This window comes from Tetrao urogallus (assembly GCF_951394365.1).
Source record: "Tetrao urogallus genome assembly, chromosome: 10".
Taxonomy (NCBI): Eukaryota; Metazoa; Chordata; class Aves; order Galliformes; family Phasianidae; genus Tetrao; species Tetrao urogallus.
In genome coordinates, this window is record NC_136823.1 from 5,153,812 (window position 1) to 5,297,990 (window position 144,179).

General features: G+C 39.8%; 4 protein-coding genes across 6 annotated transcripts; 2 read left to right on the top strand and 2 right to left on the bottom strand.

Moving 5' to 3' along the window:
* Window positions 1–22,390: 22,390 nt before the first annotated feature.
* TSEN2 (tRNA splicing endonuclease subunit 2) lies at window positions 22,391–30,438 on the top strand (the record flags this gene model as incomplete). The annotated part of the gene is made up of 11 exons (XM_079540555.1): window positions 22,391–22,564; window positions 22,944–23,025; window positions 23,733–23,769; window positions 25,329–25,860; window positions 25,972–26,049; window positions 26,397–26,447; window positions 27,057–27,195; window positions 28,239–28,275; window positions 29,032–29,143; window positions 29,737–29,826; window positions 30,379–30,438. 11 exons carry the CDS (start codon window positions 22,391–22,393, stop codon window positions 30,436–30,438), a joined length of 1,392 nt encoding a protein of 463 aa, XP_079396681.1.
* Window positions 30,439–31,762: 1,324 nt separating this feature from the next.
* MKRN2OS (MKRN2 opposite strand) lies at window positions 31,763–35,293 on the bottom strand (the record flags this gene model as incomplete). The annotated part of the gene is made up of 4 exons (XM_079540414.1): window positions 31,763–31,982; window positions 33,940–34,102; window positions 34,804–34,853; window positions 35,088–35,293. The coding sequence occupies 4 exons, from the start codon at window positions 35,291–35,293 to the stop codon at window positions 31,763–31,765; spliced, it is 639 nt and encodes a 212-aa protein (XP_079396540.1).
* Window positions 35,294–35,450: 157 nt separating this feature from the next.
* Window positions 35,451–44,802, top strand: MKRN2 (makorin ring finger protein 2; the record flags this gene model as incomplete). Its single annotated transcript, XM_079540136.1, has 8 exons — window positions 35,451–35,476; window positions 35,657–35,785; window positions 37,077–37,255; window positions 37,988–38,292; window positions 39,771–39,985; window positions 41,554–41,664; window positions 43,885–44,029; window positions 44,659–44,802. 8 exons carry the CDS (start codon window positions 35,451–35,453, stop codon window positions 44,800–44,802), a joined length of 1,254 nt encoding a protein of 417 aa, XP_079396262.1.
* Window positions 44,803–49,041: 4,239 nt separating this feature from the next.
* On the bottom strand, window positions 49,042–69,295 carry RAF1 (Raf-1 proto-oncogene, serine/threonine kinase; the record flags this gene model as incomplete). Of its 3 annotated transcripts, XM_079540476.1 has the most annotated exons (17): window positions 49,042–49,182; window positions 50,061–50,195; window positions 51,278–51,409; window positions 52,407–52,525; window positions 53,480–53,526; window positions 53,998–54,174; window positions 54,967–55,051; window positions 58,021–58,138; window positions 59,075–59,202; window positions 59,291–59,318; window positions 61,177–61,236; window positions 62,737–62,890; window positions 64,307–64,405; window positions 65,352–65,509; window positions 67,073–67,175; window positions 68,193–68,305; window positions 69,089–69,295. In XM_079540476.1, 17 exons carry the CDS (start codon window positions 69,293–69,295, stop codon window positions 49,042–49,044), a joined length of 2,004 nt encoding a protein of 667 aa, XP_079396602.1. The 3 variants fall into 3 exon arrangements, with proteins under 3 accessions (XP_079396602.1, XP_079396603.1, XP_079396604.1); XM_079540477.1 differs by lacking the exon at window positions 61,177–61,236; XM_079540478.1 differs by lacking the exons at window positions 61,177–61,236; window positions 64,307–64,405.
* Window positions 69,296–144,179: the final 74,884 nt, after the last annotated feature.

The following is a 144,179-nucleotide window of genomic DNA, read 5'->3' on the forward strand; positions in this document are numbered from 1 at the left end:
AGCAATGTTTGCAAGCTATGCAAGGGTGAGGTGAAGATTTTGAGTAGGCACATCCAAGAACAATAGGAGAAGGGTCTGCAAGGCAGGCTTTCCATTTGAGTGTGATCCAAGTATTCAAATGTGAGGAATTGCTCCTGAAGCACAAAGTACAAAATGCTTTAAACAGATTGAATTGAGCAACAGATTATCCCATGATTGGCTCCCACTTCTAACAGAATTAGTGCTACTGTGCTTATCCCTATAAATGAGCTGGTTATTTATTAATTACTTTCAAAGAGGGAATGCTCACTCTCTATATATGTCCATACTGTTCTCATTAGCAAGGGTTTATTCACTGATAGAAACAGCTTACTAAGTAAATGTCCTATGGTAGCAGGAGTTGTAAGTAAATTGTGTTTCATCTCAGCGTTTCCTTCATTTAGCTGATATGTGTTGCTTTTATTCCCATTTCACTGGCAATAATGTTTTTCAGGTGCTTTCACTTTCTAGTGTTGCCAACAAAGCCTGCAAAACCCTACCTTTGAGACGGTAAATAGACTATGTTGAACCACCTGTGTGAATGTGCAGCTCACAGATTTGCTCATTAAAAGGAAAAGATTTTGCAGGAGCACAGACTACACCTGCTACCATACAGCAGCATCTGCTGCACAAAGTTTTATACATAGGACCTCAATAAACCTGATCCAGAAAGAGGGAAACTATACAGAAATGCTCCTTTACAGCAGTAATACAGTATATATAGCAGTATACTTCTGCTACCTATCTCTACATTTTTTCCTTCACACTATCAGGAATAGGTAAAACTCTCAGTTCCTATCTTAGAACAGGAGAATGGATTAGAAGATCTCTTGGTCCCTTCTAGCACTACTGTTCTATCTGTGTTTCAAGCCTTTCAGGTCCCTCTTCAGACCTTCCAAACTTGCTTTCCTTAAATTTCAACACCTAACATTGAGACCCCCCCCATGTTCTTTATTGCCTCTTTAAATGCCTGTTCTTTGGAGCTAGCAACAACTCAGTAATTAATTTTGTCTGAAGTAAACCAGGTGAAATACAGTCTTGACTCAAATCCTCTATTTTACTGAGCTTTCTATGTCATTTTGTGCTTTAAAGTAATAGAAAATAAGACAAAAGCACTGGACTAATTTAGCAGAGGCTGAAGATTTCAACATACAAATCATCATAGATACTATTAGATTTAGATGATATAATTCACCTCTTAAGAGAAGAAAGAAAATATTTTATTAAAAAACAACATTCTTCTGGTTAGATGCTGTCAGAAATTTATTCATGAAGTAACTGAAGTAAATCAGTGTTTATCTATTTTTCAGCTTAGTTGTTTTTCCTGCTATCAGCAGGCTGAAATAAGTATGCAGTAACCTGTAGCTGAAGTGAGTCCCCAGTCTTAACAATCAGCTTTTGCAGTTGCTCCCAGAAAACGTAATGATGTTTCATTATTGCTCCCTCACTGCCCTGGGGCCTGTTATGGAATTTACTAAGACTACACCATTTGCCAAGGTATAATAGAAAGAAGCAGGTGGAAAAATAAAATACGATTTTAATTTCCTGCCATGTACTAACCTTTTACTATACCCAAAGCAAAGAATGATTTAAAACAAGATCTTACTTTTTGTGTGTCACTTGATTGATGAACTGTTTCAGTAATTCTCACTAAATGTATTTAAAACATATTTTTCCCTGCCACAACATGCTCTTGGATTTCTTCTCTGGGAACTTGCGTTTACAGAGCTTTGCAAAGCATAAGTGCTGTAGCTGAGTTAGCAAAATTCCTTGGCTTGCTTGTGTAGGATTGGGCATATAGACAAAATACCGGAGTGACAAACTGTAAGCAGAATACCACTGCTTCAGTTCTGCCAGATTGATAGCAGGGGTTCACTGCCAGATGATAAAGAAATGACGAAATTATCAGCAGGAGAACTTGGTGACTTACAGACTGTACTGGTGTCTGATTATTTCTCCCACTGGGGAATACAGAATTGGGTAAATGTCTAACTACAGCAGACTCAAACCAAACCACTTGGCACTGACCTAGAGAAGCAGGACATCTAGAAGGAGTCAGTGACTGATTAACTGAAGAGCAAATGTCGTGTGCTGAAGTAGACAGCATAGAATGAATAGAATGACCTCTTCCTATATATATTTTTTTTTTTACTGCATTGAACAGCTTTGTATTTGACTAAGGTCAGCCATGGTCCCAATTCTGAAATAAGCAGTGCAGAAATGTGCACTGTCCCTCTATCCCCAGAAATTAAGTGATGGCTGTTTCCAACAGGTAAGCCCTCATCCACTGTGTGCACAGTCCCTTCGCTCACATGACAATATACCTTCCTTCATCAGCAGTTCTTCTGGAAACAAGGTGAACACTCAGAAGAAGTACTGCTTGGACCTTGTATCCACACATGAGCATTTAATCTCTGGATAACTGACTGCCGTTATCTCAAAGTAAATAGTCTCCATATAAAATCTAGTTTGGGCACTCCCTAGTCATTTATTCCAGAATACAAATGTGTGAACTTTTCTTCTTTCTCTGACCCCATTTGACAGTGGAATATCACCCCATCCAGATCTGCTCTAAAGAATCTCAATCCTACTCCTTTTTTCACTTTGTTCAGAAGTGCAAAGTGCATCCAACTTTTCACAGGCACAACATTCTCTCTCTTAGCAGCCTGAGTGAGAACACATATTGTGCTGTTTCATAGATTACTTCCTTAAGCAAAACTCAGAGGGAGTATTGCTCTGCCTCAAAATGAGTGTTCTTAGAGTGAAAAATAAAATAAAATAAAATAAAAAATAAAGTAAAATTGGTGAAACAGAAGCACTTCTAACGAAAGTAAACACTACTTTCATTCCTTGATAGAAAAATGTCTTCTTGTTGAAGGATGAAGTATTTTGTGGCAAATGTGCTCATTCCTCTTTTATTTTTAATCCAAACTCCTGTTGTAATTGGCTTCTTGTCTTCTGATACTAGGTCTGCACAAACATCCTCAGGTGTTGGCAGAAGTCATTGTAAGTCATTTTCTCAGAAATAAGGCTACATTGCATAGTGTCTCTAAGCCAGTCACAATAGCAAGAAACTCTCAAATACAGCAACAGAAGAGAATTCCCTTGATGTTTTCGGTGTGCAGAGGTGATTTTTACACCTTCTTTCTGCACACATTAGTCAGATTAATGGGACAGAGGCCTTAAGAAAAAAGGCTGTTCTGACATCAGAAGAAGGGATAACAGAGCCAGAGCTCACACACAGGAGAGGCCTCCAATGAGAGAGAACTGGAAATCAGTTGTAAATAAGTTGTTCAAGATTGATCTGTAAGCAGAATAAGTGTGGATAATTATCGCCATCCTTTTGAAATCTCAACAGCATTTGGATAAACTGGCTTTAATAACACTGAATAAATGTTTGGACTCAAACTTCTGACCAATTCTCTGCAGCTACCTGTCATGACTTTTGACTGATCGTTCTCTTACTCAGTTGTTTCAGCAAGCAGCTAGATGCTCCTGAAATCTTAAACTGTCTAAGCTGCTCTGTTCTCTGAGCTTCTATTCCCGCTTCTTCGTTTTGGTAGCAGGTGGCACAAATTTTTGATGGCTGATCAATAATTCTCATTTTGTTTTATGTCTGCCTTTGAAGAGGAGAATCCTCTCTAGTTATTGAAAATTGAGTCCCATTGAATTAATGGCTATAAGTCCCTATTTATATCCATGAATATGAGAACAGTATTATTTATTTCATTAAATATTTGATATTTTTTCCTAACTCAACAAAATTGTGATTAATTTTAAATTCATAGTGCCCCTGAGCCAGCACCTCTATCTGCATTTACTGCTCAGAAGTGGAAGGGAACAGAGTCCTTCCTCATGTTAAAGAATTTGCCTGTTGGCCATTAGTGTGAGGCACTATTGATGTGGAAGCTTCTTTGCTGTTCGATCGAGGAGGCATGGCATATGCTTTCAGATTAGTCCTGCTAACAGCCACACAGACAACCCCACAGCATACACATAGAGATCTCTTGTTTTCCTTTTGCACCCAGCAGATAAATCTTTGACAGAGAGACTCTAGATGTCTAGTATACTAGATTTAATACCCTGACTTGAACTTACAGTCACCTGGTGACTCAGGATATTAGATAAAAAGAATTTTTGTTTTATTTTCACAGATAACAGCTCCATGAAATTTAATAAGTAGATCCAACAGCTTGCACCATAAGGTTCTGTAGACATGTGTGACTTCACGAACAGGTATTCACCATATGCTGCCAGAACTACACTGTTCTGTGCATAAATAGAATTAATGATTTCATTGGCAATTGATTTATCTCATATGTATAAACAGATGAGGAAATAGAAGGGCAAAACAAAATCCTTGTAGAATTCCAGAAACCCAGCCATTCTTTTCAACTATCTTGAAGGAATGTGACAGAATAGCTTAGCTGCTGATGATTGTAGATAATTTTAAGCCTCCACAAGAAAAGAAATTGAATAATTTATTGTCTGAGCAAATAATATCTATTCAATGCAACTGTGTTAAGGTCAGTTTTACGTCCAAATTAGTAGCTTGAATACAAACTGAACTACGAGGCTGAACTGTGGGTTTGGCAAGGTACTGAGAGAACAAAATGACAAACCTATTTCCTTTACATTTTACCCAGCAATTTAACTATAAAGAATGTAATTTTTCTTATTCTGCTTAACAACACAGGTGAAGAAATTGCTGTGTTCTGACTAGACGTAGAAAGCAGTTATCTTCTATGTCTGTTCTATGCTAAGTAGTGCATCTACAAATTAAAATGAATCTTTCACAAGCTTTTCTATAAGTGCAACCTATTTACTAAAAATACGCCGTGTCTTGTCACCACATGGATGTCTCAGTGTGGCATCATCTTCTAGTATCGGTATGAAAAAAGAGGAAACACTGGGAGCAAAAGCGATACAGATGTCAGATGACATACTTCTGCAGAAAAAGAATGCTTTTGGTCACACAAAGTGTGTGGATCAGCAACCACACAAACGTTTATGAGAAAAGGATGCTGCTGATATGCTGACTTTTTTCAGTGCCATAACTTAAACCAAAATATGACAGTTTGTTTTAATGCCGAATTGTTCTGGAGGAACTTGAACAATTCACACAGGAAAATTTTAAAATCCCCAGTGCAGTTTTAAAAAATGAGTAAATTTTAGAAGAGATTGTGCATTAAATAGTATTCCATTTATATGTTATCCATATAGGCCAAAGTGAAAAAGCTTGCTGCAAATTTGTTTCTTCATCTCTGGGCTCCTTTGGGAGAATGGAGCAAATACTGACAGCAGGGTGTTCTGGGAAGGAGCAGAGGTGAGCAAAGAGATCATGTGCTCCTGCTACATTCAATGCTATTTGAATTTGGAGGCCCCATTTGCGTCATTTAGCAAGCTCTGACTTCTGCTGCAACCTTTGAGTCAAGTTCCTGGTGAATCCTGGTCTCAGCAGCTAAAAAACACTAGGGACACCCTTGAAATAATCTTCAGGCTGTAGAAAACTAAAGGATAATTCTCATCAGTGTGCTACTGTATTTTATTGTACCTTTCCAATATGCATGACTTATTAAGCATGGTGAAAGAGCCATCTGTTCATCTTCCTCTAACCAATATACCCTCAGATCTTGTTACAACAACTCAGTTGTTCCCACAGTGATGAGGCTATCACATAAATTGCACATATATAACAAATACAATTAATTATAGCTCCAGAAATAGGCTTGCCCGCATTCCCATTCTTCCAAAGACCTCAAACCCCTGTGGCAATTAAAATATTCAGATTATGGGTTGCTTCCTTAGGGTCACTGAAATGCTAAGGACAGATATCTTGAATCTTGTTGCTGTCTTAGACATTAGGACCAAGCAACAACAAAAGCAAACAAATAAATAAATAAATAATCTATGGCCAAGTTAGTTTTACTATGTTTTGAAAACTTTTGTTGATGTAACACAATCTTGCAGTGCTGCAACAGGCCTGTGTTTGAAAAAGGCAAAAAAAAGTTTCACCTCACCTCAGTACCAGACAAAACCACATGAAGTTTGTGAATAGCAGAGGTTTGGTGTAACTCCAACATGTGAAGAGCTGCCTGTGGTTTATTTGCCAGAGTGCCCTTTACTTGCCTTCAAAGTGTCAGGAATTAAGTATGATGATCAAATATTGTATGTTAAGATATTAGTCCCTGATACTTCACTGAAAGAAAGCATATATGGGAAGGAATACAAGGCAGTGTGTTTGCAAAATGCAATTGGAAATAATGAAATACAGTTAAGAGAACTTCAGTTAAACAATGAAGGAAAACTGAAATAACGCAATAGAAGAATATTTCTTGCATGGTAAGTTCCATTTCTTAGGACACCAGTTTTTACCCTAGTTTTTAGGGTCAGACTTAGAGTTGCTATGAAATTACCTTAATCTTCCTGTGACATCTCTTCTCACTTACATGAGATTTTAAAAAGTAGGAAAGATCCTAGTGGAGGAATAAAGAGTATATCCTGTACTACTGTGACAAAGTGCACGCAAGTCCTGACTTTTGTCTCTCTTCTCTCTGAAAATTTTCCCCTTTTTGGCAGCGATGTGAAGAGTGAATCAACATCTCTGAGCCAGTGAGGGTAAAGGAGACCAAAGGCTGCAAGCTTAGACAACACACAGCATAGTTGGGACTGGCTGGCATGGTTATATTATTGCAGGAAAGAAGGGAACAAAATGTAAAAACCTAAATTGCTGTTTGTTTCTTTATGACAGGAGGTGTTCTAGGAATTATTTAACAGGTTCTTGCTTCATGACCAGTTCAACAATTAGAATCAAAGAAATAAGAATTTGCTGCTGTGCACTTTGTGGAAGTTTAACTTTAGGAAAGGACTTTAGGAAGCACTTTAAGGAAGTTTAAAACTATTGAGCAAAAGCAGAGTAGGAGACAACTTGGAAGGGTTTGCTTTAAAATCCAAAGCTCAGTATGATTTTCTCAACTTTAACAGACATTAGAAACCAAATAGAAGTATTTACTTTAGGATCAGCAGAAGGTTTAGGTTGAGAACATAATTAATATTACTGATCAGTAATGACCTGCAGATTGATTCAACAAAATGCTGGCAGTTTTACTGTAGAAAGCAATTTTGTGTTAGCGAACAATCCATTTCACCCCTTTCTGGCCACTCTTGTGAAAGAAAACTTGCAGAATTAAAGCTATTAACACAGTTCCTAAGCAGTTTTAAAATATTCTTTCTACTGTCCCTGACTTTACTTGTCATTATGGTTGATGAACTCAAGTTTACCCTGTTCCTGGAAGGCTTTCTTTGCTTAATTTTCAGTATAAACTGACTGCTACTGAAAATTCTTCTCCCTAAATTGGTTGCAAATGAGTAGTAAATTATCACTCCCCTTGGCTTCCACAGTTACACATTCTGATAATGTCACCAAAATAATATGTACCACAGTCAGACTCAAATGACATTGGATCCTTTCATTCAATGGCACTAGACAGATAGCAGTGAAGTATCTCTAACGAAAGCTAGTACTCTGGTATCTCCTTTTTGTTTTGGCTGTACAATGATAAGATGCAGCAGACTCCAGTTTTTCTTATAAAATAAGATTATATCCACTACCTTTTTTTCTTCACTGATAGAATCTGCTAATTTCGAGTACGTGCTGCTTCACAGAAATGTTAATAAAACACACCTCTTATCTGTTTTCTTACTAGCAGTTAGCAGCTTAAATGTAGATATGCTGTGGTGTATATAGAAGTTAGTACGTCATAGGTAGTGCATACATTGAAGTTATTTTATACATTGACCTTATTTAACTTTCCAGCAAAGTAGGAGAGACTAAACAGTTGAGTTTGCCTTGAAATTCTGATACATGGAAGAACCACTGGTGAGATCATCTATATGGATATTCTAGGCAGAAATCTAAGTTACCATGATGAACTCCAGGTCCTTCATAATCCTAAGCCTCCTATTCAAAAAAATGATAGATAGAAATAACCTAAATAATGTCTAGCTTTTCAATAGTTGTCATGCATGTGGCTATTTTGCACATCTCTGAGAAGATTGCATGCGTGTGAGTAGCAGAGAAGCACAGCTGGCACTGGTGGTCTAGAATCACAGATTCAGAAACCATCTTACTTTATGCCATCATCAGTACAGGAACCATTGTACTGCTGTGTCTGTGGCTTCAGAGCTGGTATCAAGGGGAGGGTTTCTTTCCTCTGAAACTTGATATACCATAGCTATTTCAGTTGTATTCTGAGAAAGAGATTATCTCTTGAGAATTACTTCAAATCCATGAAGTTGAGATCTTAAGTGAATATGCCACACATTTACTTATTTTTCACAAATGCAACAATTCACATTATTTTTTTACGCCTTCCTTTGAAGCAGGAGGAAAGATCTCATCTGAACACAAAATATTAGATTAGAATGAAATGGGATCTGTTACAGTTTAGCAATTGCTATGTGATTTTTCTGGCCTGGGGATATTTATATGGGAAGATTTTTATTAAAAGAGGATGAGAGATTTTATTTCTCCCCTCTTTTCTGATTCAGTGTCATTTGAGTCTTGTCAGAAAGAGCTGAAGGCAGAAGCAAGGAATTCATTTTGTATCAATATTTGCCCTGTTTTATTGGTACAGTAATTCTGCACTGAAGTAAATAATGGATGGCACTCAGACTCTCTAGAATTGATGCGATATGAACAAATGCCAGATCCCCATTTTATCAGGTGTCACAGTGTTGACTTTTCTGTTTCAGAACCTGGATTTCTGCTATTGCTGCTGGTTCAGAACTATGGGGGTGAATGAACAGTTAAATTCTCTCCTCACCATCAGTTTTTCTTTAATCCATATTTTTGAGATCTTTTCAATTTGCTACCGCTTGCATACAGACCCTGAGTGTGTTTTAGAAAGCATTCTCAAATTCCTACTGCCTCCCTAGGAGACCAGAATATTCCTTACGGAGTAAGAAGGTTGATGGAGATTTTAAATATGCATTATAGATACTTAATGGGATGAAGGAGTAAATTTGCATTTAGATAGATATTACTATCTCTATGAATACATAATCATTTTAGAATGATTTTTAAAGGAATTATGAGAAATTAACTGTCTTAAATAACAGTTCTCTGTTAACATTAAAGTAAGTATGTAAGTTCCTTTGTTCTGTTTTGCAAATAAGGACAGTGAATGACCGAGGTGTTATTTCCCAACTGCATGTCAGAGTGTGGAATAGGACCCAGTATTCAAATGTGCAGTCTAGCATCTTGTCTTGCTTAGACCATGGAGTCTCTAAGCCTGCTGGAAAGGTGTCAGAAATGTGGCATCTTTGTGAAAGTCCATGGGGAAGGTATATAAGCCTTGCACAATAGTCAGTTGCTGTTTTATTTATTCCAAGTATTCAAATCCAACCACAAGTCATTTTTTAATCAGACAGTGTTGACTCAAGGGATTCACACAGCCATTGCAAGAATTGATGCAATCACGCTACAGTCTTGCAATGAGTTGAGTTAATAGTTTGTAGTCCCAAGACTTTCCATTAATACACATTGCTGACATCAGGCTGTCATTGGATAGTCTTTCCATTAATATATGTAGCATCCAGCACTATCAAGTCTTCAGATTTATGCAAGAATCCATAAGTATTTGTATGATTTTTGTAGCAAGGAAAAAATGTGAAAGGGCTGACACAAACACACAACTTTGTCATGTCGTATGTTTGGTGACAACAGGCACATAGAATTATGTGCATATGAAATCACACCAACTATTGATAGGATTAGGGACATTGCAGAAATATGTTTTTGCCAATTATACAAGCCTGGAAAATTTAGCCTGGTTTCTGGAACACAAGATTCTTATCAGAATTCCTGCATATGTTCAAAAGTGTAGAATACTAGAGGTCAAATCAGGTCCTCAAATTAATTCACATTATGCCCCATATCAGCAAACAACAGCCTCAGCGTCCTGCCTGTCACTTCCAAGATCTTTGTGTAGAAATAATTGATTGAAACTCAACAAACATTTCTTTTTGAAGTTTCAGGAGGTGGACGGTAGTCAGCAGTTCACTCATTGGACTTGTGTTAATTCTCCTGGATGAGAAGTGAAAAAAACGATTTTTTAATTGGTCAGCTGATATGAGCAAAGTACAACTCTGTGCTGAAGAACTGCGTGCAATCTGTGTTTAGAGCAGAGTTGCCATTAGTTTAAACGAAACAGCATGTTTACCAAAGATTGTGTATGGATCTCAGAGAGTTTCTCAAGCATTAACCAATATAGTCTTTCAACACTGCTGAAAGCTAGATAATATTCTGTTCTTTAATAATGCAATGAACACTTTACACTGACTATATTAGAATTATTTTCTCTGTTGATTCATTGATTCAACAATATGGTAATGAAAGGGAAAAGTATTAGCTCAGCACAAACTATAGCTCAGCAAACAGCGCTGGTGGAAACAAATACCTTCAAGAGCTAAGAAAATCATTCTTTCAAAAAGCAAATCTCCTGGATATCTCAATTTATAATAAAGCAACTGAGTGATAACTTATATAGAAGAATTGTATAAATAGACCAGCAGGCATCTAAAAAATGTAACTATTTTATTAGCTTGTTATCAGGTGGCCATCTGCTGATGTCAAACATTTGATAAGACAAATTAGTTTTTATCTTTTACACACTGAGATTGATAGTTTTGCTTTAAAAGTGCACTGTTGTTATAGTGCTCGCCACTCAATTGCCTTCAAAAGGGAATAATAATAGTTGCAGTCCTGAGTTTGGATTGACAGAGAAACTTATAGACAAGAAGATGAAATTCCAGCTCCACTCTGAGTCTCAATGTGCTGCAGAATTCAATCCCACTAAAGTTGTAAGGCATGAAGCTAAAAACTGAAAGATGCTTTCAGGAAGATACGAAGGACTCAGATAGGCTCGTCAGGTGGTTAAAGTTGTTTCTAACAGAACGTTAAGTTGAGCCACGGTGAGATGAATGAGCTGACACCAAGAGGCCGAGTGTGTGGTGGTTTGTTTAGCATGCAGACGCCTTGACTTTCAGTCTGCTGTCTTTATGCTGTTCTTATGTCTAAAAATAAACCTCTTCCCACAGTAAAGAAAATCATTTACTGGCAGTTGGGCCTGATATAAGATTCAAAAAAGAAGAAAACATTAGTTGTTTTTCTTCAGAAAGAACTTAATCAGCAATTATGAGTTCCTTTAAAACTTCAGTATGTTTAATTCTCCTTCCTTTTACTAAGCAGTCTTCCCCTTCAAGCTTCAATAATTTGTTTCTCAAGAGAAGACAGAAATAGTTTTAGAACAGCTTTTACTAATGTTTACTGTGCCATATCATGCTTATAAAATCTTTTTTAATATGTAACCATTTAACTTCTCTTGGCGAGATAAATTCACGGTGATACAGATGTTTTGTAAATACCATACTCGCTTAGCATCTGAGTTGGAACACATTATAAAAGAAAATGGCATTTGAAATAGACTTGTTTTTGCAGTGCAGTAAGGTATATTAAGCAAAAATTTTCAGGTGAACTAGGGCCAAGAGTTCAATATGTTCTTTATATTGCAGATGGCAACTATGTGCCCTGAACTTCTGTGAGGGTATTTCTGAGGTCATCAGCGGTCCCATGGGGGAAATGAGTCACCAAAAGCGTAAGTGATTTCAACACCTTTGCTATAAACTCTATAGATTAGTAATATGAACTTTACAGAAGTTTTGCTAAGTTAAGGCCTGCGAGACTTTCCACTGAGTAACTTCTGTTCCATAGAATGATCCACACTGCCATAATATTTGCATTACAGCAGTGCTAGGGATTCAAGGAGGAACAAGATTTTATTTTGGGGCTGTAAAAGTCCCTGCCTTAGAAAATGTTAAACCTTACCCAAGACAAGACACAGCTAGCTATAAACTCAGTGACTGATGAACATTAAGGTTCTGAGGATATTACTGTGACTGAAAAAGATAGGTTTCTGCCACAATTAGAAGTTACAGAAGAACTTGTTTTTCAAGAGGTAGATAAACCTTGGTTGGTTGTACCATTAAGCAATACTAACAGGAAAACTTACACCTGAAAGTGAAATAAAAACTAAAGAAGCAATTTCCACACACACAAAAAAAAAGGTATCACAAGCCTCCAGAATGTGATAAAATAATAAGGAAAAGCATGCATGCCTTAGACTGTAACATTCTTCAGAAGTAAGCACAGAATCTGTATCTGATCAAAAGGGAAGGAGTGTGTCACATGGGCATACCAGTAGACAGGAAAACTGGCCTAGTAAACCAGGCGACTGCCAGGATAGCTAGAGAGTATATGCAGCTATCAGTAATGTGGGTAGTAAAGTTCAGATGTCATTCCACGGCTGTGGTCTGTAAACCATAATGAACCTGTCCCTATGTGGTTCTAGAATTAGGCTCCCAAATTGCAGCTATACCTGACAACAACTTGCAGGTAATACAAATATAAGCAAAATACAAGTATGAAATACACGTCTTGGAGACTGTTCCTTCATGAAATTTTCTCTAATAATTCCCCAAATGACTAAATCCTATGTAACAGCACACAATGATTCTATGTCCACCAGAGTGGACAATAATGCAGCAAACTGGAAGTTCTGTCCCATTGTTCCAGCATCCTATATATTAAATTCATACAATCATATCTGGAATGTATAAGTTGTTTCAGACTTCAACTACTTTAGGAAGCCCACACATGAGCCCTCTCATGGGCATATTCATCAGTGCGCTCTCTGGTTACAAGTGATTTTCCCAGTCCAAGATCCAAATACCCAATGCAGTGCCCTAAAAGCATTTTGCAGAATTGTGATTCTCCTAAGGGACTTGTGGGCACAATACAATGAATGGAATGTATTCATCCGTAGGTGGAGCTTTCCATCTGTGACAGGTTGAAGGTTTTAAGCAGTTCAAATATCCCTCATTTTTCTCTAATGTTTCAGGAGGTAATGAAACGGAAATCGCATCTATTAAATGCAAAAAATGTTGAAAGCCAATATATTTTAGATCAGTGGATTACACATGCAATTTATTGTCTGTTGTCAGGGAAAAGGTGTAAGAAATGCTGTGGGGAGCAAGCTTTACACACTCTATGTATAGGTTTTATGCTGCATTGTAATGACAAGATTGTTACTGTTCAAATGCAGCTGCTTATATTACTTTGGCTGCTTGCCTCTGTTCTGGATTTACATATAATGAGTGAGAGCAGAAGAACTGTAGCTTGGTGTAAATTTTATTTGAAAATTACCTTAGAGAAGCATACAGTAAGAGTTTAATTAGGTTACTGAAAATGCTACAATTTTTACTTAATGGTAGTTTATGTGCAAAAGCAATCTTGAGGTAAAAGGACAGTGAAGACCAAGCACTTCAGTTCAGCCTTCAGTTAAATACACCAAAGGTCAGCATCCAGTGTGGGTTTGGATAATAGCTCATAATGGTAAAAATAAAGTGCTTAGTCTCCTCTTTTTACTTCAGAATAGTTCTAATAGTTACTAATTTTATTTATTCCAAGGTGAAAAAACTACATTTTGAGCAACAAAACCTAATTCTTCTGTATTATCACAGCTTCTGTATCAGTTCATCCACCTATTTGTCAAATGCAACATAAAATACCACTCTTTCAAAAAGCATCCTACCATACATTCTCTGAGATTCAAAGTGCCATTGACTGTTCAGAAAAAGCCTGACTAACCAGTTCTGTCCTGTTCTTGCCTCTAAATTTGCTCATGTTATTAATATAATCTTACTATTATGTTCATATTAACACAGTCACCTATTTCAGTGACCATGATCACAATCATGTGCAAGACAACCAGGGGATCAGGACCAACCAAAGGCTGATACTGCTTAACCAACCTGATCTTCTATGACCAGGTGACCAGTTGGTGGATGACAGAAATGCTGTTGACATAATCTGTGCAGACTTCAGCAAAGCCTTTGACATTGTCTCCCACTGTATTCTCCTGGAGAATCTGGCAGTCTGTGGCTTGGATAGGTACGCTCTTTGCTGAGAAAAAACTTGCTAGATGCCTGGGCCCAGAGAGTAGTGGTGAACTGAGTTAAATCCAGCTGGTGACTGGTCACAAGTGGTGTTACCCAGGGTGTCAGTACTGGGGCTTATTCTTTTTAGTATCTTTATTGATGATTTGGATAAGGGAATTCAGTGCATCCTCAGTAAGTCTGCAGATGACACCAAGCTGGGGGGAAGTCGATGAAGTCGATTTGCCCAAGGGTAGGAAGGCCCTACAGAGGGATCTGGATAGATTGGATCAATGGGTGAGGCCAGCAGGATGAAGTTACAAAAAACAAGTGTTGGGTTCTGCACTTTGGTCACAGTAGCCCCCAGGCAACACTACAGGCTTGGAGCAGAGTGGCTGGAATGCTGCACATGAGCCAGCAGTGTGCCCAGGTGGCCAAGAAGGCCAATGGCATCCTGGCTTGTACCAGAAGTAGTGTTGCCAGCAGGAGCAGGGAAGTGATCATCCCTCTATACTTAGCTCTAGAGAGACTGCACCTCAAGTATTAAGTTCAGTTTTGGGCCTCTCACTACAAGAAAGAGTGCCTGGAGCATGTTCAGAGAAAGGCAACAAAGCTGTGAAGGGTCTGGAACACAAGCCTTAGAGGGAGTGGCTGGGGAAACTGGGATTGTTCAGGCTGGAGAAGGCTCAGGGGAGACCTTATTGCTCTTTACAACTATCTGAAAGGAGGCTGCAGCACAGTGGGGGTCAGCCTCTTCTCCCACATAACAGCAATAGAAGAAGAGAGAATGCTCTCAAACTGTGCCCGTGGAGGCTCTGGTTAGATGTTAGGAAGAATTTGTTCTTGGAAAGAGCGGTCGGACTCTGGAGCAGGTTGCTCAGGGAAGTGTTTGGAGGCATTTAAGGAAAGAGTAAACTTAGTACTTAGGGATATGGTTTAGTGGACAGTATTGGTGGTAGGTAGACAGTTGGACTAGATGATCTTAGAGGTCTTTTCCAACCTTAATGATTCTATGATTCTATGATTCTATGATCAGAGTTAACATGCTTATATTTTCAATTCTTAATGTAATGGAGAAGGTCTTTCTGGACCACCTCCTTCCAATTTGCTCTGAGATTTCCAAATCACATCTTGCTTGCAAAGATCTTCTTACTAAATACTATTCAAATTCCACTCAATAGACTTAGTATCTTGCTATAAAGACTTTCGCTTTAGTTGAAGCAGCATGCCTATATAAGCATACAGTTTTAAAGGGCTGTGATTGATTTACCCATTTGTAACCCATGTCTGATTTATTCAGACACGATCATCTGAATTATGGAAGGTTTTTCATAAATGAACATAATACTAAACTATTTCAGATCAACAGCGTAGCTTTTTTATTCAGTGAATGTGGGATGTCTCACTTTTAAAGCAGTGCTGATGATCCTTCTAGTTTTCTGTTCAATCTCACCTTAGCAACAACGTCAGGAAGCAGATATGATCAATGAGGCCTTTCTTAGCCCTCTGAAACTTCAGTTTTCATGCCAGAGATCTGTTGTGTAGCTAAATTAGTGAAGACGCAGAGCAAGAGGGTTAAGATGCAGACTCATCAGTTCCTTGAAGTATGTAAGATGTTCTCAAAGCCCCAGTCTTTGCAGCCTCCATGAAGCTAACCACCTATGCCAATATGACTTTGCTTTACATGGCTTGACACATAGAAAAAAGATTTCCCTACTGTTTGCACATTTTTACATCAGTTACTTTTTTTTCTTAAAATCTAAAACCTGGATTTTAATCTCTACTGTGCACAGTTGCCACCCTAGACAAGACAGCTGTTTGTTCCTTACTCGTTGTTCACATGAGTCCGCCTCATGTAATAACTATGTGAACAGACCTAGCATATTTGGTATAGGCTGGTCTGTACTGCAACAGCAGAAATATCCTATGTTTTTAACATAGTTAGGCAAAAATTTGCTTTGTAGTTGCTTCAGTTGCTACCATAGAACATGCCATCATAGAACAGGCAAGGCCAAACTAGACTGAAATACTTCTATAAGAAGTCTACAGATACTTGAAAGCTATTAGTCGTGCTTTCTTCCAGAGTCTCATCTAAGAGCAGTGTACTTTAAAAGCATTCCCTCAGCTTTATGTTTCACTTCATGCTCATGACAAGCCCTGTCCTGTGGATCCAGTCACAGCTATATGATAAACCTTTAGCCCAATACTCCCTATGTCTGAGACACCAAAGAAGCAGAGCCCAGCAGGTAATTGGAAAATAGAAAAAAAAAGCATTTAATCTACACTCGAGTTCAAAAGGTATAGGGAGAGGTAATGAACAGAACACAGGAAGGGCAGGGACAAATGAGCCAAGGAACTATACCAAGAAGTACAACTGCGATACTAAGCCATTATAAGTTGCTCATTCCATTTATGATAGGCAATTGTTTGCCTTTGTGTGCTCATAAATGCATCTAAAATAAACAGAACGTTTCCCAGTATAGGCCATGGCACTGTTTTTTTTCCTGGTAAAAGTTTTAAGAATACCATAGGTATTTGAAGATGCTGACATGAAAAACTCAACAAAAGAGCTACAAACCTTTTCCTGTTATTAAACAAACGGAAAGTAAACATTCAGGATTTGGATATAAGAGGATGTTCTGTCATTTTGTATTTAAAAACATAAATACTTCTGGCAACAAATTGATTTATTTGGTTTATTTCAATTCTTAGAAATGTGATGATTTAGGAAATTCTCCTGATTTACTTGTTGTTTTGTCCTTTTTTCAGTTATGACATAGGAACCTAGACAGCATTTAGGATGAGCTTTGAGACACATTTCAGATAATATCTGAATCCCAGTAGGATTATTTTTGCAATTAGAGGCAGACAGCCATGTTAAAGCATGCTCCTGGGTCAGAGAGTGTTGAGATTAAAAGGAGTAACACCAAATTTTGTTGAACAGTAAAAAATGTAGGATGAACTTTGAGATACATTTCACATTCCTTAATATTGAAAATGAAATATTGGAGACAAATTTAGTTTTAGATGTTATACCCACATCTACATGAACTGTGAATTTTTAGTGCCTAGCTTGCAGCTGGTTCTGAAAGTTCAGTCTTTGAATGGAGTGATACACAGCATTCTCTAAAATCCATTCTATCCTTAAGTTTAATATAGCTGAAAATGCATGGGAAACCAGAAGAAAAATAGTGAAAAAAGTCTCTTCTCTGGGTTATTCCTAGAATGGAATCCAGCTCAGGATTAGATGTAATCTTAATGCTGTCATTTCAGCTTCTTGGAATTGCCTAGTATTTGAACTAAATTGTCAGCCTCCCTATTATTGTTAATAAGTGGACATACAAACCACAAAGACATTACAGAGGATATAAACAGTAATTTGCAGTAATGCAGGTGATCTGGGAAGTGAGTAAAAATGTTACCAATTTGGCACAAGAAGACAACTCTCCAGATACACTGAAGCAAATGAGCAGGCTGATGACACAGATGCTGTCTGCCAGTTCCTGCAAAGAGATGTTTGGAGCTGTAGCCTGGCACTTTCCATGAGCACTGCACTCACTGCTGTGGCAGGAGCATGAGCACAACTGAAGTGCAGGTGCTGCCATTCACAGTTGCCATAATGGTCCTTTGCCCAGCCAGAGCAGTGATAAGCATCTTCAGTAAATTAATACCAAGGCCAAAAGCTTGTTTCGCGTACAGTTTGTTTTTAACCCTAAGCATAAAAAAGAGCCTGTGCTCAGTTACCATACACGTGTCCACACAAGCATAGCATCCATTAGAGAAGTAGGTAAATACTGGATATCAATATTTAAGATAAATGTAATGAGCAAAGTAATTTTTTAACAATTAGTCAGCCATAGCTAAAAATCTGAGCCACTGGTTTGGGCATCTGCATTCATCTAAGCGCTAAAATAGAACTGTGTATAGGAAAATTAGAAGCCACACTGGGGGAAAAAAAGCACACAACTTCACTAGCATGAAAGTCTTTCAGTGGAGCATTTTATAGGCATTTTGCACGAGCCAACTGAATTCATTGAAGTTACGACTCAAAAATCGCTGAAATATGGACATCTAGTGGAGACATCTAATTATTACAGTTTTCCTTCCTACGGAAATGCAGAAAATGAAAAGGCCTTTTACTGATTGTCTTGCTGGAGCCTGGAGTTCTCCTGGCCTTTTGCTGCTTGGCCAATTGCTCAGTAGCAGGAGATGAAGGTGACGCAGCCAGAACTTGGCAAAATAGAAGCTGTGCATCATTTAACTTACCTGGGTGATTGATGAAGCAGGAAAACTAATGACCCATGAAGGAACAAATGTTTCTCAAACAAGAGGTAAATGAATGTGATGCTGGAGCTCAAGGGATGGGTGAAAATCAGAGGCTGTAAGTGCCTTTCAACACTCCTGAAATTGCAAGCTCAGACCTTTTGCATTAATTTCTATGGGGAGAAGGGAAGCAATAATTTGGGGTTGTTTAAAGCCTTGATGCAGAGAAAATTTAATATTCACATCATTTCAAATGCATAAAGTTTGTAATACAAACCAAGAGTTAGCTGTGAGGACAAAAAGTGTCCCTGCACACTGCAGTGTCTGCAGAGAGCCCTCAGGTCATACGCTGATAGGATGGAATGTCAGCAGGATCCAACAGTTCCGTAGAACTTCCCCACTAAAGGGTGTTTAAATCTCCACAAATGCAAAATCATGATAGCTACACATTAATTTTCAGTGTTCTCTTTTCTCATGCTATCCACTTACTGCTGTCCACCTTGGGATTTCTGCTGCTGTGGGATTTGCAACTGGGTTGATGCGTGGCCAATATCTGTCTGACTTCTCTTTTTTTTTCTCCTGTGAAAGCCATCTGAAACTAAGCAGGAACTAACCTTGATTTATTTCTTTAATTTAAAAAAAAAGATATTACATATTAATAAAAAATGAAAAGTATTCCCTTGCTGGTTTTTTAATTATTATTATTATTATTTTTTTTAAGTTTCCAAAAACAGTCCCATATCTCTGTCAAAGTTAATGTAACCAGCATTTCCATGGGAATTTCTGCTTATCCAGGGAAACTGGAACTGCAAATGTAAATAACAGCCCATCCTCCCAACTACTGTTCAGATCACCTTGTGAGAAATAAATGGGTTTTTTTTAGAACACATGTCAAAACATTTCTCTTGACTACAACCAGCATGAGCTAAGAAAATTTTGCAGGAACATCTTGTTGAAACCAGAAAGAGAAATGAATCTAATGACAAATTATGACTTATTTTTTGTGAGATTTTATGCAAAACTGTTTTTTGTTTCGTATGGAATCCAAAATTGTCTACAGACATTACTAGAATATGTCATTCTTTTACAATTTTATTACTAACTTCCTTGAGAAAACACAAGAAAATGCTACATGGGCAAATAGTCTTACAGGCTGATATTTCTATTTCTTCTAATAAGCTTAAGATTGTAAATTACGTATTGAAAAAGAAACCTCACCTGTTTTGGCTGAGGTGGGACTGGGAACTAACTTCCTAACTCCTTCCAAAAGTCTCCAGACACCCCAAAAACAACCCCTTTTGTTAGCATAACTCTCCAGCACTTTCCTGCATATGGAACTTAGTTTTATTGGCAGTAGAGTCTCCATAGCATGAAAATTAATACCATATTTTAAATATTAGTAAATATGAATTCTCGTTGCATACATGGAATTTACTTCATCTAATGATTCCAGCAAACTTGCAGCATGACTTCTCAGAAAGCTGGCATCAATTTGGACCTTAATTGATAAAGTCAACAGGATAATTAAGCTCAGTATCAAGAAGTAGTAAGTAATGGAGTGCCCTGCATCAGAAGCAATGAATCACCCACGCACAACATGAAACAGTCTATTCGCATGAAGACATTACTAAACCAAAAGATCGCATAACAGAAATGGAAGTCTGCGAGATGATTTAACAAAAGGCTTTCAGCCTCTGTAGGGCAGTACAGGGTATTGCAGTTTCCATGGCACTGCAGAGATCAGAAAAACAGAAAGGATAAACACTGAGAACTGCCACAAAAGTCATCTTTGGTCCTTTCATTGCAGTCCCTTGTCTCAAGTCAGGATCAAACTTTAGCTGCGTCTGAAAAATATTTATCTAGTGTGCTGTTAAAATTTCCACTCATGGAAATAAAACAAAAGCATCTCCCTCTCTGTAATGGCCTATTTTGTTCATTTTACATTTTCTAGACTGAGTCTTTCCTCATGTCACTCTTGTCAGTCTCTTCTTGACTCTGTCCAATTGCTCTACATTTATCATGACCTGTTCTTGTAATTGGACACTCTTCAGTTCAGGTTCTTAGTAAAAGAAATGCTCATCTACTTCATGCCTTGGGTATGGCCTCCTGCATGTAAACACCAGTATGATACCCTTTTTCACATTCTGACTGATTTCCAACTCGTGATTCTCTATAATCCTCAGCATCTGCTTTCCAGAGGTTCTGCCCAGTCATCTTACTGCTGCTGTGTCATTTGCTGTCTCATCATAAAAAGGGAAATCCAGACATCTGCAAAAGTGTCTGTACAACTGCTGATATTCTAAAATAATATATACAAGTACTGTAATGACTCATCTTAAAGTGATCTTGTCCTTCAGATAGCAATTCTTCTGGTTGAAGAACAATCTAGACTTATAATCAGAAAAATAAATGGGAACAGATATTCACTGCATATTCCCTTGATGAAATGAGTGTGATGCAGTGAACTGACTGAATGGTGTGTGCTGTGGTTTCCTTTCAAGGCTGTATGAAGATAATGAGATGTGGTAGAAAGCAGCTGACCCATGGCTTGCTGCTGTTTTGTCTGCTGCTCGTTGTAACGTGCATCTTGTAGTACTGTGTCTGCACAGTGGGGGCATACAGGTTTATCTGTCCTAGATAAACTCTAATTTCATTTGAACTCAACTTGATTTGACAGGTATCGGGAATTCTGAAGCCAAGTGCCATTTCTGATACTTGCTTATTTTGATGTTTTAACACACAGGTACTTCCATGGTAGCAAAAGAAACGCTCGTTTACATTTCTCGCATTTAGCTCTATGTCTCCTATGTGGTCTTATAACCTACACTCCTTTTCCCGTGTCTTTTAAATGGGGATAAATGAATTAGCTCATAGCAGCAATGTGTTTTTGCGTCTTGTCATCAGCACGTTTACCGATGGGACTTTCTGCTGGGTGCCTTCCACGACAGATGTCCCTCCTTTGATCCCTCACTGCACCTCGGAGCGAGGAGCAGCTGCACTGTAGGTGCGTGTGTGATTATGAGTTTGTGGAGCGTGGCCTAAACTAGTAATGAGTCCACTGGAAACACAAAGACACACTGACGTGCTCTGCATTTTATTCAGGTCCTTTTTGTTAATTACGCTGCCATTTCCTTCTGGCAATGAGCTGCAGATCTCAGCGACTGCTGCCAGAAGCACCGCGTTATCCCGAGCAGCTCCGAGTCAGCCACGGCCGCGTCACAGAGCCAAGAACTGCTGCCAGCTGAGAGGGATCCTCACCTCCCACCGCTGTATCAGCCTCCCATCTATCTAACGTCCCTCATTACGAAGCTCATCGCTCATTTCAGAACACAGAACGCCGCATCATCTCGCTCCGCGGGCAGCGCCGCAGCGTCAAGGCGCGCACAGCCGCGCACAGCCGCGCACAGCCGCGCACAGCCGCGCACAGCCGCGCACAGCCGCGCACAGCCGCGCACAGCCGCGCACAGCCGCGCACAGCCCCGCCCCGCCCCGCCCCGCCCCGCGCCGCCTGGAAGCCTCCGCCGCCTCAGGGCGCACAGCGCCCTCCCGCGCCCATAAGCGCCGCGAGCTGCACTGGGCCGCGCGGCCGCCACCACCGCTCGCGCGCAGGCGCGGCTGCCTGGAGGCGGAGCGTCGCGGTGCTGCTGTTGCTGTTGCTGCTGCGGCGGGGCCGGGTGTGCGCGGTCGCTCCGAGGGGTGCTGGCCGCGGGGCCGGGACTCGGCGTTCCGCTCTCTGCCCGGTTCACAACACCTCACCCCGGGCGGGACCGCCGGCGCCGGGCGGGGCGGTGCCGCGTGAGTGGTCACCAAGGGTGCGTGACTGACGGCCGCTCCCCGGGCGCGGCGCGGCGTGGCGCGTGTGAGCGGCTCCGCTGAAGGGTGGCCGTCAATCCGGGCTCGCTCCCGGGAGCTCGTCCTGGTTGTGTCCGAAAGTAGTTCGCGCTCGGGCAGCCGCGTGCTGTAGGTGCGCTCGTTCTGCGCCTCGTGCTATTCGAAACGCGCGGTGCCGGGCGGGGTTGGTGGGTCCCGGCTGGGGGACGGACGTGTGTGAACGTGAAGGAGCGCTGAGCACGTCTCGTTTCCGCTTTTTAGCAGGAGGCGGTGCTGTAGGGAGATGGCCGAAGCCGCTTTCCGTCCCCCGAGAAGGAAAAGAAGGGTATTTGAGTGCTACCAGGCGCCTTTCCCTGTGGGTGCCGGCGGGGGGGATTTCAGGATGTGCCGGGCTGACATGGTCAACAACAGCGTCGTGGTGAGGAGCCCCGAGGACGTGGAGCGGCTGTACAACGAGGTGCTGCCCGCCCTGCCGTGTGGCAGGCCTTTATTGACCTCTCCATCCCCATTCTTGTGCAGTTGCTGTGTCCCTGTTTTCCTTATGCGTGGTAGCAGTGTGAATACACAGGTGCTTCTTCTGCCTCTACTTTCAGAGGAGTTGTCTGACGAATATTTAAAACTGAGGAAAAAGACTCAACATTCCCTTAATTGAATTTTCAAGCGTGAACGTTAAATTAGTTACCAGAAGTTAAACAACCAGCTTTGGGCTAAGATTAAAAGCTGCAGGATTTCAGTTATTTTTGTCAGCAGGCAAAGGCAGTAAACATTTTGTAGTTTGGAAGTAAGTTTTCTTCCATCTGCTGATTAAAATGAAGATTTTTCCTTTTTCTTTGAAGGGCTATTTTGGAAAAGGCATTCTTTCAAGAAGTCGACCAATGTACAGCATTTCTGATCCTTCACTGGTTTCCAAATGGCAAGGTAAGCTGTGCCCATTTGTACTTCTTTTCACCGTTCTAATAACACTTTTGATATCACTCAATGAATATATGTCTAAGTCACACACAAAGTAGTCTGTTGTGCTACTTTGAGTCAACCTGTTTCCATATCTTGCCTCTGATAATGCCCGCTATGAGACTCCTTGGAAAACCAAGTGTTAGTTATCCCTCCATATGTCCTGCTAGGCTCCACCGAGTTGTTGTTCAAGAGCTCTGCTAAGTGAAGGTGTCATCCTTGGACTTTTCTGCCTATAACTGTCAGGCTTTTCTTGGCTGTAAACCCCAGTTCTTACCATTCATGATATCATGAGGCAAGGATAAGTGGATTTTTTTTATCTACTAATGGCTAGTTACATCTGGTGTGCTCTTGGTTCATTAAGGGGAGGCTGTCACGCTTTATCCATATTTTTCACAACGACTAAATCCCATCGGCATCGCTGGATTTGGCAGTCTCCTTATGTAACTGTCTCTGTAAAGGCTGGAGGAAAGCAGTGTGTTTAGCTGATCTTCTGCTGGCTGCTTTACCTCTGGTTACCTCTGTGCCAGTTCTAGTTCTCCCATGTCCTTAACCAATGCAAGTGGGACCAAAATGGCATGGATTATTGAAAACATGAGTAATTATCTCAGTGATTAAAATCTCATGAAATGTTTATGTTGATGATACAGTGTGTGATTTTCTCTTAATAACAGGTGCCAACCTAAATATGCCTATAATCACATCAAAAAAGTAAGTCAGCTTATGTTACTTTATTCTTTTTTAGAAGGCAGGAGAATTTAGTTCATATTTTATCTTACTTGTTTTCAGGGCTGTGTAAGTGCTGGTGACTTCTGTTTCTTTTTATTTCACTTATAAATTGCATTCAGAAAACTGGAAATAGATTAGGTGATACTTAGCATGGTTTCTGATGTAAGGTTACCTGTATTAACTGCTGAATAAAAGTCAAGATTAAGTGTGGGTAATGAATTCATATTGTCAAGCATAATGATCTTGTTCCTCAGCTGAGAAGGAGTGAGAGGTTTCTGGGGCAGAATATTGTAAAACCTTCCTATTTGCTTATTGAATTAAGGCTGAAGAAGCTCTTGGGCGTTTATGTAGCATAAAAATTTACTTTTTTCTATATTCTCTCTTAATATTGCTAGTTTGTGCATTTAACAAAATAGGGTGTTGGATCACATTTATTTAGTTCCACTTAAATAGCGTATGACCTAACCATAGAGTGGGCATGTTAGCTGCTGTGTTTGCTTTCATTCTACGGTGACAGTAGAAAAAAATTACTTACATTTAAAAGTTTGGCTTCTTGGGCCCTCAACTTTAGGTAAGGCAGACAGTAGTGGCATTGCTACTGCTTGCAGAAACACTGCTGTGTGGCACTGAATGTGTAAAGGCAGATGGGCGTTAGAAGTGTTGTGGTGTTGGTGCAGGTGGATGGGGTGATCTGTGTCAGCAGAGGTCTGTAACTCCAAATCCACATAGAACACAGAGGAATCTTTATTGTAACACAAAGTACAGCACTGAATTACATAGCTTTGTTAGATTTCAGAGGGGATTTGTTTCTTGTTGACACTCCGAATTCACAATTATTTGCTTTTGCTGTTCTACATTACCTGATCTCTGACTTTGCAAAAGTTTTGAGAAATAACAAATACAGTATTGGAATTGCCCTGCTTTGATTAAGAACGACTGTACTCAGCTACTTGAAACTTTCACAGAAGGATGATTGCCTTAAACTGGCTATTAACATTATCTCCAGTGAGAGCTACAAGCTAACAGCTGGGATTATTGTAACTCACTGAAAGATGTTAGGAGAAATATTCACAGCTCTCAGCTAGTAACTCTCTGCTTGTATCACTGTTGGTCCTCGGAGGTGGGGGGTTGTTGGTTAAAACTCAAGGCAGTTTCTCCTTAAGATTTTCACGTTTCTACTCTGTTGTTGTTTCAAAGGTAATTAAAATAAGTTGAAGATAACTGTTCTCAGTAGTGGGCTGTGTAATAGATGATGTCTGTGAGAACTCTGTATACTGAGTCCTGCTTACAATGTTTAATCGTGGAAACTCTGATACAGAGATCTTCTTGCAGAGAACTCAGACTTAAGGCTTCCATGTGAGAATGTTGGTTTTTTTTCCGCCAAGCTCCTGCTCCTTCAAACTGCATCACAGCAGTCCTCAAGGTGTGGTTCTTGCACAGCATTCTGTAGTGTTACCACAGAAATTACATGTGTGTTTTTAAGGTGTTAATTAGGGGGAAAAAAGCCCTGGAACTTCTCATTTATTTCACTTGTTCTCTAGGTACCAGCAGCGTGTTCAGTGGGCTAAAAGTGCTTTGCAAGAGCAAGGATTTGATAGCTGCTCCGTGACCAAAATTCTTGAGAATTACACTAGGCCTCTTGAATTTCCATTTTTGGAAAAGGGTGGAGCTGAGCAAACTGGTGATGGCTGTGACACGATGGGCCCAAACACAGAAAATGCAGAACTTTCCAGGCAGTCTGCTGTAGATACCGAAAACACGGCGACTTCGAGTCCTGAGCCTCAGAAGGAGGTCTGCCAGAAAGCCTGTGCAGAAGGAGATCTCGCTTCTGATCCCGTGGTGGCTCTTGGCTCTGGGGAACAGGAGCCTGCTGTTGTGAAAGAGGCAGCCCAAGCGTCCTGCCAGAAGCATGGTTCTCATGTGCATCGTGGCTACAAGGCTAAAGGGGGCCCCGAGCGAGAATCGAGCAACATGGCCAAGTCAGGAGAACGTGCTCCAGAATATGTGCTTGTGCAAGAGGAAGAGGAAGGTAGCTTATGTCCTGAAGAGGGCTCTGCTCATGAGCAAGAAAATGTAAGGCTCATTCTTTTTTTTTTTTTTTTTTAATGGCTATAATCATTGCAAGCTTAAGAATTTGGTATTTTTTCCAGTTTAACATCTTAATGTAGTAAATTTTCGTTGTAGTTTGTCAAGAAGGAAAAACTAGTCTGCAGAAGAAATCCATTTAGGATTTTTGAATATTTACAACTCAGCTTGGAAGAGGTACGTTTTGAATAGAGCAAATATTAATATTTGTCTCTGAAATATAGGATTCTCCCTTCTTCATTTATGTAAACCCCGTTGTGCTCCTGCTAAATATATTTGCAGTTTTAATATGGTCCACAGCTTTAATGCAGTGCCTTCAGGAGTCAACAGCACGTGCATGATTTTTGTGGTACTCTATCTATTGGAATGTGAAGGTCATAAATAGAAACTTCAGAAGAACCTCACAAGCAACTTGTCTGTCTTGATTTCTGTATAAAATGAATGTGAGCCTTTGTTCTTGCCTGGAATATGACCTCCTAGAAGAGTGTAGACATCAGTTAAAAGTATTCTTTTTGGTTTTTCAGGCTTTTTTCTTGGTGTATGCTCTGGGATGCTTAACTGTTTATTATGGTGAGGTAAGAGATTGGATTGATGGGGATACCATTCATTTGGGTCTGTTTTGATATGAATTTTTTGCCAAATATTACCAGCATTGTATGCTCTTAATCCCAAAGGAGGGAATACCAAGCAGAATAATTGGGAAGTTTTTCCTAACAAGTAGTAGTATTTCTGCTTATAACATATTAGTCTGAAAGTTTTGTTTATCATGGCAAATACAGCTGCCAAAATATAGGCAAGCAGGATCTTCCTGTAGAGGAAGGTTGTTTGTTGCAGCTTAGGTAATGAATGTGGGGAGGGCAGCTTAGGAAGAATATGATAATACTTATATATTTGCATAATCATATATAAAGATTGCTCTTTTATCTTCCTACGGTTCTATTTATCAGAGTTCTTTTTATACAAGAAACTTATGGGACTGATTGTGAAATGATTAAAAAAAACAAATGGAAGCTACCATTTTCTCCTACATTTAGGGTTTTTGCATTCTGTTCTCTGAAGTTCATTTTCATCATGTTGGGACTGTGATGTCTGACGTTTTGCTTTTACTCTGTGCTACACACAGTATTCTGCATGTGCTGTAATATGAATGTAATCATGTTAATGCCTTCATCTGTGACTTTTAGGAGCCCTTAACTATTTTGAAGCTATGGGAAATTTTCAGCGAAGTGAAGCCTAGTTTTAAAACTACTTACATGGCGTATCATTACTTCCGCAGCAAGGGCTGGGTCCCCAAGGTTGGACTGAAGTATGGAACTGATCTCTGTGAGTAGCTTTCTTCAAAACAGAGTCTCTTGCGATTGCTTGTTTGCTAATGGTAGAATTTTTTTGTCATACAGAAGTAATTAGAAGTGTCCGTAATCCCTTGCTAAGTAATTCAAGGACTACATTCAGCTCACATTGGCATAAGCAGTCCAGTTATGCCTGTTGTTACAGGAAGATGTGTGTGAACAAAGGTATTTTCTATGAACTGTATACAAATAGTAAGGTTCTGATATTGATCACCTGATTTATTCATTAGATATTAGATTGTTCATCACTCATTTGGCCTGAGTTTGTTGTTCAGCATATCACTCCTCATCTTGTGCCAGTGATGTGGATTAGTTTAAGGCTAGTAAAGATTCAGCCCTGCCCTCTAGATTCTTGTTCTTGTGCTGTAGCTTTATCAAATTGATGCTACTAATGTTGTTGCCTTTAATGGATAACGTGCAAAAAATGATTGCTGCTGGAATGAGGTGCTGCTCTTTTTTTGCCCAATAGCCAGCTGTATGTTCTAGTTAAAGTAATCTCTTGCAAACTCATGACAGAGGTGAAGTAGGAAATATGAGCACAGAGAGAGAACTTTCAGCACGTCTACAGATGGGACTGTGGCAGTATTTAAAAACTTGTGCCTTTGGCCTCCCTAAAACTTGTGGAAGGTGATTGCTTCAAACAGGAATTCAGTCTTACTGTGACCTTCCCCTTGTATTCCAGCAGCTCTACTTGTGTTGCACATATGGTATTAAAAGCATGAATCTGTTACAGAAAAATTCCAAGCTCTTTTTCCCCATGGCAATTACTAAATTCTTTTGGCTCTTCTACATTTTTACCTGCCATTTCCTTGGTCCTGCTGCTCCCATATTAATTGTCTTTCTATTCCCCTTCTTCACTTACTGGGACAATTTAATTCTGAGCGAAATTCAGAAGTGTTGAAGTTTTGTCTAGTGTAATTAAAATTTATGAAGCATATGTAAGTATTTATAGGCCCAGAAGTTAAACTCAGGCAGTAACTGTGATCATCTGACTCAGGTGTTTCTCTTCCTTTTCAGTGCTGTATCGGAAGGGCCCTCCCTTCTATCACGCAAGGTTTGAAGCTTATGTTTTTGGCTATCTTCTTAATTTCAAATTAGAAAATTTCTCTCACGCTAATTTAGCGTCTTCACTGGTTAAGCACATACTCCTAACCCAAAATACTTTGTCAGATGTGTTCATATGGGAATATAAAAGTGCCTCTTTTAACAGAGGTACTAAGTAACACGGTTTTATTGTGTTCTTGTGACAGTAATAAAATATTACAAATTAAAATTGGAAATGAGCATATTTAGCAGTCATGATGAATGCAGTTGGAGACATCATTTAGTAATGCTGAGTTTTGAAAGTATGTAGTATGGATAACTTACGTAATTTGGAAGGAAAAACACATGATTCTTAAGGGATGATCATAGAATCATAGGATGGCCTGGGTTGAAAAGGACCTCAGAGATCATCTAGTTTCAAACCCCCTGCTGCAGGTTAATGATTAATCATGATAATGATCTTTATTCCTTAGCTAGTCGTGTTTAACACCTAAATAGTAAATTGTTTTTAAATATCAGCTTGGCATCCACAAAAGAACAACTCCAAACGCCAGCAGAAGGGTAGGAGGGAAAATGCCAGTCAGCCTGCTAGCAGTTTGATCTTTTCTCCTCTTGCCTAATGGGAAGAGACTTAAGTTTCTTAGCTTGCTTCCTGCATGCTGGCCTATTGTTTAACACAGATTTTTTTGGCTCAAATTCTTAAGCTATATAATCTTCTTAAAACAATTTTCTTTCTGTGAATTGTCCCATCTCCTTTGTTTTCCAGTTACTCTGTCATTGCTGAATTGGTTGATGGCAATTTTGAAGGTTCTCTTCGCAGACCGCTGAGCTGGATGTCCTTGTCTGGTTTGAACAGAACAACTGTAAATGCTTCTAAGGTAATGGTGTGAGCTACTCATTTTAAAATAGCTTTGAAATGATAAATACACAGTTTACTTCCAAAATATTTGGAGTCGGGCATGAGGCTGGAAAGGGAATTCTGCTTCAAGTGTGCAGAAGAACACATGGAGCTGCTGGCGGGCAAACAAGTTTCATTAGTCAATATCCACAGGACATCTGGAAGAAGTTTATTAAATTCTCTCCTCTGCAGGAACTTGTGTGAAGAACTGTAGAAAGACACAAAGGACACTGCTTTCCCAGATACCAGTTCTGTCTTTAAATCCCTCTCTGCGTATCAGGATTTCGTTTTCAACTGTAGAATTGAAAGTTTCTGAAAACTTTTTCTGTGATAGTGTCATACATAATGTTATTTTCATAATCATGCTGCTCAGTTGTTATGATTACAGCTTAATCCAACACAGGATTCTGCTTTGATAAGGGAAATGAGACATGCAGGTTATACGGCTCTTCTCCAATTTGATTTGCAGAAGACATCTTCTAGGAAACTTAGTATCTACATCTCTAATTAATCTATAACCTGTATAGAAAGAAATGAGTTGAAATTAGTATATTATTTTCTGCTTGCCAACAGGAACTTATGTTATGCTATTTGATTAAACCATCTGATATGACTGAAGAAGAGATGGCCACGCCAGAGTGTTTGAAAAGAATTAAGGTCCAGGTGAGTAATAGTTTCTTTCCTTTGTCTGTTAATTTTGCCTTGGGGCAGCTGGACACATAACAACCTACTGTAAAAGAACCCTCTTGAATTGTTGCTTGCTTTTCAGCCGGCTTTTGTTTTTACATGCATGGCTGCAATAAAATAGCTAGATTTATTTGTGCCCTAAGATACGAGAAGTGCTTTACATCCTCTTTAAACACTTTAGGTTTTCTGATCCAAATTTGAATGTTGCTGCTACTGCGAAACATTTTCATGGGGGAAAAAAGGCAGATAATTATGGAGAGTGTATGGTTTATGGGTGTTCAAAAACAAAGGAAGAAAAACATAGAATCATGACTGGGGTCAGTAGGGACCTTGATCATTGAGTACCACCCCTCTGTTGTGGGCAGGGTGGCCAAACACCCAAGAGGCCAGCTTACTTCAGGAATGTCTATAGTCATCCGTTTGCTGGGATTGCATCATGTAAGTCGGTCTGCTAAATGCTTAAGACCATCTCATGGAGATTGTTTACATCTTTTCACTTCCATAATAGTTGCTATTTTTTTATTTCAGGAACTGATTGTAACTCGTTGGGTGTCTTCCCGTGAGCGCAGTGAGCAAGATGATCTTTAATCGAATTAGAGGAAGAATCTAATCCTTTTTATAAACATTTTGTTTTTTTCACCTGATCCCTCAGACAATGGCTCATCATCAGTTTCTATCAGCATTTTCAGTTGGTATGTATAAATGCTGACTAAAATCCAAGCATATCCTGTCATTTACAGAGAAAGATGTACAGTGGAAATGTCAAGAGAGTGATTGCTTTTTCAAGCTGAACATCTGCATGTGTGTCGACTGTATGTGGCACAGTGCTGTACTTGTAACTGGAGATGACTGTTTCATGCTTTAGTACTATTACAACAAGTACTTTATAGCAGATAGTTCTACCAGGACACTGATACTTTGCCATGTATTTATATTTCAATAGTTGAAATTCAAAACTTAAAATGAGGTATGAATTCTGATATACTCAGAAATAGCATGCTGTGATTTATTTTTGTAAGCTAAATCTTAGCTAAAGAACTCTGAGTTGCTTGAAGGTTTCTGGACGGGGGGCTCTTAGCAGCAGCAGAATTGAGCATTTCAAACTGGTTGTCTCTGTCTTGTGTTTCTGAATATGCTTTTAAAGGAACTAGGAATTTAGCAAGAAGTGAAATAAGATGGGGGTGTAGTATTTGCAGTTTGTGTTTACAAAATTATAAACTAGATATGGAAAACCACAGTGGTTTGATTGTTTCTCTATAGTTGAGGAAACAGGACTTAAATCTAGTTCAGGTCTACATTTACTTTGCAGAAGCTAGTAGAAGGGAAGATAAACATGTTTTCTTAAGCTAGAATATATGTAAATAAGTGTGTAGAATTATGAACAGTAAAACTTTGTCCTCAGCATACACTTCTCTGTAATGTACAGTAGGTAGAAGTACTGTTGGAGCATCTTTCTATTTCTTTTAAACATAAATTGCTTTTATATTTTTCTCTCTGTGATGGATCCAGATGAGTCTGCTGTTCATTACAGATAGGATGCTGTATGACTATCCTTTAATGTTATGGGTCTGTCTTGGTTTGAGGGATAACATGTAAAACATAAAGAAGGGACTGGAAAAGAAATGTACCTGACAATGAGACTGGATTTATGTTATAAATGCTGTATGCTTTACTAGTAGCTGAAGTAAAGGAAAATGATTTTGCTTTGTCACAGACTTTAGATTTGAGCAGCATGCAAGCACAAACTCCTTTTTTTTTTTTTTTTTTTAACCATACGTGTGATGGGAAAAATGTTTGATTCAAAAGAGCTTATTTCAACAGTTGATTTGTTAAAACCCCTAATTATAAGCCGTTATGATTTCTAATATTAAATGTCTCAACAGAACACAATGTATAGTTGGACAACTTATTTTCAGCACTGTTCTTCTTGATCAGGAAGGGGTACAACGTAGAAGTCCTTAGTGGTTAGTTCCTGATGAAGGGTAATATACTTAGAAGCGTTCTTTGTCTGTGGAATCACAAACTTCTCTGTAAATTCACTTTTACTCATTTGCTGCTTTCCTTGTGCAGTCAGTACACTGTTAATGAATGCTAGTGCATACGTGTAGCAGTTGTGGTCATGTTCTTCATACCTAGGAAAAAGATCTCATTAGTAAGAGCACTAATTACTTCAGTGTATTTTTTTAAAATACTTACTTGGTTTTTACCTTGTTAACCTTTTGCTTTTCTGTGTTGTTACTGTGTTATCTTGAAAACATCTTCCTGCAGTGGTAACCTTATGTGGCACCACTGACAATTCACTCAGAGTGGCATTAACTTGCAATCTTAATTAAATTCAACTCTGTTTTGTCACTGATATGTTGATAAAGTATACCAGTCAAACTCCCATTGGCAGTCATTAGTGCCAAGAATGCAGGGATAAATACTAACTAAATAGGAGTACCCATTTAAAATGTTCTTCACTTTTCTCCCAGGACGCTAAGCTAGAAGCACGTAACACTTACCTGTGTTTTTCAGTGTCAGAACATTTTCCAGATTCTGCCAAATGCTTAATGTTGGCCACTGACAATTTGAGTAATTTACTCCTTTCCTTCACCATGCAGTGCTGCTTTTTCTAATTGGCCTTGAATAACTGCCTGCCATCTGCCTAATCCTCAAGCTTCTTCTGTAATCACCTCATCCTGTATCACTTCTCCTTGTTCTTTCTAGCCCTGCGAGGCATTCCTTGTCTCATTCTCTCAGTGGCTCCCTGGTCTGTGTTGCCACAGGGGATCTTCTGCAAGGCTTGCACATCAGCTCTGGGAATTTACCAGGCTTTTTTGCAAGTTATGAAGACTATAGCTATCAAAAGCAACCCTGCAACCCTCAACCCAGTTCAGGATTTCTCCCTGTTTTCTTCAAAGCTCTCCTGGTTTGTTAAGGCTATCTGAAGTGACCTATGAGCTCCCATGAAGTGAGCAAGAATTTGCTACAGTGTACTTACTTTAACAAAAAAAAAAATAGGAGGAACTTCCAAGAGTGGCCATCATCATCATGCAGTGCAAAACAACTGGTAATTGCATTGCAAAAATGCTGGGAACACTTCGGCTCAGTGCTGAGACTGCAGAGCACTGCAGCATGTTCTGGAAACTTGTACAAAACGTAGCAAACAGTGCTTTACTAAATCAGTTCCATGATTTTGTTTACAGAACCTATTTGTATTTATAATGCAAAAGATTCTGTAATACACTTCTCATTACCCATCTGTGTCTTCTAGTCAGCACCTGATTTTTTTGGAAAGCGTGTATTTGTCTTGTCAAAGAAAATGAGTATCTCAGTAACTTAAGATGTTAGTCATGTCTGCGGCCACTGTTCTTTGTTGGTCTCTTATACTCTTACACTTTATACAAATTAAATGGAAAGTAAACAAGAAAATTAAAATTAGTTACAGGATTAGTTTAGCACAGTTCCAGTCCACTGGAAAAATAAGCATTAAGATTTAACATCTTAAAGTCCAGTTTTCAGCAGTTGAAGTGGTCACTGGTCTTATTTTTGGGAAACTAGGTGGCTTTATCAGGTGGCTGACAGGGAAAACAGAAGAAAACCTTGTAGAAAAGATGGATACATCTACTCACTTTCTACCATTGCTTGACATCAATTTAATTTTACTAATAACTTTAATGCACTGGGAATTGGAGAAATGTCAAAGATGCTTGTAAAACCAATAGGTTTGTGTTTCATATACACCTTCAATCTGGGTCAAATTCTTTCATCTCCTTATATTACTGTAATTGCTGAAACCTCTCTAGGCTTGCTTATTCTCATATACTGTTAAATGTAGTGTTCCAGTGAAGTGTTCTTTTTCATGCAGTTGTTTTGTTGCTGAAGAAAATTTCTCTTATATATTCTCTTACAGATCTTTTAAGGTTTACCTACTTAAAAACATTGTTTTTTTGTTTAGCAAGATCACTGAGTTTCAAGACAATCTGGAAGAGTTTAGACTGCTTTGTAATTAATGATGTGTTTGAAGGAGCTGAAGGATCCAAAACAGAATAGCCTAATTTATCATCCTAACTTACTCCTATCGCATTCACATTTTCAGCTACATACCTATGAGGAAGCCATTCCTCTCCCATAGAAAATTCCTCTAGGAGGTGATCCCACTGCTGAAGAAGCTCAAACATATCTGGCTGTACTAGTGGGACACTAATGCACTGCTCCCATCCAGTTGCATCTCTGTGAATGCCCTCTTCATTGTAATTATACACCACTCCTGAAAATAAAGAGCAACAGTTTGACAGGTAGTACTGGAGAAAATGGATTCATGTGCATTTTTAAGTGAGCTACTATTAATGCCACTCTTTTAAACCCTAGCTTCCCTTTGGAGACCTTCTAGAACTAGAGTAGAAAGTGCAGTGTTTACTTATCAAAGAACTGTTCTCATTTTTACAAGGTAATATAAGATCTTTTGATAAGGAAAACAACTTCAGGACTGCTAGGCTTCTTCTTGAAGCCTCCAAACCAGACTGTTTTTCTGTTCCTGCAGTGTCTCGCTTGAGCTGTCTGTCTGGGCTGCTGTGCTCTGAGAACCTGTAATGACTGTCAACACATTTGTTTGTTTTAATTAGGGATGACTTCAGAATTAGCAATAGCGTGCTCTCCTGAATTTTCTGCTGCCTTGCTTTTATTTCTTTGTCATGAATACAGGTCACCTGTTACTTCCATTCCATGCAGTGAGGTGGAACTGGGAGAAGAGTGGCGTATGGCTTTGACTCACTCAACGTGCTGGCTTCTGCAAGGCAAGATAACTAACTGGATGTGGGGTTTTGACCCGTGTGGTGCTGTGCAGGCAGTAACGGCGTGCTGCTCAGCCCGTGTTTGCACCGTGCTCCGGCAGGGCTGCCGTGCAGCGCTGGTGTCTGAGGTGCAGGAGCTGGGCGGAGTGCCGGCAGCCAGCTACGAAATGCGTTTTACCCTGAGCGCTGGATATTCCGACGTGGAGATCAGAGTTCCCGTCGTATTCTCTGAAACAAAAACGGAGCCTGTGAGGCGTGAGCCGCGCTCGTCCCGTCAGAACCGCCGAGGTGTCTCTGGAACGGCGGCTGCTTCTCCTCACTGTCCCGCGGGGGGGGGATGGAACGGGCGGAGCGCTCGGCTCCCACCGAGGGCACGCTTCCATTCCAGACCCGGCACTACTTACTCCCCTGGCCGGTCCCTCTGCCCGCCGCCGCGTAGTGCCCGTATACCGCGCTCCGTACCCCAGGAAGCTGCCGGCGGAAGGCCGCAGCAGGAAGGCGCGAGGCCGCCGGTGTCCGTCGCTGAAGGGGCAGGGGAGGCGCACGGGGGCCGCGCGCAACCCGGCGCCGCGCAGGGGGCGGCCGCAGGCGGGGCAGAGCGGGGGCGCGCGGCGGCAGAAGATGGCGGCGCCGCAGTGCCGCACGCGCAGGATGGCGGCCGTCTCCATGGCGGAGCGGCGCTCTAGCCCGCCGAGACGCGTCTCGGTTGTGCGGCGCGTCGGGTAATTGTGTCCGTGTCGGCCCCGCCCCTTCCCCGCGGCGGAGCGGAACCTGGGCGTGCGGCGCGCGGAGCCGGCCGGGCGGGGAGGCCGGAGCGGGGCGAGGATGAGCGTCAAGCAAGTTACGTGCAGGTGAGCGCCGACCGCTCGCGCCGGGGACGGGGTGGCGATGGTCCCTGACCGGCGAGGTGACCCGGGAGCTCCTCCCGCGGAACCGCCGCGCCTCGGAGGGGCTCGGGCCGGAGCTGCGCGCCGCGCGCGGGAACGCGCCTCCAGAGAGAATCCATTTCCGGGCCGGGTGCTTCTCCACAGGTACTACGTGCAGGGAGTGTGCCGCGAGGGAAGCAAGTGTCTGTTCTCGCACGACCTGTCCAGCAGCAAGTCCTCCACCGTCTGCAAGTATTACCAGAAGGGGCAGTGCGCCTATGGAGCCCGCTGCAGGTGAGAGCCGGTGCCGTGCGTTGTGAGGAGCCGGGGGGACTCGAAGCTCGAGGAGGGATGAGGCGTTTGAGCGGCGAAAAGGACGGAATAATATATCGGTAGCGAGCTTTTCTCCCCCTCCTGAAGCCAGCGTACATGGTGTAGTGTTACGGTTTGACTGGGCCTTATCTTGTCCTGTGGAAACGAGGCGTCAGGGTCTCGCGCTCTCACCCGGTTCTCCTCATGTGAGGAGAGCTGGGCACTAAACACAGAAAGCCGGCTGTGCGGCTTCTCAGGAGGCAGCGCCAAGGCCGCGAGGCTGGCTGTGGGCACAAGGCACGGCAGTGACCCTGCAGTGCTGGGCAGTGCTGCTTTGCAGGGTGCACCTCACAGCTGTGTTCCTGCACATCCCAGTGCTGAGATCGGAGGACTTGTGGTTCTGCCTTAAAGTGAAGAGGGTTTTCTTTGTGCTCCCCTCAGCTTTGTGGGCAGTGTTTCTGTGTCTTTTACTGCAGCGTTTGGGTTAAAACTCTGGTGCTCTGGTAACTGCTGTGTGCTAGGGAATGTTCTGTGCTGTCAGCAGTGTGCTGCAGAGCTGGGGCTTCTTCCCAGAGCCATGCTGCTGGCATACGGAATCCTGTGTCTGCACTCACCAGCAGCCAGAGGTGTCAGGGTGTCGTGTGGCTGCAGTTGCTGCATTGCGTTCCTTCCCTGGGTTTTGCCAGTGGTGTCAGACCTGCATCCAGCTGCATTTCAGTGAGCTCTGCAGCTCATAAGCTGCTCAGATGGAATTAGCATTGTATGGAGCTGCTGATGGCAGCTGCAGAGTGTTAATCTGCTGCTCCAGCAGTATTGGAACAGTGGAGGGCCCTGGATGCATATGAGCTGGTGATGTCTATGGCTTTACTAGAGAAACCTCTGTACTGTACTGCGTGCTTCTGTTCTGCTGCTGAGAGCATGTTTCCATAGTCACTCATAACCTTTTCTGTCCTGTGTGCAAACATGACATCACGATAGTATGGAGCAGGAAGTTCCGTGTCCTGCTTGGACAGGGAGAATGAGATCACATCAGTCCTTATTGCGTGTCTTTTTAATTTGGCTTCTCAGAAAAATGTCAACAAAGCTCTTTGTGTGAGGATGATGAAGACCTGATCTAATGTGCACGTGAATGACGGTCTTTCAGCTGTGGTGGACCTCCCTAGAGAATTAGCAAAAAAATCTTGATGTGCTTTCAGAGGCATCCATTTGCTGAGGCTGAGAAGACTTTCAGTCTGGCTTTGAAAGAGACTGAAAGAGACTCTATTTGTCACAGGTATGACCACATCAGGCTCCCTGCCTCGGGGGGTGCAGCAGCTCCTGTGCCTCCTCCCATGGCATCAGCAGCGCATCTCAGCCCTCGCCCTGCACCAGAGCACAGTGCACCTGCAACCAAGAGCAAGCTGCGTGAGAGTGGCAAACGGGAAAAGAAAACGCTTGTTCTCAGGGACAGAAGTGAGTAGGAGGCTGCTGTGCTTATCCTTGATGTTGTCCTCTGGTTCTGATAGGAGTTGGGTCGTTTTTCACATTTTTTTTTAACTTCAGTTTCAAGGACAGTGGGAAAGAGGTGCTGGAGATCTGCCTTATCTTGTGAGGCCCCTTTCCTCTAAACACTTGTGTCTATTGGTACCTTTTAATGACAATGTTTAACTGACTGGCTTTTAACCTGGTGTGTCCTGAAAGATGTTTTTGGTTAGGGATGGGTTTCTTGTTTGGTATCCCTACCCATCAGATCTTTTCGTGCATTTTGCTCTCAATGAGAGGGCATTTGAAATGGTTGCTGAGTGGAGGATGGTGGCAGTGCTCAGAAGCACAAGCACAGAGACATCCATCCCTCTGCCTGAGGCCGCAGGGCAGAGCAGCTGAGCCCTGTTGCTGGTGCTGTTCCAACAGATTCTCTCTGTCACGTTGAGTGGGCCAGTTATACCCGTGTGCTGTGTGAAGTATTTTTTTACCATGTTTGTAAAACAGAGAGCAGCTGAAGAAGACACCTTGAAACTGATCTTTTCAACAAGTGGTTTGTGAGAATTGTAATGTAGGATTGAAAGAGGCTTAAGGCTGAGATTTTATTTAGAAGACATTTTTAAAGCAAAAAACTGCAGTCATTGGAAAGAAAATATAGGGAGCCTCTTATGTAGGCTTTGTGCTGTATGTTGAATTGTTAATATTACATTTTTCTTTCTTAAGACCTGTGTGGCTTGAATGAAGAGAAGGAAAAAGCCAGTGCAACGAATGATGTGGTGTGTTGCAGTGACAAAAACGATAATGTGGAAATGAAGCCCCATTCATATTTGGAAGCTATTTGCAGTGGGCTGGAAGATCCAGTAGCTGGAAGTTCCTTTGGTGATGGAGAGCAGCTGTGTCCTTATGCAGCAGCAGGAGCGTGCCACTTCGGGGACCGCTGCCTTTATCTGCATGGGGACGTGTGTGAAATATGTGGGCTGCAAGTGCTTCACCCTTTTGACCAAGAACAGAGGAAGGCTCATGAGATGGTAACGTTAACATGAAATCTGTGAGATGTGTGTGCTTAGTGCTACATTTGGTTTGTTTGTTTTTAAAAATCCAAAGGTGTGTTTTGTGGAATAGCCTGTGGTTTATCTGTCTGTAGGATGACAGACATCCAGGACCTCAGTGGTAACATTGATGCTGACAGCATTTTACAGCTATTTCCTTTTTTTTTTTTTTTTTTTTTCTTTCCCCTTTTTTATGGGAAACTTGCCTTGTCCCCAGGTACCCTAGAACTCTTTTAGGAAGATGTCTTTTGTAGCTGACAGGAGGTTGTAGTGGTCCCTTGTGTGTGATGGGGGAGAGGGACCATAGCCTGTGGTGAGTTCAGAGCAATTGCCCTGCCTGTCTGCTGGGTCACTGCTTCAGGTATCCCTGCTTGTGTGTGGCCACTTCCAGGGCAGTGTAAGATGGGGACACCCTGAGCAGAGTGTGAAGATTTTGGAGGTGATCTCTAACTAGGAAGGCTAGGGAAAGTGGATGAGGAATTGCTTGGGTAAAGGTGGCTGTAAGAGGCTGCTCTTCAGTATGCTTGGCGATTGGGTTTGTGTCAGGGCTGGTCAGGAACAGCAGTTTTCGAGGCTGAGGAGGAGAATGACCAGAAGCTTTAGTGGTTACTGGATCAGAAGTCTCTCCAGTGCCAGGAGTGGAATCCAGATTACCAGAATCTCATGTTATGTGATCTCAGCACGTAGCTCCAAACATGCCATGTGGTTCTCTTGTCCCAGGAGTCTGACGTCTGGCACAGTGTGCTGTTACCACTGCTGCCAGGTGCTCAGCTCTGGAGGCACAGATGTCTGTTGGATGGAAAGGTGCAGTAGTGGAAGTGCTGCTGTTAATGTGGAATTACTCTCTGGTCTTTTAAAGATTATTATTGTTTAAAGTCTGCTAGATATGTATAACTTGTCAAGTCCTGAGAACATCAGAAAGAAGAGGTAAAGCTATGGGGGATAACCAACAACTCAGCTTGTAGTGCTGTAAAAGCAAATGATGCATCACTGAGTACGGTGTGAGAAATGCTGTAGGAAGCTCATAGTAAGACACCAATTCCTTATCTAGGATAAAGCTTAGTGCCTGGTGACTGAGGCCTTAACGATAAACAGAGTAACATCGTGAGTGCAGCATCCATACTGGACTCTGAATTAGATGGGACTTGGGGATATTTGAAGCACTGCCTTGCCTAACTGCTGTTCTGGTACAGATGCAGGCAGGTGTAAATTAAGTGTTTAGGCAGCCCTTCCTTTGATACCTACAAAGCTGCAGAGAACATGAAAGGGTGGAATTATGTGATCATCCTTAAAGATCTTACAATTATATGATGGTAATTATGATGAAGGATAGTAGGGATGCTCTTAATTAGCCTACGGTGTTTTTCCTGTAACAGATCCATGTCAAACACTTTGGTTTTACGAAGAATGGTCCAACATATAAAGTACAATAACCAATGATATCTTTCCTGTGACAGATGTGCATGGCAACGTTTGAGCATGAGATGGAGAAGGCTTTTGCCTTTCAGGCAAGTCAGGACAAAGTGTGCAGCATCTGCATGGAAGTGGTGTATGAAAAGCCATCAGCCTCAGAGAGGAGGTTTGGGATCCTCTCCAACTGCAATCACACGTACTGCTTGTCCTGCATCCGGCAGTGGAGGTGTGCCAAGCAGTTTGAGAATCCAATCATAAAGTAAGTTCACGTTAACCAGCCCGTTGTCTTTGTGACCTGTGTCAGTGGGGTGGGCATTCTGCTGTACTTTGACTTGATAGAGAAATACATGAGGTCATAAGAGATCTGGTAGCTGTAGATATTAGCACAGCCATTAGTAAAATACCAGCTCAGAAAATCTTGGTCCAAGTGCTACAAATGTGTACAGTATTACCTTCAAGGCCAGGTAGGATGCATCAGCTATCCTTTGTTAACAGTGCCTATGTGCTGAGTCCAGCATGTTGGCCCTTTGCAACTTAAGCCTCTGTCATTGCATTGACAATGGGGCAAAGTGCAAATGTGGACTGCAGAATACTGAGTTAACTCATGCCCCTGCTTCGCTCATGGGAGCTCATTTGCACAAACAGTAACTCTTTCCTTTCTATGTGTGTGCTTAATTGCTGCATTTTTTTGTAAACTATAGCTTACTAAAGCTAGATCTCCCATTAATTGCACATCTGTATCTGAGTAAATTCCTTTGTCTTCTAGATGTGTATAAAGTGTATTCCAAACATACTCCTTCTTAGAAAGAATTTTAAACAACCAATTAGGGCAGTTTCCTTTTTTAGAATCTCTTTGAAAGCTCTTCCAAGTTACAAGCACACTGAGGAAGAGGTAGGAAATATTTTCATTCCTCTGCCAAAGTAAACTCTTTTGCAAAACTTCCCTTAATAGTTGCCTTGAAGTGAAAGTTATCTCAGTGCAGTGTAAGCTCTGTTGGAGCAAAGCTTCTGACAGACAGGCACTGAGATACTGTGCCTACAGCAGGGACTGTGGCTTTCATACGTAGTAGTGCTCTGGAACCACGTTTGTGGTGGAGTAGATACTAAAGCAAATTCCTCAAATGTATTTTCTGTATTTACTCATAATAGTGAGTGTACTGGTCTTTGCAAAGGTTCTCTGAAAGAGGGGCTTGGATCAGTTTGAAAAGCACTGCCTGCAGAGACACCGGGTGTTCCATGAGACTTGCATGGCAGGAGTAGTAATGCTTCTCGAGGCACCAGAAGGTGCATATTTGATTCTTGATCTTAAATCCTAATAAAGAAATCTGTCTTATAAAACCACTAAGTTAACAACTCCTCAGTTCTGGCAGAGTGCAGGTCAGGCTTAGGGAAAATCCTTGTTGTCATGCATCTGGTTTGGCTTTCTTTTGTTTGTGAGCTGAAGTACTTGCTTGGCAGGTACTTTATTTCTGTGCACTGGATCTTTAGCCACATTTCTTCAGGAAACGTCTGTTTATTTTGTTCAAGTCTTGAAATAAATGCAAAGCAGCACAAGGCTTACTGCATTTGGCAACCCTGCCTGTGGCAGTGGGTTGGAACTAAATGATCTCTGAGGTCCCTTCCAACCCAAGTCATTCTATGAGTCAGCCGGATTATTTCAGCTGAACCTAGTAACAGTTGTGCCCATATGTGCTGTGAAGTTGTCCGGTGCATCAGCCTGGCAGACCGTCTCCCTTTTGCTCAGGAACCTGCAGTTTCGGTCTGATAACACTGAGAATTGGTTTCAGAAAGTAATAAAGCTCTGCTTCTTTGTCTTGATCCATTCAGGTCTTGCCCAGAGTGCCGTGTGATATCGGAGTTCGTCATTCCCAGCGCTTATTGGGTGGAAGACCAGGAGAAAAAAAATGAGCTGATTGAAGCATTTAAGCAGGGAGTGGGGTAAGTTCATCAGCCAGAATGCTACTTACGTTGTCCTTGAGATTCACCAAGGCTTAATCAATCAAAATGCCTCTATTTTTAAACCTTTTGCAATCCATTCTACACATAACTCTTAATCACTCGTAACAGCACACCATTCTTTATTAGCTGAACTTTGTGACTGCTATCAGTCTGTTGTAATTATAGTTCAGAAGGTACTTGAACTCATGTTCGGAAATGTTGAGGCTATTTCAGTTCACCTGCCAAAGCTAGAGACACGTGCCTTCTGTTGGACGTAACTGCCTGGAAGGTCGTCACACACTGGGGAAAACAAATGAGGAAGGAAAACTTAATTTTTATGATAGCATCTTGAAATATGGGATACAGATTCACAGGTTTTTTGTAACAGCTACTGGAAATGTTAAATACTGCATCACTGCAATCCCTTTATTGTCTGATAAAGATTTGCCTGGCGATTGGAGCACTGGGGAGGTCTGCGAAAGCATTGTGTTACAGCAGCTTTGCAAAGCTGTGCTTGTCTGGAGAACCTGAGGGTCACTTTGTCACAGCGCAATGAGGAACCGTTACTTACCTCACTCTTTAAAGGGAAACAAGCAGGTTTGTGCCTGACACAAATGAGTCATGACTGTTTTGTGAAGTGGTGCACAGATTAACTGTGACATGCACCAACTTTTAAAACTTGCCTTATGGAGTCTGTGAAGGTATTACTTGAATCTGTGCATAGCTGTCCTACCAGCTCTTCAGCTTCTTGGGGGGATTTGTCTTACAACTTAGCAGCAGAATTGCTGAAAGCAGTAGTACTCCATTAAATGTTCAAGCCAGTTTTGTATTATTATTGCTTTATGTTCATTGTCAGACAAAGTAGTTGAATAAAATCACAGAATCACACAGTTGTGGGGGATGGAAGGGATCTTTGGAGATCATCTGTCCAACCCCCTGCTTAAGCAGGCTCCCTACTGCAGGTTGCACAGGTAGACATCCAGATGGGTTTTGAATATCTTCAGTGGGAGACTCCACAACCTCTTTGGGCAGCTGAGGAGCTTCAGATACTGTTTGTTTTCAATACCATGTTGCCATTGTGGTTTTATATTTTAATTCTAAAGGAGTTTGTATTGAAGATAATAAGTTGTGCTAAAAATCTTGGCTGAGTGATTTGTGAATGACTACATTCTACGTAAGTAGACTTGTTTTGTTGGAAAAGTGGTGTCAGGTAGTGTTACTACAAGTTGGGTTTTGGCTTTTGGTTTTGTATTTTGAGAATACAAAAAGGGTTTTTGCTTTATGTGCTCAGCTAAGACTAACACATGTTATAATTTCTGTATGGAGGGTTTTATGATCTCATAGCAGTTAGTTTGGATATGTTACTCATAGAAAAAATGCCAATAATATTTTTGTTTAAGGGAAGTCTAAGAGCAGGGATTCTCACGGTACAAATCCATTCTGCAGGAGGAAAAATCCTGACTGACTTAGGTTAGAACACAAGTGCTCTGTGACTTCCAGGTTTCCAAGACAGATCAGTTCCACTTTCGAATGCACTGCCTGCTCTGGGGTAGTCTTTCTTTGTTTCTTTTGTAGTGGTTTCTTCTCCATGTATTAGTTATTTTATAGGCTTTGTTTAGGTTATAGGGATCAGTTTCATTGCTGTTTGCACGTTGTTCACAAGTTCAATTGCAATTTGTCTGTAGTTTCCTCCAGATACTTCTCATTGGAGAACAACCCGTCGCACCACCCCTCCCCAATAACCTTTCTAGAAGGTGGTTACACAGCTCCAGCAACTTCGTAGAACAGCAAAGCTGCTGAAAACTTAGTGATAGAATTGTTACCACAGGACTTGCAAAGATAACGATGAGAGGAACTCAGCTCATTCATAAAAACAAAGTGATCAGTGCACTGGGGAGGAATGCTACAAAAATAGTGGGTTGTGTCCCTGTTGTATCCCTGTGATAGAAATGCACAGTGCTGGATAGGTGGCATTCTTTCAACATCATTCAATTTCAGTGTCTTAAGATTGTATTCTTTTGAACTTACGATGGTGCTCTTTTATGTATTTCTTTGTCCATTCCTAGATTTCTTTCCAATCTATTCTAACTGTTACCAGTTAAGGAGTAGGAGATCAGAACTCTTGGTATGTTAATGGTACTAGCAGCTGCAGTGGTAATAGTACAAAGTGATCTGCTTCCTCACTAGCTGAAGGCAGCAACTTTTTTCTCATTGAATTAGGAAAAAACCCTGCAAATACTTTGAACAAGGGAAAGGAACTTGTCCATTTGGAGGGAAGTGTCTTTACCTTCATGCCTATCCAGATGGGACACGAGCTGAACCTGAGAAACCAAGGAAACAGCTCAGCTCTGAGGGAACCGTGCGGGTAAGGAAATATTCCAGTCAGTTGTAATTGAAAACACTTCTTGAATATAAAGTGCACTACTTAGAGTACTTTCATACAATGGATGGCCTCAGAAAAGTTAAGTATCCCTCAGCTTTCCTTGAGGCAGAGGTTTGTTTGGAAGAGAAGGCACCTTTCATTTAATAGCAAGATTCATCTTTTTTTTTTTTTTTTTTTTTTTTTTTTTTTACCAGTGCTTCTCATTGCAGATCTTTTTTCAAGGAGATTCTACAGTTAAAGCTTCTACTTACAGTGGTATTAAAAATGAGTATTGCTTGCCTAGACCTAGCCGGTCCTATTCACAGCTAAAATGGTTAAAGCCTTCTCAAAGTCTCATTGTAGCTTCAGCCAGCATCTGGAATGGTCGAGACAGGCCTTCTAGTTTAGCAGTACTGATACAGCTCCTCACTACTGCCCAGTTAGACGTGAACTATTACTTATGTTCTGACAATGGAGTGGTTGTCACTTTCTCAGCAAATATTGCTGATACTATTAATAAATACCAATTTCTCAGTCTCAACTTTTTTATTAAATGAAGAAAGATGACTGATAAGGGGAAAAAACTTCTAATTGGCCTGTGCCAAGATAAATCAGATTTTCTTCTGTTGCAGTTCTTCAATTCTGTTCGTCTGTGGGACTTTATTGAAGACAGAGAAAGTAGGACTGTGACCAGCACAGATGATCAAGTAACAGAACTTGGAGAACTTTTCATGCACCTTTCTGGGGCTGAGGAGGATTCTGCTACTTCTCAATAAAGGCAAGCGAATGTGCTTTCTTCTGTAGCAATCTAGCTATTTATTTAGCAGTGGTTTTACTTCTTACAGCGCAGCTGGAATGACTGAATGTGCCCTGTGGTCCTACTTGTGCAGTCCTGGTGAAGTTTTCAGATAGTTGGTGTATGGCAACGAAAGTACTAAATTATATTTAAAAAGTTAAATTGATTGCATGGAAAAAAATCCCTTGATCCCAAGAGGGTTCCCTTCCTCGTTGGCCTAACATACGCTGTCTTGTAAATTGAATGGTCTTGTTACATGCAGCTGCTCTCTTGCCTTTTAAAGCATAAGGTGTTAAAAACTGTTGCTGTATCTGTTGAGGGTGCTTATTTCCCCCTAAATGAACTAAATGTGTATCTGCAGAAACACACTAGGAATAATGCTCCCTGTAGCTTTTCCTTTCTTAAAAAAATACCAAGTATCTAGAGTTCTGAGTAATGCTCAGTGTATTCTTACAGTGAGTGCTTCTAATGGGCACTGCCAGGCTGTCAGAGACAGCACAAATCAGGATCCCTCTACTGTTCTAAAATAATGAAGTGCGTGGTTACAGGAAAGGTCTCCTGGTTTCCTACAGCACCTGCTGTAAAGCACATGCAATTTGTTACCTCCAGGCAGAGCTGTAGTTCCAGTCAGTGCTGGAGTCAAAATGCACAGGTAAATGATACTTGCAGCACAAGTTGGTACTGGACACTGCGTAAGAAGTCAGTAACTTTCAATATTAATTCAAATGGTAATAGATAATTTTTTGTACGCGTATTTAATTAAAAGGGAAACCTTCATTCGGGTTAAATGAAGCAAAAATTAAATGAGGTAACTAACGTTCTGTCTAAATAACCTCTATCAGTGATCTTACAGTTTGCATCTGTACCATGTTAAATCATTTCAGTCAAAAAAGAAACACTGACCACTGCTTACCTGACCTGTGGGGGCAGCAGATACTTAGGGCTTTTCCACTGCCATGTATTTCTAGCATACCGAGTCACATCCTTCTGCCATGTATTCCCAGGACAGCCCTACTTTCAGGTACCTCATAGCCCCAGCTGGCAGTTATGTTATTTAAAGGGCAGGTGAAGTTCCAGCTGTCTATCTGCAGGACCTTGTTCTCATCAGAAGGAAGCACTGGTCAAGGTGAAGGAGGTCAGGTATTAAAGCACATCTTCTGAGTCAAATGTTAGTGGATTCTTTCTTTAAATTTTAATTCATGTTTGAGCTGCTGAAGCTTTGAGAATCATTTTAAGTTCTCTTTTAAATATACTTGTAGCAAAAGCAATTCATGGTAGGAATGTGCAGTTTGTAAGGTTATTTCTGCTTAGTCATTTGTATCAACTCTGCAGTTAAAGTTTGGTCTAGAGCCAACTGAACTAGCCACTGGGTATTTCAGTGCAAGCAAAGATTTTTTTCCATGCAAGTGCAACATGCAATCTTGAAAGTCAAGCACAGGGCCGGTATTTCTGCTACCCTTATGAACACACTGCTGTCACTGTAAGGCTGCTCGCCTGTTTCAAGACTCAGGCATTTGAGAAAGCTTGATCATTGAGATGGCAAGAATTGTGATGCAGCAAAGCGCATTTAGAGGCATTTGTGTAAAACGCTCCTTGTCCCTCTGGTTTTTTTTAGACAACTTCCATCTCTGCTGCGTAACAGCTTCCCAAGAGTGAATGTGCAAATTTTGCTCTCGGTTGTGATCTAGGAAATGTAGTGATGTTTTCATGATTATTTCAACACTAAAATCAATTTTTAACAATGCTTACTCTAAAGTCAGTCCTTAGCTTGTGAATATCTGTCACCACTTACTGCTCAACTTCTTTTTAAAACTGGCATTTGGAGGCACAAGTGATGGGCTTAATCTAGTAAATGATATTGCAGTGCAACTCCTCATCACTCATTAAAAAAGGTGAAGGAAGGTAAGTACAGCTGGGAGATGCAGTTCTGTAAGATGAGCGCTCTTTCTTGCATACCTTCTACTAAAAAATATGTACTTACACCCCTTAGCCTCCCCACTGAAGCTTTTTTTAGCTGTTCCAACACTTTTCAGATAAATATTTTCAGCAATGAAATACATTAAAAAATAGTAAGTGGAGAGAATGTTCCGCTCCTTAGACAGGGCATTCCTGTTACTTTGCTCAAAGAAAACCAAGCAGGAAACAAGAATCTGATGTACAAAAGGTAAGGTAACTTGTTTTTCAACGCTGCCTAGCGATTACATGAAGAGAAGTTTTAATGTGCAAGCAGTAAGACAGACTTGGACCTTCTACATTCTTCATTTTACAGCTTTCAAACTCTAGGTTGACATCAAATACTAATCAAAATAATTCTCCTTTTATTTAAAAAAAAAAAAAAGTTTTCCAGAGAGAGAGAACCTGTATTAAATAAGAATGAGGTTCCTTCTGGGGGTTCAGTGCTAAACTAAGAGCAACCTTTCATAGAATCATAGCACCATGAAGGTTGGAACAGACCACTACTGCCCCCTAACCTCGTCCCGCAGTGCCACATCTGCCTCTTTCTTGAACACCTCCAGGGACTGTGACTCCACCACTTCCCTTTTTTCATGCTTCCTTCTTTTGCAACACTAATTAAAATGAAGGTAAAATGAGAGAGAAAGGGCTGCAATTAAAATAACAAGATCACTATTGAAAATGCTGATCTGTATACAGCACTGTTTCCATCACTGCCAAATGCACATTTTATGATAATGCTCAGTTATAAGGGTGAAATCCTAATCCCTGAGTGATGGTCTAAGGACAGTCAAGCTTCTTAACCAGTACATTCCTGGCTTATGTATTTTAAATTCTCCTCTACCTGAACAGAATACTATTTCAAAAAGTAATTCTTAGATCAGACCACCTATTTCTGGTCACCTGCTGCCTGATTTGACCAAAACACCTAAGGGAAATACCTAAGGGAAAAAACACAAGCTCCCAGACGATACAATGCAGAGAAGTGGTGCAGGTAACTCACCTGATGGTTTATCAGTGTATGTATCGAGTAGATGCTGCTGAAAGATTGTTACAGTAACATCAAAACCAGTCTGTAAGTAAAGTGAATGGAAACTGATAGGTTGTCACATCTAGTATTTTATCTATTTTTACTGGTACAGTTAATATTTATCCTAAAAATTATTCAGAATGTTATTTCCTGAACTTTTTAGATGTAAATGTGTGTGTCAAAATATGAATTACTACATTAAATGATGATATTGAATCTTAAACCTAAAATTTAATTTATTTTATTAAAATAAGATAATCAGAGGAACCTTGGCTTACAATAAATGCATTTTCTCAGGAGCAATAAAAACAAAATTAAAACCCAAATCAGCAAGAAAAACTGTATATGCTCAGTTTCCTCTTGATAGTGCATCTCTTGGACGACAGCTTCAGATGGGATGAAAACTATGCTCATTCTGCAGAAGTATACTGATACTGTTAATTAGCCTTTATCAGCCACAAAAGCCTGTCTTTCTGCACTTTCCACCTCATTGGGCTGCAAGAAACAAGTCCGTAGTACCAAAATAAGCCGCTTAAGTTACCGAAGATGACCATAGCAAGACTGGCTAGCTTCCTTCTCTGAGCAGTACAGTTTAGAATATACTCCATTCCTTTGCAAGAGTTTTTTTTTCTACGTGCAAAACTATTGCAAAACTATTTTGTGTTGAATTAGCATTTTAACTTATTTCATTGGCTTGATGAAAGCTCTTAGGCAGGAGCTGATTTCCAGAAAGTTTTTTTCTTCTTCCCTCAGTCTTGTTTGCAGATACCCATTTCCAGCAAAAGTCCCCTGACGTGAAGCGGCACGGGGCAATCAGAGAGCACCAGATCACATCATCTTTCTTCCCTCAAATGCCAAGGCAGGTTATCCCTGCTGTAAAAAATACCAGTTTATCAGCAGATTCAAATCAACCCAGAAACACTGCCAAAGAAACATCCATCTCTTCTGTGTGTGGGAAAAATAAGGCTCAAGTGCATCTATTAAAAAAATAGTAATAGATCTCTTGATTTGTAGTCTGTTAACTATCCCAGTAGAAGAAACTGTAGAAAAAGGCAATGTGGAGCTTTGTCCCTGCAGGGTAAGAACTGCAAACATCCTTAGCAGCTTGTTCTTAAACGGGGATGCGGATGATCCGGCTGGTCACTGATCCTGTACACTGAGGCATTAAAAGCACAACTCCTGTTACTTCTGTTCCTTTCCCATCACTGGAGAGATTAAGGGAAGGGGAGCACAATCCTAAAAAACAGGCAGTCTTGTGGATGTTAACGTGCAAGAATTTATGTCCTCTGTATGGGATGCGCGGTGCAGAGATGGTTCGGAAGCACTCCGGTTGATCTTGGGTAAAGAATGTTGCAGCAATTCAATGGAAGACAGTATCTGAGAAGAAGGCACATAAAATGGAAAGGTGACGTGTTAGAAAGAGCCACATTTCTTTTCAAGTAAGTCTTAAATCTTCATTTCTTAGGGCTTTACCAGTATCCATTACAATATACTACGTGGAGATACTGAAAACAATACTCAAGGAATGTTCCAGTTTAAAGAATCCAACTCTGCCTCAGAGTTTCATTGCTGTGAGGACACTCACTGAGTTTCAGGGGACAGGCAGATACTTTTCCATTAACAGTTCATCAATATAGCAACCAAGAGGCAAGCATCTATGCACTCTCCAACAGTGTAACAGGGAAAGAATAGCATCCTCTTCCTAACTGTCCGAATTTAGAAAGAAGCCAAGTACAACTTTTGTTGTTTAACAAGTAACATCGTTTTAAGAAGTGCTGCAATTCAATTCCAGATATTTTAACCAGTACCAGGAAGTGCCTGCATTATCCTCACAGTGACAGGAAAAGGTCAAGTATCCTTTGTAAAACAAGACCAAAACTTGCTATAGGAATTTAAATCCCCCTTGTGAATTTTGTTTGCTTGTACAAAGATGTGGGGAAAAAAATGAATTGTCCTTACAGCAAAGTGCTCTGATGTTAGAGCAATATGGTGTCCAACACTGCTTCAATCAGGCTGGGTATTATTTTTAACTTTTTTGTACCTAAATCATGTATCTCAGTATTAGAAACTGCACAAGGGAGCTGGGTTATTAAAGGTGCACCTGTGACTAAACAGAACCAGGAAGCATGCTACTCTTCATTCCTGCATCTACTTCCAGTTTCTAAACGTGTGCTTTTATCCACCTATGGTGCTTTGTGGTAATGGCTATTTATAAAATACTTAGGAGTTGTTACGTGCTGAGAAAAGCCACTTACTTGCGGAAACAAAGGTCTTTCTTCCCTAACTTTCTTCAAACAATCTGCTACGAGCCTCTTCATTGCTTTGGGGCAGTTCTTGTACAACTTGCTGAGGTCTGGAGAAGCATATCCTCGGCCAACCATGAAAATAATCTAAAAAAAGAACAGCCAGTAGGTAGCAGAGAACTGAAGCCAAAGAAGCTGCTTTGCTCATTCAAAGCTCTGATGTCCCAAAGTCATTAAACGTGAGTGCCAAAGCCAAGCACACCAGCAGGGCCTTGTACATAAGTCCAAATCAGTTAACTGAAACAATGGCCTTGCTTTTGTGTAACGTAGAACATAATTAAATCAGAGTGACGCTGTGGTTTATAATACTCCCGAGATGCAAAGGCATTATTACAGTCAGAAAAGAACAGGACATACTATGTGCCATGGCAATTTCCTTCAATTGAAGATTACAAGTGACAAATGATCCTCAATTTGAGCACTTACAAGCTCAAGCCATACGCTATCAGGGTTTGGCATGATAGTGTTACTGCTCAGCAGAACTGTATTTTCAGGTATCTCAGTAAATACATCTGCCAAAGCAGATTTACAGCGAGTTGGAAGTGATCATCATGACTAATGTAACTACTGCAGCATAAAGGAAAAGGGGTTAAGGCAAACACTAAGTGATATTATTAGCGATGGAAAACATTTTCTGTTTTAGTCCAGCACAGACTATAAAACACAACAGAGGCAAAAATAATGGTTTCTCCCCATGCAGACACATGCACTGCTCATAATTCAATCAAAGCAAAAAGCAGAATGCAACAAAGCAGCAATCAAAAAGCTGTAACAGTTTATGTTCGTGCTCTACAGAAGGCTTTCAGTAATGAAGTAACTCTGCATAACATTTAATACTGAAAGATTTGATCATAAATAGCCACTTCTTTTTTTGCTTAGTAAAAAGCATGAACCTAACTTTACTGATTTATGAACAGATATTTAACTTCAGAAGGAAATTTTTCCTACATACAAATTTACTTCAATGATGTAACTAAGTGCATCAGCAGGACGTGCTTACCTTGAGTTACTGCCAGTATTTAAGAAAATATTCTACTACACACATTTACTGCTGAAACAAACAATACTGTAAACAGCATTCCAGTTCTCGTTTTGCATCTGTCCTACACTTCTTGAGGAAAATACAGCACACCAGAAGCAACATGCAGCATTGAGCAACCACTTCTTACCTGGTCGCGGTTGTTTATGTGGGAGTATGGCAGCTCTCCTGTCATTAGCTCATACAATACTATTCCATAGGAGTAGACATCTGACTGAAAACTGAACGGATTACTGTCCTGCATCCGTATCACTTCTGGTGCCTTTAGAAGGAGAAAAGCAATTAGTGAAAAGTGGTATTAACAAGCTAAGAAACAGAAAAGACAAGTGAATGGGAAAATGGGAGGCCAAGAGGAGTCAATCAGTAATCAGTGAACAAAGGATGGAAACCTCAGGACCTCCTCTAAGGCACTGGAGAAGTCCTGTCAGTGCTATTCTACATCTTACTAAATGAGTAAACGCACATTTAGCATATATGTAGATATGCCTATAACAACACTTCCAGAGAACCCTCAGAAAATTTCCTGTATTACTTGAGGACTTCCATACATAAACTGACACTGATCTGCAACAACTGAGTTGCCTCAAAGCTTACTGCAATGATCAGCCACAAGGTAGAGGACAGCAGCGGCGCTAACAACCATAGCTTGGTACACGTCAAGTACCACAGATGACTTGTGCTCACTCCCATGCTTCAAGGAGAGCTCTCTACACTTTCCCATCCACTGATAAAGCTGCTGAATGCCAGATCAGCAAGCATGCATAAAAAGAGATGCTGCCAGGTCCTCAGCAGGGAGCAGAGGAAGAAGAGACGAAAAAAGAAGACAGCCAACAAAGACAGGGTTCACCCATTCCACAAAGCTCATTAAGCAGATTCAAGGCCATTGCTTGCTCTCCAGTTGAGAAGAGCCCTTCTGGGGAGAGATGGGATGACTACAGGAAAAAGGCTCTCCCCTTGGAACAGTTCCTCGCAGTGCTATTGACAGCCCTTGTCAGCCTTTACCTCGTATGTTTAGAACTCCAAAAACTCAGGAGGAAACGCTGCTGAAAAGTGCCTACTTTTGGGCAGTTAGACACTCCAGCACTTTATTCTTCAATTTTAACTTATCCTGTAATTGGAATAAATGTCTGCATAGTGCTAACAACATAGGTTGTCATTTAGATGTAAGGATCTGTCAAAATTACTGCATTCAACCAACAAAACTTGTATTAACAGAGTGAAAGCAAACTATTAACACAGCAGCAAAATACTTTGCTCACCATCCACAAAATGGAACCAGTGGGTTGCTCCACCTGTTGCGATCCACTCCACCTGGATTTTACAGTTGCTAGACCAAAGTCTCCTATTTTCACTGTGAGGCCTTCATGAAGAAATATATCTAAACAGTTGTTAAAGAAATTCTATAGAAAACTTGAATGAACAGTTCTGAATTTTCTGACATGATTACAAAGTGAGGGTTATCAGAAATCCAAGAACTATCCAAGAATATTGCTGGGTTTGGTTTTTTGTTTTGTTTGTCTTACCTGCTTAGGTAATTACTAATCTAATTACTTAGAGAAGAAGTAATTTTATGGCATCCGTACAGAGTTAACAAAAATCACAGAATCACAGAATTGTAGGGGTTGGAAGGGACCTCCAGAGATCATCGAGTCCAACCCCCTGCCAAAGCAGGTTCCCTACAGCAGGTCGCACAGGTCGGCATCCAGGCAGGTCTTGAACATCTCCAGAGAAGGAGACTCCCCCACCTCCCTGGGCAGCCTGTTCCAGTGCTCCATCACCTCACTGTAAAGAAGTTCTTGCGCATGTTTGTGCGGAACTTCCTATGCTGCAGTTTCCAGCCGTTTCCCTATGCAATCTATCTACTTAATACTGAATGTTCCTTCTTCTCAAGTTTAAATTAAGATTTCTGGCTTTATTTGTGCCTGTCTTCTGAGGATGTTTTAAATTTTTAAAAAATATACGGGACACAGTATAGGACATACACACATATCCCTCATCCAACAGAAAGCTTCTCTCCAGCACACTATCTAGATAATAGAGACATCATATCGTAACACCACTATTGATACTATTCAATTAAAATAAGTCCCACTTGAAGGCTGCTACTTCTCCTTTTGTCACCTCTATAACAGCAGTTTGTTAAGAAAGCTATACCTTCTATGAAAGACCTTGCTAAAAGTAACTTTGTACTCATCACAAGAAATTACTCATTTTTGTTATGTGCATTTAAAACAGCTACTTCACACACAGCCCCCACCCTCTCCCAGAAAAAGCTCCAAGTTAACAACAAATCATTCTCATGTCACAGTGAGATGAAATTAGGAAAGGATACTATTGGATTTCATGTCCCTATGGATGATGTTCTTTGCGTGTAAATAGCTGTGAAAGAAGCAGCAGAAAAGTGACATAAATGGATACTGTTCATACAAATTTAGCCTTCTGATATCAGTTTGCCACATGACTAGTGGTCTAGCAGTAATTAAGACAGGATTCCATACAGGGAAAATACAAAAAGAACTTAAGTGCTTAATTAAAGATGTTACAATCTTTGTCACTTGAGAGCTTAACACTGCAGTCTTTAACAAGTCCTTTAACATGGATCAGATACTGAGATACAGACCTATGTGGCAAAGACTTAGATAGTGTTTAAGAGGTTCTGAAGTATTAGGCAGATTCATCCCCAGACATCATTCACAGCATCTGTACTCAGACATGAGCTCCTGACTCAGCATACCAGTTTGACCTACTGCAGCGTTACAGCAGTAGCACATACCAGGGCTTGGGGAAGAAAAAGGGAACATCATTCCAACAGATTAAACAGGCACAGACACTGCTGCTTATCCTACTCACTCCATTCCCTGTGCTGTCTGCCGAGCAATGTCAATGAGCTGGAACATCTGGAACTTGGTCTCTTGAACGTGCAGGTGTTTATACAGACTGCTGCCTTCACACCACTGTGTGACAATGGCCAGGTTATCTTTAGTCATGTAGCCCATGAAGAGCAAAATATTAACATGCCGAGTCTTCCTAATAGAAGTAGCAGAAAAAGAAATTAGTATCTTTATTAAAATGTTTTTGTGTTCTTTTAAAAATGTTCTTCTTGTCTGAAGGGACATATTTCAGCTTTCAAAAGTGAACAGAAAAAATCTCATGAAATGAATTATTGTTTTTGAAATCAATAACCACGTCATGCTCGCATTAACAGAAGTGACTGGAATAACAGAAGTGACCTTGAAAGCTGAAAAAGTGACAGCTTAAAATATGACTGAATCCCAAGAGGAAACCAAAGGGTCATGATAAACTGTAAGGGAACAAAAATTATAATTCCTCTATATAGGTTCAATTCCAGGATTCCCTTTTAAAATTACAGTTACTTAATTGGACATTACAAAACCAGTATTTGAAAACAAAATACATGGATCAGAGAACAGATTAAAAAAAGGGAATTATGTTGCAAACTTAAAAAGATGTACAGCTCGTACAGCTTGTATTCTGCCCGGCCATGAGAATTACAGAAGGACTTATTGGTCTTCACTTTCTCCTATATGCCAAACATGACCTGAGGGATTGTGGATGTTAGTATCAGTTATCTGAAAAAACTTCCAGAAATCTCAGTGAAGAACCACTGAATATCACTGCTGTCTCACATCTCTACAACAGTATTTACCAGTATCACTGTATGCTCTTTTTTATTTTCATTTTTTGGAGATCTGCTTTTGCTGCCTATTAAGTACACACTATTCAGCAAGGCAGTTTAGTCTGCAGGCGAATGCTGTGGCTTCAAATAACAAAATTTAGCAAAGGAACCGCAAAACTCACCTTAATACAGCCACTTCGTTTCTGAAAGCCTGGAACTGTTCTGGGGTTGGATCTACAACTTTTAATATTTTCACTGCTACATCCCCTGAAAATACATTTACAGTTAAAGTTAGTAGCAATGCAGTTTCTTCCCAAAAATCATATTACCACACAGTACACATAAAAACCCAACTTTGTGCACAGAATGCCCCTAGTAATCTGTGAACAGACCAAGACCATAAACTTCTGCAGGACCACATAATTAATTTTACCTGAATTAGAGAACAGTAAGAGTCATTAATTTTACACCATGCTTCCCTATCTAGAAAACAGTAGAATGGAACAGATTATAAAAGGTACGATAGTAGAGTGAAGCTGACTGTTCTAAAGGTAACCACTGACAGCCAGACCCACCAATTCCTCCGTGAAAGAGGCAAACACCAAATTCACATTAACTATGGATGGTCGGAATATTTACAACAGGTGGATAAACTTGCCCTGACGCTGCCACAGGAAGGTAAAAGGAGTTAGTAAACTGAAACTTAGTCTTAGTCCACACATAAGAGAAAATGCAGAGACTTTCTACTCCCAGTTATGCTTATCCCACAATATAAAGGCTGCTGCCACTTAGCATTACAGAATAATCGCTTACATTAGGATAAAAATCCCTAGAAGGACAGATTTATCTGCTATTGCAATTACCTCATCTTCTTACTATCTTTTCAAAAACAGACTTGAAAAACCTTAGCACATCTCTAGAATTGTACCATCAACTAATTCTGTTAGCAACACTGACAGCTCAATTGAAAACAGTGTTTGGAAAGGAGATGTAAATGGTACTGAAGGATTCAGAGAAAGTGCTCTGACAGAGACTGCAGCATCTTCCACTGCAGTTACCAGCTGTTTAGTTTGCTGTGTAATTTGAAGTCAGAAAGTTCACAAACACTGAACACATTCTAATACATTCATATTTTCCTTCAGTAAATGCACACACTTCCTATTTCATCCTTCAGCATCTTCCTAAAGGGAACCATCTCACGTTTTCAGTATGCAGAGGTCTGGTGATTTGTTTGTTTTTGATGATGTTGGGTTTTTTTTTTGTTTTTATAACTTAAGAGATCTCTGCTCACACATCAGAGCAGTACAACACAAGAGGCAGAAAGACTAACAGTTTCACATGACGATCAAATCAGGCTTAAAAGGGGCCGGTTCCTACTGCAACTACTGTTTATGTACAATGCAAGACCAATAAAAGGTCTGTCAATATTAGAAGCATATTGCTAGGAGCTATACCAACACAAGGATGCAGCATCCACTGACTGTAAGCCAAATGTTTTCAAGCTGTTTTTCAATATAGCCTCCATTATTATCCTTGCTCCACTGATGAAGAGATGTTTTTAACTTTAAGTTTTTATTGAATCATGTGCCACACCTTTTTAAGCTCAATGGCATTCTCCAAGCAGTTTTCACTACAGAAAGAAATAAACAATAGCACTTGTTTTGTTTAGCAGCAATCTGAAGACAATTAGCTTCCACCACCCCCCAACCATCAAAAACCTAGAGCTGATTACCAGGGCCAAAGGGGAAATGTGAGTGTTTATGATAGGTAGTCTTCCAACCCATTTAAACTGCCTTGGTTTTCTTTCCTCCTTTTAAATTTAGAAGCATGCTACAGGACACTACAGGATCCAAATGAGGTCTGTAACAGAAGTGGTGCAAATATTAAAATTAGTACTTAACCATCAGAACAATCTGGAAAAATATGGAAGTGCAAGACTATTCAACAAGACAAGCACTCCTCATAGCAAGACCATCCTTGGCACTATCCGCTTCATTTTTATTTGGGAAGGCTAAGTCAAGGAAGTTTACTGGAAACCTAATACAGATTATACACAGTTGTACACATCCTCTAGCAGGCCTTCCATAGGTGCTCTCCAAAGGTTCAAACAGCCCTTCAGCACTGGGCATATTAGGAGGTCTGACACCTCCATTCTAATCCAGAAATTCGGTTTAAGTTTGCAGCAATCTGCCCCACTTCAATGCTTTCAACTTCACCAAGAGATTTTAGTTGCTGCATTTATACTATTACAACAGCTTACTACAAAGAAAAGTGTACAATTCGTTAATTTGTGCACTATGAGCTCCCCGTTCTAAACAGAAAAAACTAGAAACCCTTTCCAATCTTTCAAGACCACACTACAAATGATGGCAACAAAACAAAAACAAATAAAACAAAAAGCTCTCCCATTATTTCTCCTTTAATAGAAAGTCAGTACCATTAAAAAAAAAAAAAGTGTCAATTATTAGCTAACATCAATTTAGTTTATAAAATCAGATCCAGCTGTCATTGCTTGGCAGTTTAACCTCGGCTTTCCCCACGAATCAGGAGAACTCTGTACAGTTACCTTAAATGTGATACTGAATCCTATTTACACTGAATTCTGTGATAGCTGTACAGTCCTTTTATGTGCACAACTAAAGGTTATTTGTTACTATGTAGCTCCATGCATTTCCTCTTTAAAACAACAAAGATCTTGATACATGAAGAGTAGTTGCAAACATTCTGGTGAAACATATCAATAAGAAACTCACATTAATTTTTAGATTGGGGCCTGAAGGGAGTTGTGCTTCTGTTTAAAACCGGACGCCCCAAATTTGGACCTAATTCTGGAGTCCTGCAGTGTGCCTCTTTTCAAAGTCCTCAGCAACTTTTTCTCATTAACTCTCACATCAACCATTTCTTTAATTAGAAATACTCCACCATTAAAACAATTTATACTTACTTCCTTTCCCTGCCACCTCGAGTACAAGTTTGCTAATTAAACGACAGGTATTCAAAATAAAAAACGGAAAGTAAACTTAATTTAACATGATGCTGTGAAAATTTACAACGTGGTGATAATGATGCTGGATTCAGCGTATGGATGGAGACAGAATTAGCAGTTATGAGGTTCAGATTTCAGCACAGGCAATCACACAGCTGCACCATTCAAACACCTTTTTTTTTTTCCTGCATTACTGTCCTTCTACAGTACTAACGTTTTGAGAAGACAGTAATAGCTGTGAAGAACTTACCATGCCATTTGCCCTTGTAAACAGTTCCAAAAGAACCTGACCCTATTCTGGTAGAAAGCATGACTTCACTTGCTTCTATTTCCCAGTAATAACTAGAATCTCTTTGTCCACGAGGCCTCTGCAACAAAAGAAAATATTAAATACATATGGTACTTATTTTATTAACAGCATTCAGGAAAAAAAACTATTTCATTATTTCCCTAGCTACTTTTTCCCCACACAAGAAAGCCAAACATTTCAGTGTAAGGCTTTAGGCGCTTATGAAGATATCATTAATTCTGCTCTAGAGATACAAACTCTGATCTGAGATCACAAGAGGAACGAGTAACTGGGGATTCTTGAATTATTTGAAGATACCTTAAATATTTAAGAAGCTTACTTTAAAAAAAGTCACAATGCTCAAATTACAGAACTCTGATATATTTGAAAACAATAAACAAAAAAATATGAGAGCAGAATTTTCAAACATCCATGTGATTTACAACTGGGAGTCCCACTGAGCAAATGTACTTTTAAAAAATAGAATAACTTAAAAAAAATCCAGACACTATTCACTGTTATTTTTGTCTTTTTCTATGTTTAAAATCAAAGCTTTGAGGAAAAGTTGCCATTTTGTTAAATTGACTTTTCCAAGACTCTTTAACCAACTTTGTTACCAACATGATGGCATATGCATTTTCTATGAAAACCATGGCAGTGCAATTCAAAAAGCAGTAAGGAGGTTAAAGATAATAAAAAGAATAAGAAGATGCAGCCCCTAAATATTTAGAAATGTAAGCCTTGAATCTATACTGAAAAATAATCTCGGAACTCTGTCTGAAATTAATTTTTAAATCCAAACGCTTTTCCAGGTACTGAAATCATAAGGCAGTACTGCTGCCTTTCCCAAGTTAGATTTACATCACTGTTACACATTCAGTGCAGAGTAATCAACGAAGATTTCCATCAGCTTTCGTTGACTTTCAAGTACAGATCTTTATCCCAACACTCCATTAATTTCATCCTACTTTAACACACTGAATGTATTTACAAACAGTGGTTCGAAAACACTTACAATTTTGTTTTTTTCTTGTGTATTTGTCCCAGGGGCTCTCTCTCTCTGGGCTGGGACTGGGGTTTTGGGCTGAGACCAGCCAGTCGGGCTCATATTGTTGGGACTTCCAGACAGAGCAGAGGGTGAAGCTTATATTGAAAACAGAAGAAAAAGAAGTTACAAGCCATGAAATAAACACAAAATACAATTGCAATACTTGATTTTTGGAAGCCATACCTGATTCACTATGGTTTCGAATTGCATCCTAAAACAGAGAAAATATCAGCATAGTTAATAAAGTATATGACAGTGCAAACAAACAAGCAGAAATAAATGTGTTGAAATAGTTCTCGACAGTTTAAACCAAGTGTCATACACGACTGACCAAGTCCCTTTAAAAGATGGCAGCTTGGTTACAAGAATCCTATTTGCTTTAAAAAAAAAAAAAAAAAACACCAAAAGAACCCATGCAGCTGGCAAATTCTTACAGCACATTAAAAATATTCACAGCATATTAAAATTACTACAAAAAAAAAAAAAGGGGGGGGGGGTGGGGAGAGAAAAACATGGAACAAGAATAAACATGAATAAACATGAGAAATACTGTCTCCATTCCCACCCCTCCATTGTTGTTCATGCTTGTTTGATCTGAACATAGCTCCTGTGATGGCCCTGCATCTCCAGGGGACAATCATTTAAAAAAGGTTCTGGACTTTACGTAGGAAAACTTTTAAAAGCCCCTAAAATATTCCAGGTCAATAAGCATTTAGAAATAATATGGTAGAGGTATTTCAACACAAAATAGACTACATCTTGTGCTCTAACACAAAAACATTTCCATTTCAAAACAAGTGCTTTCCACAGAAGTTTGATGATGGTTGAAAAGCATGTTCTTACACAGCTCACTACTTGGGACAGTGCAACAACTCTCACCTCATGCCACAGGCACTTTACAACACAACTCTACAGCCATGCACAAGATAAACTAAGCTCTGACAAACATGACTACACAACTTTTCTCACCTGCTATGCATTATCCCAAAGTACAAACAGGAAACGTAAAATATCCAGGTACTGTATAAGTACAAAGCAAGAACATGCACTACAGAAATGTTAAATACTGTAAAAGTTAATAGAAGTCAATTCAAACTTTCTAACTAATTAGTAGAATAATAAATGTAAGACTTCATAGGAGGACAGGACAGGCCTATATTCCACTGAACGGCTTTCAAATTAGCCCAGAATTTCCTTACTAATGATTCATTTATGGAATACATCATTGTTGCTAGTTAGCTGTGTTCTCCCAGGCTTGAATTCCAACTAGCATATTCTTGCAGAATTCCTCTACTCTGTGCCCGAGTGAGTTAAAATCTACATAAACTACCAGAGAACTCTTGCAAATTACTACCTTTGTCCAGTTTGAGGACTGTCTTTTTAAGAATCTGCATTAATAACAAGTGGTGTTTTTTCTACACTGGCCTGAGAATCTAACTTCTTTCAAGCAAGCTGGCAAAGAACCATTAAATAATCTTCAATTTCTCTCATATTTAATTCTTAAGGAATTGCTACCTGAGGAAAAAAAAGTATCTTCGTTGAACTTCAGTTCTGGTTTGAATATATTTTCTTTTTTCTTATGGCTCCTATAGCAAATACACCCCAAAAAGCATTCTTCACAGTTTTTCTTGCAACACAAATGACACCACACAGCAGTGCTGCATTCTGCCACCTTTGCTCTGATGTGAAGTGCATCATATTCGTAATCCACACTTTTGCACAGTTAAATTTAACAAAATAGTTTCCAGAGGAAGACTGTCACACACAGATGAACCTGAGAATGTTTTATACCTCAAAAGCTGTGTGACCGAGCAGATCGCTAATCCAAGCCTGTTCTAATGCATAACAAATATCACAGCAGTATGGTTTCACCCAGCTTAACTGAAATTGAACTCTTATCAATTTGCCTCTTCCAAGTGTTGTCCTCGATATTTATGTACAAACATGCTATAAAGACTTTCATTAAATCAGCTCCAGATTAAACACTTCATGTGGACACTGCCATAGCTTACAAGTTACAGCAATCCTGTTAATCACAAGAAAACAAAAGGCACCAAGAAAATACCTACTCTTCCCCTCAAACAAAATCGTCTGCACCAGGAACTGGGAGAAGCATTCAGGCTGTTATTCTATGCCAACAGGGTAAGAGATAACAGAAAGAGGAAGTATAAAAAAAATTAAAACTGAAATTAGGATAAATGAAAGAAAAAGTAACCAAAGTTGTTTGGCATATGATAATGCAGTGAAACTTAAATAACTGTTCCTGTTCCAGCAAAATAAATTACAGGAGTAATAAGGTGATTAATCAGTCTGAATAAGGTGACTTTTTTCATATCATTCCTAAAGGTGCTCACTACCTGTGTCTGGCTGTTTTTTTAAAGCCTACTGAACCAGCAGCTACTGCCTCTAAGACAGGGCAGCTATTTTTATTCGATCCACTATGATAGGCAGAATAGAAAGCATTTCTTTCTCTACCACTAAGCATAAAGAATAAAGAAAGCAGTATCTCAAACCCTTATCACACCACTAAGCCTAATAATTCATATTCTCTTTCCGTAAGGCTTCATTTTGTTTTTGTGCCATAGAAGACAGTAGGTTCAAAGCCTCTGTGGGAGGGGGGGCGAGGAGCAGACAATCTTAGCCTATATGGAATGGTGCCTCTCCCCACAAAATCCAGCTTCTAACCAATGCTTCTAACCAAGAAATTGTCACAGGGTTGCAGCGTACTTCATTTCACCTCACTGAAGATGCAGAGCAGTTCTCTGGCACATTTAGGAGAGTCTTTACATTTCATAGAAGCCTACAAGCTACCAGCTGAAGCAATAAGCAAGTAAACTCAGAAGTCAAAGGATTTTGTTTGGCCAAGGACTTTTTAACTTATTTTAACTTATTCCAGGAGGGGCAGGGGGGAGAACAGGGTGCTCTCTGAAGTCCTGCTGTTCATCACTTTGTTTCTGCAAGCCTTTCCTGTAAATCATTCCCTTACACAAACAAACAGGATCCTTTAGACTTCACTTCCAAAACCTCTCACTGTTTCCAGTGTAAGGATCCAAACTAAGGGGAAAAATAAATTAATAAATAATAAATAAAGGGATTACTGCAATCAAGTAACAGCAGAAGTATTTTCAGATACAGGTGGCTTTCCTAGGATCCACAGTTCTATAAGGATGTAACACAGCTCCTGGCAGTAAGCTTTGACTTAAGCATTCAGACTCTGAGAATTGCAACCAGACTTCCACCTCTAGTCTCTTTTTAAACAACCATCGGTCCCCCTCCCCCAGTCCAGATCTTTAAGTTTCAAAGAACATTCTTAAATATCTCAAATAACACATATGTTCAGACAAGCTGAAATTGTTCCCTTTTCACATCTGCGAAACTTACTTGTTAAGCCTCCCTCACGACTTCAAAGACATTGAAATCTACCTAGAACTTAACCGAAGTTGATAAAGACTGTGAGAATGAGCTATTAACTTTCTAGGCAGATGTGCCATCTATATATTCTTATCACAGCCTGTTAAGGAAAACAGTACGTGAATTACAGAAAAAGAAAAAGCACCAACCAGTGACTATTAGATAGCCAGTCACAAATCCAGTGTAACTGAATGACAATCCACCCCCATCAGAATTACCTCAATTATCCGGCTGTCTACGGGCATTGTAGTGCTAACCATGTGGACATTTGGTGTGGATGTAGATCGCTGTCTTTGGGAAAGGGTGCCCTCAGAGGAAGGATTTGATGTGTTGAATGTAAAGACATGAGGTGTAGAATACCTGTGCTGGGAGCTAAGAAGAAAAGAGAGAAACTTGTGGTTATTTTTTTTCCTCTCTCCCCTCTAGCAGTCAGAAAAATATTCTTCAGTGTAGTCTACCAAAAGCAGTAATACACACAAAATTTCAAACATGGGAAATGTTGGGATTTATATGCTAACTAAACTATTTGGTCAGCCAAACCATTTACACTTTAACTTAGGAAATAAATTTAAGAACTTGGCACACGGATCTAACATGTTTAAGTGTACTTCTGCCATTATAAAATGTGCCACAGTTCACCTCAGTCCCCATTAAATTATATTTAATATATTGATGAATTACAGGCTCTGTTGGATTAATTAATTCAAGCAGTTAAATTTAAACTCTCATTTCAAGCTTATTAAATGAATAGCCTGAAAGATACTTTTTTTATTGCTAAGCCCTGAGTTTTTGAAGTTTGCAAGACTGTTCAACTTGTCACACAGAACAGCCAGCAAGGAAGTCATGAAGCCCAACAGCAGTTAGTAGGAGGCCAACAGTAAAATCCAGTTCAGCAAAGAATTATAAATCACAGCTAACCTTAATCAAACTTCACTTATCCCAAATAACAAAAGTAGCTTAACCAAAACCAGACAGCCTTCACAAAAACAACCAGCTAACTAATCACTAAGTCATTGTGCAGCAACACTAGAAATAGAATAACTTGGCAAAGAAAATGAACGCAAGATCAATTTCTGATGTAGTTCCCAGTAAAATAAATAAATAAATAGGACCATTTGCAAGTCAGCTACGTGCTGTGTGCCTCATTCCTGAACAGGTCAACATTTTTCAAAGGGATGGAGAAAAAACAAGATGGCCTGTCCTCTCCAGCCTCTAGAATTTCAAGGAAAAGAATACAGGCACAAATTATCATCAGAAGACAGGCTGCTTTGGAAGGAAAGTGATTTATATTCTAGCATTAAAGCTACAGGAATGTTCTTAGTAATCAGGCCTCAGGACTTTCTGTAAAGTGAGCCTATTTTCTATTTCCACTGCTCTCTTTAGTGTCTTACCTATAGTCACAATTCAAGATGTTATTTTAGTTTATGCATGTGACTCACGCAAAAAAAAAGCAAGCTATAAACCCTTACATGTATGCTACATGATCAGACGAAATAACACACAATATCAATTCTTCTTAGGCAGGTAAACAGAGGTCTCCATAAAACTTTTAATATCCTCACTTAAAATCTTTAGACTCAAATTTAAAAACAGAAATTCCAGAATTGATGCTTTGCTTGAAGCTGTAAGAAATGATGCCAGATATTTTCTATGTAGGCTGCTGCCTTCTTGCACATTTATCTCAACCTTCTATAATTCTTCTACTTTCAAGGAGTTGGGAGTGTGGATTTTTTTGTTTTTAAACAAGTGTATTTCCCAAAAGAGAAATGACAGGAAATACTAGCTTACCTAACAGGTATCCGGGAGACAGACTCCCGCATCCGTCTCATTGTCAAGGGAGGTAGTGCAGGGACACCACTGTCACTGATATTTGAATTTGGGAACAATCTGAAATATCAACAAAAACAATTACAATTTCAACTGCTACACTACCTCCTGTACAATGCTCTTAAAACTGAGAATTTAAAGGACTTTTGCTCTGCACGAACACGTCCCCAGTTCCTGTATTTGCATAACATTTGTTCTCTGTATGGTACAACTAAAAACTACATCATCGGACTCTCACGGAGAATTTTCACGTGTTCTTAATAAAATTAAGACTTCAGATGCAAATCTGCAAGACTTCAGACTTTCTCAACAGGATATTTGAGAGTAACATTTTTTAATTTTTATTAAACTCTGGTAGCATCAAGTGACGCGATCATCCTAAATTCCGATTGCTCATCAGAATAACTGCATGTCCAAGTTCAGTTATTAAAAAAAATAATAACACAATCACTAATAAAAATACAAACATATTCATAGGTTTCAATTGTTTTGCATATAAGAACTTCTAACAGCGATTTTCAACTTTTTCTAATCAATATTTTCTAAGTATTATCCTTCATCAGTTTTCTCACCATTCCATTCCTTTTCGGTGGCCTATCAAAAGCACTGACACTCCTGAAACATTCATCTTTCCAACAGGTAAAACCACCGAGTCGTGAATTTTTTTTCTTATAACTGAAGTATTATAAAAGAGGAATTAGGATGCCTTCCCACGCTGAATCAGAAGGGCACTATAGCACCTGCCTGCTCATTCAATACATTTGTTTGTCTGAGAATACTGAAATTCACAGCACTAACAAAATGCATGCAATTGGCCTTCTTCTCCTGGGAACAGACAGTCATTGCTGGCTGCTTTATGAAATCAATACATGTGTTCTGTAAACTGGTGAACGTGATTACACCTCCCAAAGATCCAAATCATCTCTACGGGAAGATTTTAAAAACAAAGAACAACCACCAGAGCCCAAGAGAGCCATTACTGCTATTAGAAAGGAACGGTCCTTACAAGAGTTGCCTGATATTGCTCCAGTCGACACACATGGTTGGAACTTTAGTGCTGCAGTGCTCGTGGAATTTATAACCGCACGTCTGACACCGAAACCCATTTAGGAGGAACTTCTGGCAGATGTCACAGAAAGCAAGCTTTAGAAATGTCTTCCGAGCCTAGAAAATGCATGTAATCATCAATCCAACATTCTCTTAATTAGCTGAGATGAACATCTTTAGAGCTTGACATAAATAAAAACAACGATAAAATGTTCCCAGTGCCCCCAAGATGTTACTGAACGTAAAGTTACACAAGTTTTCTTGGGTGTATTTCTCGTTTGGCTGGGAACCTGGAAAAGCTTACAAATAATTAGGGCACTGCCTGCCCAATCATTTAAAATGAAAAGAAAAAGCCATAAATCTGTTACATCAGACTCAAAAGCAGCATCTTGCACTTGGTAAGGTGACAGAGATGGGTGGGAATTGGTTTTTTTGTTTGTTTTCTGTCTAGTTGGTATTGTCCGAAGTGAAGGAGGATCAGATCGTAAGAACCATGCCTTTTTCACAGTATCTGTTGTGAGCCCATAGGTAACCAATAACCCTAACATAAGAAATCCTTTTCTTAGGATATAAAGCAGTTTAAGGAAATGCCATTTTTCAAAATGACATCCAACATTTTTAAAGCTTCTGAAATCCGAAGAAAAGACATTAAAATGAATGGATGAAAGGCTTTCCTCCTACAATGGAACTCTACCATACACAACAGCTGTAAGTCTGAATTTCCTCCGGTTCTGGAACAAAATATTAGGCTTTGTAACAAACTGCAAACAATTTTATTTGTATTTTTCTAATACTGCTAAGTATAAGCAAAGCTATTTTCAGTTACTGCAAATCAATCCTAGGCTTTCTAACTGATAAGTGATAATCACTTTGTACAATATACTTCTGGAGCAAAACAACAGGCTACAAAGTAGAAACAGTTGATTCACATGGAAAACAAAATAGCAGAAGGTGAAACTCTCTAACAGTTGGACACTACTGCTGTTTAAATTAACAAAATAACAGCCTCCATCATCTACTTGTCTGTAACCTTGATTGCTTCTTCCTCTACATATGTGAAGGCCTAAGAGTTTTTATTATTAATTTATTAGCTCTATTAATTTGCTCTATTTTGAGCAAATCTTATATTTTCCCCCTCCCCAAAAGACTGTCAATTTACCAGGCAGCATCAGCTCTCAAAGCAACCTCAAAACCTCACAGAACTGACAACACCTTTACGTATTCAGTACAATTGCCAACAGAACCATAAGGCTGCTGAGCTTATCCAGTGGTTTTTTTAATTTAATCAGATAAACACTGAAAATGCAAGTCGCCTCCCAGTTCTGAACTCTAAAGACCTGATATCTTAATATAATAGTTACAGAAATATACCCTAATGTAATCCCAACTAATAGAAATGTTGATCAGGGTGCTGGTGGTGTAAAAGTAAGCTTCTAAAGTCTCTGACATCTAGAAACAGTGAATATAAATAAAATTCTGACACTCCATTGTCAATTGATTTTTAGCCAATTTAATTAATGGGGAGCAGTGGGGAGGAAAAAACAAATGATTACTTCTGAAATTCCAACCCCCATGTTTACAGAGCTAGAAGGCCTCTATATTCCTGTAACATCCCTTGACTGAATATGCAGTTCAACTAATAACATGTATTTCAAAATACACAAGAGGAGAGAAGCTTACAAAATTGTGTGTAGTGAGTGGAACATGATCAAGAAAGTCCACCTGCAGTTCTTCACCAATCAAGGAGGCAGCATCGGTGTTCCAATCCAAGCGCACTTTTTTACTGAAAGAAAGAAGAAGTGGGCAGGCCAGATTTACTTAGGAGGTAAGAAGGTGCATCTAATCAGTGATCTATGTTTTGTGAGCTTTCTCGAGTCAACTGAAAACAAACAAAAAAGCACAGCTAACCTCTTATAATGATCTGCAGTTCAATATCTTTACCTTAAAAATATAACTGACTTTAAGGCATAGCAATTAACTCCTTTGTTTGTTTTAAACAAGTCATTTGAATATATGGATTATTTGAAGTAATCAACCTAGGAGCTACAAAAACAAAACAAGAAATTATGAATTATGACTTAGTGACATGAAAGCTGTATTACATGCTTCAGCACTGAAGTTACTTGTGACCTCAGAATGGACTCAGTTATACGAAGTTACTTGTGACCTCAGAATGGACTCAGTTATACAGAGCTGTGAAACCATAAATGATTGCCTTGTGACTGAGGCTTAAAAGGAGCATTAAGCCCACGCCTTTCGAGGTGTGAAGTTAAACGTATTAACTCCATGAGATACCTTCACTCCCTCAGCTTGTAAAAGAATCATTTGGTATTTAATAGCAGCATCCCCGGTCCTACAAAAAATAAGGAATACCTGAAGTGAGATTTTAAGTCCAAATATTGAAAATGTGTAGAGGAATGCAGGGCCTTAAAATTGAGCACAGAGGAGATCTTCAGTCAACTTGGTTTATGAACTACAAACGCAGAATGAGAACTGCACCTCAGATATGAAGGCATATCACATCATTTCAACAAGAGTATGAGAAAAAGATGCAGCAAGCACTTGGCATGTAGCCCTCATTCCTCATTTAATACTTAGAAAATGTTAAAGGAAAGAAATACCCAGGAAGCTTAAGGATTTGCGCTAGCAGAGGGTAAAGAAAGCAACACGGAAGTGTTCACAGTCTGCATTTTCAAAAGAAACTAGCTAAAAAGGGAAAGAAAGCATTACTGCCACCACTCTAGAAACAAGATTTTTAAATTCTCTAGTTGACAGTTTCATGTATAACATGGACTCTTACCCTTTTGGTTCAGTAACAAGACGAAAAACTGCACAGCATTCTGGCTGCAGACCTCTTACTTTAAGTGCCTTCATGAGACAATCATGTAAGGTCATCCCATTTCGCACATTTACCTGTGTCCAAAGGAAGAAGAAATGCACTGCATGATGGTACCGTTCATTTAAGCTTCTTTGGAGAAAAGGAAAGTATTATGCCTCAACCCTTTTCTGCAACTGATGACTTTTAAAATTAACAAATAAATAAACAACTGTCCAAATTATGTAACAACAAACTTCTGTGCCCTCCAACTCAAGTCACTGCACATTAAGCCAACCTGTCAGGCAGGCATGTTTTCTGCTATCGTGCACTTAGGCAAAGGAAGTTTTAAGGCCATTTTATTACTTTCATTTCTTATAGCTACTAAGTTTCTTGTAAACCAAATCTGTACAAAGCTCATATACACAGGTAGGCTACAAAAAACAACAGAAATGCAGGCAAATGGAAATACTAAGTTTAAAAAAAAAAAAAAAAAAGAATTTAGATTCTAGAGAGCTCTGATCAAGATTTTACTTATTACTGGTGTCTTCAGCTCTGGGAAATCTCATAGAAGTGAAGCTTCTTGAGGGAACACCAATTACCACGCTTCCCTGTGGGCATACTTCAAGTGAATAAAACAGTGATAGAAATGACTGTGCTCATGCACAATGGAAAAATGCAGCAGCGTGGTAGAGAAATACTAGGTCTCAAAATACAGCCACACAGCTTACAACATGTGTCCTCAAGAATTGGAAAATTGATGACAACATATTCAAAAACACAAGTAAGGTTTCGTGAAGCTTGTCATTTCTATAGTAAAAATAAACGTCATAGCGTTAGCAATGCACCACAATTCTTCCATCAAGGTAACACAGACTTACCACTGTACGTTGCTTGTTGGGCAAGAAAACTCGAATGGTATTACTGGTTTTAGAAGTATCTGATATTTTGCCATCATCAGATGCTCGGCGCTGATAACCAAACTGCTGGACAATGGTTGGTGAAATGCAGTTTGGGCCATCAAAGACAGAATCCTTGAGTCCAAAACCATTACTGATAGTCTTCCAAGCTCCCTGAATGTGCTCCATGGATGCAGTCTAAGGAAACAACAAAATCAGAAGAGTGAGGGAAAATTACAGCATCTTTCACTAAGAGCTATTGAATCTTCCTAGCACAGCAGACCTCACCATCTCTTTTCAGAGGTATCTGGGGACTGCACTGCCTCTTCCCTTGTGACATGTTCAACCTACATATACACAGTACAGTTCACCCACATCTGTGAAGTTAGCCCGAGTTTTGACAGCACTGGACTTTCTGCACAGATCTACATGTATGTATGTGCAATTGCATTCTCACTACACCTCTAGTTGTCACAGCAGCTCATTACCATCATCTTAGTTTAGACAGTCAATGCTTGAAGCTAGCTTTGATGCTAGCTGCAGGCCAAAATAGTCCTGTATGCCAGATGCGGTTGCAATCATTAGCATACCTGTATTTTAAGAAAGAAAAAGTGGCCCAACAGAAATTACAACAAAAAGCAATGAAGAAACCCCATTTTTATCAGTGATGTCAAGGGACTGGCTTGGGTGTCTTTCTGTTCTGTGGTTTGGGTCTTGTTGTTTGCTCCAAAGTTATTTAACTCCAAATTATTTTCCAAATCTTATTCAAAAACTAAGCAAAGTCAGAAACAAGTTTTGAAATCTGAAATGAAATCTTTGGTAAATTTCAAAGTGGCCAGATTGTCTACTAAGCTTTCAGAAAGAAAATAATAATAATAATAATAATAATAATAATAATAATAATAATAATAATAATATAATGCAAATAAGCTTAATAGTTTATTCTCCCCCATAAATCTGCATCTCTCTGTAAACCTCTGCAAACTCAACGCTTAGAACTGCCCAGTGCAAGTGCCAAGTTAGTAGATGAACTCCAGATTTGCTTTTAGTGACTTCTGCACACTGCCTACAGTCCTGGTCATCTCTGTGAAAGGGAAAGAAAGTCATATAAAGCCTACTAAGTCAAAAAACACATTAGTCAGGAAATGCCAAAATAAAGGTCTTCCAAGCAACTGCAATTCTGTCCCGTTATGGTACAAGAAAGTACTAGACTGACAGACCTACCCTGTTCCCCAGATACCCAAAAAAATCAGTGCATAACACCAAAAACTCCTTTACTGAGCGCCTATCAGCTTCTAATATGTCTCATTTCATTCTGTGCTTTGTCTGTTGCAAATTATTTGAACGCTCCCATCCATTTCCTCACATCCTTGCTGTTTTCTACAATTGAAGAGATACAGCAATAGAACTCATGGAAAAACATCTCACTAGTATTAAGTGCCCATCTGGGGATGTCCAGCAGGGTAAACTTGAATTTGAAAGTGTTACTCAAAGCACAACTCCAAAAAGCCTTCGCTAGATTCATAAGCACTCAAAACTACTGAAGATCTGAACCCAGATCTGACAAGCATTTAAAAAGGAAACATAATCAACAACTGTAAAAAAGGGTTGGCTCATGTGAGCCAACCTACCATCGCACACAGACTTTGCAATAGAAGAAGAAAATAAATAATCCAGCCACTCTCTGCTACCTACCTCATTCTTTAGGCATCTTTGAGCTTATGTAACGAATCCACTGTAGGTGATACTGCTAAAAATATTAACAGGAATATCAGGTTTCTGTTTCATATTTCAGTGAAACCCTATCAGACAGAAAGGAAACGTCATAATTTTGGTGCCATTTTATGGCCTACAAGTAATTTTCCATCCCAAGAGACTGCATACAAGATTTTGCCACAGTCTCTCAAAAGCGTATTTCTGTGGTGTGTTTTTAGCACCTCCATGTTTGTCACGTCCTACTGGTATTTCCTAGCAAGTTCTTCAATCCACAGCCTCAAAACACTAGCAAGCAAGATGACATCATAGGCTGGGCAACAGTCAGAGAATCATAGAATGGCCTGGGTTGAAAAGGACCATAATGATCATCTAGTTTCAAACCTCCTGCCACAGGCAGGGTCGCCAACCACCAGACCAGGCTGCCCAGAGCCTGATAGATGGGAAGCCTGAAAACGTTCCAGCAAAACCACAGTGGTAGTGACTCTATGACTGATACTGTAACAGTGGCACTATTCCTGAATTTGAAGATAACTGAATTAATCTAAGTTAGAAAGAAACCATTGCAGTGAAAAAACTGTTTTCTCCCCTGTAAGCCCCTGAAGTGGCTCACCCACAGGGTCAAGCAAGCACTTGTTCTGCCAGAAGACTGCAGGCTGAGGATGGGCAAAAGTGCAGGAGAGTGAATGACTGTCAGTCCAACCTGCTCAAGAACTGCGTAAGCACCAACTGTGAACTGGTCTTACCCCAAACCAGATGGCCCTGTCCAGTTCTGCCCTCAGACTCCTGGTACTCCAGTTCAGAAGCTCTGAGCTGCAAAAAGTCACTATAACTATACCAAGAAGGTTTTCTTTCACATCCTCACAAAGAAAAAGCCACTGTGGTGTAATTCCAGGTAGATAAATAAAAGGTCTTTTGCTCACCCTTTCACTTCTAAGGCCTCCATACATCTGCCTGTCAACTATCCCATGAAACTTACTGTAAAAGCAAAACCATGTCACGTATCTCCATATGCATATTAAGAACAGCACACCTCCACCCTCCATTCCACATTCTACACTATGGCCTTTTATACCCTGTGCTACAAAGGGACCTTACGAGTTAGTTTGTGAGCATTTCTTTCACTGACAATTCATACAATGAACACAGACATCTTCTCCTTGCCAACTCGTGTCATCCCTGAGTCAGTGCTGTCAGCTGTCCAGGCCCAGTTGCACAAAGTTCTGGACGTTGTTTAAAATATCAGTAACATTTAAAATTCAGTTTCTAACCAACTTCTAATAAGATTTAGATACTTGAAATTATTATTTTTTTTTAATCTATGGAAGGTAAATAACAGCAGTTTTATACTTGATGTAAAAGGGATAAGAGAAATGGCAAAACTGAACCTCTGAAAAAAGAAGGGAGATAGAAGTGAGGAATACAATACAATACTTCTGCATATACAACCAAGTACCAGCACAGTGGTCTAGAATTTGAATGTATTTTCCTAGATGTGAAACAGAAAGGTGAAAAAAGTTACGTGCAGTTGCAACAGCCACATTATGCATATAAACAGCCCTAATAAAAAGAGTGGAGATAAATTGATAGGTAAGGGTATCAGCATGAAAACCAGTGAAGTTTGTCTTCTATCCTCTCAACTTACGTAATACTTCATGTCAAATGTCTAGATACTATATAAATCATATCACCAAGGGTGGAAAAGACCTCCAAGATCATCCAGTCCAACTGGACTCCTTGTTGCTTTTGCTATTATGAAAGTAGGTTGACCACAACGTAACATTACAGCCTATACATTTAATATTTTGATTTGCTGCCAACATTTCCTGAAGAATTCAGTGAAAACAGGAAATAACAAAACATTCAAACTTGAATCTTGATGAAAGCTGCATTTCGTACCATAAGAAAAGTACTTCCCTACTCTTAGCAGTGTTCTCTCATCCAAATGCGAGAGGCCTGCTGCACACTACAGAAACTAAAGGAATTGGTTTTGTAATTGCATGTACAGCAGGCTCAAGATCAGCTGCTGTCAGCCTTCTGCACAAGGCAAAAATCAGCACTGTCTCTGATCACGCACTCCTAGGACCTTTATTTAAGTAACTGTTCTGCTCAAGGGAATTAAGCTTTCCAAACACTTCTCTTCAGACTGTAGCACTCTGAGCAGTTACTAACCAGCAATTCCCACAGATACACAAGGGCTGCTCCGAAAGTAATGCCACCTATGTTATTATGTTGGCCCACGATGTCAGAGATGGATGTTGGTCGTATGGCAGTAGAGGTGGAACTTCCCACTGGAGAGGACAGGCTTACAGTTTTTGAAGAAAGACAGAGAAGTCGTGAGCCCTTGTAACTTTGTTCTTGATGCCCTATTTTTCTTGGATTGATGGAGGGTTTAGTCTAGACAAGACTTGCATTCCGATAGCACATGGGCCACTCCTAGACACCTTCACTCCCCAAAGACCAGGGACAATTAAGCCATCCCTTAAGAGGTAATTTATGAATTACTTACACCTTTCCACTGCCCTCTAGGGTAAAGAAAGCCAGCGAAGAAAATTATATATTTTAAAAACAAAGATACAAAACACTGTGTATTCAAACAGCTCACTGCATGCATACCAGTAAGACGCAAACACGGTAACCGTGTGACTAGCTCTGAACTGGTAACAAATACACCATCACACAAAATATGCACATGGACTCTAGTTCTTAATTGAACATGACAGCATGCACCGCAGCAGATGACAACAGACACCAGATTCACAGGACATGGGTGGGTTCCATTTCTGGTCACCTCATTATATGAAACACATATAAGCACTGCTTACCTCCTAGTGTCCCATACCCTGTGCCCTAGCATTGGTTTATTTATTCATTTTGGATCTTCAACTGTAACCACTATCTGATGAAATACATTTCTACTGAAACTAAATTAATTTTCCTCAAACTCTCCCAAGGTCCACACCAGTCCATTTCAGTGAAGAGATGTCCAATATCTTCTAAGAGAAATTCAATTTAAAATATAAGGATTTCACAACGCCTTCACAAATACATAATTCCAAGTTTATGTCTATCCCAGCAGAAACTAGTTTTTCTTCTTTTAAATGAATTAAAAACACATTTCTGAGACATGATATTACCTGTTAAGGCTTGCACTGTGTCCAATGATCCATCGCCAGCTGAATGTTAGATTTTTGTTCCAGCTACTCTTCATCAAAATTACTACAGTCTGTCTACAACTGAAGAACTCCAACAGCAGCATTCAAGTAACATTTTAAGATTTTAAAGTATGAGCAAATTGATCTCCTTCTAGGTCCACTACCACTAGAAACCAACCGTGATAAATCTCAAATTAAACCCTTACCCCCCACGGATATATGACACACTATGATCCAGACTGCACTTTTAACCAGTACTCTTTGAAGGATAACAGCCATTTGTACACATTAAAAGCAAACACAATAAACTGCTGTGCCATGCACGTACTGGCAGTAACAAATTCCTAAAAATGATTGAATGAATTGTCCCTAGGCTTCATTTCTAAAACCAGATTAGGCAGAAAAATCTCACCAGTGATAAGCACTCTAAAATCTGATACACACCAGAAGCTTTTTTCTTCCCTCATTCAAAGTGACATTGCAGAGCAGTGTATCTACTTTTATCTATTAAGATTTACCAATACTCTCCACAGACAACGTCATTAGAAAAATTTAATCCCATCCTAATCACAGCCTGAACAAAAATTTTATTTTTTTTCACAGTTTAATTACTGTGAAAGTCACATTTTCCTGAATCTGTTTGCCTGCTAGAATAAAAATCAGTACTAAAAATTAAGAACTATTAGAAACTGTAGACAATCTACCTGCATAGAGTAATCATGTTTGGAGAATAAAAAGAAAGATATCCTTCGATTGGGAAAGCTAGGAGAAGCAACAAAGATCAACAGTTAAATGTATTTCACCAGCATGAAGTCAAATCAGAATCCTGTCTTTTACCATCTACAGAGCAAATCCCCAAAATACTTAAAGTTACTTAAACTCTTTCCATGACCACCAGAAGTGTTTAGTCTGAACTGTCGAGAATTTGGGTCCGTCTCCCTGAGGAGTGCTGACTGCTACAAGAGAAGGCTGAAAGCTCACAGGACACAAAGCACAGCCCCTCTGTATACTAAATGAAGTGCCCTGCCCTTTCCTTTACTTCTGGAAGAGACTCCAAGAGCTTTTAAAGACAACATAAATCCAGTTCTCCCTCCCAACACAACTTTGCCTGTCTTTCCCACGTGAACAATTAATGGTCATGTTCACATTTAGCAAAAATGCATACGAAGGCAAAATACCAGAGAAGAAAATGCAGAATTTGTTTGAAAACTGCCTTTTAACAAATGTTTCCATTTGAAGAGCTGCTCGTGAGAAAAATTTTTATCACTGTGACTAAAGATCATCAATATATTCAACTGCGGTCTCCCTCAGCTCCTCTCACTTACAGATTTCCAACTGATTCAGTACTGCTTGGGTGAGCTGTGGGAAAACAACACAGAACAGCAGCAACAAACAAACAAGCCCTCTGCACCAAACAAGTACCTACTGTGACACATGGCTGTACTTCCTAAACATCTATCTTTACATACCAGAAGATAAATGCAGACCCATTCCTAATAAATGAAGCTGTTATCCATGCAAATAAGCATGGGGCAAGAGTTAGGATCATGGCAAGAACTCGAGGGCATCTCCCACACACCTGTAAGTTTGGGGTATTTCCTCCTAACCCTGATCCATGACATACAAACCTTCTATGTTTCCCTAACAGTTTTTCTGATCTTTTCAGCAGCTGTATTTCTCTGAACCATCCATTTCATAGTCACCAATTCCAACATTCTCTTGCTATTGTAACTGTAAGGTATTCAAGGAGGAAAAAGAGTTTTTATTCACTGTTTGTTTTTCCAAGCACTGGGATCTACTTCCAGCAGCAGGGGATACAACTGCTCAAGCTGACATATCTTCAGATAGATTAAACCTTTGCAAGATTAATACTTTCCTGTATCTAAGAAAAACTTTGAGACTAAAATTTTGGTTAGAAAACATCAATGAAGCCATACAACTCCAATATTACAGCCCTAAAGGGTTCTGGCTTTTTTTTCCTGGAAAATGCAGAACATTCAATGAGCTTAAGCCATAAATGTTTTGAAACAGTATTTGCACCTCTGGAAGTATAATTAAAATAAATATAAAAGCCACCACGCATTCCCTCTGCAGTAATAAAGGCAGCACACTGCTTGTACAGTAACCCAGAGACCACGGAGCTCTACAACGAACCATCTTCCTGTAACCCAGTTTGCAGGAAATCACTTTTCTTAAGACATTTCTGCTCTTAGATTCTACTTCATGCTCTGGCTATGAGGTGCTTATCTCCAAAACTATCTGCACCTTCAGCTGCTTTGTGCTTCTCCTCCTGGTGGTTACACTGGCTCCAGACTAGTTCTCCTAACCAAGTGCTGCTACCATCTGTTTGGCTTGTGCTTTTCCACACACACAGTCTGGCTGTCAGTCACCCATTTATTCCCATGTGAAATTTCTATTAAGTCCAAACTAAGAGAGCTCTGTAAGCTCCCTTATAAAAATCCAGATTCCCTTGTTAGAGAACCAGAAGCACTAAACACTCTGCCTGTATCTAACAGAACATCACACAGCAACCACTTCAGGTAAAGAAAAACACAGCTGGTATTTACAAGCACTCAATCACAACTTTTAGAAATTGTAGTTAAGTACAATTGCTGACTTTAGATTCCCCCTCAAAAAACAAACAAACAAACAAACAAAAAAACAACACCCAAAAACCAGCAACAAAAACACCATTAAACTGTTATTAGAACAGCCATGAAAGAACAAGATGACCTGGGAAAACACAACATTTTTTTCAATTTACATTAGGTAGAAGGTTTGTTAACAAAGCACCAAAACCCTACAGCATGGCATAAAACCTCCATTCTTTGATATCTATTCATTAGTACTAGGAAGAATCCTAAACTGATTTAGCAGCCATTACCTGAAGTGTGATGACCTATAACATTTACCTTATGATAAAAATTGATAAACATTGAGAGGGGCTCACTTAATGTTTTAAGGTGTTCTTTCAACATTATAAAGATTACTGCAGCCGAAGTGATATTTAAGACTTTAGTTTTTAAATGTGGTAAATTCAAATGCATTACTAGAAATAAAAAGCATATTGACCAATGCTATACTTTACCTGATTCTATCAGAATTGCATTACATGACACTCGTGTCACACTCAGACTGGCTTTTCACCATAATGTTACCTTCTTCCCAGCAGAGTTCATCAGAAAAGGATGTAGAGAAACAGACAGATACCCAAAAGGACCCTGCCTGCACAAGCAGGGCTATGTGTTCACAGGGTTATTCACGTTACACAGGCAAGTCAGACTTTGGACAAGCATTTTTTCCCACAAGTCTTGCTATCAACTGCACACACATTCTCAGCCTATTTGCATTTTGAGCTTTCTCATGCTTGAATTGTTTCAAGTACGGATGAAAGCCCCAAACTGTGTTAAGAGTTCCCTGGAACTCATCCACTTTACAGCAAGGATGAAAAAGTTACTCAAATGTCAGCAATCCACCAAATGCCCTTCCCACACAAGTTCTTGAGAATTGAACAAAACTGACGGAGAATTTCAGCACAAAGAATTATCAGCTTTCTCCTTCAGCTGCATGTAGTAAATGAATTAACACTGAGGATGCCACAACTGCTCTTCAAATAAACACCAGTTTTCTGAAAAGAAAGCCTGAGGTGAGGTCAACTAAGTAACTACTGACATGTGATAGCTATGCAGGCTACATATGTCCGAATTGTTATGCAGCTCAAGCACACTGCAACTGCTGTTAAAAATGGCTACGAAACAGCAGACAGTTGGAGGAGGATGCAGAGATCCAAAAGATTCAAGATTCCAGTGTCCTCAGACCAGTTTTAAATTTTAAGTGTATTTCACTGAATGGGGATCTGTGCCAGAACCAGCAGTGCCACAGGAGGTCAATGCAGCAATTTCATGGAACTGAGCATAGAAACAACTAGAAACTACCCCAGCCCACCTGGGGGGCGTGAAGGAGCGGCTGTGCAGTGATCAAATGGTGTTTGGTCACCCCACAGCAGGGTCCGGGCCTGTGGGACAGAGAGGAGCAGGGGCAGCAGTAGCCAAGAAAAGTCTGAAGGGAACCTTGAAGATACCTTCTGTGAGCTTACAACACAAGAACAAATTATTCCTCCTCGTACTTCAGAGCCAGTAAATGCACCTGGGAATAATTTAACGTAAGTTTCTGCAGTGTGAACCAAAGCTAACATGATAATACTTGAGCATTTAAGTTACAACATGCCTGGACAGCTCGACTTGTTTCCAAAACAGATACTTGCAAAGAAACCTGCAAAAATTGGCAAATAAAAACTGAACCTAAGGAGAAAGTACAGACTGTATCCAAGCAAAATTACTTAGAACATCTCAAACACTTAGTGCCTTGAGTGCCTGCAAAGAAAAATAATGTGACAGTTCTACCCTATCTTATATTATCTTACTAAATACTTCCATGAATTTGCAGTTCTTTGTGTGGGTTTTTACTAGTCAAAGCATTTCAGAGGTACAATCTCAGGAAAAATTAAAATAAAAATTAAAAAAAAAAAACAAACAAGGAAATCCCACTACTTGGAAGATAATGCCACAGACCTGACTTAGTGTGAGGTCTGAATTATTCACAAAACATATGTAGTTGTGTGGAAAGGTAAACGGTATCTAGAGGAAAATATCAATAAAGTTCCAAACAGAGGAAGAGCTTTGCCCTGCAAAGTAAATACCCGTTGATACTGACTAAAGAAAGAGCTTAAGTTAAACATACACTTCTGATAAAGCAAACACTGAAACAACTCTAGACATCATATGAATGTTATGGAATTTTTCAGAACACAAAAAGCAAGTTTTGGTAATGGTCAAGGAATACAAGCACAGAACTCATTTGTACTGCGCCCCTCCCCCTGAGGACAACCCATGGAACCTGGAAGGAAGGATGAGGCAGGATAAGGAAGAAGGGCATGGCAGAGATTTGTACCTTTAGTTTTCCTTTATGTCAATTGAAGTCCTATGACAAAATGATGAAGTGCATCATCTGTGGAAAACAAGACAAACAAAATTTAATAGGCAAACTCTAGCACATATACAACACACCAAATCAACAGCCAACCAATGATTTCATCAATTACAACATTAGAGTTACCTTACTTTCCATCTACTAGCAGTTTTCATGGCCATCTACTGCTTTTTAGACAACACTTCAGTGTAAGGAGATGCACTGTGTAAGGCCAGACTACATGACCACAACTCAGTATAAACTCACAGTTATTCAAGAAACACCACAAAAGTCTTTTACAGCTGAAACTCATTGAAGTACATACTTCCTTCTCAGACATCAGACCCTTAGTTACACATGCCATCACCTTGCTGACTCACAAATGTCCCATCAAACCTTGAATTAAAAAAAAAAAAAGTAACAAGCTAAGCCTCTAAGGTTACTGCTATCTCTTGTGTACAACTGTAACTGTAAAAGGAAGAATTCTTAGAGAATCTGAAGAAGTCTTGATTAAAAATATGAAGCTAAGATTAGCTAAAGAAGCAAGAGTCATATATACAAAAACATTCACTAGAAAGTAAATAGTAAAATGCCTTCCCACTTCACAGTTCCCATCCTACTTAGCCACTTCCAGAACAAATCTCATGCTAGAGAAGGCAAAGATGGGACACGGCCACACAGCCATCAGGGCTAGCAGCACCTGCTGGAGCACCTCTCCCTCCTATGATGAAAAGTTGAGGGAGTTGGGCTTGTTTAGCTTAGAGAAGGCCCCAGGGAAACCTGCCACCTTCCAGTACTTGAAAGAAACTTAAAAGCAGAGGGGTGACTGACTTTTTAATAGTCTGATAGTGATAGGACAAGGGGAAATGGCTTTAAACTAAAAGGGAGATTTAGGTTAGACGTTGGGAAGAGAGATTTTACTCAGAGGGTGGTGAAGCGCTGTAACATGTCAACCAGAGAAGTTGTGGATGTCCCATCTCTGCAGGCATTCAAGGACAGGATCCTGAGCAGCCTCATCTAGTGGCTGGCAACCCTGTCCATAGCAGAGGGCTGGAACTACGTCATTTTTAAGGTCCCCTCTAACCTAAACCATTCTGTGATAAGCAGAGAGTGTGGAGAAGGCATGGCGCACTGCCCGCCACACACCAAAGAAAAAGCTGACTGTACAGTTCTAACAGAACTGGTGAGCAATAATGGCACAGTTAGGAAATAACCCATACTGGATCAAGTTTTGATTTCTTCTTTTCTCCATACAGATTACATTACTAAGGAATACTGTCTAGAAAATAAGACCAGAGAATACGTGGGGGCCAGAAACAGAAAAACAGAGCAGATCAGAGGAGCGGAGAGACACATCCTCAAAACAACTACAAAAGACCTTTGAAGTGGATATCGTGGCAGTTAGCAGACTGATAAAAACAAGGATACAGTTACAATCCTCAAATTTAGTTAAAAGTCTGAGACAAAAAAACAACAACTTGTACTACAAAATGAGTAAGAAGAAAAAGAAATCCCAAATACAAATTGAGAAAACATAGCATAAAATTCATGTGACGGGTTAAAGAAGGAGCAGTTACAGCACTGCTACCTGTACCCAAAGCAACAGTGTAACGGAGTAAAGCTGTGTACTTTTCTTGACAGATAAGAGAAACATGGAAAACGAAAATCACAGGAGAACATCTGCTAACAGAATTGGCAAAAATCAAAGTTTAAGTAGTGAGTGAATTGACAAAAATACCAGCTGCTGTTGCAGATGTGAGATTCAATTAAGTGTAAGAAGTGGAATTGTTTGCCTAAGACAATGGCAAAACTAAGGGAGAAGAAAATGCCTGCATATTGGAGGAAGTGTGCCTACTTGCAGGATTTCCACCTGAGGCACTGCAGGACAAGACAAGGAGCAAGGGAAGCAGGTGCTTTGTACAGGAACTTGGAACTTACACAAGTTCATCATGGACCATACTTTGGTATCAAAACACTGCATTGGAAATATTAAAAATTCTGCTACAAAAGTACACCTCATTTCACAAACAGGCAGAACAAGAACTCTGAAACAATAGGTTTGTGTTTCAGTGTTTTCAGGTCTTTTTTTTTTTTTTGCTGAAACTTTTAAAACATACACCTGGACAATATTTCAGGTTAGAAAAACAGAAATTAAACATTTCACTATTTTTGATTCAAGCAGTCCTTCCACAAGTGATGTTCTCCACGTGATGCTTCTACAGCCAAACCACACTTTGAGGCCACTCTTGCTGCTTACTCAGTTCTCATTACCAGTTGGGTAGGTACAGCTATCTGCCACCAGCAGCGCTGGACATCTCTAACAAGAAACAATATTAACTCCTTTCCTAATGGGTGAAGGAACCCATTAGGGTTCCTTGATGAAGGAACATCAAGTTTAGTTAACATCAGTTGGAGTTTTTGGAAGTTATGACTAAAAAACTCCAACCCACTTATTCCTGGGCTTGTTCTTTACATCACATTGCTTATTTAAAGCTTCCACGTGAGAGATGAGATAGACAACACACTTACTATAGAAAGGAAACCAAAACAGAAAAACAAAGCAAAACCTCTGCCTGCCATGAAATACACAAACAGAAATTAAAGAATCACAATTAGATCAGAAGTATTATTTGTGGTGACAGGAGAAACAGTATTTTCAAACATGAGAATTTTAGTCTTGATCTGCCTGATCATTTTATTAAAAGTCTTCGTTAGAGCATACAGTGCTTCTGTAAAACAGAATAATTCCAGGTAACGGCCTGTAATTTAACATCACAAGGGCAGATCTTACTGGAATAGGTAAAAATAGCACTCGTGGACATGCCAAAGGAGAGTCTTTCCACTATATGGCCACTGCCTGGATTGCAACATCAGCTGGCTCTCTTTTTATAACCACTTGATTGCCAGTGAACAACTTACCCAGAGAACTCAGAAGGTTGGAGAAACAGAAGAGCAAGGCCAAAATCGACTTTTAGGTGAAATCAATCCACTGTATCACCGACACATGGTTTCACCATGCTATTATTGCCTCTGTAAGCTTTATACTTGCTTCTAAAAGCATTTAACACAAATGAATCATGTAATTCAGAATAGAGTTTATTTTCTGTTAAACGTCAGCATAAAATTAGAGGCTTGCACACTGTTGTTTCTTTTGGCTGCAGTGCATCCTGGAAGCTACCTTATGCCATCCTAGTTGCCATTCTCCAATAACCTCGTTTTGACCAATTTCTGGGAACACACCTCCTATTTCCAGACAGCTTGGAACAGCTACTTTGTAGCACCTGAACCCCACAGATTCCTTTTCATGCTTGCAAGTAAAGACAACATCTACGACAACATGAAGATTTAGAACTGCTAGACCAGGGATCAAACAGATAGGAAAGTTATTTTGCTTGAAAATGCTCCTGTCAGCCAGCCACTGGACTTGCCCAGCTTTCTAATTGGTGCAAGGAAAACCAGCATCCTCCAGTCTCCAACAAGGCCAACAGGGTTCTGCCTGTCCATACCTACATATTGGAACGGACTGGACATGGCTTACACGGCTTTTTGAAGGGGGACTGGAAAAGGCTCAAAACAAACAAACAAAACAAGAAACACGACATGACTTGGCTTACAACGTTACTATCACATCTTTTACCCCACTACATAAAGATGGAATGAATAACAAAATATTTAGTTCACCTTAAGCTTCAAGCTGCTGCTATAATAAAAAAATGTTTCCTATTCACACACAGCAGCCTCAGTATGAAATAGTTTAGGCCTGAAGGGGTTCATATTCAACCAGGGATTATTAAAAATAAGGAAAATATTTACCTGACAGTAACTTGTCATTGACAATTGCTAGGTAAATCTGGGTCCTCTGGAATTCTGAAAGAAGGTTTTACAGAACGTGAAGCTGGAGCTGCATGCTACAAATATGATCAACTTTCAGAGCAGCTTAAAGTTTCTAAAACAAATCTTGAAAAATATTAAGTTCTACTGTGACTCAAAATGCACCTCCTTCAGCTGGAAGCTGGTTCAGAGGTTATCACTGGTTCTTTCAGCTTCACATTAAGCTTTTTATTTTTCAGTATATTTACAAAACTAGCAATTCTGGTTGCAGTTTTGGCAGCAGTGAGTTAGGAATTTGTTTTTTTAGTCATTAAAACAATATCTAGTCTTTTCTTCCTTCTGGCAGCGCTGCTACCATTGAAGCTTCCCATCTAACTGTACTCCCTCCACATGCTGCTCTGCTCTGCAGGACCATCACTGTGTGCCTGCAAATCTCACTTCCCCAAGCATTCCATGCAACTGGGTGGGAGGATCTGCACCCCCACCTGTTACACTGTGCTTCATTCAGATTCACCAAGAAGTTCTCGTGTCAAATATCACACTTTATTTATTCTAAACAGGGAAAATTGTGGACTAAAGCAAAAAGGATGGTAATTTACATGTTTGTCCAACAAGCAAGTGGTGTTCGGGGGGGAGTGGGGCAGAAGATACTTAATTTTTTCCACAGGTAGGAAGAGAGTGAAGAAAGTGAAAAGAGCAGTGCCTTTAGAGATATTCTCACAGACAGGAAGATCACTCCAGAAAATACTCAAGAGCACGAGCAGACTAAGCAAACATGGTGAAATGATCGAGAACAGAACAAGAAAGTAGAATACACACAAAGAAGTTTGAATTACTGATGAAGTCAACAGAGACATGAACTGGAGCAAATGACAACCAAAACAAAACACTACAGGAAAATAAAACAGCAGATTAGTCATATGTTGAAGTTTCTCAATAAATACTTAAATGTTAGCCCTGCAAAGGTACCACCAAAGACACCTTTCCTGCAGCACAGCACTACCTTGCAGCTCACTGGTGCCTCCCCAGCCTGGTGCTGCCAAAACACCCATTTTCAGAACTCCAGCTTATTCTCTTGTGAAAGAAATTATGTAACAAAGCGCCCTGCTGGGGGCTCTGAGCCATTTTTTAAAGTCTAAACCTCTGAGCCAGCTTTAATTAACATGGTTAACCCCACGCCACACCCTGCTCCAAGTTAGTGAGGCCACCTCCCTCCAGCTCGCGAGCTAAAAATACGCAGTCCCACTGCTCCTAACCGATACTACATATTTCGGCTGGAAGGCAATATTAATTAACACCTTTTTGGCAGCTGTTTGTCAGAAATGAATATTTTAGTGTCAGCAGCACAAGCTGACAAATGCAGCAACGTTCTGCAGAGGTAAGAGAAAACAGGCAGCACTACAGCAATCAGTGCAACATCTGCAAAGAGCCACAGCGCAGCGAGCAGCGTGCAACCAGGAACAATAAAACAGCGTTCTATCAGTAAACCTGGAAATACAGGTCCCATCTGCAGGGTTTTCGGTGAACTGCAAAGAAAACAAAGCAGAGACACACACTCATCACACACAAAGATGGCTGTGAGGCAATTCCAAAACTCTTTTGCCTGAAGTTAAAACCAACTGGCTTTGGCTTAACCACGCGAGAGCTGTGCTGCACGTAGCGCGGAGAGCAGGATGCGCAGAACGCAGACACACCTGCAGCTGCAAACAAACGACTGAGCAGGATTCATTGCTGCACTGTTCCACGTGAACCCATGGCTACACAACAGCCTTAGCTCTAATTCTTGGCATTCCCCACCAGCAGGCAAAAACCTTTGGAAAACAAATAATTGCATCCCACTGTGTCCGTTAAAAGCCTCTAAAAAAATGCTCGCTCCTGCAAACACTGTTTACTGTCACTTACAACTCTTTGCTGCGAGGCGTAGCAAGAAAACGCTTTACTCGTTTACAAACGACTTGAGAAGGGTTTTGTTTATCCCCATCTACTACATCACTGCAGCATCTCAGTACACAAGATGACCATAGTCTATTAAATTGCAAAAGGTCAGCACTCAGTGCTGCGATAAAATCAGCCCTGTGTGAAATAGATGGCATTTCTAGTACAAACGCAATATCCAAGTCACCAAAGGAATACGCGCATGCCAGCTGCTTTTCAAAGCAAAATTGTTGTTTACAGAAAAATAGTGTACACAGCAGGAGCCAACAGAGCACTGGGAATTATTCACACAAGTTTGGCCCAAACAGACTTTCTTTTCAGAAAGGCAACGAACAACACCAAACACACATCTGGATTGCCAGCACAGAAAGCCATGCAAATTGAGGTGAGCTTCATGCTGTCTCAAAGCCAGTAAGACAAAGCAAGTGCATACTCATCATTAAAAAAAGAAAGAAAAAAGCTGTTAATTTGCCACAAAGGTAGCAGCAGCATTTGGACACAATTTCCGAGTGTTGTATCAACTCTTCTTAAAATTAATTTCTAATTTAGAAGCTGCTTTCAACGATTAGATTTCAGATCAGAAAACAACCAAAGGTTTTTGTGTATGCAATTACGTACCAAATTGGTACAATGTTGATGTAAGCCAGCCGCTCATTTACAAATGTATTTATCTTACGCTTAAAACGCTGATTAAATCACAAGTTTTAATCTTGCTTTACGTATTTCTGTTACTTCCTCAAAGAAAGATAACTTAGATTTATGCAGTTTGGTATTTTAGGAGAAACTGAAGCTCTATTTCTCATTACACATTCCTTAGATTTCTGCATTTTTAGGTTGGAATACAGTCCATGAACTTACTCCTTAAGAACCAATCGCCCTTTCCAATTATTCATCTTTTTCAAGCTTCATTTACATGCAAGTTTTGGAAATCAACCTGCACGCACATTTTCACTCCTGTTTCCTCAGCAACTGGCTTTATGATACTATGTCATCCACTGTCCTTCCTCCTCGCTTCCAAATGCTCTTGGGCTTCTTTGCTTATTTCAGCAAAGCAGGCAGGTAGAGGCATCAGGAATACAGAGCTCCCACAGGCTATGGAAATAGGAGGCCAGGCTGCAGAGGAACCTCCTACTTACCCCACCAGCACTGCAGCCCCAGGTGCCAGGTGCAGCACGTCCCACATGGCAGAACCCAACCAGGGAAGCTGCTGGCAGCCAGGAGGGAGGCGAGACACAAAGGAGCTGAAGAGAACACGCCTGGAGAGGTTCCAGCACGGCAGTATCGAAAAGGGGATGCCAGGTGTACTGCAAAGCAGTGGCGAAGGGAATGACTGAAGGTATCATGGAAGGGAGCGCTGGCAGAGCGCAGAGGTAACACAGACCCAAACACAAATAACAGCCTATTAAACGCAAATATTTAATTTAGCTCATTTGCCTAAGTCATTTAAACATTCCGTGTATGTAACACAAAAATGAATTTATTAGCACAACTCCTCCATCTGAAACTCACTGCTTAAGGACTTCTTTAGTCACAGCAATTTCACATAACAGCTTCTGGTTTCCACCTCCTGCAACAGCTGTAGAACTAACAGCTTACCATATCACCTTAACTTGTTTCCAAAGGCAGAAAACTGGGAAAACTTGTTTTTTTCCTCAGCTCCCGGTTTCTCAACAGCAAATGCGACAAATAACTAAAGTGAGGGGCATGTATGTCCCAGCAGAAACCAGTGCTGATCGAGCACACCAAGAAGTGCTGACCAACCATTCCCGTAGGTCATGTCTGTGGTTTATAAAATAGGAGTTATTTTAATAAGCCATAGTAAGTTCAGGCCCTGAGACAGCAGTCAAATCCTTACGTTAGTCAAACAGACCTTATTGCTGCTTAAAAAAAAAAAAAGATAGTTTTTACATGCACAGCAAAAGCATTAAACAGACAACAATAGTTTTATATCTTCTTTGGAAAAAGAGAGACTTTCCCTGTCACTTCCAGCTTTTTCTTCAGAACAGGTCTGTCAGCAGTGTTGCACAATACATTGTCCAGTCCTGAAGATTTTAAGCATGGCAACAAACCACATGAAAACACATTCCAGATTTCTGGAAGCACTGCTGCTCTGGCCCAAATAAGCCAGTCCACTGCTGATTTAATGATCTAAGATTGAACTGCTTACCGTATTCATCAGTCATCCACTACATAAGCATAAAATACAGATCCACACTTATTTTTATGATTAACTGTAGCCTTAGGGCTTGCCCACAGAAAATATTCTTAAGGCAAATTATTGAAAGTCACTTCCATTCTTAATGAACGTCCCCAGAACAGATTTAACCAAACTGCTTGGAACTTAACCCTCCTATTCATCACTGCAATCTTTTCTTTTGCACCTACACTGCAGACGAGCGCTAAAGGATAGGAACATCCATTCCAGTTATGACCTGATATTACCCAACAAAGAAATCTTAGGCAGCACTTGGATCGGGGTCTTTTAGAAGCTTTAATAAATAGGTAGACAGATTTTAAAAGCTCTAAAGGTCTCCTGTACACAATTACTTCCAAGTATTTTGACTGAAGTTTAAGGCTTACTGCACCATAGTCCTTTCCCGGTCTGCGTGCCTGCAGCACCCCGCAGCAGCACCCAGATGGATACAGGTCGTGCCGCAGCAATTCCACCATAGCGCCCGAGGCCTCACAGCCCCAGGTGAGGTCCCTGCACTCGCGGATGTGCCCGAGAGGCTAGGAGGGAAAACCCACGCAGGCTGCTGTACCTGACACGGGCAGGGCGCGCAGGGGACAGGAGCGCTGCTGTCGGCGAGGTTATTTCTGTGCACATTTGAACCGTAGATAAAAGAGTCCGGGAACAGAGCAGCACCACATCTGCATGGCAACAGCGGGGCAGTGCGAGGGAGCCGGGAACCTAAACAACTACACTCCGGTTTTTACGTACTTCTTTTTAAACTGAATCCGAACGAACGCAAGCGAGCGGCTCACGCCGCTCTCAGTCATGCTACCGCGATACAGTCCCATTTTCCACTCGGCCAACAGCGGATCCCGGCCCAGAGCGGCCGCAGCCCCGCAGGAAGCAGCGCGCGGACACCGAGCTGCAGCCAACGGTGCCGGGCGCGGAGAGCCGAGGAGGCGCCCTGACGGCCCGAAGCCGCCGGGCAGCCCCCAGCCCTCAGCCCCGCGCCGGAAGACACGCAGTGCCGGGCCGGCCGCTCCCCGCAGCCGGGCGCTGACAGGCAGAGGCCGCACCGCGCCCGGCCCGCCCGGCGGCCGAGGGACCCCCCGCGCCCCACTGCCGCCTCTCCTCCCTTCCCCCGTCCCTTTTGGCACCTTCCCCGCCGCCGGGCTCGGACTCAGCCGCAGCTCTCTGGGCTGAGCCCCCCCCCGTCCCCGCCATACGGCTACGGCCGAGGCCCCGCCGCCCCCGGGCCCTGTCAGCGCCGAGCGGCCGCCTCTCCCCGCGGCGCCGTGCCCGGGGCTCCGCTCCAGGCGGCGGCGGCGGCGGCACCGAGGAAGAGCCGGGAGAAAGGGCAGAACGGAGAGAAGCGAGCCCCTCATCTCCGCTCGCAGCCCCGCACCGCCCTACCTATGTCACTCCCTCCCGGCCGCCGCCTCCGGGCTCATCTCCCCTCGGCGCCGTTCGTTTCGTTCCTCATCTAAAATGGCGGCCCCGCACCCAGCGAGACATTTATCCGCCGCCCATCGACCCGCCGGCGCTCGGCTCCTTCCCCGCGCCTGGCTCCTTCCTCCTCGCACCGCCCTCCTCCCGGGCGGCCGAGCACCGAGCTGCCGATGGAGCGCTCCTCCCCGCTCCCCCGCCCCCTCCAGGCGCCGCCATTTGGGAGCGGTAGCGGCCGAGGAGGTGCGGTGCGGCCCCTCGGAGCCGCGCGGGCACGGCGGGCTGCGCCTGTGGCGGCTCCTTAAGGCGAGCGCCTTCTCAAACGTTGGGCCCAGCGCGGCCCCCCGGCCCGCACCTGCCCGTAAGTCTTACCGGGAGCCGTGAGCCCCGCGCTGCGGGGAGCTGGCGGCGGCCCCAGGGGCGGTGCGTGCCGCCAGGGGTGGGGTATCACCGCCGGAAAGGTATCGGGAAAACACGGCCCGGGCGGGCGGCTTTCCCCTCAGCGGGCGAGGAGGAGCCTTAGGACGCGGGCTGAGCCTCGCTTGCTCCAGGCACTGAAGGCATCGAGTGCCTACGTTAAATGGCAATCAATTTATCGTCATAAAAACGCGGAAGGATAGCCACTGCAATATAAAACCTTTCTCCTATTGCTTTTTTTATTTTTTTTTTAAGAACGTGCACGTTTTCAGTCGTTAGATTAATTGACATTCAAACCAGCATTTCTCCAAAGAGAGCCTCCAGTAAAGCTCTCTCGGCCTTATTTGGCGCTTCTCTGCAGAGGGAGGCTTGTGCTGCATAATCCGAGGCTACAGCTCAGCTGAAGTCACATCAGCAGCAAGGACAAAGGAAAAGCAGCAGTGCTGGGCAGCCTCTCCTAAACACCAAATAAGAAGAAAACAACATACAAAGGCTGCAGCTACTGATGCCCTCCAGGGAGAGGTGTGTAATTGCCATCCCCATTTCAATCTGCTATGAGGAACCCTAGAAGGCTGGAACAGAAATCTCCACGTCCTCAGAAAACCACAATTCAGTGCGTGATTTATGAACATAAATCACACCTTTCAAATTCTCATGGAGTAGCCTTCCCCGTATGTGTCACGTTTAAACCAAAAGAGTCATCTGGTGCACACACAGTTTACATTACTTTAACAGGATTCATAGCCAAACTGTTGGCCCAGGAGAAACTGGTAAATTCACAGCTGTGTGTACAGTGAATATTTGGATTGCTCAAGAGCTAAGCGTGTCGCTGTGATGTTGTAGGCAGCAGTGCAGATATTGGTAAAAGGAGAACCTTAAAGTACCTTAAAATAATGTAAAATGAATAAAGACATGACATGAGAAGCTTAAATCGTAACATTTTAAACTTTCAAAAAGAATAAATCAAAATCAGAGTCACAAATCAAACCACCTCAGATAGGGAAGATCTCAAGCTGAGTTTCAGATAGTTAATGTCATTTATAATTTGTTGGGTTTTTGTGTCATTTTTGTTTGTCTGCTTTTTATTCCTGAATTGTAGAACTTAAATTGCTTGTGTTTTTATAACAATAGAACATCTTAAATCGAAGTTCACAAAGGAGTATACTTGTCTTGCTGGAAAGGAAATTAACAGTCTATGAGTTATTTTCCTATGAGTTATTTTTGTTATTTTATTCAGAACAGACTCTCTTTATTTTATCCGTATCCAACTAAATACAGATGCTGTTGGTCTGACAGCATTGCATACTGTCACTGTTCAGACACATACCTTTCCACCTCTCCAGTCAGCATCTTTTCAACCACATACTGAAGCAAAGCCTTGGAAGCTTGTCTTTTCCTATGTTATTAACTTAGGACACCTCCTCCCAGGTTCAGTCTTTACCACCATAGATAAGTGTGCAATGATCTCACTATTTCCCTGGAAAGCATGGATTCTGGAGCAACCTGTGCTCTCCAAGAACTCAGTGGAAGTTGCTCAGACTGAGATGGGGTTGTGTAGAGCTGTGTGCCTGCAGGTTCTAACTCCTGAAGGTTTGCATTAGATCTTTTAGATCATCATTTAGTTTGGTATCTAGAATGGACTGTCCAATACAAAGCTTGTATATTAATATCTGTATTTAAATTCATGTTATTTGTTTTCAAGGTCAAGCTAACCTAAATACTTGAGAGTTAACACAAGAAATTTTGCACAACAGTTCAGTATGCATTACAGAATCAATTCATCTCTAATACTTTACTCCACCTATTAGGCACACGTATGCCTATGATTCTTATGTTGCCCTTATATAAACATAACAATAAAAATATTTGACAGAAATGTCAATTGAGGTAGGTTTTAAATGCAAATTTATGTGGAAACACTTCAAAGTAAAACTGAGTTTTTCATTAAACATTACTGAAATAAGTTATTTATTCTGAGAGTGCAGCTCTATAAACAGTAAGCAGTGATCTTTTACTGAAAAAAACATCACTGATAGTCTTACATGAAGTATATTTTTAAGATTTTCAACAAGCTGCCTACCAGTTTTCAATCCTCCATATGTTCTCTCTGCAATTTGTGGTATTATAGATATCCAGTATCTCAGGCTTATTACATGTAGTGCAGCAGAAAATTTCAGCTCCAGTTTCAACGCAATGCGACTTGCTTCTAGGAAAATCCAGAGATCCTGCACTGCCCCTTCCAGTTCTCTCAGACTCCTCTCCAGACAGGAGGTATTAAGTTGCTTTCTTGAATTTTTAACTACTCATTTGCAGTACCTATTACCAAGACTTATCTTCTAACGTGAAATGGAGCAGTGACATATGAGAATGCTGGTCAGAACTTTGGAACTTGAGAATTTAAACAAATGTGCTGGTTACAAAGCATCATCCCTGCTGTGCAACTCAGCCTGAGTCCACTGGCTCACTTGGTGTTATACACACCTTGGCTGCCCCTTTATTTACAACGGGATAGCCTGACACAAAAATAAACAAACCAACAACCCAACCCCCTCACCAGCAGAGCCATTTGGATTAAAAGTGACCTCTGCCAAGTTGTGTGTGACGCAGCTATATTTTATTAAGTAATCAGCACTGTAGCTGTCTCCATCTCCAGATAGAAATAGATTGGAGAGAGCAGATTCTCAACCTACGGACTGACTGATGTACCTTTGGTCAGAAACAAACTTACAAGGCTTGAAAGAAGAACACGAGGCAAATGTCAATCAGAATACCACTGTATACTGAGAATATCAAAGCAAGAAAATAACAGAGTGGGGATGCTGAAGTGATCTGTGCCATCTGCACAGTGGAAAAATAATTAAAAAATAATAATAAATACAAATCAAGGCTTTCATTTGTTTTGCTACCTGGATAATCCTTGTTACTTCTTGGACAACAAACACAGTAGTTTGACATATACATGTAGTCTATTTTAGAAACCTAACCAAGCTGGTTTATTGGGTTTATTTTGACTTTCAGAAGGAGCCTAACAACAACAAGATCTACTCACAGCTAGGTACTACAGTTTAAAAATAACCATAAGTAAATAGCTCCTTCCTGACAAATTTCTGGAAGATTTTTTTATTATTATGTTTCAAATACCTGACACAGAGCTGCATAAATAGTCTGGTATCTGACTTGGAATGACCTCAAGCTGTGCATTATCTTTCCTGCATATGGACAATTTGTTGTGTGCAGTATCTGAGCTGCATTTTGTACTTAGTTTGTCTAGAAACTGGCCATTGTAGTGATGCACACAAGATGACAACAATTTCAGCTTCATGTGAAGAGTGATGGATATTGAATCAGTAGCAGCGGAATAAGAGAAGGAAGATGTATGCACGTGCACATGTGCATGTGATTATTTCTGAGTTGTGTACACATGTTCAAACATACTGAGGGATGACAGGCAACAGAACTAAAAGTTTTAAGTTTCCCTTTATCTTCTCGCAGATCGTATATGTTGTGATTCTTCAGAAAACTTTTTTTTTAAATCGATTTGAAGAGGATCCTATTCTTGTAGACATACGGTTCTGTTGTACACAGAAACACTGGCTTACGTTCTTTTTGATATCACACAGCATTTATCAAAGGTGGATTTTAAGAGACAAGAATCAAAAGCAGTCTAGCCAACCTATCTGACAGCTTGCAAGCTTCTCTCCAGTACTGTTATTCCCAGATAAAGCCAAATTAATTATAATATAGACAGTAAGTTATAAATACCTGGCTTCATTCAAGGGTTTGATGTATTTCTGCTTAGCAGGAAGACAGAAGTCTATTTCAGTTCATACACACATGTTCATATACTAAGAGAAGTTAGATCCTTCATTTACTGAATTTATTTTTTAAGTATTTGCTTTTAGCATAAATCGTTATCCACTGTTTTTCAAGTTCATCTTAAACATTCAGATGAGCAGAGATAGGTGATCAAAGGCATATATTAGCCTTGGCAAGCATACCTGTTTTAGCCACCCTTTGATACTTGGTATATCAGTGTAATACATAGCAAATTGTGCTTAGAAGGATATGACAGATGTGCTTACGCCATAATTTTAAATTTTCATTATTCTATTTCTGAAATTATAACAACGGTGAAGGATTTTTGAGTTGGTTGAGCTGTGTTGGTAACGGAACTGTGAGCTATAAAGCCTGCTGGCACACAGTATTTCAGATCTAGGCTGAAATGCGTTGGTGAAAGTTTCAGTGTATGCTGATGGGCCACATCTCTGTTACAGGTATCAACATCAGCATTCTTGCCAGCAGCAGAACACATTGCTAGCCTGCAGCATGTGAGGCTCCGTTGGACAGTCCAGTGTATGTATGCTAGTTCAAAGAAGTATATGCATGGTTAATTTAGAGTGTAGATTATCAGTTTGCGGGATTTTTTCATCAGATGTTTGATGTCATTTGTTAATTTTTGCTTGCTTTTGTTACAAATTCATTTCTTTTAGATCATCTATAGTAATCACATTGATTACATGTGTAAGAACATGCTTTTCCTCCAGTGGAAAAGTCAAATTACTTTTAAAGCTGCTAGTACAAGATGGTGTTCATTTTGGTCATATTTTTGTAAAGCTTTCTTTTGTTGTTTCTTTTTGCAAGATTAAAAAAACAATGCTATGAACAAAACAACTAAATTACTTGAGCAGTAATTAACAAAGACATCAGGTCAAAGGAATGCAAACATACAAGTCTACTGCTATGCCTTACTCCAAAACTGAGCTATGCTGTGTTAGTAGATTTGTTAAATCTTTCAGCAGTTGCTGAGAAATGAGTATCAACATGCCTGGTCATACCCGAGTATTTTTAATACTTTCAAGATGGATATCTAATACTCAGATGTTGTCAGACCTAGTTATTCAGCCTTTCCTTTACTTCAGATTTTCCTGGTAGAGACAGAAGCTTTGTATTAGCAACAAAACAGGTTAAATGCAGAAGAAAAGCTTACATAAATGAAACAATGACATAAGAGTTTAAGTATCTGCTGAAACATTACCGCTGAGACATCAGTTCTGTTCAATTCTAGGGCTGGATAAGAAAAGCAAGATTTTTGTAGAGGAAAGTTATGCACTGCTAACAGCTCTGTGAGTTCGGGTATTCTAATTCTGTGCTCAGACACTAGCTTTCATACAGGAGATCAAAGAAGGCCTTCCCCCACCACACCCCTCCATATATTTTATAGTTGAAGGGGAGAACAGGAACATCAAATTCATGTCACCAGTACATAATATATATTTATATGTAATTCCAGTTTGGGGATTGATGATTTCAACGTATCACTGCTTTAATTCGTCCATATATTCCACACCAAACTTTAATCCTAAGTGGAATATTACTTACAGTGTTACAGGGCCACGGATGCTTTATGAGGGTTCTGACAGACTAACTGAAAGTAAAGTTAAATCTTTCCTGAGGCAAGTAGTGTGAAACTCAAAAGCTATCTGAGAAGAATCAATGCTGAGACATCTCCCCAGGACACTCCTGTCAGATACGTATCTTTCAAGACTATCTTTTCAAAATAAACTGAGGTGGATTTCTTGCCGTCTCTTCTGAAGGCTGTGAAGTTAATAAGAAATATCGCGACCAGAGTTATCTTACATTGATGCATGCAGTCCGCTTGACACCAAAGCACTTCGTGCTTGCTTGACCTAGCCACACTGGGTAAGTGCTCTGCCTTGTTGCAGCTTTCAAGAGCAGAGTTCAAAAGTAGGCATTTAATTAAATATTTGGGTAAAACTTTGAATGCAAAGCAACAAAGTTATTTCCTCAAAGTTATATGGGTTATATTGATTTACTGAGTTTAACATGAGATCATGCTCTTACCTGACAAAAATGCAAGCAAAATTATTTGTTCTTTTTTTGCTAGATTCTATTTAATGTTTGATGTCACGTAGTCAGTTCATTATTAAATGTGCTTGTGTCCATCAGCACAGTTTTGTTTGAAATAAGCAATGTGTACTTTGTAAGCCAGTTTCAGATTATTTGAAATATATAAGATTTAGCAAAATTTAGTAGATTTCCTATTAGGAAGTTGCATGAAAGACAAGTCAGCTCTTCCAGATGTACCTGGCATTCTGATTTGCTTCTTGATTCTATCCAAGGCAGGTCATTCCTTCTAAACATGCAAATACGTGCCAAGCCTTAGCTTAATTGTGTTTTCATTTGCACACAGCATAGATCAGACTACAGTATTAAATGTAATCAGTGTAAAGCTTTGGCATCATGCAGTACAGTAAATACCATATTCAACATGGTGAAATTTGGTATTACCATCTATCCCAACCCCTCTGGTAGCCAGAGTAATACTGAGTAGTTAAGCATTATCACAGCAAACTAAGTTAAAGGTGTCAGGCAGGTGTATTAGCCTGTATTTTATACTTAAAGCATGGGGTTTTAAAAGCTTACAAAAAAAAAAAAAAAAAGGTGAAATCTCACAACTAAGTGAACAAAGGGAAAAGCAAGCCTATTCAAGAATAATTTCAATTTCTGTAGCAACCACAGGAAATCTTTGAGAATGGGAAGGAAATAGAATCTGTTCTCACATGTGACAGTATATGTCATGTTAAGTGGTACATCACAGATTTGTTTCTTTTAATAAAGGCCATGCAATTCCCTTGAGTATTCGACTTAAACATGCAGAAAATCCTACTTTCTCTTAGGCATATAAAATTGACTCAAGTGATTAAAAAACTTCTGTTTTTTTTTCCTGGTAGCTTTCTGTTGCTTGTTTTTATAGGAAGTTAAGAATTCTCTGAGGAAAGCGCCAAGATGTTTGTGTGGCTTTATGAGTAATGGAAAGAATTTACAACAAAATATGCTACTGCTGAGTTGTGATATGGAACAATAAATAATAAATCAGTTCAGAAATAAGGATAGCTGAGATTCCTATTCTATAAAATAGCTTTTCCTTGAGGAATGTGGAACTCCTATAGAACAACTTATATGAAACATTAGAGAGGGTACTTGCCAAGGAAGCCTTTACTTGGAATTTGACAAAAAGCCAAAATGTTTTAATTACCTTTACTTTGTAGTTGAACTTCTTGGTAAGAAAGTGCTACTTGAAAAAAAGTGCTGCTGCTCTAGCGTCTGATTACCCTGAGTAAATTCAATTGTTCCACTGGGCCAGAAACCTAAGCAGCCTTTCAAAGAGCATATTGAAAGTAATGTTTTATAAAAAAGACTTGATAAGGAAATAAAATCCTAGGTAGCCTAAGTTAAGCAAAATTTTAAATACTTAAGTAGGTTATTAAAATAAATATTTTCTTATGGAAACAGGTAGTTTTCACATGGAATACTGCATTTCTCATTCAAGGGAATAAAAGAGTAGCAGCTTCAAGAAGGCTTTCATTATGAAAGGACAGAACATAGAGTTATTCTTTCACAGTAATGTAATACAGAGAAAATCTTTCAAGGCAGTAAGCAATATGAGTGCTACTCTTACATACCACTGCTGACTACGAGGGATAACACTGCTGGTCTTCATTAGCATTATAGAATAAGTAAATGTAATTATGAATGCCATTATGAGTGCCAGTATGTCATACTTAACCAGCTGTTGGTATGCTGTATGTATGCTAATGCTCCTGAAAGCAGCTATCTTCAAACAGTCTGAACTGCTTTATTTTTGAGTTTAACCTGAACTTGTTACTCTGACTTCCCACTGATAATACAAGAGTAAACAAATAGCAAAAAGAGCACTGTTATCACGGAGCCTTAATGGCTCTCTGCTTTTGTACTTAGTTCTTTCTTCCCGTCTTCACAATTGCCATCAGTTCTGAAGCTGTTGCATCACTTGTGTGGCATTAGATCTGTGCTGCCCAGCATGCTTTCCCAGCAAGAATGCCAACTGCATTCATCTATTTTTATTTATATAAGGCTGCAGTGGGCCTTTTGATTCATAGATGCAGGCTGAAAATTAAGGTTTTGCTAGTTATTCTAATTGGAACTAGACACTGCCAAACAGATTGAATTGATCTTTTTATTTAATTAGAGAACTTCAGTTATTGACTTTATTTCTTGGCGCAGGTTTTCACTTTCTGCATGAGCAATCTGAATACTGACCATTATAACAAGCACAGATGGGCACAAAGCAAGTCACAGGTCTGATGATGTGGGCAGCCATTAGTCTTTTTTTTGTGTGAGGTTAAGACTTTACCTTGAATCAGAACATTTGGGCTACATGCCTTTAATGCTCTGGACTGGGAGTGAGGATATTCTGGGTTTTGTTAACTTTTCAGTACAGATTTGTCCTCTGTAAAGAAGTAGGAGCACTATGGCTTAGGTGCAATTTCACAATATGTTTAACACAGTCTAATTATAGACTATTCCCAAAAGAACAGTTCTTGCCTCCCCTTTTCAGCCCAGCTGCATGTTTCCTGCCCTCTCCCTCGTACTGGATTTAGCAATCATAAGTCCATGTGGTGATTCAGATTTTTATGTTTTCATGACTAATCCCACAGCCCTGGGACTTCTTGATCAATGCAAGGAGAGGAGCAGAAAGGCCCAGCTTGTGGATGGTGTGTACAGAGCCTGGAATCTCCCCACTGAACAACAACCTACACATCCAATTATTTGGTTTGTGAAACTGCAATCTAAACAGTTGGAACCTCAGGATCACAGGAAGAGTATCTTTTTGCATTTGCAAAGTATATCTCAAAGGCCATACCTTCTCACTCATCTGTTTATCACACTGATAAAAGAAGCAATATTACATACAATCACAGCTGAAGTTATGAAAAGTATACAAGTTCCATTTGCTGTAGTTTATTACCTCTTACTTTATAGGTTCTGCTTGAAAAAAAAAAAAAAAAAAAAAAGCAGAATTTCTTCAAAAAGTTGGAAAAAAACCACAAAAACAATTGGAGAGATACAAAGGTAAAATAATTTGCTGATAAACAGAGCTTTAAAGATAGTCGAGATAAATGCAGACATTAAAAAAAAAAACCAATATTAAATTATGAAATAGATTAAATCTTTTGCAAATTCACTACTGGGAAAATAAAACCTACATCATACAATGGGTTTTCTGGTTCAGCTCTTGTCAGATAGATAACGAGATGTGGGATTACTGTGAATACCTCCCAGAAATGCCAGCTCAGTGCTCAGCAATGGCTAAGACAACAAAAAGTGTTGGGAATTTAGGATGAGATCTGAGAACAGCAACAACAACAACAAATAGGAAAGGAAAACTTATTTTATGGTAAAATAAGTCAAGCTTGTATCCACATTTTGACTACAGAATGCATCTAACAAAACTGAAAGAGGAACAGAAGAGGGCTAAAAGGATTGTTGAAGATAAAGAACAGCTTCCACAAGATAAGCAACTAAACAGATTAGGACTTTCCAGTTGGAAAAGTAAAGTTATTTTTTATGAGACAAGTACTTGTCACATGTCCATTTGTCACATGTCACATGTCCAAAATCTTTCCCTATCTCCTACAAGATAATTAGCAAGTGGGCAATTGCAGAAAGTGGATACATTTGTAGGCATTTCCTATCGTAAGTTCTGAATTCGTGGCTAGATTATTAGGAAGACTGCTACAAACAAAACAAAGAAACAAAAGTATTTTTCCCTGACTGTGACCTCCCAGGCAATCAAAGTAATTGATTTTCTAGAAATGAAGGCTGATTTTCCTTGCATTTGAAAATGTCTTCTGGAGTTTTTCTGCTTTCTTTAAGTTATCTTTTGCGCTTTGTGTCTGCTTTACTATAATTTTATATTTAAGTTGTCATTTAGAAATAACTTACTCCTTTTGACAAATGACTTCTTGCATGTGATAGCACTTTCTCTTCAGCTGATTCTCCTTTACGTTTGCAGGGGAAGGTCCTTCCTAGTATTTTAGTTTGTTTTGTTTTTTGAAGTCTGTAGACTATGCTGGATCTCTAACACCTACAAGCATTTTAATGTTTTAGCTGTTACTCCAAAATGAAAACTAAGTACACTTTGTGTCAGTGAGAGGTGCCCATAACAAAATTGAGTAGCAAAGGCTGGCAAGCCTGTTGTTTTGATATCCAAACCATATTGCTTTGCAAGGAGGAGTCTGTCTGCCAGAATATTTTGTGTTATTCTGATGACTTGAGTGGAGTTTTGGATCAGGAGGTATTTCCACAAGGATCTAACTGATCTATCAATCCTTATAATTTGGCCTTTACAAGGAGGCTTTTATTCACTTGAATAATAATCAGTAAAGCATGTAGGGAAAGCACAGCTCATGATTCAGAAGATGGCCTCTAACCTGAAGAATCTAAGTTAGTGTTCCAGAAGTCGTGCTAACTGAAATGCCTTTTGCAGTTAAATATATTTTCAGCGCTAAGCAACATACCCTACAGTGGTCAGAGATCTAGCTGTGACACAGTGTAAGACAGAGGGTAGGCAAAAGTCAGGTTTGAGAAACCTCATTGTCACAACACATCCATCTACTTGCAAACTTGGTAGGAGAGTTAGCTTTATGCATGACCAATAGGGGAGGAAGTTGTATAGTGTAATGCCAATAAATCTAATGTAAGAGCAGCTATCATCACTTCTAGGCAACAGTTCCACCGTACAACCTGTTACAGCTACCTGAGATATGCTAGGAGTCAAACAGCACTGAAATATCCCTATACATCAAGATTTCACTTTTGTTTTTATCTCAGTACAGGCCACAGTGAATCAACTAAATGAATCTAGAAGTAACTTACAAAGAAAGTACCTTCCATTCTTAACATATTAGGACAAAAAAAGACTTATCTGAATTCAGTTATCAGCTTTCCATTTAGATTCACCTCAGAAAAATTAAAACATAAATCTTAATGTTTAGTATATGTGGCAAGTGCATGTAGTAATGATAGAATCACATGGCAGATTCCCACCACACAGGTATACACAGCTGTTCTGAAATTATTTTCTACTTTTATAAAATGCAACCATATTAAATAGATTACACTTACATTAAGAAAGAAACCCACACACCTTACTTTGGGTGAAGAAAAAGATTACTGATTATCAGTTTTTCACTTTTTAAATGGCAGTTCTCAGTCAAGTAATTTCAAGCCATTTTCATCCCTTAAAAAAAAGAAGTAAAATGAGGAACTCTGCAGTCAAAAGAAATACAGAAGTTCACAAATAAATTAACATTCACTGTTAAAATTTATCATAGGGATTCTAGGAACTAAGTGATATGACCATAGGCTACAAAAATAGCTACAGGAGAGTCACATGGAATGATGTAATGTTAATGTGGAATAAAACCTTGCTTTTTTAAATTGAAGGAAATTATATTCGGTGAAACTCGAGGAAAAGCATGAACCAGCAAAAAAGTTAATCCTAGTGCAGTGAATCAAGTCAAGGGCAGTGTTCCTCTGTATGCATTCACTGCTTACATCAGTATCCCATAGTAGAAAAATCTGATACTAACCTTGGCATATGAGTGCAAAGCACTGCACAGAAGTAATGGATAAGACCTTCATTTCTGGGAATGTTACTCTGTATTAAAGGCATCCTCGTGCAGCCACTTAATTTCTTCTGCCCAAGGACAGAAGTAGATATAGGAATTTAAAGTACTCCATTATGAGGCTCATGTCATGTATGGAGGATTTTTGATCTGTTGCTTTTCTACTGTATGTTCTTTTAAAGAAGCGTGCACAGGAAATTTGAGATGCAGCAAAGGACAGTGCATTGCATTTCAGTTTTGCCAGCCTGTGCTCCCACTCCTATATTAATAGGCTTCAGGATAAAATTTTCCAAATTCTGAAATATTTTGGAAAATTCATTCAGAAGCATTATCCTAAAACATGACTAGGCTAGTCAGAAAGAGAAAATGAAACAACTTTCAGTATTTCTGTTAACATAGATTTGAAAACACACAGACTGCAGTACTGAGCTGTAAATGGTTAAAAAAATAAATAAAAGACGGTATGCAATGTGCTAATATGCTAATGGAAGCAAGAGCTTCATTCCATATGCCCTGGTACATGAGATCATTGGCCAAGTGGCTGGATATTTCAAACCACATGAGAAGCACTGCTCTTTCCAGCTTGGAATACGGCCATGCACAATTTTAGAATCTCCTTTAAAAGAAAGGAAAACAAAAAATAAGTGGTCCTGCTACAAGTTGCACAACTTGCTAGATCCATCTTTTAGAACTGGCCTTGAATTTCGGGTAGCCAATAAATATATTTGTTACCTTCTCTTTCTACCACATTGTTACACAGTTCAGTAGCAGACTCTTTTGGCTTTGAATACTGTCATAGCTCCTGGTTGCTAGGGGTACTCTTACCATTCAGCTCCATTAGCTCCTGTTCACTTTTATTCTAGAGTGCTTGAATGTTCAAGTGTAATGTTTTGTACAGTTTAATTCTCTTTGTAGAGCAAGGTGTTAATGAGCAAGTAATGTGACTATAAAGTAAAATGTGGAATAAAAACATACATCGTAGTATCATGGCAAGTTTTAGATTATAATGAGCAACAACTACAAAGGCACTGGTTTTAAAGCAGAGATGGGTTCAACTTGTGGCTCTGCCAGAAACTAGCCAAGTCAGTTAGGTAAGTAATTGGAATGGGCTGAGGCAGATGTTAAGCACTCTGCTGGTCCTGAGATTAACACAAGAGATTTTCCCAAGAATCCCAGGGTGACTTTGTTAGTGAAAGTACATGTAAGGAAAAATTGTCAAGTATCGACGCAGTAACAGGGAATATCTGTGGTTAGCCACACCTATAGCTGCTGCCTCTTCAGCAAACAAACCCCAAACAAACAAACAAAAAACCCACAGCCATTGAAACAAAACCAGAAAGTTATACCATGAGGAAAAAAAATCCTGTTTAAAGATTAGATTTGTTCCATGGAGGAGGAGAGTAGGGAGAAGTGTTTGTTGGTCGTTTCTACTCCCTCAGCTACCCCCAAAAGATAAGAAGATAGCAGATATCATTTCATTGCCACCATTCTCAAACTTATTTGACCCTAGATTCAGGAGCTCTTTCTCACATTCAGATTTCAGTCTCTTTACTAACAGAAGTTCCACTTCCTCTTCTGGCCTTATCTACTGCTAGAAGCAGCAGCAGCAGAAAGGCTACTTCTAGCAGTACAGCAAGGAAAGCAGATTTTCAGAAGAATTTTGTCCTCATAGAAGGCTTTGCAAGCCACAGGAGGGCTAGTATTTCTCATATCCGCTTAAGGTTAATACCAGCCCTCACCTAATTTGCTTGATTCAAGGAAGTCACAGAACTTGGCAACACCAAACTAGGGATTGAGGTGGGATCCTTAGCCCAAGTAACACACATGTGCAGAACTCTCAGCAAAGCTACGTCTGAAAGGCTCTGAAAGGGCAGAGCAGCTATCAGCACAACGCTCCTAAGCACCTATTACCTATTGCACTTCTGCAGGCTGCTAATATACTGCATGCTTATGAGGTGTCACGTTGTCCCAAAAATATGCTCCAGCTATGCCCAAGGCAGTACCAACAGTTTTAAAGCCTTAGTGGAAGAGAGGTCTTGTCACAAAGGCAATCTGTGAGATCATCTCTGTGAGACATAAAGTTTTAGTTTTCAGTTCTCAGTCTTGTTTTATTCTTGTTTTAAACTTCATTCGACAAGGAAGGATGAAGCAATGGATGGCAAACTTCACAAGACTCCTGGATTCTACTTTAACAAGGATTAAGCTCCAATATTTTTGAATGTATTTAGGAAATGTTTTGTTCAGTAGGGGTCCATTGCTTTGATATTGATTGATGCTTCAATTTTCTAACCTTGGAAAGGAAATAGTTGTGTTTTCCCTGTTCTTTAAGCACTTTCAACTGTTTGAGGCAATAACATTGGCTATATGAAGGATATACCCATTCATAAGCTAAATTCCTCTAGTATGAGAAGTAACTGGAATAATGACAAGAAAAACACCCAAAATAGCTGCTAACACTGGAAAGCTATGGAAAAAAAAAAAAAAAAAAACTGAACTAGTGAAGGGTAAGCTACTGAAACTGAAGAAAAGCAAATGTTTTGAACAGCAAGAACAATTCACATGCATGCTAGACTGCAAAGCAGAGCTATTTGCTACATAAGTTTCCCTCCCCAGCCATGAGTCAGCTATACAAGTGTTCTCACTTGTTGTGTATAAGAGGCAGAACACACTGCTGAAATCAGGCAGGAGCAAACCTCACTGACGTTCCCGTGCCAAGCAGACGTATGTGCCTATATTTACACATAAGAGAGAGAGTCCCATCTGCATGTAACAATCTCTTTCTTCATCTGAGTTATCTGCTCCTTTCTTTTTCATTTGTCCATGGGAAAAGCAGAGAGCGGAAGAAAGAAAAAAAAAAAAAACCATCTCAAAACGGACTCAGTAATTGGGAAGTTTACCATGGAAGGGTGCACTACCTAAAAGAATGTTATATGCACATCTTTTCCCCCTAGAAAAACTAATTCAGATTTAATGCACCTTTCTTGCATTCTTACTGTTTGTAGAATTTGTGCATTTGTTCTAAACATCTACAAAATCTAGCATCTATGAGGAGTTTCTATAGACCACTTGCAGCATGAAAAGTCTGCTGTTCCTGTCCAAATCATAATAAAGCCAAAACTGAGCAAGTTGTTCACTTCTTTGCATACTTAGATGATATTATAATATATGAACATTACACTTGCATGGCTAGCAACAATGTTGTCCTTATGGCCTGTGGTAGAAGGAAGAAAATCACTCAGCTCAAGTTGCAGTAGCTGGAGATGCTACATAGTCCTTCTGACAATATTTCATAGCAGCTATATTGGTCCAAAATTGTAAACGTCTGAGAAGTATCAAACATAAATGCCATCACAAATCAAGTTCCATAAATAATAAATCCAATTATTACTTCATTTGCAAGCAGTCCTGTAACATACAGTTTTTTCTTATTTTGACTCATCTGATCTTTAATGGGTTGTACAATTAAATACTGTTGAGATATTCCATACCAAGGACACACACATACCAGGGAGAGTACAAAGGAGTATGGATTGCAGATCTTTTTGGAAAGAGCATGCAGACTTTCAGTAGCAAGTTTGAAGTAAAAAGTTACGTGGCAACAATTTATCTTAAGTTCTCTGGCCAAATACAAGTTCTTGTTAGCAGTAAGGTCTGGTCTCCTGCAGCCAGCTGTATATCAGCAACTCTGTGTCTTACCCTTAAATTCTGATGCATATCAGAAATTATATAGCTTATCCATGAGACAGTCTGTTCCTCGGGCCAAACCAAAATTACAGTCACTGACCAATTCCTTTGAACTGTGACAGTAGTGTTGCTAATTCTCATGATTCTACTGTGAGTAGAATGATTCTGTCCTGCATTCCAGCCAGACTTTTGGCAACCCAGCAGCTCAGCCCTCATCTCATTTCCAGCCCTATCTGTGCAAATTCTCTTTGACTATTTGATACTTCTGTTTCCTGGATTAGAGCATCTAGCCCATTACTTCACAAAGCAGAAGGAGCCTTCCTTCTCACCTTCAGGATCCAATTTGACTTTTTCCAGCTCAGGTTATACAGGTATTGGAATGATTAATGCCATCCTCATAGGAGGAAAGGAAGCAGAAAATATCTGCACGTCTGGTCCAGCACACAGCCCTTCTTCCTGTTCATTTCCACAGTGACCCAGTGGAGTTCTGCTCTCCCTTTCAACTTGGAGGAGGACATAAGAATGGGGTTTCCTGTATTTGTTCAGGTCTGAGAACATTCTAATAGCTGCCTTAAGTCTGTAGTAAGAGCAGGTGCACACTGCAATGCACAAGGAGTAGAGATGTAAATAAGAGCATCAAAGCCATGATTACATGAAAGCTAGCTACTGTAAGTATTGATGAGGGATGTTGTCTTCAGGTGCATCACTAACTCACATCAAGAGATAGATCAGCAGAACAGAATGTGAGGCATTGCTGGAAGCATTTATCAAGCAATTTCAGAAGTTCATGTGCCCTAAAGGCAAATTGCATTCCACGCATTTAGGACAATTGGCAACATTACAGAGTCAAGTTCAGAATGCTCAGGATAATTTCAATAAATAAAACACACATTCCCTCCATATGTTTTTCTTGTTGTTACTGCTGTTGTGAAAGCTTTCTTCCTCAGGATGTTTCAGCATCCAGCCTGTGCTTTTTGAATTCTGCAATACCTACTAAATTTATAGTTGAAGACATTCTGCAGTTACTCAGTACTGAAAGCCTGTCCATAATACTAAAGCATGTTACCTGAGGATTAACTAGTAGAAGCACACAGATGCATGAAGTCATACTCTAACATCTGAGTTTTATGTCTGTAGGAAATTAATTCAAGAAACAATATATGTTAGTTTTTGCTTTGCATCCCTGTTCCTCTAAAAAGAAGTGAGGTTTAATCTGTCCTTTTTTCTTGTGATGTCTCCAGTACTAGACCATGAAGGATCAAAGAGAACATGAATTATCATTCATTTGTTTTCCTATCACATACTGGAGAAATACTGGTATCTTAGATCATACTTAGTATGAAAGCAGATGGTGCTAGGAGAGAAAGACGTAGTTGAAAACTAAAGGGAAAGGATTGCTGTGGTACCGTGCACAAAAGGCTCAAGTAGGGCACATTTTGCTTTAAAGAAAGAATAAGGTAAAGCCTCATCAATAGAACAAAAAGTTAGGGATAGGTCTTTCCAGATGGAGCTATTTTGCTTCAAGTAACATATATTAATAGGAGCAAAATCCTGCAAATTATTTTGTTCCAAGCAACTGGCCTAGTGACTACACTATTTTCTAACCTGGAACAAAGGGCTGTCTCATCTAAACCAGAAATCTGGTCTTGAAAATTAATCTATTTTGACGGAACTTTGGTCAGAAAAGTGTTCCATGCATAGCTTTTGCCTTTGAATGTCACTTTCCTATAAAAAGCTTTTTTTTTTGGGGGGGGGGGGAGGGGGAAAGATTCTTGATGAACTCTTTCTAAACCAAAATACATTTTGAGTAATGTTTGAAAAGTCATGAGCTTTATCAGTGTCATCCAACAGATGCACTTTGCATAAGTAATTAACTTGAAAGAAATAAACATTCTTTACTGGTTTACAGTTATTTTCAGGATATAAGTAATCTAACACTGCATGCATGAAAACAGCTGCAATTTATAGATGAGTAATTTTTGCATATGAATAGATTTTGTTCTGTGTCTGACTAATTTCTTCTTCTGAAAGAAATTAAACATCTTTTCCTGTTAGAAAGCAATTACAATTTACATGGACAATTTATTATTATTATTATTATTTTACTTGAAGGAAGTTTTGCATTTGCCATATTGAACACTGACGCCAGATTGGAAACTATATTTCATTTTTAATTTATTTCAGTTTTGAATATTACCCAAGAAGTTCCACTGGAGTAGAATCTTAAGGTCCATCACATGATAAATTACACATTCACATATTTTAACTGCTTAGAGTCATGAGGGAATCTGAATGCTTTGAATTTCTTTGTGCTTATTTCCAACATATATTATATACAGTACATCTCTTTTTGTTCATGCACCTACATTGCAAGAGAGGACGATAGATCCATGCTAGTTGTGGTACAGGCGGTACTGAGATTTAGTTATTATTATCAACACAGAAAACAAGTTGAATGTATACACACTCCATAGACTCAGAAGTGTTTGTGCTCAAGATGACGATATTGTTACATGTCCAAAGTTCAGTAACACTAAGATAGGTGTACTGCTCCTGTAACACGAGCTTCACGGGGAGTGTTGGTACATCCCGTGTAAGGAATTCAGATTTGAATTTGAACAGTTGAAAAGGCTCAACTTGTAGGAACTGTTAGGTATTTCAGTGTCTGGGCATAATTACTGACACTAGGATTTTTATTTATTTATTTATTAAATAATCTCTGGTCACTATTTGCACAAAGATTAATGTAAACAAGACAAGCATCCTTGTGAATATCCAGTTTCTCTCTGATTTCCCCCCCTCCTCTAGTGGGAGATTGACTTGAATACTTTATATCTTATACTTAGCTACACTGTAGAAGAGGGACCACCAAGGCTCTTTTGACATGGCCAGTATATTGGTAGGTTTTTTGTTTGGTTTGTTTGGTTTTTATTTCAGACTTTTCTAAAAACCAGTCCAACATCCATGCAAGAGCTACCAAAATTGCACTAAGACTTCTGCAGCTATGTTGAAAAGAGCAATGAAATACTTCATTTTGCTTGTTGAATTAAAAAACATAAGGATTAAGCTCACTGGTAGTTAGATACACTTAAACAATGAGATGATATCTTTTCATATTCCTAGAATTTAATGCATAATTGAAATCTGTCTTTTGAAAACCAATTGTATCCATGCAGTATGCATGAACTCATATTTGGAAGATACAGGATACAGACATTTGGTGCAGTTTGTTATAAAGAGGTAGAGTTTCATTCAGGAAATTAGGAAGTATGACAAACAATGGATAAGAAGGGCCAGTGTGAAGGCTATGCTGGTACTTCAAGCACAAAGAATTTCACCAGGTTCTATCAGAGAACGATGACCCTGCTTACTCTGTGGGTCATTTCTTGTATCTATGTCTATGAAAAAAACACTTAAAAGTCAGCCATCTCTTTCACTCACAGTTATCCTGATCAGAATATGAGAGTTCATTATACACCATATCTATTTATAGTCTATTTAGACTTCAGTATAACAACCAAATTTGATTCTGAATGCAGTAAATAAAGCAATATTGCACACGACTAAGTCTAAAATGATAAGATTTGGCTCTAGTTTCATGGAACAATTCTTCCTCAGTAGCCCACTCAAAAATCTGTGAAATTCTTTTAGAGAAATAATAAATTTTTTGCAAGTCCCTGTTAGCAAATAAACTTTGGTCACAGGAGTTAGAAATTTACATTTTTATCAGTTCTTCAAATGCTATTAATTGCTTGTATACTCCTGATGGAAATTAGTCTGTCATGGCATTATTTCAGCACTGTGTGTATGTAGCATATTCTGGTGAATAAAATTATTACAAGAAGCCCTTTCTGTATATTCCCATGTATATCAAAAGCATCATCTACCATTCAGAGTATAGAGATAAAGTCGTTGATGGGTAAGGGTTAATCTGAACAGAAGATAATAAAATAGCCAGTTGCACTACACATCCTTTAGCTTGTGAACTAACTGCAGTGATTTTGTAAATTTCTGCATTCTAGTTGCTTGATTCAATTTGCCATGTAGGCCTCAAGATGTACATTCTTATAAAGCATTTCTAAGCAGTGTTTATTTAAGGTTTGTGCTGAATCCATATGAAGAGAATACAGAACTGTCATAAAGAACTGTTATCTACTTCATGGAAACTTAAAACTGGAGCAGCCTCCAGTCCATATGTAAAATTAGTTATGGTATTCAAATGCTTTACTCAACCAGCAGCGTACCAGTTTATGAAGTACTACACACTTAGCTCTCTAGACAGTAGCCGTATATTTTTGTACTTAGTGGACATCATATTATATACTGCTCAGAGTCAGACTATCCACACAGGCAACTTGAAATCCTTGCTCATGCCAAAACAAGATTTATAAACATTTAACCAACATTAATATGTAATCTGAAGAAGACCAGAGCTGTTTCTACACTTTGAAAACATTATCCTTGATTAAACAGTGATTACCATCTTCCCTCAGATAATATATGTAGTATATATATATATTTATGTATGTAATTTTAAAATCAAAGCCTTGTACTTACTGCATCGTCTTCTGCACATCATCTGATGGCACTGGGAACAGATCCCAGCATCCCAGAATGCAGCTTGGCAGGTATTAATCTCCTGCTTATAATGGGCTCTCTAATTGCAATGCATTTTTTTCCCTTTTGAACTAGGTAGCTAACCTGTAATTTTTCTTGTTATCTGCCCAGAGCTAAATGAAGTATCTGATACACCCAAGGAATTCCTCACCTGCTACAGGTGACTTCAGACTGGGAGTTGCCGTCACCAAATAAGTATGAATCTACATGTAACCAGGTTTTAATAATAACCCCAGGCAAGGCAGATTGCTCGTGCTTCCATTTTTATACTGTTTATTCTTATGAGAGTAGCAAAGCCCTCAGCATGCAGGTCTCCTCCCCTGAGCGCCAATGCAAGGTTGAAGCTGAGAGATTCTGATCATTAAGCATGTATTGACTTGATATAATAAGGCAAGGAGAACCTCAGTGAGCAATTGCGACTGCTTCTGCTACCCATTAGCTTCAGGTGCTTAGCAATTCAGCAGATCAGCAATGAGTATGCTTAAGCTTGACCCACTTTCTCTTCCTCATTTTGCAAAATCAGTATTATTCTTGTTATTTTGCATTTAGCACTTTGCATTTAAGCAAATGCATTACAATAAATATCATCTACTGTCACAAGTTGAGAAGAATCTGTTATTAATATACCTAGCTGTAAAAACCAATGCAAATACAAAAGTGAGGAAGAAGCAGAATTAATTGCAAATTAGTGTGCAATGTTGATGCAACAGCAACAGGAAAAAAAAGGGGGAAGGGGGGAGAGGCTTGATCTAAAATACTAAATTTTTTTCTCTCCTTTTTATTTGATCAGCCTTTTGCTCTTTCAGCTGTTCCTTTCCCCTACCATCCTTAGTAGCAGTTAACAGACTTACCAGCTGCCTCTGTGGTCCAGATTAATATAGTGTGGTTATGGGCTGGACTACATGTCTGTTGGTGGACAAAAGTAAGTGCTTTTACTTAGAAGGTAAAGATAAATACGCAGCTTCTCTAAGGGTGGAACTGCTGTGACCAGTATTAGTGCTTCTCCTTTAGCTCTTTTCTCTGCTGAAGATAAAAGTTCTGCAGCATAGCAATTTTATTTCTGCAAAAGCATGGAGTGAGGGAAGAGAGTTTGCTTTCTTTCTTTTGTTGTTGTTATCATGTCATTTCTTTCACTGTGTTCTCCATCTTGTGAGAAAACAGACAAGAATCTTAATAATAATATAAGGAGAAGAAAAGCAGGCTCCTTATTCAACATGTGTGAGCTTTGAGTAGGAAGAAAACTAATTCTCTTGCAGGAAGATGCAACATTTCCCTACTGTATTTCCCATATGATCTACTGGTCAAGGCAATGTTGTACTAAAAATGTTGTGCTACAGCTTCCCCCAGTATGGGTTGCATGTAAGCTAAATGCAAAAAACCTGTAGTTAAGAAACTAGATTTGAAAATCAAACACACAGCCAATGCAGAATGAATGTTGCAAAACATGGTAAAACAACAGCTGCTTATATCATTGCCCTTCCCTGAAGCACAAAGCCATACTTATGCAATTTTTCTCTTATATTTCTGGTGAAATATTCACCTTCCTAATTAGAAATCTAAGCAAGAGATCAGTTACTTTTACTAATATCTTTAAGTATACTGGGAGAAAAAAAAGAGTCTGAGTTGGATGCTTACCAGAGAAGTAATTAATCACAAGTATTTGAAGTTTGGCTTTTGGAACAGAAGGTGCAAGTTTTATAATAGAAATACTTGGGTAGCCTTCATTGCTTTCTCTGCCTGTAGTTACAAGCTTCTGTATCCAAAACTGTTTCATGTAACTACCAGGCTTGTTTGAAATCCACTGCAGGTTTCCTAACAAAAAAAACGGTTGAGTAATTTTCCAAATGAAAAGTTTGCAGAAGGTGCTTGGTTTTAACCAGCTTTTTATGCACGTGTGAATAGGCAGACAAACAGATTCAACTAGAATGATCCCCATGTACCTGATAAGAAAAATAACTAGTAAAAGGTTGTACAAAAAAAGCTGATGGTTAGGCTTGATTTCAGTTCAGCTTAAAAAAATGCTGTCTGTAAAAATGAATGGTTTTAGTTCAAGCGCTTTTTTTGTGTTTTAGCTCACACTTGGACTGCAAGTGATGCACAACGTGAACAGGGGGAAGCAGGCCGGGGTTCTGTGACGGTCTCTAATGTACCATTACAAACTTGGAAAAGGTTGTGACACTAATGAATGTGTTTGTTCATTCACATGTTTTTGGCTTCTGCTTCAGATCAGTTTAAGTCCAGCGTTGCCCACCTGCAGGTTCCCTTGTTTTAGAGAAAGGAGACTTGTGCATATTATTTAGTAGAATCATCTGTTTCAGATAGCTTGTTGGCAAGGATCTCTGTGAGGTGACTCTTTACACGTATGGTGCTGCTTTGATCAGCATGTTAATACAGTGAGAAAGATTTTAGGTGTGTGAGTAGATATTTTATAAAGGAAAAGCAATCTACAGGTGCAACTAAAAATACTTCTGCATGAAGTTCAGTCAACTTGCTAAAAATGCAAATAAAGCACCTGCGTCAGAGGGTTTGAATCTATCATCATTTAACAAAAAAAATATTTCTGCTCTGTATTTTTCCCTTTAATACAATGACTTCAAGCTATTCTGTGGTTGAATGAAGACATACTGCAAAAATGCACTCTGGGAGCTTGGCCTCTATAGTGTGCTCCAGCTTTTAGATATTTTCTTCCAGACTTCTGTGTATAGAGTTTTATTGTATATGCAGATAACATAGTGCAGGTGTCTGACTGGTGTTTGGGGCATACAAAGCCAGGGCTTGACAACATTTTGATTTTTTTTTTCATAGCCAAACAATCATTTCACATACCAAAACGTTGGGCACCAGAGGGATGTGTTTTTCCATGTCGAGAAAAACCTTTGTTCCTTATGCAACTATTTATGCTTTTTTTGTGCTGCAAATTAATAATGGTACAAGATACCAGAGAATAAAACATAGAGTAAGAATTCTGGTACCATTCTCAGTTGCCTTAATAGCAAGAAGGTTTCTGTATTAACTCCTTGACACTTACTGCAACCCAATACACTCCATGGGAACAAAAGGAGAGTCTCCCAAATCTGAGCTGGAGATAAGAGTGGTCCCTGGTTGGAAATATCCAAAGGAGGGAACAGCTTAAGGAGACTCAGACATCTTTAAGCAGGGACTTCTGCATTCCTTCTGGAGTCAAAGTGAGCAAGTATTAAATTTGAGTATCAAATTGAATATACTTGTATTCAGTTGACTGACAGATTCAATAATCTCCCAAGTGAGAGAGATGAAATGAACAGATATTCAATTAAACTGTATGTAAACTGTAAACTATATGTTTAAAAACAAAATAAAACCAAAAGTGGTTTTATTTTTGTAGGAGTACTACTTTAATGTAGTATGGTTTTGCAAAGGAATCATTTCACTGGCAAAGGAAACACAGTTCATTTTCTTGCAAATGCTGGTCAATTCTTCAGCTTTGCACACAACCAGAGCACGATTACTGATCTGGTTTATGTGTACAGCATCACTACCTTCATTTGGCTTGCCCACTGAGAGTGACTGTGCTTTGAGCATCTTTGTGCTTCAGGGAGAAGAGGTACAATCCGTATTCTCTTGTTCCCCCACCTACAAAGAGGGTCTGAAAGAAGCATAGAGGCCTCCAGCAGATGACACCACTCATGCTATAGGAATATAAGCACACACACAAAAAAGCATACAGACTTTAAAAGTTAAGCAGGTAGAGTCCATATCAACTATAACATAATCCAGACTAATTTGCTGCTGAGGCAGTGCTAATTTAATCATGGTATGCGGAATAGATAGCCAACAATATTAATCTAATGGATACCCCAAATACTCATCTCTTTATTTTTACTTCAAATATTGAAAAAGTATGAGACATCTGCCAATGATGTGAAATAGAGAATACTTTATCAGCTTAGATGGAACCTAAGCACAGTAACCTAACATTCTGGAAAAAAATCGGATAACATTTCATTTTGTTATACCCATTCTTTTTCCTACAGCCTGATTAATGGTAAACTAGCAATGATTTCGGTTCAATTCAGTTGAAGTTGGAAATGCAGCTTGACATTAATATGAAAACCTTGTAAGTGCCTTCCTCGAAGCAGATGCCAAACAATATGTGCTTCAGTCTGAAACACGAGCACATATCACTGCCAAGAAAAAGGACACTGGGCTAAGGGATTCTGATGGTTATTGTTTGGCTTGGGTCTGTGTTTGTGAAAAAAATGCACTTCCAGTCATTTGGGTGTGGGGATTTCATGGAACAATCTTGATTAGCTTGCTTTCCTAAGGAAAGGAAGCTTATGTAATGGTTCAGTTTATCTCTCACTCCAAATTTCGTACATATTTGACACATGAGCCAAGGTCTTAAAAATAATTACATTTCTACAAGTTTCTTGGAAGTCTGCAACTGCAGGCAGAAAAAGGAACCATACTAATTCACTAACTGAAAAAAAAACAAAAAAACTCAGAAACCAACTATTGTACATCATACTGTTGGCCAGGCACTATTAAAGCTGAAATAGCCACAGTTTTTGAGATGTTTGCCCAGTGAGATGACACTGTAATGGGAAACAGTCAGATATCCTTATATATTCTTACAATTTATAACATAGCTGAGCCACCAAATAATTAAAATACTGGATGGAAGTATGTGCAACATTTTGGCCCTGGCCAGAGAATATTTATTTCGTGTAGCTCTTGAATGGGTGATGGTGGGCAATGACTTTCAATCAATCTCTTCAAGATAATTTTCCTTTACCCAGACTGCCAGAGAGTGAGAATCTGAACGCAGCTGCTGTTGGCATTATGTTGACTCAGGCTTTTCTCAGGAATAAAAGCAATGCAGTGATATAACTGTGCTGGAAACTCTGTCCCAAATCACGAGCCTTTTTTTTTTCAGCTATAGGACAGCCATATCTGTGTCATTCCTTTTTTCATTTGTTCTCAGTCTGAATTCCTTAGATAACTTTGCTAGAGATTTGAGCTTTATTGTAGATATGGAAAGCTGCCTAAAACTTCTGCTCCTTGGTTGTTCTGGCTGCCTTCCTGCCTCACCAATACTCAGATGTAACATATTCTTGCTTCAGCAAACGTTATTTAAAACAAGGCCAAAAAATGGACGCTGTGCAAAATGAACTCTGCTGCTACCGCAGTGACTCCAGAAACCTGCAAAAGTGAGTTGTGAACTGGATCTTGAGAGAACTAGCCCTAATTCCATCCCACCGGTTATGTGGGTCTAAAGTACAATAACAGGTAAAGGCGGCAGCGTTAGCATAGAAGTCACTGAACACTGCTCAACACTGCAGATCTCAAGTTACTCATGTTTATATGACCATCCAGTGACCAAAGAATTTTGGTAGCGTACTCCAGTCTGAGCAGACATTTGAATTGTTCTCAGTGCTGTTTGGCTAGCACCTGCTGCAGACAGTAGTGCAAATACATGGGGGGGGATGTTAGGCAACATGGTGAACAAAAGCTGAACTAACTTCTGTGGAATGTTTGTGGCTGCATACAACAGCAACAACAACAACAAAAGTGTAGAATAATAGATGGAGTTACATGAAGCATGCAAAGATAATAAGCTAGATTTTAAAGCTATATTTAAACACGACACTTAATATACACTACATATCTTAGTGGTATAGATATCCATGCCTGCTTGATGTTTCCAAGCATAAAATTCTGATTTCTGTTCTTTGTTAGTTTGCCAACAGATTGCTTATGCTGTAAATTTTTATGCTGAGTCTCTGCCCTAAGATGATTTTGTGGGTGTGGGTGTCCACATAAAATAGCAATAGTCCCAATCTTTTCACATATTTCAAATGTAATGAGTTGATTGCTTTAGTTAAGGATGTGTCTGTTGATATCTTGAAGAATGATAAAAGTTCCCCTTGCTGAATATTCACTTAGAGGTGAAAATTTACTTAGAGGTGAGTCATTTCTTCATTTGCAGTCCCTAGCAAACCAATAATAAACAGCATCAGCTTCTGCATGATCTGCAGGGGGCCGATGTTGTGCCTGTTGTCCTTTCTCATGGTGAGGGTTTAAATATCCAATCCCTGAAACTTAAAACATCTCCATGAAACCACTCAAGGAACTTTTGCATGTTGCCTAGAGCATACCCCATGGTCACTGTTTGCGCTCTCAGAGAACTAATAATGGCCAAACACAGGGCCCAAACAGTGCCTGAGTCTTTTAACACATTCACTCTTGGAAGGTACATCAAAGAGAAGAAAAAAAACCCCACTCTTATTTCTATCACTTGATTTCCTCACTGCTCTTAAGCAGATCAGGATCTGTACTATGCATCTTTTAGGTTTCCATGATTCTTTTTTGTGTACCTTGACTTTTCTGCAGAGCTTCTATCTTTCTGCCTCTCCTGAATGTCAGCTTATTTTGACAGCATTCTGACCTACCATGAAATTGAGTCTATCTGGTACAAAAGTCTGCTTGTCTCTTCCTCTATGGCACTTGTAGCTTCCTGTGAGCTTCAGATACTGTTTGGGTTCCCTTACCAATGGTGGAAGCTGTTTCCTTGAACTATTTGCCTAGTCTCTGCCTCAGCCCTCTGTTCTGGAAGAGTGGAATTGGTATTTTATGTCCCTTACCTTTTGTCTTGACCTGTTTCAGTTACTAGAAGAGGTAGAGTAGAATTCCCTAGTAGGTATATAATAGCTTATTTTTATGGAACTGTGAAAGGAAGGATTTCCCAAGAATCTTAACCTACAGAACAAGATTTAGGGAGTTAAAAGAAGTTAGGATTCTGTGGCAGCTGAAGAGATTAGGAGTTAGGAAGAAGCTTCAGACTTTCCTGTGTGCCTGCTGTATTGTATACATGTAAGCTTTCTGCAAGGAAGATATCATTGCTTATTCTTGCAACTTCTGACCTGCTATCAGAAATTGTCCCATGGTGGACAGCTACCAAAATGCTTGCCTTTTTTTTTTTCTGTCAGAGGATATAAATGGCTGTTACATCCATAAAATTAATTACAAATAAAGGACTGAAATGTATCAAACCTTAGACTATCCAGGAAAACAAACAAACAACTAAATCTTCCAGAGGTGAGGGTGACTGTTTTCTGTTCCAGCAAGAAATTCAACCTATGCACTCATTTTTATTATATAGAAGCTTCAAAGGATTTGTTCTAGAGTTGAGGCAATAGTTTGATGAGTTATTACAGGATCCCAGCAGTACACAGAGCAAGAAAGTGAAGTTTCTTATATGTGTGTGTGTAGTGTGTGGCTCAGTGGGGCTCCCATCCTGGCTTGGCCTTCTGACTGTTTCATAATGTCCCTGAGTCCTCACAGAAACTCTGCCTCGACTCGTACTGAGTCAGGTGTACTAACTTGGGGACTTGCATACCATAATACAGCAGTATCTTTCATTCCTTTGTACTCTCACTGCAAGGTGCACTTAATCAGTTATTAAGCTGCAAGCCTGAAGCACTGCAAAACTATGAAGAAGTCTGTCATGTTCGTATTCATAAATGATAGATGTTTTGGATATTTATTTTTTAGCTGGTTTTTGTTTAGAATACACGCAGCCTGAGACATTGTGAAAAAGCTTCAAATGCCTGCCTGATGGTACCATTACCTTTTCCTCTGCTGCAAATTAAAATACACAGTTCCAAATTTGTTCTACAAAGCTAACGAGGGAATGAAGAAATATAAATTATCAGTACAGTTTTAAAATACTTGAACTGTGTCTGCTAAATTGTTATATACTTTTTTAAAAAAATAGTTTTATCTATACTACTAAAAAGCAATTAACTCATAAAAAGCTCAGTTAGATATTTTCAAGTCACACAGTTCGGACAACAGAGGTCCTGTCTAAAAATACTAGAAGTAACCCCAACAAAAACACAGTTTTAAACACCCATTTAATAACGCTAGCAGAAGATCACCTCTAGGTTTCTTTAGAAAGCACATCGTGAGCTTAACATAGATCAAGAACCAAGGCACATCCTAAAATTGCATAACATACAGGGCCAAGAAAGCAAGGTATACAATCCCATTGCTTCACTGACTGCAATAGAATTAATTGCAGCAGTGCATTGAGAAATTGAGTGCTAAAATGTGACAGGGTAGCATCTCAACAGCAGGGAACAGGGCTGGCTGAGGTACACAGGGCTGGACTTTCTTTTGTTCCATATGAAGGAGCAGAACTTCAGAGCTTTCATGAATGCTAATGAGTCCCATGACTTTACTGCGGCATACTTGGAGACTGCAATCCATAATGCATATAATCTCAATCATCATTTGGAAACTTCTGACCTGTTTGCAAACTTCCAAGGAGCTACCACTGCAGATACATTATCACTGCAATTACGGGTAGCCATGGAGCTCTAGTATTGTGTATATATAATACATTGTTATGCAAACACACATCTTTTAAACCTCAGTTTCACAGTCATCGTGGTTTTAATTTCAAAGCATTAAAAAGGAGGCAAAAATAAAGTCTTTTGCAAATAGATCTTGATTATATCTGGGAAGAATTTTTGCAAACAATTCAGAAGCAGGCGGTCTGAAAATCCAAAAATGGAACTGTGCTAAGCAGGAAGGGACGGCTATGGCAAATGTTGCCATTAAAAATGAAGCTGTATAGTTAATAAAAAATTTTGTGCTGGTTTAGTGTTTAAACAGGAAAAGATAAATTCAAAGATAATTAAATTTTCCTTCTGAATATGAGGAAACTTTTTTTTTTACATAAGATTCATATAATGCCAGTTAGAAATAGCACTCATCTCTTCCTATCTGAACTCAGTCTAATTATTTCAACCTTGTGAAGCAATATTTAATCCTGCAAGTATTTAATCCTGACCATTTAGCCTGCACAATTCACAGATTAATTCCTCTTCTGTTTATCACTGTACAATCAAAAGCTCTGCAAAAACAGTGACAATAATATTCCCTATCCATTGCCCCGAGACTCACCAGAGCCTGAAAATTCTTCCCACACCCGGCAGCCCACTGGCACCATCAGCAGTGGTTTTGATCCGAAGGAGAAATCCAAAGACTGAGAAAGGATCCCATCTGTGAGGATGTGCGTGAACAGAATCAAAGTGTACCTGGGGTTAACAGTTCTTGGGGAGAGCAAAGGGAATAAGCTGAGATGCGCCTTTCCAAAAGGCTGTAATGAATTCTTTGTGTTGGCAGAAATACCTGGACCCACACGCTGAACTCTTGAGTGTCACATGGGTGAGGAAGCTAAAAAAAGGCAAACCTATAGGCTTCGTTTAAACTGCCCCCAACATGCTAGTGTTTTCCCCCAAGAAAACTAATGTGTTTCTTCCAAACTTTTCTACAGTTTTCTTGGGATTTTAATATTTCGCTCTCTTTAGTTTCATACTTTTTAACTCTTTTATTTTTAGATTCCATATTTCACAGTGGTCTGTAGAGTCTGCTTGACGCCAGCGAATGTAACTGGATCCCAAGCCCCTGCAAGCCAGGAATTGCAGCCATGATCAGCATGCTGCCGAGAACGCAAACCTTGGCACTGGCCAAAACCAAATACTCTGAATCCTCTATTTATCTTATGGCAGGGCTTGGGAAAGGAGGAAAGAGGAGTTCATCAAAAGGTGAAAAAAAAATGGCTGGGAAAGGCTAGGAATAAGTAAATAGAAATCCACGATGCAAATAAGTCAGTTCTACAACAGATTTATGAAACTTCCAAAAGCTAGAACAGGGGTTTGCAAAAAATATTTCGTTCTCCAGTAACCTAGTAACAGCACAGGCACGCACAAAGCAGATTGCCTTTATAAAAAGCTTGTGTCAGCAAGGTTGACTTTAGTGGAATAAATAAGAATAAGCTACTTGGCAGCAGATCACTGCTGACAATAATCTCACAGGTCAGATTTTCCAAGTTCATTTCATAGCTCATTCAGTACACACATAACTCCAACTACCATTTCTGTCTAGGAATAATACGGGGCACCATCTTCCACACAGCCTTTGATGAGGTGTTGGGTTTTTACCTTAATTTTACGTGGTGTGCAGCTGAAATAAATCTGGTCTCTGACACTAAGGAGCTGTATTACTTTGCCTGAACTCCTTTTTTTCTGTCACTTACAGCCCTTTCTTCCTGTAGAAGAGAACAAAATGAAGGATTGATGGTTTATTTGACTAAGAAGTTGTTCATCCTAACTATTCTAGGTTTTCTAACTTGGGTAACTTGTGCAGTGCTCACAACAGTGTGAGCATTTCACAGAAGAAAAAACAAGTGTATCAAGGCAGTTATTTGCCAAAGGTGACATGATGAGTCAGCAGCACAGCCAAGATTAGAGTACAGCGTTCATACTGCCCATCCCACATGGGGCTCACTAAACCACTGCTCCTCCTGCAGCCTCCAGGGAATAAAGTTCATTTAGTTAGGTGGTAAATGCTCAACTCCTGCCCTTGCACTTCACCTTGTTATTTATCTGAGTTTTGGCAGGCATAATTGTTTGTAGCCAAGAAAGACTACAGCTCAAGAGAAACAAAAAAAAAGCATTGATCTTATCTGTGCAAGAAGGGACACTGCAACAGCAAAGTTTGAGAGAACAAGAACAGCAGTCTGCACTGGGAATATAGGTTGTACGTAACACTGAAATTGCTTGATGTGATTTTTGACAAGTCAGCTTCTTTGCCTCTTCATCAGTAAGAAACACAGAGCGAAAGACCTGTAAAGCAAAGATCTTGAGCACAGCAATTGATTTTATATGTCACTTTTTGTCAGTGTGTAAAGAAAGTTCTGTATATTTTTAAAATCCATTTAGCAAATTATGTAGCACTAATGTATTTTCTCCTCCTGGCATAGATGTATTTGGTATTCACATTTGCTCAGCTAACAAGAAGCCAGTCCTCAGCAGTGCTGCAAGCAGAAAGTGATGCTGCATTACACAGGTGCAGGAAGTGTTCTGCCTTCAGTGGGCTGTTGTAGCGTGGCACTGAATATCTCAGTTTAGGAGTTGCTGTTGTCACTGTGGTGCTTCAGTTTCTTATCATATTAAGTATAATAAAAGTGGGAATCTTGCTGGTTTCCCATGTTGCTGCAGCTTTTCTTTAGAGTTGTTCTTACGAAGAATTTTCTGTGAATGATCCCAAACTATAACTTTATCTTCCTGCTCCCGGCTAGCAGCAGCCTGATAAATACTCCCTTGAAAAAGCTTCAGATGCTTAATGACGAGTCAAAGTTTTTAGTAATTTACACATTGGCAATTTGTCCACTGAGTTGCTTTTTATTTTTTAAAGGAATTGCCACAACTTTGTTGATTGTTTTAGTAAAGGAGTTTCTGATCTAGAGTACCTATCTACTTATCTGTCTATTTTTTTGTTGTTGTTGTTTATTGTCTTCCAGCATTCAGGATGTTCAATAGATTATGTAAAACAGTGTAAACTGACACAGTAGTTGTTGGAGATTAATAATATCCCTAAAAGCCCTCTGCTTGCTTCACAGGGCTCAGAAAAGGCTCACGGAGCAGAAAGTCTAGTGAGTGCTATGAGGGCTGGTCTCTGGGAAACTGCAAGTAGCTAAGAACTGTCACCACCAAGCAACCTCTTGAGGTCAGCAGAACCCAAGATGGAGTGAGCACTAGAAAGCAGGTGACCACCAGGAAAGAAAATGTGTGATAGTGGTCTCTGTCAGTGAGGTACTTTCCTACTTGGGAAGAATTTTCCATGAGAAAGCATGGATGGCTGCAGTACAAGTTCTTATAATATTGAGAGCCAAACTGTAATTTGGTGGTATATATCACATCCTATTTAATAAGTTATCAGGCTAAAAATGGTTTTAAGTGTGGAATCTGTTTCTATATGGATTTGAATGCATATGGCAGTACTTTTTCTGTGATAGATGATGCAGAAATGCTTGTGCTGGCAGGAAATGCAGCCAGATATTCTAGGAAGCCTCCATGTTAGGCTAAGACAGCTATAAAAAGAAAATAGGGTGCTGCTTAGATGGTTTAATAGTAAGAACTGAGTTACCATTACTGGTCATGTTTCATCAACTTTTTGCATTTCTATCACCAAGAAATATATAAATGATTCCATGAGAGCAGGACACACAGGCAGCCTTAAAGCCCTTAGAATGTAAATATTTGTAAAGCAGATGGTGAGCCCTGAGTATTAGGGTAAACATAAATTTTTCTGTTTTATTCTCATGTGCAAGTGTATTTTATTCAGACCTTAATCTTTGTGCTGTGTAACTGCCACTAAATAAACAGTTTCTTTTCAACTAATCTCTAGAGAAAGATTGCTTCCTACCTATTCCTGTCATGCTTCTTGCAGGCATGTTGCTCCTTCCTTCACAGACTGACTCTTCCTTTTATTTGGGGATAGTAAAAGAAAGACTAATCTAGACATCTGTGGAGAAAGTAGATTTTAAAACTAATGATACACAGATATGATGTGGGAGGTATAGATAATTTAAATTCAAATCCTGAGGTTTTTATTCGGTTCTGTAACTGTAAGGAGATCAGCTGTAATTATGTTTTTGAGAGAAGATAGCAGTATCCTCGCAGTCTGACTGGCAGTGTGTAAGTTTAGGGTCTTTCTGGGAAGAGGTGGATGCCATTCTTTATTTTGAGTTGCTTTCTGGAAGATCCCGTCTCTGTCTGTTGAGCACAGAGTGTTCCAGGATTAGCAGAGCCAAACCTTGTTCACATTAATTCCTTCAGTGTGAGGGTTTTTCTTTAGACTGAGGAGCATTCGATCTCCTCTCTCTTATTTCAGCTGCAATGAAAAAAATCCTGTCAAATGTTAATCAGATTCAGATCCTTTAGCTCCACTGGTGTTTTGCTCAGTTAATTATTCTCACTACTGCTTTTCCCTGTCATTTTTGCCATCAGCTGAAAAGCTGAAAACTCTACTTTTCTAAGTATTTCCATCAGCTAGGAATTTCATACGTGCCATGATGTGAATTCATCAATGGACTGAACAGTCATTTGTAACATATATTTTGTACTTCTTTGAACTATTTGTCCACGTGCAGAGAGATTACTGAATTAGCTGTAACAGGTTTGGTGATGAAACATTAAGTATGCAAAGAATATTTCCCAGGAGCTCAGTTTCCCAACAGTGCCATTCTGTTATTGACTTGGACTCGCTTCATGACTGTTGTTACAGTATTTTTACTGGATTTCTTTCTTGGTTTTTCGAAGTATGCTTTGTGGCTACTTACTCAGATCAGAAACCAAAGCCCAAAGGGGACCAAGTGCTTTCCCAATTGTAGATACACAGACTTGGGCAGGACAGGCACACAGATGCCTGGATGTCTGTAGCAAATACAAATCTTGGCTACTATAAATATATCAGCAGCAAAATGAGCAAATATGTTATTCTGAATAAATGACTTTTTAGATGCTACATTTTATTACAATGTTCAAATGGTTTTATTTATTTCAGAATCAAAGCAGTAGGCTACTCTACTTTTTATATCACTTTTATATCTTGATAGACTTGTGCCCTCACTTTCGTGGGTTAATACTGAACAAAATTAAAGCCAAAATAACATTAGAAAAATCCTGGATTTTGTATAGAACTTCTGTGTGGCCACTTTGATAACCTTAGATGATGTAGCAGTTAGCATTTTGTTCATGTGGGCTCTCAATACCCTCGATATCTCTGTGTAATATATAGAAGGAGACAGAGAAAACCAGGAACTAAATGGGACAAGGGGAATGAACTCCCATGTGACTATTACATCACTGAGAAGTATCACCAGTCTCTCTCCTCATGGTATTACTAAGTAACAACTTGAATTTTTGTACATTTGGGACTGGGCTGAGTCTAAAAATGATAACGTAAGACATTGCAGAAGTTAAATAGTTTTGGAGGGAAAGAACCATTTTGGTTTTTTTATCTCAGAAAAATGATGGTCAGAATAGTTCTTGAGGGTGAGCTCGGCTGCAGTACACAGCAGGAAGCACTAAGGTGCTGGGCTTCATAAACTGCCCTATGAGTAATTTGGCATCTCGGCAGAGGCAAAAACAGGGAAAGTCCCCCAAGTCAACAGACACAGCCGTGTTACTGTAAGGACTTGTGGAACAGAGCTCTGGGTTTTTATTCTCAGACCTGTCACCCACATGTGACTATGGACAAATTCTCTGCGATGCCATTAATAACATAACTGAGTAACACAGTATCGGGTGTTATACTATCAACATGATCAACACGCCATCCAAACTGCATGGAGCAGATGTCAATATTCATAGATAATAAGGATTTTGAAAAATGTGTACTTGCTGTGTATGTACTGTTCAAAAATTACCACTATAGCTGCTTTCCAGTAAGTAGAAATTTCATTAAAGATATTGTTGCATACAGAATAACATACACACTTTTATCAGGCCAAGATTTCAATTGAAATCGTTGGAACAAGATCTTCAGACTTTCATTGCCGTTCATTTTTGCTTATCCCGTGCAATATAAATACATAGGAATAGCAAGCACAAAGCATGCTTATCTTCAAGAGCCAGGATGAGAATAAAGACACTCCTTGGTGTTGATAACAACTGCTTTGTGGTTGAAACTGGATCCTTGATGTTCAGTGCCTTGTTTTATGTGGTGAGGTGGGAGGAGTCCTTAGGCTCCGTATTTCTCTGTTATCAGCTGGGAAGCAAGTGCTTGAGTTTCTTTCCTGGGGGAGACTAACTCCTGACAAGGTTCTCTCGCATTTTAACAAAGGGCCAAGACAGCTTTTTAAGTAAGTATGCTTTATGAAGTTTGGAATCAGTGTCCTAATCTTAGGAAAAAATAAAAGCAACAGTGAAAGTCAAATCAATGAAAGCAGCTTTTTGGTTATATATAGACAGATATTTATATCCGTATAATTTTTTGCAAACCAAACACGAATTGGAGAGTGAAACTCAATAGATGCAACTTCTATTCATCGATCTGGTTTCCCTTCCTGGACAGAAAGTGGAAATTGTAGAACAAAATAAAATAGAAGTTAAATTTCAAATCTAATCGTTTAACTACATAGTCACAATGAGAACTTTATTTTTCATAATCATACATTCTAACTGTAACTGGTCAATCCTTGCTGTTCACCATATAAAAAGTAGAAGATCCTAGAAAATAATGGAAGAAGTAATAATTACAGGGAGCTTTTTCTAAGTTCCAAGAAGAACAGTGCAGAAAAACCAGTCACGTTAAAAATCTCTAATTATTTAAATGTATAGACTGTTTCAAGCCAGTCACAGTTTGACATTTCTGACAATAACCATAACATGTCTGTTGGTCTAACTGTGACACTTTGAATCTCCGCATGGCTTTGATTGTCACCTCAAATCAGGTAGCTGAATTGTACCTAGAAAACAGCTGCACATGTGTTCAGCTATGGTTGATGCTTTTTAGTCAAAGTGCTGTTGAGATAATAGTTTTCATCAAGGGTAGGGTTAAATGAGTTTCACTTAGAAGTTTTCAATTGCTATCTATGAAGCATGAATCAGGAGGAATCCTGCTTGGCTCTAGGCTCCCCAGGGAACAGGCAGACTTGGCAGTTCAAGGAAAAACTTGTTCATAAAATGAACAAAAGACAGATTGAGACAGCCACAACGTCACTTTGAGAGTCACTTTTAAGATTAGAAATGCACTTTAGCTGAGCCTGTCACCTGCTCTCAAGCCTGTTTACTGTACACATTACTAAGTGCAGTTATTACTGCTTGCTCTCTTTCTCAGATCTGGGCGTACCTTTTCAAAAGACATTATGGAAAATGCCTAATGTAAACCTAGCTTGCTCCTCTGGAAGCTGGTCAGCTTTGTAGCTATTGTTCAGCAGAGCACTGGTTATCTGACACTGCATACCGGGAAGGTTAAGTGAATGTCAGCTCCTTTAAAGGCACAGGTACCTGAAGCACTGAAGTTTGTGTCCGTCCTCTATATGTGGTTACATGCAGCCTTTTTCAAAGTCATTATCTGTCATTCATTACATAGCCTAAATGGTTTTGGCTATATCAGACTGGGTCTAAATTCCAAATGACACCTACCCCTAAGGCTTTTTATATAAAGGTAACTGGTCTCTTGCATATGTTGTAAAACATGCTGATCTGCTTTGCATACTTTTCTGCTCTTCAGCCAGTCTGTCTAACAAGGCCAAAGGCACGCTGCTGACTCAGGCACAGCATCTCTTACAGTCTGTAGTTCTGTGTCTCCAGCCAAGTATCCAGAGAGACACTGCAATTCATTAGTGAAAGAGGCACTGTGAGTACTGGGGGAAACTACCAAACCAGAAGTGAAATGTTAACATTAATTCAGTATTAAATTGGAAAATTTAATTTAAAAGTAGTCTTGCATCTCTGAATCTTCCATGTTTCATATCCTGTATACTTTATGTAGTCTGCCAAGAGCAAATAGCAGTGACAGTTGAGTTCTACCTCACAAAGGGAAATATGTAACCAAAGCCAAGTTAGCATGTGAACAACGTGACCTTTAGAAATCACCAACTTTTGTACGCTCAGATTCTTGATTTTAGGGAACATTTATATTTCTCTTATACTCTCTTTTTCACAGAAATGTAGAGTTACTCAGGTGGGAAAGCTTTTGCACCACCTTGAGGAAGGAGCTATTTGATGAATATGTACGGATTCTCTTCTGTGCAGTCGAGCATAGGGCAGGAGGGCTGTGGGACATGTCACGCCCAGTTCTTGCACCAGCCCCAGTACAGCTCTGAGAATCTCCGACGAGGATTCCTCCCAAAGCAATGTTAACCCATCGGGCTGAACTGAGAGTCACTGAGAACTGATTCTCCAAGTCCAAAGAGAGGATGACTTAAGTTGATTAGAAATTTGACTAGCCAGAGGGCAACATTTTGTATCACAACATTGAAGTCTCTTTCCTACCTACTCTCATTTTTGAAAAATTCACATCTGAAAACTCATTTCATTTGGTCTTTCAAACATGAAAGTTGGTCTCTGGTCTGGAACCAAGCATAGTGAGCTTTGACCCAAGAGGAATGTACTTATTAAAACTAGAAACAATAGAAGCAAAGGTCTTAAACTGACAGCCAACAGTACGTTTTTAAAGACTACTTTATGAGTTTGCTAAGGTTGTGTATAAAGATTCAACTTACAGATATAGTATAAAGTATTATATTTATTGGAGTTCTTCCTTCTGTGCAGTTCTTTCCAAACCAACAGTTAGGTATTCTGATAGTTTTCATTTATTTACAGTTTCTGAGCTCCTTTGCTCCCCTTGCCAATGACAGTTCTGTATCAGGCTAAGAAGTGTCCTTGGACAGTATCTCCAGAAAGGGGTATACGTAGTGGAGTATCCTGAGAAGCTGAAAGCAGTCTGGCAATACATGTTTCTATGCTGCCATCACAGCCATCTTCCTGATGCCTCCCAGTCTGCCTGAGCTGTGGTTTGGCTGGGGTTCCGGCTTAGTGCTGCTGCCAGGGCTGCCTCTAGCACGATGGGGGCTGATTGTGGCCTTCCTTTTCAGGGGACTCTGAGACCCCCAGCTGAGCAGTCCCTGCACTGCGTGGAGAAGCCCACTGCTGCCGCATGCCCTGGCTCCTCCTGCGGCTCCTCTGATGACATAGGGGTTGTGCTGGGGTGCTCAGAACCCCCACAAAAGATGCCAGGGAGCTCATCAGTCCTGGGGCCTGCAGGGCTGGTGGAGTTGACTCTGCTGGGCCACAGTCAGGAGGCTCCTGATGGGAGGCCTGCTGTCCTCCTGCCCTCTTGCAGCACAGGTGTCCTGGCGGTCCTGCTGCTGGTGGATCTCTGGGCCATATAGGGCTACAGCAATGATAATGAGCTTCCTCACAAAGTGTGCTGTGAAGCCTCTCAGACTGCGCAGCAGCTTTTGCAACAAGGTTGCTTCGTCATACCCATACTTGCAGATGAATCCAAGAACGATGTTCTATTTCGCGTGTACGTCCCACCACCCATCAGTGCAGATCCAACTCATCTCTTGCTTCAGCCATCGGAGCAGGAGCCCGTTGTCCTGGATGTTTTTGAAAAAAGGCAGCCCAGACCTCAAGCGGGAAGTCGTGCTTGGTGCTTGGAATGAGCACTGGCTCTGCAGGCCCCTGCACATCCTGAAGGCCATTACCTGAGTGTGCTGTGGGGTGCAGGACAGGACACTCAAGATAGTCATCATCTGACCTCACTGAGTATTGAATTGTTCTTATCTTATGCCCACATATGGCACATCTTGGCTTTTTTGCCCACCACAGTGCACTGCCATAACAAAGCTGGTGAAAACAGGGCGTCACATAGGCCACATTATCCTGGCTGTGTCACAGATGAGGCAGTTTGATGGCACTTCCATGGCCATGGAAGAAATAGATAGAAGCTGGAAATGCCATTTATTAAAATACGAATTTTCTTATTCTCTTGTCCAACAAGTTATATGGTGCTTTGTTGATATGTCAGTACCACTCACACACTCAAATCCCTTCCAACATTATTTTTATAAATGTTTTTGTGACTCTCCTAAGCAGGCTCTTAAAAATTTTCCTCCCTTGGAAAGTCAGAACATGGCTTTAATTTCTGCTAAAAGCTGTCTGAGAAACTGCGTCATATTCTGATTGTTGTCATATTTCCTTTCCTATTTACATCAGTAGTAGTTTGAAAATATTATTTAAAGTGTCTGCAGCTTTTATGGGGAAAGTTGCATTGCACATCCAGACTATTAGGAGCTCAGCTGTGTGTGATCCCTTAAAGCAACATGCTAGAGTAGTGGTACAATCTGATGAACATAGCCTCCTGTACATCAGATCTGAGATGCAGCAGAGGCTGATGATTAAGTGAATGGGGACTATGTACTATATTGAGCATACGCTATACAGTTTTGAAAATTGTATTCCTTGTTTGACTTCAAACATACTCTGTGCCTGGACTTAAGTGGTACAAATTCAGACTTGAGTACCACAAGAGGAGCAGTGAGAGTAAATCCTCCTTCTCACCTCAAAGCAGATGACAACTTCCCATTTTTTCTTATGTTGAAACTCAGAATACTAAGAGCTTTGTTAGGTGCTTGCTTTCGGCCATTAAGCCTATGTGGGTTGTGGGAGCTCCTGAATAAAACACTGCCATTCATGCATCAACCCTGTATTTCTGTCTCACTTTCAGATTACAGATTGACCTGGAAAATGTTAAAAATAATTTCCCTGCTGTCTTGCCAACAAGTCTTTCTTTCTGCAGAATAGCTGCAGGTAGCTAGAAACAATTTCTTACTGTGATACAGGAGCAGAGAGTATTCTGAAAACATTTCCTTCTGCAGCTAGCAGACAAGCAGTAATGATCATTTCTTCTAATGGCTAAACATTAAGTCACTAATGGCTGTTGCTGTGTTGGATGGAGTCTATTGATTAAAGGTTTGAATATCTGAAGACTCTCTTTCAGGTGACTGCATTCAAATCACAAAGTTTTGTTGATGCTTATGTCTTTCTCAGAAAGATGTGGATTCTGTGTTTGCTGCTGGTTTGGGAGTGCTGGAATTAGCACGTCATGGCTGTAGACTAAAAAGTTCCAAATACAAGGATATAAAGAACATGTAGAAGCTTCTGCAGCCAAGTGCTTGCAATCCATAAACCACAAACTGTATCCGCGCTTGTGCAGATGGCAGGCACTGTAATTCATTAGTGAGTACAGCTGCACATGTAGAGGACTGTATTTTAAGATGTGTTTGGAGTCTGTATGACTGTATCATGTATAAGCTGTTGCTGTGGTACAGTGGCTAAGCTGTTCTGAAGGACATAGCTGGTATTCAAAGACATCATCACAATTCTTGTGCTGTAGAGTCCATGGCTCAATTATATGAATCTTTGTAAGAAACTGTGAAACAAGGCCTGGGAAACAAGCAAGAAGATTTATAACTTTATACCTACATTTCAATGTCAAAAAAATAAAAAAAGAACAATGATAAAAAAAATGAGCTGCATTTCATATTTTTCTTCTCGGCTCTAGGGAGTCAAGTCTGAAAGGCCCATCAGTGCCCATCAGCTGGCTGTCAAACAACTAGACAAAGCGAATACCTGGTCAAAACAAAACTACTACCAGTAAGCAGTTAATGTCTATTTCTAAATTAGACTTTAACTTCTTGGAAGTCATCTATGAATTCTCCCCTAAACAGAGGATTACAATGTGCATGTACATGATGTAATTATTCTGGCACAGCTGTGAACTAATTTTGCTGCGATTATTTCATTCGCAATAACCAAGTAACTGAATTAATCTATATTGTTGTCCAAATTAGGACATAGAACTAGGAACCTCAGGTTCAGTCCTCTTCTTATCACAGAAAAATTGCTTATTATCAATTGAGTGGTGACCTGCTACCTCGCATTCTTTACTTTTCGAATTCTACCTGGCCCAGCAGAGAAGCCTGAAGGAGGATAACATAGGACTGGTTGTATGAACAATGCTAACATCATTTTCTCTGTGCCAGATGATAAAAGATTTGCTTGTGCCTGGAAACAAACCATTTGAAAATATAAAATTTAGTACTTTTCAGGCTATCCTCTTTAGTATTCAGATGGCAATACATTAATTTGGCTGGTGATGTGTAGAACAGAAGACAGTGAATATGCAGAGTACAACCAGAGCTGTGGTGACACTACTGTGAATTACACAAGTAGTGCTGAGTAGTTGAAAACAAAAGCTTAATGCATTTTGTAATGGATCTTCCATAAAGTATATGCTTGAATGTGATAATTCTAATACCTGAATTTCTAAGTTTTGTCAGCTTACATTTTCTGTAAGTTGATGTGTTTCAATGAGTCATGGCATGTTCAGAGTTATAGTAAATGCCAGCAATTGTGACCACTTGCTATTCATAGAATGGAGAAGTGCTAACTAGTATTTTCAATGTAAGAATTTAAGCTTGCTGAACCCTTTCCAGCCAGGACAGTTTTCCACTTGAAAATGTTGATTGAATGGAAACTCCTTGAGCTATTTGTGGTTGATTCTTAATCTTAGCATCTCTCTGCTGACATTGAGATGCATCTTGCTTAGCTGATACTGTGAATGACCTCTTCTGCTCATTTTAGAATCATAGAATCACCAAGGTTGAAGAAGACCTGCAAGATCACCCAGCCCAACCATCCACCGATCACCAATAGCTCTCACTAAACCATGTCCCTCAACACAACGTCCAAATGTTCCTTGAACACCCCCAGGGTCGGTGACTCCACCACCTCCCTGGCAGCCCATTCCAGTGCCTGACCACTTTTTCAGAGTAGTATTTCCTAACATCCAGCCCGAATCTCCCCTGGCGCAGTTTGAAGCCAGTCCCTCTAGTTCTATCACCAGTTACACGAGAGGAGAGGCCAATCCCCAGCTCACTACAACCTCCCTTCAGGTAATTACAGAGAGAAACAAGGTCACCCCTGAGCCTCTTCTCCAGACTGAACAATCCCAGCTCCTTCAGGCGCTCCTCATAAGACTTGTGCTTCAGACCCCTCATCAGCTTTGTTGCCTTTCTTTAAAGACGCTCCAGCGCCTCAATGACTTTCTTGCAGTGAGGGGCCCATTTTCTTCTTCAGCTCAGATCCAGTAAAACTGTGGGGCTGCCTTTGCACTCTAGTGCTGTATTTTACACAAAATAAACTTACAGATATGAACATGTGGCTGCAAGGTCCCTTCCCAGTTTAGACCATTTTCCTCCATGTTCTTTCAGCTGACGTAAGCCATGCTGTTTAAGTTGGATATAAACATTTGCATCATTGGAGTCTGCCACTGTCAGACATCCATCCTCGGGCTACCAGGCCAACCTGGTACCAGGCCATCTGCATTTTGCATTGTTCAGAATAATTCCTAAATGCAGTGAATAACACTGCCTAGCTTCTTCTGAGGGAGGTCATGTCCCTCTAGTCTTCAGAATTTGCTACTTTCTCTGTCTAATGCTATAGTAAGAATTTCCCTTCTTGCTTTTAAAACTGACCGTCCTTATTCTTGCTTTGGACTATCTCAGACTTTGCTCTACTGTGTACTTCTGCTGCAGTGCTAATTGCTTTTGTCTCTATAATCACACCATATTGGATACAATAGCTTCCTCCTGTGCAACTTTCCTGGGCCTCATTAACTCATGCTGAAGTTTCATATTTCAGATGCCAGTTTAAAGCTTTGGTCATAATCTTCAAAGTAGTTAATGGATCAAGCCTCAGCTACATTAAAGGCTGAATTTTGATCTGTGATCCATCATGACAGCTGCACTTCCTTGGGGCAATGTAGATTACAAAGCCTAGAAGGAAGTATATGAAAGGGAGGAACGAGGCAATCTTAACTGAGAGAAACAAGTGATGGAAAAAATATCTGGAAGATATTCTACAGATCCATACCTTTCAAAGCCTTTCCTTTTGAATCACTCAAAACATTGATTTCCCCACTATCCTAGAACAATCCTACCAAACAAATGAACTAGCAATACCTCAGCACTATCCTTCAAATAAATTCTACTGTGACAAAATTAGAGAGCTGCCAAAAGATATTTGAACACAAATTGTGCTTAAATGCAAAGTTCTGAAATATCCAAGTGATAAAATCTTTTCTCTGTCATCTTCAGTTGCATTGCTGCCTATGTGTTGAAATTGTATGAAGCAGAATTAACAACAATTAGTGAGAAGTATAAAAATAAAAAGAAGCAGATGCAGAGTATTTCTTCAAGATGATTCTCTTCTTCAAGAGAGACTCTCTGTGAATTTTGTGATGAATATAGAACACAGTTTACATTTGAAGTTAAACTAGACTTTTTCTTTCCAGTTCTAAGCTGAATTAGTGTATTTCAGGCTTAGTGTTTATGCAAACACAAAAGTCCCAATGGTTAATCTTCCATGGAGGTTTTAACCTATTCAGTAAAATTGGTATAAACACTTCTGTAAAGACTCTTAGTTTAGTTTATGTCAACTTGGAATCTGTTTATGGCAACCCAAAATAAGCTACTCTTAAACTTGACTACAAATGTCAGCCAACTTCTTGCACCGATTTTAACTAAACTGATTTAAAATAGAATCTTAACATAAACTGGTGTAACTTTCCTGTAAACTGGAAATGAATTTGGTAAATTTCAGCATACTGCATGTCACGTCCTCCCTCTTGTGGCTGACACAAAGATTCGCAGTTGGAGGAATGCAGATTGAAGCCCTAAAATGGATTAGGCTGTCCTTAGCCGTGATCTGGCAACAGGGACAGTAAACCAACAGTAATTTTAGTATTTCAATATATACAAGGCACAGCTTTATAACAACAAAATTACAAAATACTTGAAATTGTTAATTTGGAAAGGAGAATTTATTGTTGTTTTGGAAGATAGGGATTTGGAATAAAGTTATATGATCAGTAAACATTTCTGTTAAAACTGTTGGTGTTAGCATAGCTTGTACTGAAAGAACACAAGACAAGGAGAGTTGGCAGGGATGGATAACCAGGAATTGGAGTGGCTTGAGTTAGGGACAAGGAGAAAAGCTCCAGAGGAGCTATTCTCCAAGCAGAATAAGACTCGCAGATTAGAGAGACAGACTGGAAACTACATTTTCCAACTGAGTCCCCCTTGCATCCTCTGGTGGCAGGAAAGTGGCTGCAGAGCAGGGCACAAAGGAGATACTGAGCACCAGCATCTGTGCCTCACTGCACTGGTGCAGCATTTGTTTGCAGTGTCAGGCTGTGCTGGCCTTCCTAACCTGCTCTGCCCATTTAGAACTAAAGAAGGAAATAGAAAATTGTGACTGGTGGGTGGGGTAAGCTGTAGTTCTCCCAAAGACAAAATAGCTGCCCAAGAATTCAACAGAACCATAACTAAATTAAATTCCTGCCTTTATTTGGCTCTGCCTGATTGATTATCTAATATAACTAAGCAACCATGAGGTGCTTTTAAACATGCTCAAGGGAGGCTTGAAGTTACTGCGTGGATCTCAGTCCTGAACGCCCAGATTTATTTAGTTCTGACACCATTATAAGGTTTGCTTCTTTGGAATTGGTGCCAGACGAATACTATATTTTCTTGCTCTGCTCTGATAGGATAAGCGGTTTTACATTCAGGCACAGCATTTGCCTATTGCATATAATGTATTTCAGAATGTAAACTGAAATCTGGAAGTCATTTTGGATCTGCAGAATCCTTTTTTTCTGTCCATACTGTGATTGATCTCTATGCTGCCAGCACCAGAGCTTCCCAAGGCCCTTCTAGCCTTTGCAGTGACCTATTCAATCTGGCTGTAAGTCCTTTTACTGCCTCACTACCTAAATCACCAGGTTGGGCAAAGGAAGAAGATTTTCCACTTCCATTCTGAGAAGCAAACAACTCTTCTGAAGGGAAAGATGATCCTGCAAAGAGAATAAAGCACATCATTTGTAAAATCTAAAATTGATTGAGAAACATTTCCTTCCTGCAGGCATAACTTTCAAAAAGCATTGGGAAGCTGCATGTTAACACATAAAGTATCCACACTCCTTGGCACTTTATCCGCATCCTTGCTCCCCACTGTTTGCACAACAGGTTCCCGTGTCCCTATTATAGCTCTGTCCCACATGGTTCTTTGCACTAAACATCTCAGTTTCTTCTGATGAGGGTGGAACAATCCAACCTTGTTAGTATTTACCTCTTTCATGAGAGCACCAAGACCAAAGAATGTGAGTAAGTCTGCATATCCGGTAATCCACAAACTGTTATTCTGGGAAAAGAATAAGGTGGCGGCATAGGAAGTGTATCTCAAGGAACAGATGGATGAACCTAGGGCAGTCAACAAAATTCAATGCACCAACCAAGCAGGACATTGCATGCAAAATAAGTAACACAAGATAAAGCATTTCTGTTTTGCAGCAGGGTTGGTGGGATAATCAGAGTTCTAAATTATTTTTTTTCCAAGTCTCTCTTCAGTTCCATTGTCACCAAATCTTGGATTGTCTGAACTTTTGGAGGAGCTGTGAACAACTCCAGACTAACAAAGCTGTGCCAGCTGTCAGCAGCAAGTGCCAGCTACTCCCAAAGGGAGCTCAGCCAGCTGCTGAGCTACTAACACTGCCACGAACCAGCAACTTAGTACCCAACCAAGGAGAGCAGACAAGCCCAAGATGGCAGCTAGATTCAACCATGAGTCTGGATCACCCCGTAAGTTCACAGCGATGAGGCAGTACCAGGGTCAAGTCAAGAAGTCAGCCCATGAGTCAGGGCCAGGTTCAGGACTCCTGGGAGTCTACAGTTCAGTGATTGCCAGGCAGTTCCGTAGTTAAGAAATAGATCCAAAGTCAAACTGGGAGATCAGATCAGGGTCCACGGGCAGGTACAGCCGTGGTTGAGCAGTATTCCTGCAGCATAGCCTGGGCCAGGACTGAAGGCTCAGGGCTGTGCCTAAATGTGGCTCCATGGCCCTCATGCAGGGACTGCAGGAGGAGGCTCCAGGCAAGGCTGATGAAGACCATTAAGGCCCGTCAGTGTTCTCAGGGTCCTGAGAGCCAGTGTGAAGTACACAGCAGTGCCCTCCAAAAGAGGGAATGGAGAAAAAAAGAGAATCCACATGGGAAAGATAACTAGATGGGTCCCCAAGGAGCCTGGGGAGATAAAGTGTTTGAAGTGTGTTCATAGCAGATCTTGGAGTGGCCAGGAGAGAGGGAGTGTATTTGTTAAATATGTAACGGCCAGTTTGTCTGCACGTTTCTGAAAGGACTGGGCTTCCATTCAGCAGAGCCAGGATTTGTGATCACTCAGCCCTGAGAGGAGAAGGACACTGAATTCAACATGATCATGAGTTGCTTTTGTCATAGTTATTTCCACAGTAACAATATTCTGTTGTTAAATAGAAATGTAGTGTGTGTAAGGATTTCAAGAGAACAGCTAGGCCAAGGATGAGTATCTCTTCCATACGGAAGGCAAAACAGGCATTTGATGATCATAAACCCTTACTGACATCCAGTAATAAGGAAGAAAATGTCATTTGGCTATTTAGCTTTATTCTGGAGTTGTACGTCTTGCCTAGTAATCTGGGTTTTTCTCTCTGATCTTGACTATTTTTCTGTGTTCACACACAATAAAATGGCAACTGTAAGGAAAGGAAAGGTAACCATGCATAAGGTACCCTTGCTGAAGAGCAAACGTATAACGTATTCATTGGCTGGGCACAGTGAAAACTGGATAAAATATTGCAGTTACTTTTTTTCACATGTATTTATTCAACCCACTGAGACAGTCAATTTTATGCTTTGCATTAAAGCATTATGAAATCCCAAATTCCAGATGTTTTTGGATTACTTTGGTTGTATAAAGAGTTTCACTTGGGTACATGGAAAATGTACAGTACTTTGGTAGTAGCTTTAGCAGGACTGCATAGACTGCGTTTGCTTTATTCTTCAACTATTTTATCTGCCTTCTACACATTATATTCTGAGTCATGATAAAACTGTAAAGCATGTATTGAAATTTACTGACTTTCCAGAACAGAGTATGTTCTGTAAAATGCTTAAAGGGGTTGACGTGAAAGGAGATTTTTCCTAAAGATCTGCTTATGTTGAGAAACCACACAGTGAATTAAAATAGCCCTCTCCTTCTGAATGCATGCCTCCTAAAAATGCATTCAGCCTGGTCCTGAATGTGAAGCTAAAAAAGAAAAATGAGTAGAGGTCAAGCATACGTCTTTTATTCCTGTCCGTATTATTTTGCTTGCTTTACCTAATGAGCTAAATGAGCTATTTACCCACTATTAACAGGGATTACATTTTTCTGATGAGCTTTCCTTGCTGCGGCAGATGAGCATGAGAACTATAAATACAGAGTTAACTTGAAATTAGATCTGCTGGAATTCACACATCCTGTTCTACATAGTATGAATAGGGTGAAATGGCTCTTGTACTTTCTGAATTTCATCCTGCATGGACCACTGTCATGTCACGTACTGAGTGGCTTCTGCCTTGTCATTATCCAAATATAGAATTACTTCTCAGATCCAGACACATTCCCAAGTGCAAGAGGAAAACGCTGACCTGGTTAGACCAGTAGCTTTCTAGGATATAGTAATAAAAGTAAGCTGTGTTGTATAATAGAAAACTGTAAAGTGACTTCTTTAACTGGGTGTAGTTTTCTCTGGTTTGTTTAAACTCCCAGAGACTAGCTAGAGACCGCCTTTCTCTCAGCATCCTCTTTTCCAATTTTTGAAAATAATTTGCTTCTTTTCAAAGGTAGCTCAAAAACAAGGGTATGACAAATGAACAGTGATCTTTTTCTCAAGGCATAAAGGGAAGCAAGCTGGTGTCTCCAGGGGAATTCCACTGGTTCTGCTCAACCTTTTCTAGCAGTTTTCACTTCCCCAGTTTCCATAAGTATTTTTTTCCTGAGTTCCAGAGAGGCATTAAAAAAAAAAAAAAAAAAAGAAAGAAAAACAGGAGTTCCAGATTTGTTTTTGTATTGCCAAAGAGTCTGTGTTTCCAGTTGTACTGCATTAAATAGACTGAAAATCACGGACTTACATTTCATTTAGTCAGTCTCCAAGTGTTCTAGAATTATTTGCAAGTAATTCTGTCAAGTTTATTCTCTAAAAATAAAGTAAAATAATGCAAAGATAAAGAGTCTTGCAAGCTATCACCAAAAGCTGTGAGCTTCAAATTAGACCTGCACAGAACAGTGGTCGGTAATAAAATTGTACAGGAATCACTACTCTGAACATTGATCTCCGTTAAGGTAGTTTCAGCTGAGTTACCAATGCAACTGAAAGTAGCTGCTGGTGCCAGCAGAGAAGGTACTAAGATCTAGTATTTTTAGAGGGGTGGGGGGCTGGAGGAGTGGGAATAATTCCAACTCAAATGTCAGGCATTAACAAAGTACCATGATCTTGCTGAGGTCAGCATCACACCCAAGATTTAGAAAGGCTGACTGCAATGGTTTAGGTCATAACCTTAGAGCGGGATGTGTGCTGATGGGTTTGCTCAACTCTTCACTAAGTTACAGGGTGGGGTATACTTCAGAAAGGAGATTTAGAATTAAACAGTCAGGATACCTAGACATAATGGTAGAATGAGAAAGCTTGTAAAGCAGATATGAAGCTTAGCTTTGCAGTTACATGCAGGAGTTTTGTTTTTCACTATCTGCATTAGTAAAAATTGTACTTGAGCAATCCCATTTTTAATGAATGATCAGCATAGAGGAACTTGCAGGAGCAGTTTTTAAAATCTTGATGTTTGACCTATTATGTATCGAATTATACTTTTTAAAACTAGAAAGACAGTCTTCCTCACTTGGCCACCTCTCCCACTGGCCTGCCATCCATCTGGAGGCAGTCCAGAGAGGTCTGCAGTAATGTGTTATTTCCCAGTGCTTTCCTTTGGAAGACTCTGGTGGATTGCTACAAAATTTTAATAATTTTCCTACATTTTTTAAGCCAAATATCTTCTCCCACATGGGTGGACACCTGGTTAAACATGCCCATGGGGACAACAGTTTTCAAGGATGACTTCCTGTTTAGAAGTTGCTGCTGAGACCTCTTCTGAATTTCTCCAGTACATTCTTGCATCAATGAATGCATCTACAGTTTTGATTGCTCCTCACTTCTGCAAGTGTCTCAAATACAGAACCTTTGAAAATGAAACATATAAACGTAGTCACCACCCAAGAAAAGTTTAGTTCATGAGAATTCCCTTATCACACAGATATTCAGTAACACAAACACAGATAAAATTCAGTTAAGCATGACTTCGCCCAGTTTTCTGAGCCTCCTTTCTGTGTCCTTTCCCTTTCCAGCAGCCCTCTCTTATGCATCTCCTAGTTTTTACAGTAAGGTGCATAAGCCATTATCATGCAACCCCAATTCACTTCTAAGGAGGCTAGTGAAGAAAATAGTGTTCAATTATTTCTTTAATGGCTATTGTAATTCTGTCCCCAAGATTTTTATAGTGAAGTTCTATAAACAACCCTATCTCTAGCACAGTTTTGGAGTGCTTGGTCTATAACCTATTGCATATGTTCTAATAACTCATTTTCTGCATGAATTTTGTCTAGAAATTCACTTGCATCATCAACATTCTGTAGGTACTGTTTGTGCAGGAACTGGATTTGCCAAAATGCACTTTCCTGTGTTAGTAGGGGAGGTTTCATTTCATTAAATCAAAATTTAATGAGAGAACCAAGTCAGACCTTCCTTTGACAGATGTGCAAGGGAAAGAGATTTCTGTTTCCACCAGAAGACACCTGAGCTGTTTGGTTAATGGGACTCCCTGTTCCTCCTTCAAAACTGGAAACTTGTCCAGACTTGCAGGAATCGTCACCATTAGGGAGCAAAAATTCTCAGCTCCATGCAGAAACATCTGCCTTTTGGTCATGGATTGATTCCAGTCATCAGGACCACCTACAACACAACCTGCAGCTGTGCAGAGTAACAGTCAGCAATACAATGGAAATCGTGGATTTCAAGTCACTATTTCAAATCAAATGGATAAAGCTTTTAATTACTCATGTAGGCTGGCAGGAGTTTCACGACCATAAACCTGTTTATCAAGTTGACTAATTGACATATTTGTTTCTGAATGTTCCAGTGCCAATGTTAGTCACTGCATGAACACTTTTAACAATAGTGGGGTCAGGCAACACCCAACGTCATTCCAAAGAATGAAAATACATTATTGTTGTACTTTCCATTTGCTATCACTTCTCTCTCTTCCCACTTTGAAGCTGAGTGAGAACTGCTTCCAGGAAAACACTCATGACCCCAGCAGGTGATGTGTTTTTTCTAGTGTACAGTAAAGACAAAAATGTGTTAATCTTCTTGTTTTAAAGGGAGGAATCAGTTAACTCTACTTATTCTTCAGTTTTCAGGGGTTTCTGATTTTTCTTGTAATTTCACATACAACTTCATTTTTCCTGCCATTTGCTAGAAAACAATATTGTGTCATTCTCATGCTCATATGGATAAAATGTTCTAGATGATTCATTTTATTAGTATGGCCAGCCCTAGCTATACTTGTTTGTGATACAATTGTGCCTAGACTTCCAGTTGTTAGGATCTTAAATATAATTAAAAAAACCCTTAAGATCTTAATGTGAAGTGTTCCTATTAAAGCTGGTGATAAAACTAAGGCTAAAATGAGTTACTGCACATTTAATTACTACAATATGGTATTAAGAAGGAGAAATTCGGCGAGGGAAAACAAACCATTCCTTTGAGCAAAGAGAGACTTTTATCTCCATTTTATTTGAATAACAAATGCTGTAAACACATAATTTCTGTATCATCCTCTTAGGTGATTCTTCTCTATGTGCTTATTTATAGAGTTTGTATAAGAAACAGCCTTTGTACATAGTGCTTGTTGTGCTGTCAGCCTGGAAGTAGGAATGCCTTCAGAACCAAGTGTCTACAGTTCTGAAATCCATATGCACCATTTGATATACGTTACCAAATAGACAAGTGGTGATTAAATCACTCAAGTAGCTCATTTGGAATCCTCATTTGGAGGATGAATAAACACTCTATTCCAGTCATCTGTATCTGACACTGAAGAAAGAAACTTTGCTGACAGCTCTCCCCAAAACTACATTATAATTGTTGTATTCCCACTTTTTTTTTTTTTTAATCCTTGAAAGAAATACAACCTAAAATGCTGGCCAAATTGAATCAACAGAGCTTTTCAGCAGATCCTGTTTTCAACCTGGGAAACTCTACTTCAGCAACAATCCTGTTTATCTTCTTTCATTCCCAACATTTTGTAAAGTTTCATTAATAATTGTGAACCATTGGGGGGAAAAAAAAGCCTTAAAACCGTGAGGTGTCATTGCTCATGTAGTAAGCAAGAAACAAGCAATTCACACAGCATTCCCAAGTGTTCTGAAAGACCTGGATTTGTTTCTCACTCCTCCTTCACTCTTAACTTTAAGGCTAAAATCTTCAAAAAATGACTTCTTATTTTGCTTTAAAAAGTCAGCTTGTATTAAAAACATACTTGAGGCAAAGTTGTGCCAAACAGGTGTCCCTGTTTATTGGGCACTATTTCTTTCTCTCAGTGTGAATGAGGATTAAGCAGCAGAGTGGCTAGTAGCTCTTCTGTTCCTTTCACAGAATCACAGAATTGTAGGGGTTGGAAGGGACCTCCAGAGATCATCGAGTCCAACCCCCTGCCAAAGCAGGTTCCCTACAGCAGGTCGCACAGGTCGGCATCCAGGCAGGTCTTGAACATCTCCAGAGAAGGAGACTCCACCACCTCCCTGGCAGCCTGTTCCAGTGCTCCGTCACCCTCAATGCAGCTTAGTCAAGTTAGAGAACATGCAAGAATGAACATCTTTCTCTTTATTCCTTCGTGCCATGTTTGGATACAAAAGCGCTTAATCCTGTAATTTTCATAATAGAACCTTTTGGTTTTTCTTGTTTTCATTTATTTATGGAGTGTTGAAAGCCACTTTTCATTAGTGGCTAAAAGCAAGCGAGGTGTTTAGTTACATACCATAGCCTATGTGCAACACTTGTGCAGTATGCGTAAGTCTGAAGTCATGCAGTATGTGTAAGTGGGCTTTCCAGCCACTCCAGAGAAACCAGATGGGAAGAAAAAAGCTCAAAGGAAACAAAATGTCACTGCATAAAAAAATTACAAAACAGAAATAACCAGGAATATACAGCTTCTTTACAGGCCAGATGTTGGAAACACCAGCTTCCACTGAATCAACATTTAAGGAGTTCCAGTGCTCTGTGTGCATATAATGGAGGCTGATGAGATAAACCTATGAAAATCAAGGACTGTGCTTCTCAAAGGAACATGTGCTATGTTGACACAGCCACTGGTCTCAAAAGCAGCATGCTAGCTACACTGAGTTGTGTTGATTCTGTTAGCTATTCATACATGCAGATAGACATCTAAGAGATGTCAAAACCTTTGAGATTATGAAAGTTCCGATGACGGCAACACATGGTCTTAACTCACTTTCAACTCGTGTGTCTCACAGTAACAGAACTCAAATTGTTAACTGAGTTGTGGATGCCCTATCCTGGATGTGCCCAGGGCCATGTTGGAAGGGGCCCTGGGCAGCCTGAGCTGGTGGGTGGCAGCCAGCCCACGGCAGGGTTTGGAACTGGCTGGGCTTTAAGGTCCCTTCCAACCCAAGCCATTCTGAGATTCTGTGATTTCCAGGACAATTTATCCTAGGAGGAAGTAGGCCTCTGAAATCATTGTAACAACTTGAGAACGTCCCAATAAAAGAATAGCTCGCATTGAAACTGAAGGTTTTCTTTTTTGCTTGAAGCTAACAATTAGATCTCTAAGTTTTGTATTATTAACAAAAAACTATAAATAAATAAAAAATAAATTATGCTATTATACAATTATCTAAATCATATGAAGTTGTCATGAAAGGAGTGCAAGTCAGAACTAATTATAAGCATTTTTACCTGGAAACCTTCACCTTTAACAATTCCAACCACAGCGTGTTTGCACTGATGGTGAACCCTACCGTATCTGGGATTTTTTCTTACCTTTTAACACTGCCCCACTGGTATTACTGCTATAACTTCTTATGATGTAATTTAAGCCACCTCAGCTCAGGTCTGTACAACACTTAACATACATGTCTTTATTGTAACTTTTCATTCTCATTTGTCTGTTCCGATGCTTTTTTCCACCTTCAAGCCATGCACCTTTTTATGATCTTTTACTCATCCTCAGCTTTTAGTTTCTCATGCAGTTAAAGCGAGACATGCCTATTTTTAGCACATTAAAAATATTCCAGGAACTACAAAACTGTTTGTCATCTCTGTTGGTAGGTCCTGATAGTTTTCATTTGTTAGCTGGTTGAAAATAACACGGAATTCAATTATCTTTCTGTTGTTGATAAGGTTTACATTTTTTAGATAATTTCAGCCTTGACTTCACACTGCTCCTTCCCAACACATAACCCCTATCCTTGCTTTCCACAGAAAGCAAGCATCTTTTTTAATTTGGTTACCAGAAGAGTATTTTTTATAATTATGCTTGTACTTTTACTTAATATTTAGTGAAGTTGAAAGGATGCTGGCATTTTTATATCCACACTTCAGTAAGAGGTGGATAAATTCAGTTAGCTCTCTTTCATGTACACTTTGTACTGTTTCACGTAAAACAGCATACTGGGGAAAAAAAACAAACAAAAACTGATAGATCTCTGTAACATAAACACATTTTTTTTCTCCCATTAGATATCTATCTTTCTATATAGAATTTATGTCTGAAAGGAATGTGGCTGTAGCATTTTCCATTAAAGTTTTGTGCTGCTAAACCTTTCTTGGCAAAGATTATGGTATGGTAAAGAAACTCAATTGCTTGCTTGACAGATTGTTCCAACAAAAATGTAGAGAGGGAAAAAAGTTGCTAATTATTTCAGTAATGAGATCTAGGGGGAAAAGAAATTTTAATCCCTTTTGCTTTGACAGGCTGCAAACAGGACACCAAACAGGATATATTTAATAAATAAACACTGCAGTCTGATCCAGCTACAGCCAAGTCCTTACTCAGCCTTCTCTTTCTGAAGTCATTTGGAATCTGGTCAAGTAGAGATAAAGAGCTCGTTTCATTTTTAGACGCAAGCTGAGCATTGGTGCATCCAAACTGAGTTAGGAATCTGATACTGGGGAGAGGTGGGAGTGTGAAGGGACAAAGGAGCTTTGTTTTTGTACTTCTGGTCTAGGCTTTAGCTGTCTTGTAATCAAGTCGAGTTAGAACACCCAGTGTTTACCTGTAGTTGTCACCTGATATCTTAAAAAAGCTGTTCTAGAGTCTGCATGTATCTGGGCTGCAGCTGTATTATTGATACATTACTTTTTGTTTGAAGAATCTTTTCCCCAGAGTTAACTGGAATAGCTGCGTGGAGAGGCCCTCTAAACAAAGTAAAACCTCCGCTGTCCACACAATTGCTTGGCAGAAAAACATGTGATGATACAGCATGGGTCGATTATGAATCTCAGATGTAGACTATACAATCCACTCTACACAGTTCAGTACAATTGCTCACAAAAGAGAAGTTTCAGCAATTGGATCGGATTCTCTTCTGGAGCCACAGATCAGGAATCACCCCATAAATGGAACTGTGTAAGCATTCAACTGAGATCTAAATCATGGAAAACTTGGGACTCATACAGTCCAATCACATTAAATTAATATTTTTAATTGTATTTGGAATAAAACACCATGTACAGATCTTTTGTCACTAGTTTCTAGTCAGCAGCATTTAAGTTTTAGAATCACTTGTGTTAGTAACTGGGTGAGTGAGAAAGGCATTTGAAAGCAAGCAAGCACCCACCCAGCATTACAGATTGACTGCAGCAGATGCCTGAGGATCAGACAGCTGATAATACACTTTAGCGTGCTTCAATGCATTTGCTGGTACAATCAAGGGTACCTCTTGACCTTGATTTTACAATTTAATGTTTTAACCTTAGAGCACTGCCCAAAAATAGAAGAAGCAGCACTACAAATTCTGACCTTTTAGTTGAATATCCTGCTTTAGAGTGATACCAGAACTCCATCAAGAGCATGGACACTGCTATTATTATCACAGTGAAGCGCCTAAACTCCTTTACACTCTACATTATGTAGGTTATTCTTCAACCTTTTTTATGTGAATGGTCTCACTGATGTACTTCAGCAAGGACTGCTCCATCATGCACTAAACAGTTACTTCACGTGTTATACAGGCCATATCTGAGTGCATTTTTTAACACCTTTAACATCTCGGTCAACAGGCATTAACAGTTGCCTCAGTGGTGCAGTTGCCTCAGTGACAGAATGAAGTGACAGCTTGAAAATGGAAACAGCACAAGATCTTATGTTGGGCAGTCTGGAACCAACATAGATTATTTAAAAAATAAGAGGACAAAAAGTTTAGGTTTTTTTTTAATATTTTATTTTATGTGTGTGCGCCAAAGAACACGCTCAGAGAATACTTTATTGAGAGATTTTCACACTGTATCTCAGATTGATACCCTGGCCATTGGTTATGTGGGATATGACCTCATAGGTTCTGCCTTCCCATTTTCACGTGACATTGATTTACTACTTCAGACATTTGCCCTAACTGACTCCTGAAGACTTCTGACTTCCTTCACTCCTTTTACATTCAAACTTTTTTATTCCACAGAACATTCTGAATTAGCAATTTCATGTAAATTTTAAACTTTAAACTTGTCTGGCTAATGTACTCATCTATATCATCAGCGAAAAATCAATGTAATCATTCACTTGAAGTACTAAATCTTACAGCAGAATCACTGAGTACATTTAATATCAGAGCCATGAGTGTACTAACAGAGTCTAATTGCTTTAACCAGCTTTTCCTGGTGTGTCCAGACACCCCATTTAAATCACAGCCCTGGGTCTTCTACCCCTTCCTGAGCCATGCTGTGAGTGTGCTGGTCCAGCTCCACGTTCAGCCATGTCCACACCTTATCGAAGCCTGACTGTCTTCTTGGCTTTATTGCAGCCCTGCCTTTGCCACCATGGACTTGGAAGCAGTCACCAGCCCGCATCTCACCTTGCTGTCACTGGACCTGACCTTGATCTGCAGATTGACTTCTAGGCGTCTCCTCATACCTGCCTCCTCATTACGAGCCTGTGGGATGAGCTGGGCTGCTGGCTGACCCCAGCTGCCAACCTGGAACTGCCCTGCTTGCGTGCTGCGGGGATTGACCCTGCCTTGATACCCACTAATCATGCCTGGTTCCTGCCTCCCTGCACTTGGGGAGCAGCTGGCCTGCTGCATATATGTATCTCTTGAAAATATTTAGAGTGTATAG